Here is a 114,183-nt window from a genome sequence, read left to right as displayed (position 1 = left end):
TACGAGAGCATAATAAATACCCACCCTGAACATTTTAAATATAAAACATAGGCAATATAAGTTTCTGGTTATAATCAAAATAGACATGTTATGATCAAATAATTAATTGAGATACGGTTGTACTCACGTTATTATATCGCTATTATCGTTATTATTTGAATATGTCTCACGGAAGTTTAACGTGTATGTTATGATCATTTATTTGCCAAATATTTTACTACTTTGACAAAAATATGTCACTGATACTGGTAAATCAGAGTTTAAAAGTGTAAAATACTTACTTTAAATTAAAAGTAGGTCATTACCATATTGATGTTTCACTCAGGGACCGGAAAACCCCTTTTTAGGCTTAACTTCATCAATTTGCTTACCCAATCAATTTTCTTACTAAATAAAACGGTAAGCTTTTTTAAAGGTAACCTTTTAAAACGGTAAGCTTATTGAATCTGTTACTATGAGGTTACCATAACTACTAACTAAGTTAACTCCGAAACCCTATCGCGATAGGGTTTTTAAAACCTGTTTTCATTGAGTTATGGTAAGCTTTATCCGTTCCTTGTTGTCTTTCTACATTTAAACTGGTTTGCTATAGATAGAGCTTGTCTCAGACGCATGCACTCGAATTTGCGTCGTTATTACCATTTGACATGTACGTCATTTAGTTTCTGTATTTGATAGTACAATTATTGACCTACTCGTACTCATCAGTATATTATAAGGGAATAAAATGAAGTAGGTTTTTACAGCAAGCAAGGTTTTGTACCTACTTTTAGGGTTCCGTAGTCAACTAGGAACCCTTATTGTTTCGCCATGTCTGTCTGTCTGTCTGTCTGTCCGTCCGTCCGTCCGTCCGTCCACGGATAATCTCAGTAACCGTTAGCACTAGACAGCTGAAATTTGGTACCAATATGTATATTAATCACGCCAACAAAGTGCAAAAATAAAAAATGGAAAAAATGTTTTATTGGGGTACCCCCCCTACATGTAAAGTGGGGGCTGAATTTTTTTTTATTCCAACCCCAACGTATGATATATTTTTGGATAGGTATTTAAAAATGAACAAGGGTTTACTAAGATCGTTTTTTGATAATATTAATATTTTTGGAAATAATCGCTCCTAAAGGAAAAAAAAAATGCGTCCCCCCCCTCTAACTTTTGAACCATATGTTTAAAAAATATGAAAAAAATCACAAATGTAGAACTTTATAAAGACTTTCTAGGAAAATTGTTTTGAACTTGATAGGTTCAGTAGTTTTTGAGAAAAATACGGAAAACTACGGAACCCTACACTGAGCGTGGCCCGACACGCTCTTGGCCGGTTTTTTACTTTTAATTTTTATTTATTTTGAACTTCACTATCAGTCTCATAAAAATAACTATAACAATGCATGTGCTCAAAAAGTGCGTTTACAATGCATGTGCTCGAAAAGTACGTTTTTTACGAAGCAAAATCGTGCAGCAAGTAGTAGGTACTTTTAAAGTAGTACTTTTCCACACTAGTTCTTTTTACTTTAAATTTTGAACTTCACTATCACTCCCATAAAAATAGCTATAACAATGTATGTGCTCGAAAAGTGCGTTTTCTATAAAACAAAATCATGCGGAAAGTAGTACTTTTCCGCACTAGTGTTTTTTATATTCCAATTTTATTTAAATTTCACCACCCCCTTTCTTCCCGTGGGTATCGTAGGCGTAGACTGTGGGATATGGGTTAAATTGTGGCGTAGGCGAGAGGCTGGCAACCTGTCACTGCAATGTCACAGTTTCGTTTTCTTTCAACCCCTTATTTGCCAAGAGTGGCACTGAAGCTTTAGTAGTTTCATGTGTTCTGCCTACCTCTTTATGGGATACAGGCGTGATTGTATGTTGTATGTATGTGATTTAAATTTTGAAGGCCACCATCCGTCCCAGAAAAATCGTTCGGAGTACATTTTCGCACTAGGGTTTTTTACTTTTTTTTTTTAATTATGAACTTAGCTATCAGTCCCGTAAAAATAGCTATTATAATGTATGTGCTCGGAAAATGCGATTTCTATGTAGCAACATTGTGCGGAAAGTAGTACTTTTCCGCACTAGCGCTTTTTACTTTTCAAATGTTTTTAAATTTTGAACTTCACTATACGTCCCAGAAAAATCGTGTGGAAAGTAGTACTTTTTCAAACTAGTGCTTTTTACTTAAATTTTTTTTTAATTATGAACTTCGCTATGAGTCTCATAAAATAGTACATTTCGTTATAAGTGCGAGAAGTATGTCATTACTTCACGAGTCCCGAGACATTTTGCCACGAGCGGCACGCGAGTGGCATACTCGGGACGAGTGAAGAATGACATTCTCGCACGTGTGACGAACGACGTTTTTTAATACAGTTGCGAAAAAACACTACTACTTACTTACAACGAAATAAAACAATCCGAACTATCAATTTTCCCATGGACATTGACGGATTATTTGACAATTCAAAGGCGTATTTTTGAAGCTTTTAAACTTGCGTGCATATTTTCGAGTTTGCTATTCATCTACCTATAACATAATTTATTTCATTGGGGTGCCATAAAAACATAAACATTTACGATTTGGGACGATTGTTTAATGTACAACTACATTTTAATTTAATCGATCCATTTATGCCCCGACGTATTGCAAATAACGTAAAATAATTATGACAAATCGCGTAACATATTGAGGTTTTTTGAACGTGCATTAAGTTAAAACATGGTAGACGCCTCTACTTTGACAGTAGAAGACGCGTTTCGTTCCAACCATGTTCTGTTTACACGACTCATTATGACCGATTTTTCAAAGTATAAACCATTTTATAAATTATGTTTAGTATGACTAAAAGTAAACCATTAGGGTAAGGTGGGCAACAGAGAACCAGTGGTACACAAGGAACCAACGGTTTTATTCTAAAATGCGACGTTGCCAAACTGCACTGCGAACATAGGCACGCGCCGCTAAGGTTGCCCCGCTCGCTCCCCAGTCGGCGGCCGGTCCGCGTTGAAATTGCACGTGTAGTGAATTATTTTGTGATTTTGGACAAGAAAACAGAAAAAAATTAAGTATTTAGTTTTTTTATTTTCTCAGAATGTAGTTATGTTTGATTTATCTAATAAATCAGTTGTGCGGAGTGACTATTTCTCTATCTTTTTGACATTCACTGATGCGGCTTTCTTGTGCTGTTTATTTTTTATAGAATTTAAAAAGTGAAAATGTATATCTAGCACACATTGAACCACAAGGCTAGAGTACTCAATGAACCAGGAGGTTCTCTAGGTAATTCTCTAGTTAGCCTTTGGAAGGTCTATTTTGTACATTTTTTGCCATGTTTAAGAGTTAATATAAATATATCTAATATAACGTTACTATATAGTACAAAAATATATGATAATACATATATTATTTAAGTTTTTTGAAGTGCAAGACTTTATTTTTCATATAACGAAGAATATTGTGACGATTACATTAGTAAACTACTCTTAGTTTAAATAAATAAGCATTTATGACATTGTAAATGTTGTATTTATTAAATTGCCCCAAATTTACCTAAATCAGTTTGTATATTTTGCAATTATTTATCAAAAACTATGCAATTATATAATGGTAGGTTCATTGTGTACTAGGCCGGTTCATTGAATACATAGTGCCGGTTCAGTCTGTACCAGAGATTGTACACAATGAGCCATTGTTCATCTTTTAAAAAAACTAAAATATCTCGACTTCTATTCAGTTTTATTAAAAAATAATGATGAAAATTTAGAGCTAGATAAATAACAAATGCACTGAATAAAAAAAATTGAATTTGGACCTATTATGACTGACTTATTAAGATTTAAATTTTTGGTGGCTCATTGTTGGCAACCTCACCCTACATATGAAATATTAACGTTTTAAATATTAATCACTTAATAATATGTTTATAGTTTTATTCTGTCTTAGTAAACTAGACTAATATGAAAACAGCTCGGTAAGTAGTCGTAAAATGGAACGTATAAACTTTTTACGCACTAGTTCGTAAAATACAACTTCTCGCACGCTAAACAGCCAAAAAACGGGCACTTTTTGAGCAACTGTATTAAAAATAGCTATTATAATGTATGTGTGCTCTAAAAGTGCGTTTCCTATGAAACAAAATCATGCGGAAAGTAATACTTTTCCACACTAGTGCTTTTTACTTTTATTTTTTTTTACATTTTGAACTTCACTATCCGTCCCCGGAAAATCGTGCGGAAAGTAGTACTTTTCCGCACTAGTGTTTTTTACTTTTAATTTTGAACTTCACTATCAGTCCCACAGAACTTAATTTAGATAGAAGAAACATATTCATATATTTGTATAGGGGCCGAGCGTGTCAAATTTTGTACTGAAGTTGATTCTTGCCTGTAATTTTAAATATGTCTCAGGCTCTTGATTGTTCATAATTTTTGTGTTGTTGCAATTGAATATCACGTAACGAGGCATTTTTTATGTTTTGGTTGACTTCAACTTACAAAAATTGACGCCCGAAAGCTGCAAGCTGCGAGTAAAGACGGACAACTCAGTGGATTTCACTGAGTTCATTTGACACGCTAAGTAGATACGTTTGCTTGATCTATGGTATATATGACATCTGTGATCAGTCCCATAAAAATAGCTATTACAAAAGTGCGTTTTCTATAAAGTAAGATGCGGAAAGTAGAGTACTTTTCGGCACTGGTACTTTTAATTTTTTATTTTATTTAGGACTTCACTATCAGTCCCATAAAAATAGCTATTACAATGTATGTGCTCGAAAAGTGCGTATTCTATGAAGCAAAATTGTGCGGATAGTAGTACCTACTTTTCCGCACTAGTCACTAGTGCTTTTTACTTTTAATTTTTTTTTAAATTTTGAACTTCACTGTCTATCCCAGAAAAATCGTGCGGAAAGTAGTACTTTTCCGTACTAGTGCTTTTTACTTTTTTTTTAATTTTTTACTTCTCTATCAGTCCCATAAAAATAGCACTGTATGTGCTCGAAAAGTGCGTTTTCTATGAAGCAAAATCGTGCGGAAAGTACTTTTCCGCACTAGTGCTTTTTACTTTTCATTTTTCTTTAAATTTTGAACTTCACTATTAGTACCATAAAAATAGCTATTAGAATGTATGTGCTCGAAAAGTGAGTTTTCTATGAAGCAAAATTGTGCGGAAAGAAGTAGGTACTTTTCCACAATATTCACTGGTGCTTTTAACATTTTTTTTTATTTTGCTTTGAACTTTAACTTAACTGATGACTGGGACTGATAGTGAAGTTAAACTTAACTTTAACTTCACTATCAGTCCCATAAAAATCGTGTGGAAAGTAATACTTTTCCGCACTAGTGCTTTTTAATTTTCAATTTTTTTATTTTATTTTGAACTTTACTATTATAAGTCCCATAAAACCAATGTCTTTCAAATTCGAAAATTGTACTAACATAACTTTTAATTTTAATAATTACTAAAGTATTTTGTCTTATTATGTTTTTTTATTTACTCGCACAATGCAAAGTAAAGCATTGTTTGAAAACTTTGAAACATGTGCGCAAAGATGATTTCCGAAATTCCGACTCGTATCGGCTTATATGACACTCATCAGAAATCACCTACTTTCCGCACTTGTTGCATAAATAGCTATTTTGACATTTTTAACAAAGCCCAATTGAGAAGATGTTTTCAATTATCTAATCGTAAGATATCGATATAATTATTTGCTTTGTTCTTTCACAATATTTTTTTTAGTTAGTTCTTTACTAAAATTTGCTCTCGAATATGAGCGTATTTGCTGAGATGGTCCGACCGGTCCGACGGCCAAACAAAAGGTTGATCTTTAAAAAGCTAAAACTAGAATTGTTCGGAAACGCACAGGTAAGATAGATAAACAATAGAACGACCCGGCGCGCGCTACGAATGCATTCAATGCCAAAACACACTATGATAATTCAGGTCAGTTATGTTTTAAATTTTAGTGTAAGGTTTTAAAGTCCAATATTGTTTGAATCGACATAAAACTACGTTATTTGAATCGACATAAACTTGTTTAGAGACGATACGTATGAGCTTGTACTCGCTATGGTTATTCAATAATAAGTTGAATTTCAATGTGCGCAGAGATTAAAGTTGCTTAAACGGTTTAATAACTAAAATGATAGGGTAACCTTTAAGACTGATTTTGGTTTTCGTTAGAGGTTATTTAAGTTAACTGTATCAGATAGGCTTACCCTATCAAACAGTCACCCTTACAAAAGGTTACCATTATGGTTGGGGTTTTTAAAACAACTTCTAAAATAAGCCTATGAAAAACCCCGGTTATGGTAAGCGGTTCCGGTCCCTGGTTTCACTGTTTAATTTTCAGTTATAGGTAGTATAACAAACTCACTATATAATATATATTATATTTTGTATTGTAAGTAAAATGGAGGCTTTTTACACCTGTCTAGGAAGCTATTTGTAACTTTTATACAAATGCTATAGTTACTTAGATATCGAATAAGGTACAGCGGGGCAAATCTCGACTAAGGGACAAATGTAACTGATCCATTTTTTTCATGTTTTAAGAGCGTGCGCAGACAGAGAGCGGTCTGCGTTCTGTCAGAGTTCCGCGTTCTGGTGACCGTTGACCGCTCAAGAGCTCCAACGCACACAGTCGGCGTTCAAATTCTCGCGTTCTAGTTTCGTTTGTGTCTTTGTACATGCAACATGTCACTGAAAAGTTCGTTTTCTATGAAGAATTATTGCTCAAAAATTCCACCTATTAAATTCTCCTTTCAGATGAACAGCGATTCGATATTTTTGAATTGTATGAATAGTTTCATTAATTGAGAAAAATAAAGGCTGGCTGTATTTTTAGGACATTGTAATTATTTATTAAGGATATAATCCGTAGATTCGACCTCAGAAATTCTTCTTTTTCCTAACCAATTCATTATTTTTTCCGTGTTTGCAACCTCGGACATCCCGCGTTCCGGCGTTCTCTGTCTCGGCGGGAAAAGAACGCTAGAACGCGGCGTTCCGCTTCGACCGCCGCGGGCAGTCTGCCCGCTGTGTGCGTTGCTGCTACTGACTCGGTACATTCTAAAGAACGCAGAACTCTGAACGCGGAACGCAGAACTCCAGACCGCTCTCTGTCTGCGCACGCTCTACAATATTTGCATTGTTAAATAGAGTGTCCACCGGTTATATATGGTAGGCGTGTTCAGTGTATACATGTAGAACTCAACATCATAGTGTAATAATGGAAAAAATAGATCGGTTACAATTGGCCCCCAGTCGAGATTTGCCCCGCTGTACCTTACCTATGACTAACCATTATAGTAAATGTTCCGAAAAAATATTTTAATTGAAATCATTTTTTAGCTACTTGTGAAGTCCCACGGGAAAAAGCATCTTATGGCACTTGGCACTTACGCTATTATTTAATGACGTATCAATTACTATAACCGCCCTCCGCCATAAGCTGCCTTTTTGGTAATGTCACATTATTTGCGCAGGTCATGGCACTGGTCCCACCGCGAGCTAGTAAGCTATGAGCTATCGGCTATAAAAACGAACAAAAGAAGGACGGCGCGGCGATTTTGATAGCTCACCGCTGGGCGCTTAACTACTAACTACATCGCCGTGTCTCTTTTATTTAAACGGGAGTGATTATTTTTTGTTCGTTTTTATAGCCGGTAGCTCATAGCTTGCTAGCTCGCGGTGGGACCAGTGCCTATGTCAGTGCAGATACGAGTAGTAGGTACTAATGCAAATATGGTCTAATTAATTAGGAAAGTAGATGTACACAATATTGGATTAAATCACGGGTAAAATTAGTATTTAGGTAAGTACGTAATACAGAAATTGACGAGTTTGTTACAAATTTTCAAAAAGTTGTATTTTCAATTGTTAAGCTTGGAAGAAATTTAAAAGTGGAGAAAATACCTTGCGTGAGATTTGAACTCGCGGCCTCCGGATTTCTATGTTTCGCTTTTTTATAACATGCTATTCAAGTACTTAACGCCATAGAAAGTGCTTTTACCATTTTTTACTACTTTTGTCTGTAGTGTGAAAACAAATATACTTAGTGTAGGTACGTAGTTCCTACGTATCTAAATATAGAATGGAGTCCAGACCACTCAACCTATTTGTTATCCGTGAGAAGCTCTAACGCATACAGTAGAATTGTAGATGAACTACTTATTTTATTGACCTGCATCGCATATTTATGAGTTTTATGACCATTTCTTGTACTGGAGTTATTTAGTTATATCTCTATGACGTTAAAGTGTACACCCGTTTAATCTGCTCGCGTTTTTAATTGATAAATATAACTAGAGTACAATATTTATCACTTTAAATAATTTTGTTTTATAATTTAATAATGCTGTATTTCTATTTTTGTAAATACCTATTGAACGGAATGTAAATATTTTAAATATATTTAAAATAACAAAATTAAGATTAGCTGTTCACCAAATATGTAAATATATATTCAATAATGTAGTTGACTCAATAAATTTTATATGGAATTAAATGATTTTTGTTATGGATTCCCGCACTCTTTGACCTTATCAGCTCGGGTGTAAAGGGATATTGCGCGAGATAGAAAATACATACGATAATAAAAGACATTAGCGAATTTTTTAGATTGTCAAATTCATTGTTTTGTTTTTGTTCTTTGTTTTTATTTTATATTTTTTTAGTAGATTTTTTTAGTTTCTAACACAATATCTTTAGCAGATTTTTCTAGCGCTAACTTCAAATGTCTCATCTAAATCCCTACTCTCCTAAAAACGAAGTGCCGACACCCTACATAAGAGACTGCAATGAAAATAAACTACCTACCTACTTTAAAAGGATTGCTCTCAAAGAACACAAGTAACGCAAAGCATGGTACTACTTTACTTTTAATCAACGTAATTTTAATTACTGCGCTGGTGACAAAGGTACGAGGTAAGAGCTCTCATTCCCTTTGCATAACGAACGTAGCTTAAGTAGCTGAGAAACGTCCCAGTGAGTGGAGTGACACTACCATGACATGAGTTTCGAATATGTTAGGTTCTCGCAAAAAGCAGTATAAGTAATATATGTGGTACTCGTTATGAAAATTTACACTATATACTCGTAATTTTAAAGGACCCCTTTGGGGCGCCGTTCCCTTCAAGTCTTGGTAGGAACACTGTTGATACCAAGAGACCTAGAATTAGACCAAGATAAGTTGCCAAGTTATGAAATTTGCGCTCGCAACGCTCGATCTAGGATTTTTGTCCTGTATGTTTGACTTAACCCCCCTTTGGACTTTCCATATGTAATTACGTGTTTGAAAAAGGGTTTTTGAAACGGCATTCAAAATTGCTGCCAACTTGGCTTGGTCTAACAATTGTTTATGGGCAGCGCTAATCGAAAGTTAAATGTAAACTGTAGGGAGTTACTAAATGTATTACCGAAAGTTATTTGCCAGATTTTCAGATCCCAAACAATCTATCCCAAAAAATTAAAAGGCAACTCGTCATTTCCCAACTTATCAGGTGCCATATATAATACATATTTGCCAAAATAATTATATCCAAATAAATATTTAGCCATTTTCCTTATTTTGGCAATGTTCATTTTACCAAACTTTAATTAATCAAAATCAGTGAACGAAAAAACCATGGAAGCATTCTGTCCGCTCAATAATAGCCCAACGTAAACTACCCTAACGTAGGCGGGGCGTAAAAAGTACTCGGTTGGGTACCTCAGTTCGGCCGAGATGACAATCAGTGACGGATGGCAAAATCGTTGCACGAAAACGATGTTTTTTAATAAATAAAAATGTTTTAGTATGCCGTTAAGTGGTATAAAAGTTTTTTTGGCCATTCTAAAGCCAGTGGAATCACATTCCACATGTAAGTAAACAGATAACTTCAGTAAAATGATGAATAAATTTGGTAACATGTTTTAATAATACGGTGACAAGTAAAAACGTAACAACTGATTACGATTTTCATACGACATACGACCTTTTAAATTACGGTGATAATAGGGATTGTGTTATGCCAAATGAAGTAGATTATTTTATCAACTTATTTATTTTCTATATTGTAATAAATTTATTTTTACATACATATTTGTATTTTCCTTTTCTGTTTTTTGTTCTAAGTTATGTCAAATTGATAATCAATATTTGTTATACTTTCCACTTAGATTCTCACAAGACAAGATGCTGTTCGCTGAGAACTGTGGAAAAAAGCTCCCCAATTAGAGAGAAATGCTAGTGAATGCCTGGCAAGAGATCTAGAATAAGTTACAGACACTTCAAAGATGAAGATTTCTACGTGTCAAAAAAAGGGTTCACGCAGCTTAATGAAACCGTTGTACCGATTTGTACTGTTAGTATTTTCCGAAGAAATAATGTAACTCAAAGAGCAATAACTTATTGATTCAAATAGGCATATGCAATCTTTCATAATATATTCATGAATTATTTTAATAAATATACTTATCTCTTAATGTTGATCTTTTACACCCACCCTCTACTGTCACATTCATCCAGTCTAGGTATAGTAGATATATCCCAGTATTACTAAGACTTTGGTCAAATCTTTCCCCTGTCTTGCATTTACGCAGCGCAATCTCCTCCTACAGTCACCATTTATAACTAAAATAATATATTTCCGTTAGAAGTGAAAGTGGAAATGAGTCTTATAAGTATAAATAAGTTAACTAAACAATACATGTTCATTGGTATACATCGATTCATAATAAACTTTATTTAGTCATAAAATACCTTTTATAATGGAATACGTTTACTCGTTTAGGTACATAATAATTAATATTTTATTATGTAGGGTTAGTTTCACATTTCATAACAACATAGGTACTAACTAGTTATCTTCATTTACACATAATTTACGGATTATTATACGGAGATTATTTCGCTGGTTCTTTAATGTATTGCATAAACCTATCCATATGCATGTCATATTTTAATCATATATGAACCGAAAAATTTTAGCTGCCAGTACGCACAGCAAGAAGGTTATTATTAGCCAAATAAAATCACTGATTGGTAGTTGCTGACATTATATGCATTTCAGCTACACTTATCTGTCTACATTAGTGTAAAAGAGATGACTATTGATTCGTTTACTAGTTTTGATTACAGGGCCTGTAAACGTATTGTCTTGTGTCAATGTTGGCGTAGTTGTGTATGTGTGCTAAACGGTCCCGAGAATTTGAACGGCAATGTTCTTGATGGCGGCTTCCATGCTTATATCAAGGACCATTTAATACTAGACTGATATAGCCCATACAAAAAAGCGTACCCCTGAAAAAAGCTTAGTTTTTGCTTTAAAACTAGATGGCGTTGTTTCGTAACCCGGGAGTGGAAAAAAACATATTTTCACACATATTTTTACTTGTTTTCATATTATACTATGAATAACTATCAAAAAACTTTATTTATCCAACGCGTACTTGCTCGTACGCCTATCACCCACTTGACGTCGCGCCAACACTTTATGGAAAAAGCGGGTTTTCGACAACTACCAATAAGATTTTAGACATTCAAAAATCTTCAATAATACTCAACTGTTTCGGTCGCACTCGTTCAAATATAGGATAGGATTGGTATGAGCGAGACGGTCAGGAGATTGATTGTCAACATGATATCTATCATAAACACCGTTCGAAATGGCCTCATTAAAATCTAAATTTTAAATATATTGAAAGTAATATTACTAATCATTGACGTCACGCTCAAAATGAAAGAGATAGAAAATTTGACAGTATGGTACTCTTTTGCATGATTGTCATAATTCAAAATAAGAACGATGGCTTGCGTTGTAAACAGGGACTGAAACATGACACGGGCCCCTAGCGTCATCTATATACTTTTCACTGTATCACTTGTAATGCCGTTGAACTACCGCGTGCGTATTTAAAAAAAAAACGACATTTTTATTCAAATGACACTCTTAGTGACATCTAGCGACATAGATTTACGGCTGCCAACGGGGTACGGTATTTAGTATGGACTTTGCTGGTCCTTTATAATCGTCCTTGATTTTAACAAACCTCGTTCACTCAAAATGAGCAGTTGACAAAAATAGAAAAAACCTTATTTATTATACGTTGACATTTTTTTTTACCAAATCTTAATTATTCGAAATTATTATTTACCAAATACATAATGAAAAACCCAAATCAGGACATGACATTTTGCGGGCTGTCAGGCTTTAGTGACGAGTCGGACTCCGCGTCTGCTCCGGCGCTGCGGGTAAAGCAACCCCTTCGCACAAACATTTGGGAAATTAACAGTTGGGGTTATAAAAGTTGCATTACTGACAACAGTTTGGGAATTTATCATTTGACGGATTTTAACGTTGTCAAATGTTATTATGGGATAGATTGAGTTGACAAAGAGTTGGGAAGATGTAGTTGGAAAAATTCGTCCGGGAAATGAAAAAATCTTCGGTAAATTAAAAGGATCCCGGAAATCATCTTAAAGGCATTTAAAAAATTAAGAGTTCCCTCAACTCATAAATTCCATCATCAGATTAGAATCCGATTAATACATGCATACCTACCTTTCTGGTACAGATCTATTCGTAAGAACAAAAAATATTCAAATCGGTCTCGAAGTTATCGGCAAACATACATAAAAAAGCCGAAACCGAATAACATTTTGGGTACAAAATTCGGTTAAAAATATATGTACTTCGCGTTTCAGGAGTCAAATGTCAGTATAGCGATCTTGATAACAACCCTTGGCTCACAAAGGCACTCTGGGAAAACACGAATTCCTTAATCTTAACGACACCAGGCAGACCTAACTTTTTATTAAAACTAGGTAAGATGCGTGCATTGTTCAAGAATTCTTTAGATGTTTAAATTTTTGAGTTGGTAAATCCATTACAAAACGGTCACAAGGGTCTTTAAGGTACAATAAGGACGCTTTCATCTGAAAATTGCAAGGCGTGGACCGCCTTACTCATGCTAATGGGAGTAATGGGAAAACAAATACAATTTGACTTTGATTTACGGTTTTGACACGACACTACTTTAAGTCAACATTACTAAACTGATGTGGTAACAAATACAAGACAACGTTTTCATTTGATGGTTTTGACACGACACTACTTTCAGTCAACATTACTAATCGGATGTGGTAACAAATACAAGACAACGTTTTGATTTGATGCTTTGACACGACACTACTTTCAGTCAACATTACTAAACTGATGTGGTAACAAATACAAGACAACGTTTTGATTTGATGGTTTTGACACGACACTACTTTCAGTCAACATTACTAAACTGATGTGGTAACAAATACAAGACAACGTTTTGATTTAATGGTTTTGACACGACACTACTTTCAGTCAACATTACTAAACTGATGTGGTAACAAAAAAAAAAAAAATTCAGTCGAATTGAGAACCTCCTCCTTTTTTGAAGTCGGTTAATAAAAGACAACGTTTTGATACGACACTAACTTTCAATGAACACTACTCATGCTAATCGGAAAACAAATACAATTTGACTTTGATTTACGGTTTTGACACGACACTATTTTCAGTCAACATTACTAAACTGATGTGGTAACAAATACCAGACAACGTTTTGATTTGATGGTTTTGACACGACACTACTTTCAGTCAACATTACTAAACGGATGTGGTAACAAATACAAGACAACGTTTTGATTTGATGGTTTTGATACGACACTAACTTTCAATGAACACTAGCTAGCTACTACATGCTAATCGGAAAACAAATACAATTTGAGTTCGATTTACGGTTTTGACACGACACTACTTTCAGTCAACATTACTATGCTGATAGGGTAACAAATACAAGACAATGTTTTGATTCGGTGGTTATGATACGACACTAATTTTCAGTGAACATTACTCATGGTAATGGAGAAACAAATACAAAATTACTTTGTTTTACGTTTTGTGGCGAGGTTTTGACACGACAGTACTTTCAGTCAACATTACTATACTGATAGGGTAACAAATACAAGACAATGTTTTGATTTAATGGTTTTGATACATTAACTTTCAGTGAACACTAATAATGGTAATGGAGAAACACAATATATACAAGACTTTGATTTATGGTTTAGACACGACACTACTTTTTTTTAGTGAACTTTACTAATGTCGTAACAAATAAATAGGTACATATTCATATGTATGGGCCCTTCAGGCTTAAAACTAGATGGCGCTGTTCGCATCCTGGAAGTGGCAAAAATCATATTTTCCCGAAATATTATTGCGTGTTTTTATTTTTTATAAGAACAAATGACTTTCTTCTTTATTTTAATATCATAATATCAGGTCAGTACACATTTTGAAAAAAAAAATATTTGTAGGCATCATCAGTGTAGTTATGATGGTATTTATATTTAATAGGTGGCGCTAAAAAAATTAGGTACGGTATGGAGACTGTAAATCCTATAGAAATTATCCTTGATTATCTTTCAGTGATATTTATCACAAATTAAAATATACTTATAAGTTATAACTTTCCAATATAATGGAACTAATGCAGGCCTGTAGCACAGTATAATAAAGAATACTATCGTACAGTATGGCCACTCCCGCTCCCCGCTGAAAGTGCCGCCCACCCCCTCTCGGTTACCTCACAGTTACCGCCTGTCAAAAACGCGAACTGTCGACCTATCATATTTCACTCATACAAGCATAAGTACGCGTTCACCTACACGAGCTTAGACTGTGTGCTAGGAACGCGCCTCTTTCATATATTTGATCGCCAGTATCCGAGGTGTGCCTGTAGCGAAGTCAAATATTTGAAAGGTATCAAATTTGGGTGATGGAGAAAATAAAACGACGCATTTTTATTGATTTTTTTATTTTTTTTTACAATTAATCATATAATCATATAACATACAAACCAGCCGAAGTATGGCTAAACCCATTTATTATCTAAACTTATGAACAATACAAGAAATTGATACATCTCAAATTCACCTTATTTTAAATATATAGATATATTATATATGCATTCACTCTACATATTAATCTACAACCTACTTAATCATAATCTACGTCTTGCATAAATTCAAAGTAAATATGCCCAAAAGAAATATTGTTGAACTATGAATATACATATAACTTTTTGGCAATTAATTGAGTATCATTTCTGTGCATAGCAAAATTAATTTTCTTTTAACATGTAACTTAGATCTTATTCATAAAGAGGCCACAAATATAACATGCGTTTCTGTCGTCAGTTCGATTACATAGGGACTTTTTGTTAAACATTATTTATTGCCTATAACTATAAATGTTACTCTTATGAAATGTAAGAAAAATATCCTTACGCAATAACTGAATTAGTCTACCAGTGCTGTGCAGTGACAGTCGAGGGTACGGTCGAGGAGCGGCGCGGGGCGGGGCGAGCGGGGGCGAGCGGAGGCGAGCGCGCCTGCGCGAGGCGAGGCGAGGCGAGGCAAGCCGAGTCGCGGGCGCCGGCGCCGGCGCCGCCCCGCGCCTTGTGCGTACACATTGCGCTAACGATACGATACGATACGATACAACACTTCACATAATGCTCAAAACAACTATTTTGTCATCTACATAAAATTTGCTCCAAATGTTTTTATATTAAAATATTTCTACTTATTGTAACTTCTAATTAGTTACAGCCAACTTTACAAATAATTGATACATTAGACTCTCAAATAGATCTCTACTAACTATTATTAATGGTAAAAAATAAAGAATAAAATACTTCTAAACATTGCATTTCAATCACATAAGGTTTAGTTTAATTACACATAATAATAACATCTTTTTAAAACCCGAACGTAAGTATTACAAGAACATTGATATCGTTGAGTTCTGGAATGGAAAATAGCACACTTAAATTCACTAACTGTTACACTTACATAATAATTATTGTTCTCCTGCTTTGTTTGTAAAATACATTGCTTTTAGGTAGTCCCAGAAAAATAACAGTAAAATACATCAACTAGTCATTACGCTGATAAGTTTGATGATGATAATAAACGCCTTAAATTAAGTTAAGAGAGGTTAGTAATATGAGTGTGTACCAAATAACAGTGCAGTGCTCGTGGTAAGTACGGAGAGTCGATAAATAAGTCTGATATAGGACACTAGGTGAGGTTATGCATGAGGTATAAAGACGGAACGTGGCTGGCCGCGCGCGTCGGCCGCCGCGCCGCGACGACGCCGCTACTCTATTATTTGGTACGAGCTGTCCTCTGCGGAACATTCAGGATGGATGGTGTACAGTATAGATTACAAGTATTACTAAATAAGGCAGCCATTCCTAAAACTTACTATTCGAATATCCCTTACGCATGCCTCAATATATTAAGATATTAATTTAATTAAATCAATCAATTTTAGACACGAGAATACAAGGTTTAAATAAATACCCAAAATAGTTAATTCGAATAAGAACATAAGGAACACTAGAGCAGCAATCAAATTGCGAACACATTTGTACTACATAAAAAATAATACACAACCTTTTGCGCGAAAAGACTGATAAGTTTAACTTTAAAAGTTACCATGAAACTGTTTCACTTTTCAGCTAATACTAGATCTTTAGAATAAATTTTCCCATCACAGAGATTTGCACAGAAAAATCTCTTATTGTAAGCCTATTGATATAATAATTATGACATAAATTTAGTATCTGTCTATCATAGTAAGTGTTCCAATACATAGGGTACGATATATAACGAGGATCAATGTTTAGTAGATGCACGCGAGAGGAGACCACGCTACGTCTACTCTTAACTTAGCCTTAGTTACAGCTGATATCGTTACATGAATACAAGTTTACAACTACATTGTACTTTAACTCAAAGGTGGTACCGAAAAATATATACTTTATTATAAAACAACGCCAATCATTACTTTAGAGTGTCACTCACTACAAGGCATTTGATTTAGTACTCATTATTATAACACAAGGGTTTCAATATCAAACTTAACGCATATCATGGGAATTACGGATATGAATAGAACAAAATTAATTCGAATTAGAAATGTAGTAGATATGCAACGTTCAAAGATCAAATATGTAGGAAAAATAAATTTCAGTTGACATCGGTGGTATTGACACTAAGTATAATATCAGTCTCCGCCGCGCCGCGTGTGCGCTGCGCTCACGCCGGCGCGCGGCGCGGCCGGTGGATGTCATGAACATTCAATTACTAGTCATTTTCTTTGATTCACACATTGGGATAGCTACTTTAGACGTGGTGGGGTCATTACTAGGTTAGCTTGTTCGTCTTTGTACGACGTTATCCAGTAACGGCAGTCATCCACTCGTATAATGCACTTCGAAATGTACACTTGATACATAACTAAGTAAAAATATACGAAGCGGTTGTCTCGTCACTCACATACGTGGAGCTGGCAGTAGGAAACCTCTAACAAAATAAATATTTCATCCGACTCACTGGATAATATTAAAAATATTTTCTTAATCACAGCTATCAGTCTGTCAAAATTTAAATTAAGTATATTTTCAGAATTGGATTAGTCGTTCCTCACTTACATAGGTTTATTATTCAAGTACAATCAAGGTACAAAAGTGACTAAATAACGAGCGCAGAGTATTGTCGACGCCGATAAAGTACGAGTCTGGGTGCAGCAGCGAACGCGCGCGGTACGAACTGCGAGCACGTACGTATTCTAACACGACGTCCAGTCGAGACCGGCACACTTCTTTAGAGTACAAATGATTCAATATAAACAATTTCACACAGGTACAACAGAGATCTAATGAAAGAATAATACGAATATAAACTAGTTTCATATAGGATATGATTGATAATTATGCTCGATAACAAAAGCTTATTTAAAGCGATGTTTGAATGCGAGAGACTAGAGAAGCAGTGTTGTAGTTAGCGAGCAGCAACTGGAGTCTACTGCATCAATTAACCGGTGGAGGGGGTTGGCCGTTCGCGGTACCTATATACACACCCGCTCGGGACATCAACGCTACACAAATATAATGCAAGGACCGCGAGGGAACTAACAGATAATGGCGACTTACCGATCTACAACTATACATATAGCAGTTAAAAATATTCTCAGCAATCACATTCAAGTTAAATTACCACATTAAAGAGAATTTAGCTTAGTCAACATTTTTTTATCAATGGCCCTCTGTTTACACGTAAAGTCACTCAGTACATTTTTTTATTTTGTATTAATCAGTTGTTAGTGTTTATCAAGAACACCCTTTTTCTTACAGCTATATACCAATAATACAAAAATCCATTCACTATAATTAAGGTAAATTTTAGATATTTAAACACTAAAATGTAAAATATGAAACATCCTAAATAAACTCTTGATATTCCAAATTTAGGCGTTAGCTCAATCAATAATTAAATATATGCTTGAGTGACTATGACAAAAGAGAAATAAATGCATATAATAATACTAGCCAACCATTCCCTTGTAACGTGTTCCTTTCCAAGCTGCTCGGGCCTCTAACATTAGCGCTAACACTACGTATGTCAAAGCCTTCGTTATTTATATTTGGTATCTATCTCTTATGTAATCGCACCACATAACAAGACTAGAGGAATGATTGCCTCTCGCGCGCCTCGCCTACACGTGCCGTAACCTCAAACAAGGAAGACTAGTTTTACAAGTAGATATCACTAATGTGCTTCTATTGATCGGGATCGGGACGACCCGACGACGAACGCCCTAACGTACAAAAATATTTATATATAAATAAATAAAGACAACAAGCAAAACTTTAACCTTATCAAATTAAAAAGGCCCTTCTGAATATTGTACACTATCACTATAATAAAGTTACGTTACGTTACAGTAAGTATTCATTAACAAGAGATTTTATGCGTTCGGTAAAACGTATTTAACATTATGGAAAAATGGTTGTCTTTTAGAGGTCACCAAATTAATGCTCAGGCAGGATTTTTTTGTAGAATGAGCGACCGCACACATATTTGGTCCCTTCGAGATGCGTGTTACACATATCTGCTGAATTACAGTTAAAAATTCGTCAACGCCGATTTCATGCATCACCGCTTGCCGCACCATAATACAGTTAGTAAATCTACTGGTAAGGTATAAAAATGAGATTTTTAAATTCATGAGGATTGGCCGAATAATTAAGGCAACGTTGACTTAGCAAAATGTAAATATATATTTTATCTAGAGACAAAGGGTTGTCCAAGTGGAAACCATAACAAATGGTACTTATGCACTCTGGCAAGCAGCGTGCTCGGCAACAGGTGACAGCGGTCTGACACGCAATCAGGCGGCATGTGTGATTCGCCAAACACAACTCTCGATAACGGCTCCTTATAATTAAGACCTAACATCGGAGATTACAAAATATTACAAGAATTTTAAAAGCACTAATTAAGAGATAAACATAAAAATTAACAACAATATTATGAGCAAACTACTATTGAATACTTGAGCTAAAATAATACAGAGCAGCTTGGAGACGCCCGCAGGCGGGCTCCGTTTGTACGATCATACAGTATAGATGATGTGATGATAGAGATCTACGCGGGACTATCTAAGAAAGTCAGTGGTCGTTATGTTTCAAATGGCAATTACACATAGACTTTGGCATAGTGTTATGGAATAGACACAAATTTTGGATTCACATTCCACACGAGAGACAGACGCTAGACTAAAATTAAAAAGAAACCGACTCGAAAAAATTTAAATTACTTATTAATTCGGGTAAACTTCATGAAAAACAAATAAATAAATAGATAAAAATATTTACACATAGGTTTTATATAAAATATATATAACTATTAGATGTTGATTGATGACATAACACTTACGATAAAAGTAAAACATAGCTAAGCTCATTAATGATTACACAAGGCGAGGGCACGGGCCCCGCGGCCGTGGCCGAGTATCGACTGCAGCGCTGCCGAGCCGAGCCGCGCCGGACCGGGCCGGACCGGCCGCCCGGCTCCCGCGCCGATTTCGCACAATTCATTATATTTCTCTCCAAGGAAACGTTTACACCTGCCATCGGTTACGGTAACGTACCACAGTTCATTGAGGCACAATCATTGGTTTCTTTTAATTGCTTCTTTTTTTATATTTTTTTTGTTTTTTTTCTTGTTTTTTTTTTTTTCTTACATCTCCTACCTATGATAATTATTATAATTACTTTTAGGTACGTAAATTTATTCTAAATAACAGAAACGAGTCACGAAAAAATGTTTTTAAAAGTGAAAGCGTGAAGCGTATTAAATCTTTTAAGAATATAATTTCACAATATACACATATTACAGTATAGGTTTAAGTATAAATATACAACAACATAATAATAACATATACTAAAATTGCACGTGACGCAATCGTGTGCAGGAAATAATGATGCAGTCATTGAACCGAGAGGAGATTCAAGTGACGCGGCGCGCCGCGGCTCGCGGGCCGCGTCTCACAACCTAGCTGCCGCCGGCACTCCACTCAGGGGCACGGCCTCCTGGCTGCCACTGGCACACACAGGCCAACCACGCCGACGCGACGCCTCTGGCGTCAACGCCAAGCGAGGAGGTTGTGCGAAACGAGCGAGGGACGACATGTTGGCGCAGCCGGTTTGCGGGTCAGGCGACCACGACCGACCACCCTGCATGCTATGCGTCTACCGCCGCTCGTGTGTTCCAGTGACAGCAGGGCGCGTGCCGCATGCGACCGGGCGAGGCCGCCTCGGCGGTCGAGCCACCCGGCGTGCCGTGCTCGCGGCCTATACCGACACCTAACACCACTATACCGACGCCCCTACACTTACAATGTTTCATTACAATATTATACCCATTATTAAGTACTGATAACTTTTTAACTGACTAAACATTTCAAGGCATGACTTCTTTCGTCTAAGTCTATGGACAACGTATTCTACAGGGCACTGGAACGTTATACTTTCCGTTATTGGCTTTATCTAACTTTAAAATGGAAAACGCTTTATAAAAATTATAATTATGACATTTATTGCTGTATTATAAAAATTCACATTTGCACCAGAAAACTATTGCAATTGAGGCATTATCGAATTGGTGTAGACGTGGACAGAACGATTTCTGTTAAAATAATTATTTTAATTTAGTTATTACTTCAATAAACTGTCAAAAAGAACACGTTGATCACTTAAATTGAGCTTCACGACAATAGAATTGACGCTGATCTGTCGGTTGCGCGGACGCGCCGAGATAGGAACATCAGATCGATTACCCGTACCGCAAAAATAATTTCAAAACGATTTGGAAGATTGTCACTAAACGAAGAGATGCAAACCAATCGTCCCAGACACCTCTTACTTATCTTTGATACTCACTCTTTGGCACCTAACATTAAACGTCATGACATTGTCATCGTATCGACCCCTCCGAGCCGACATTCAATTTGTAGGTCGATAGCAAAAAAATAATTTCGCGATCGTCGCCTGAAGGGGCTTAAAACGAAAGCTATACTTAAAAAAATGTTAAATTATATTGGTGTTACTTTACTTGTACTGTCAGTAAAAAATAGAACTCCGCGTCACACCGAGCTCGCGGCGGGACTCGCGCCTCGCCGCGGAGGGTAAGTATAGGTAGTCTATTTAATGAGAAATGCTGATCGATTCCAAAATGAACACATCACACATCAACACATTTAACACTAAAGTACTACAGGTCCAAGCGCCTCCTAACTTACTTCATTAATTTGTGAAAGAGTTCTCGAGCGTGCGGCTCGACAAGGTACAGCTTTACTTACACCTAACTTAGCACTACAATCGTTATGTTTAATCGTAAGATCACTGGAAGATGACGAAATAGAATAGATAATGTACATTATTTATTATAGTCATTCGCTTTTGTGATCGTAGGTCGGGATCGTAAAGCGTGGTGGGTCCGTCTGCGGCGGCCGCGCCGCCTCGGGCGGGGGCGGTCGCCTCGCGACTTGGCTGTCCCGTAACGTATTGGTAATGATATATTTTGGCAGAGTATCTCTGTGGCACACCATCAATAAATTAAAAGTAAATAAAAATGTAAATAAACTTTATGATAACGAACATTTACACGTGCGATCGTTGCCGTAAAATATCAATAGTATGCTTACCGAAACCTACGATAGGACTTAAGTGTAATCTTATACCTACAATGATGTAATACCGAGACGCCTACTGCTACAATATATTATTAACAGAATATCTAAAGCATATGTCACTTTGAATAACGTTCAAATTGAGCCTATAGAAAATACCACAAATCTTTTATTAAATAGATATTGATATGGCTAAATTTAAGTTAGAACTTTATTCTTACCTATAGGTACACAAAAGTGTAATATTTTAAATTACTGTCAATTATAGTACTTTATAACACTTCTCACAAATGTATGTAATATAAAATGATAAAACAATTTTCAATTTAATATATTAGGTTACCCTTACATTAATCGTATAATCTAGATAATCGTTTCATATATTAAACATAAAGTGGCACTTGAATCACAAATACTGGAAAAAATTTGGGGAAACAGTAGCATCGGCGGAGGCCGACCGCCGCCGGCGGCTCTACTCTGATACTCTCCAACAAAATAGATTATCCTTACATTAGGCAAGATACTTTACATCACAGGATTACTGGATTGCAGGAGCGCGCCGCCCGGAGGCGCGAGGCGGCCGCGCGGCGACCGCGCGGCGGCGCGACGGCGAGCGCGCGGCGCGCGGCGGCGCTCTCGCGTACGTGTCTATACTCATTTCCGTCTCAGACTTAAAAGGAATTTACCACTACAAGAATGCACTTCGAATCTCATTATTTTCAAATTTTGTTATCTTTATAAAAATTACCAACTAATTATAAAACGTTTGTTAGTCTGCGAAATGCACTTACTCATTTATTGCTGAATAAAAATATCACTAATGGAAAACAAAGGCTCATCGCGAGTGAGAATTCGAAACCGAATAAATAATTAAAATACGATCAGTATGTAAAACGAGAAGTAAAAACACGAAAGAAACTCGGAACGAAACATCTCGACGGGCGAAACAGCAACAGCCCTCGAGCGCAACAAAATAAATACACTAAAATAAGGCCACGGGACGAGTGACTGAGGTAGCCCGCGACGCAACTACTCTACTCCATGCCTAGCTCTATTTGGTAAGGGGACCGAGCCCCCGCGACCCTATCCTATATATACTTCATACAGGTATAACCGTCGATACATTATATGTCTGCCGTTGTATATGTATAATTCTTATGTACACTAAATAATCTACATGAACACTTACAACACAGTAGATAATAGTATTGTGGACAGTTGGCTGGGGCGGGCGCGTCGCGGCGCGACCGAGACGCGGCGCGACGCGGCCCGCGCTCTGACTAGGCGATCGTCCTCTCCGCAGGCGGAGCGGGACTCGAAGCGTAATTACAACAACTAGACGGGGGCCTAGATGGACTCGCCGCCCAGCAGGTCGGGCGGCAGGAAGGAGTTGAGCGAGGAGGGCGTGGCGCGCTGCTCGTGCTGGTCGGGCCACAGCCCCGGGAAGCCGGCCCAGTCCTTGCCGCCGCCGCCGCCGCCGCGCCACGCGCCGCCGCCGCCCGAGCCCAGGTGCTGCAGGATCATCTGCACCTCCGACTCGGCCGGCGACTCCGCGAAGATCGTCGTGTTGCTCAGCACGCAATTGTTCAGCGCCATCTGAGCCTGCGACCGAAAAGCGTACCTTTTAGGGACCGTCCAAACTCTTCATACACTTTGTAGTAATCACGTTATTATGTATAGTATTTCTTTGTATTAAGGTCGGCTGCATTGCATCAAACCGTCTGTCACTGTTAAAGAGTTCGCAAGTTTGTTCTATGGAAAGTTTCATAGATCGCTGCTTGATATTGATCAGTCTGTTAACCATGGTTGGTGCAACTAGACCTTACCCTTTGTGACACTATCAGTGCGTTATTACACAATTTGTTTAGTTTGACCCTGTCACCGAAAATACAGTCAAAGAATAGTCTTCAGTAACAAAGTAAATACTTTGATAAATACATAATTAGAATCGACAGGGTAAGCAACAAGTCAATACTTTTAGATCTTTTCCTAGTTACTTAATACAATATGCGTGCGTTGAGGAATGTAGCATTCAAGACTGCCGATTTTACAAGCAGGCACAACAACCCAGTTTGAATAAAACATAAGAACGATGAAGACGTGTGACGGTGACGGGTGCGGTACTCTTTACATTACCGCTTACTTCCGACCCACATTCGTAGTTTCGCCGGAAACACAAGTCCAAAACGGTCACAAGTTACTCGACAGTTACAGGACAAAGGTCTTACCTTCTATTTAATACGATTTGATCACACTAATACCTAATATGGATAAATGTTAAAAATATTAAAAAGTTAATTTGTAATTGATTGACATGACTACTTGCAAAACGCCTATTGTTTTATTTATTTTTTGCGCGTAAAGCTGTGAAAGCTTCTATCAGTAAACTGCCAGGATGCCTCTGAGACGTGGTGCCTCTATCGTAAGCATATTCGGTCTCTAGATAGCTTCCATCTTAGGTGCCTCCGCGACATTATGGGTGTCCACTGGTCCGACCGTGTTAGGAACACGGAGATCCTTAGGCGCGCCGATGTCGCCGGAATAGAGGCCTACCTTATGAGACGACAGCTACGATGGTGCGGTCATGTCTCTCGCATGTCCCAAGACCGAGTCGCCAAACGCATCTTTTACAGCGAACTGCAAACTGGTAAGCGGAAGCGAGGCGGGCAGTTCTTGCGGTTCAAAGATGTGTTGAAGCGACATATGAAGAGAGCTCATATAGAGCCAACGAAATGGAAGAGTCTGACCAGTGATCGTCCACGATGGAGGCATACTGTGCAGACACAGGTGCGTCAGTTTGAAGCTAGACGGCGCACAGAACTCGACGCTAAGCGCGATGAGCTAAAAGCCAGACCACCTGTGGCTATTACTTACAATTATGTCGGAGGGGTGCTGACCTGCCGCGAGTGTGGTCGCACATTCGTAGCAAAAATTGGCTACGTCAGCCACCTGAGAGCACACCACTGACGCTCTCAACTGTAAAACGCAGTCGCCGTAGCCGAAAACGGCGGCAGGAGGAGATGATGAATACTCACTTTAGCTGCCTCTTCGCGAGACGAGTAGCGCGCGAGCGCGAGTCCCTGGTTCAAGTACAGGTGGAAGTTCTGCAGCGGCCCATGCTGCACGCACAGGGTCTTCAGCGTCGAGCCGTCGATCTGTTTCAACGACATAAAGATATAATAATATTTTTATTAGTAACACTTATTTTTTCTAATTGCCTCTGGGTGGGTATCACATCACATTTAAGATGAACCAAAGACCTATATAACTCCATCTAGACGGATAGTCTAAGAAAAAAACGTACCTCAGTACCATAATAGATAAAGGTACCGTGACCTAGATGGCGTTACACCTTCGAGGTACGCTCGGCTAGATGGCGCTAATATTAAAATTTGACATTTTAAAACATATCAAGCTCAGAATATGGGCCAAATTGTCAAAACTGAGGTTCAAAAGTTTTAAGCCTGTGTGGAGAGATGGCAGTCTATGCACTGTGATTACACATTTTACTTTGACAGTAACGCTCTTTAATACTCTATCCTCTTTGGTTGAACGAATGTCGAATAATTATTTGAGTAAGTGGAGTAACTATCGCTTGCCTAACTGTGAATTTTGTGTATTTGCAAATTTCTTGAATCCTTGTCAAACAAGAAAAAAAATATGTTCACAATTTCCGAGCGTATCATAACTGATTATGAGCGCACGGTACCTATAAGTAATGAATGAACGTTAATTATTCATCTGTCAAAATAGTATATTATATAACGGTAACGTTATGAAGGCTATAAAAGTTGAGTACCGCGGTTAGGTCACGAAGCTTGCCGAGTGGCCTAAGTAAGGTACGAGACTTTTATAGCCTTCATAATGTTACGATTGTATACTATACTTTTTCTACGACAGCCATATAAATACCTATTCGAGAATAATAAAATGGGTTGCTTACCTACTTCATATAATGAATGGGAATATTTGTGTGGATCTTAACTATTATATTCTGTCCACAATGTTGATGGCGAGAACTTCTTGCACAATTCTTCAAAATATGCCAACAACGCGGTTTCGGAGAAAGTCGAAACATTTTTTTGCAATTTCCATTTCAAAACAATCTTTTGGTGCGCTTCCGACTTTTCAGGTAAGGAATTGTCAGTCACTTTGATCGCCATAGCCTTGATTTCTTCGGAAGTACATAGTTCACCAGAATCACTTATAATTACTTAAGTTTTTGCACAATAAAGTCGAATTAAAATAAACTACACAACACTAAAATACTTAGTTCAAAAAGTTTCGTCAAAAGTTTACAAATGTCAAACATGCCATAGACAAGAGAAATAGAAAATAAGCCGGTTTTCAATTACGAAAAATGTGGTTGCGTTCAAGAATATTTAAATGTCGAATGTAAAATTATTTGATAAACTTATGATTTTTACCTTTGTTTTGCAATATCTAATATGAAAAACGCATTTTAGTTTATTTTTTCATCTTGATTTAAATTATGAACCTTAACATCATATTATTTATTAAAAGTTACAAATGAAAACATACCTGATAAATTGGAAGTTGTGTTTTAAAAAAAACTTAACAGAACTCCTATATTCATATGATTACTGCTAAGCAGATAAGCCTATAGACAAATAGACTTTCTTATCGTTACTCAAATGAACTTAATTTGGATACCGCTAACAATAATCTAATTGGCAGATTTGAGTGCTGGAGTAGAAAAAGAAATATGAGTGACCTGCGCGGTAAGATTCTTGAGCAGCAGCCAGGTGGAGGCCTGCCAGGAGGGCAGGTTGTTGCGGGTGGACGGCGGCGGCTGCGGGTGCGCGGCGTGCTGCGGCCAGGCCTTGAGGCCGGGCGGCGGCGCGCGCGGCTTGGCCCACGCGTCCTTGCCGGCGGCGGGCGGCGCGTAGCTCCACGTGGACGACGACAGCGAGCGCTCGCCGCCCGGCGGCGACGTCTTGCCGCCCAGCATGTCCGACTCCTTGATGGCCGCCAGGGACAGCGGCGACCGCACCACGGACCCGGGCGTCATCGACGGGTCGTCCTCCGCGGTTTTCATCTGATTGCCCTGTATTTCGTATAGTTGTAGGTTAAAAGGAACTTTTTGTAGCGGTTATCGATAGGCTAGGGACCGCTCCGATGGACGGCCGTCTCGGACTTAAAGTTATAAGAATAATAGTTATTTGTTTTATAAGGAGGCAAAGTTGTTGTTTAACCGCACGTGCCAATATTGATACCACACCAACACGAACAAAATACTGACTATAAAACATCAAACTAAATCAAACCTATCAATCTAATCAATATTTATATTGATTTAAACTAACACGATCTTCACTCATATTATTAAATTAAAACGGGACTTAATCGCGTAAAACTTACGTTTTGAAGGGCAAGGGATTTCATCTTCGTGGAATCCAGTGATTAGCAAGTGTAAACGTGAGAAAACTTCCCGTCTCATACCATCGGATGTCGTGAGTGTTGTATGTAGGCAGAGTGGCAACCCTAGCGTAAAAGTGACTGATGACAATCAAGTGCGGGTAGTTCGAAAAACTCGTACAGCTAGAAGATGTTGATACAACTCCCAGCCAGTCTACCCGTGACCACGGACGTAATGTCATGTCCGAAACGTCGGGTTAAATATAAAACGTAAGTTTTACGCGATTAAGTCCCGTTCTAATCAATATTTATGATTCAAAATCATCATTTACACGTAAATTATACCAGCCAGCTAAAGACATCAAGTTAAAATTTGTATGAAATTATTTTGCACTCTAGTGGATAAAATGCAATTTTGCTATCTGTTTTCGAATAGCAAAGTAAGCCTTTACAAGTTGGTGTGGTGAAAAATATTTTAACAATGAAACAAGAGTCCATAACAACAATAACGTGACGTTCGTAACAGCGCTGGCACGAAAATTCCTAAGCTGTTAAAAGCTTCTTGATAGTAATATGTTGGTGAATGAAATTTATCCAGCGAAAATGACAGGGGTCAGGTAGGAGAGGCGAGTGTTTTTTTAAGGTAAGCTTTTTATTAGTTACTTTTCATGTTCCCGAATGTTAACGACCATGGTTAGGTAACGGAGTGTAGACTGTGTTTGTGGGTACTTGGACACCGACCTTCCAGGGCTTGCCGGGCTCGAACTCGGGCACCATGTCGAAGGCCTGGTGCTGCGGGTGCTGCGGCCACGCGTCCTTGCCGTCCGCCACGTCCGCCTCGCCCCAGCCTTCGCCGCGGCCCACCGTCCATGTTCTGTACACAAACACGAATGTAACTATGCATTTAATATGTGGAACGAGTTTATGAATGCAGTCTAGTCGTGTACATAAGCACTATATGTGAATACTTAACCAGGTGTCCTTAACACGACTGCGTAATCACGGCTCAGGCGGCACGCCCTGACGAGGTTAGATTTTAAAATACACAAAAGAAACGTCTACATTGGCCATTCGCCGCGCGAGAGAATTGCCTCGCGACGCTGCTATGCGACGTGCCTCGCTGTGTGGACCCGGCTGTTCAGTAACCGTTCTCATGCTACAGGTACCGCAAGCGGCTCAACGGGAGAGTAGTACTCACGGGTCGGGCTGCAGGCCGAGCTGGTTGAGCTGCGGGCTGGTGGTGGACTTGGCGGCGCCGGGCGCGCGCGGGAAGTCCGTGCCCTCGCCGTCCTTGTCCAGCGACGGCAGCTTCCACTGGTTCAGGCGCGACTGCTGGCCCGCGCCGTACGCCTGCTTTAAATATAATATTTATGTTATTATCATTCAATTATAGGCGAGCAGCTATTCAGCTGATGAGCCTATGTCACACAGTGTCTGATGATTTATAGTTAGCAAAGTCATGCCACTATCTTATTATTTAAAAGCCACTTGTGTTATTCATAGTCTCGTCAAATCTACCTAGCCCGATAATCGTGTGTCTCTAAGGGCCAGTTGCATCAACCACATTTGACAGACACACTATCGTCACGCAGCAGGCGTCTATGGAACTTCCCATACAATAAAATTTAACAAACTATTTAACGGTCACAGACGGTTTGATGCAACCGGCGGTAATCTACGAAATTATTTAAAAAAATGGCTATAACAATAATAATGAAACTCGGCAGACTAGAATTATGTGTGTATTCACATATCTGATGTGCGACTAAATTCACATATACCAATTCCTTACAACAAATATTTCCACAAGATGTACCATGTACAGAGATGCTTTACTTTTTGTCAAGACTTACATGCTGGACTGCTCACGTAATAGTTACCATTGGGTGTGGTCGTTAATCTACCATTGCTGGACTTAATTCGCAGTCAATCAAAACATGGTATGAATAATGGTACGACATGGACATGCAGATAGGTAATTAATACTTTATTGTTAACGATTATAGGTTTAAATGTGACACATGACCAACAACATTTAAACCTAATAATAGGGATTTTGATCGCTTGTTGAGTTCATTCTGCCCAATTCCCTAGAGCTTCGTGTTACTGAACTGGCGGCATTCCCTTACTCGTTTCTTTGAGTATACTCACGGCCTGCGAGTCCTTGGCAATGTCCATGTTGCCGAAGTTGTTCTGCAGCTGAGACATGGGGTCCGGGCCCTGCTTGAACAGGTCGCCGCCCGCCTGCTGCTTCATGTACAACGCCTGCTGCGTCGCGATCTGGTTCTGTCACAACAAACCCACCATTGTACAACTGTCAAGACACCTAGGCATAAAGATTTTCTGATGTTTCTCCGAAATTGACACTGTGATAATCAAAATGTCCAGAGAGATGTAGAGTCTAGACCATTATATTGCAGCTCCTAAAACCGAAATCCAGTTCCAGTAACAATGCAAAACTGACAAATCTTGCTCATTTTATTTTACAATTATCTTTCACATAAACCTCTTCATTTTCAAAAGTAGTCAAAAGGTGTGATACTATACAGCACGACCACGGATGATTTCATTAATTCTGATGCGGTACAAATTCACGAAAAAAAATGTACTTTTTTGTACTGACGTTTAAAAAAAATGTACCCTTATGATTTTGGAGTTTCGACATAGGGCCCGTGGTCGTGCTAGGTAGGTACTCCCTGGCACGACCACACTATATTTAATGAGATTTTAAATTTCTGTTGCAGTACAAATTCACGAAAAAAATGTACTTTTTTGTACTTACCTTTTAAAAAAAATACCCTCATGGTTTCGGAGTTTTGACATGGGGTGTGGTCGTGCTAGATAGGTGGTACTTCCTGGCACGACCACACTATATTTATGTTTAATTTGATGGTTAAATGAATACTAAACAAGTGTTTTGAAATTGTACCATGTAAATTACTTCAAAAACTTAGTGCGGTCGTGCCAGGGAGTACCTATCGAGCACGACCACAACCCCGACCACAACCCATGTCGAAACTCCGAAACCATGAGGGTACTTTTTATAAAAAGGTAAGTACAGAAAAGTACATTTTTTTTCGTGAATTTGTACCACTACAGAAATTAAAAAAATTATTAAATATAGTGTGGTCGTGCCAGGAAGTACCACCTATCTAGCACGACCACACTCCATGTCAGAACTCCGAAACCATGAGGGTATTTTTTTTAAAAGGTAAGTACAAAAAAGTACATTTTTTTTCGTGAAATGATTTCATTAATTCTGATGCGGTACAAATTCACGAAAAAAAATGTACTTTTTTGTACTGACGTTTAAAAAAAATGTACCCTTATGATTTTGGAGTTTCGACATAGGGCCCGTGGTCGTGCTAGGTAGGTACTCCCTGGCACGACCACACTATATTTAATGAGATTTTAAATTTCTGTTGCAGTACAAATTCACGAAAAAAATGTACTTTTTTGTACTTACCTTTTAAAAAAAATACCCTCATGGTTTCGGAGTTTTGACATGGGGTGTGGTCGTGCTAGATAGGTGGTACTTCCTGGCACGACCACACTATATTTATGTTTAATTTGATGGTTAAATGAATACTAAACAAGTGTTTTGAAATTGTACCATGTAAATTACTTCAAAAACTTAGTGCGGTCGTGCCAGGGAGTACCTATCGAGCACGACCACAACCCTGACCACAACCCATGTCGAAACTCCGAAACCATGAGGGTACTTTTTATAAAAAGGTAAGTACAGAAAAGTACATTTTTTTTCGTGAATTTGTACCACTACAGAAATTAAAAAAATTATTAAATATAGTGTGGTCGTGCCAGGAAGTACCACCTATCTAGCACGACCACACTCCATGTCAGAACTCCGAAACCATGAGGGTATTTTTTTTAAAAGGTAAGTACAAAAAAGTACATTTTTTTTCGTGAATTTGTACTGCAACAGAAATTTAAAATCTCATTAAATATAGTGTGGTCGTGCCAGGGAGTACCTACCTAGCACGACCACGGGCCCTATGTCGAAACTCCAAAATCATAACGGTACATTTTTTTTAAACGTCAGTACAAAAAAGTACATTTTTTTTCGTGAATTTGTACCGCATCAGAATTAATAAAATCATCCGTGGTCGTGCTGTATAGTATCACACGTCAAAAGTCTGACTCTTCAAACAAAACCACTTGTAAATATTTGAGAAATAATCAAGAGGTCATTATGCGCCGTTACGGCTTTCAGTTGTAAAAGGCACTTGAGATAAGTTTATGATAGTTTAGGGTGGAATAATCCTGTGACATAACATAATGTTAGGTCATTTTATGTCTAAGGATAACTATAGATAATTTCATGTTAAGTAAACCTTATTTAAGATTCCATTGCATTTAGTCACTTGTAAGAGTGACACAACTCACACAACATAATTATATGGTCCAAGTCTAGATTTATGCGGGGGACTTAAAAAACCTAGGAATTAAGAAATGTGTTTAGATAAATCATTATGCAGATGAGCTGTCCCGTGCAGACGCACTATATCGTGTAAGACTTATCTTGTATTTATGTTTTGTGTTGTCGTATGTTTTGTGCAATTCATATAACGTGCAACTTTTTGAGGGATCTTATAAGTAGCCAATGATGTTTGTTATTAGCAAATTTTTGACCAGTTCTCGCAGGAAGAAAGTTAAAACGTTTAGAAAATCCCCGTTCGTACGAGACAATAGCAATGTTCCAGAAAGTGATTATGCAAACCAACTTACTTGCAAAGCAGTGATCTGCTGTTTGGCCTTGGTGATTTGCACAGAGTACTGCAGTGCGAGAGACGAGTTAGCCTTCGATATGGCGAGCGTGTGCTGTTGCACCAGTTGCTGCAATACTTTGATCTGCAAATAAATATATAATAAGTTTCCGCCTTTTTAAACACATGTTTATCTATAATTATCTATCATCAAATACAATATCTGGGCGACCGAGCTTCGCTCGGTTCTGTTTCGTATCCTTGACCTGTGTCGCCATCTAGTTCAAAAATAAATAGTACCTACATCGAGCGAAAGAATTCTGCCTTAACAACACAACTACTCTACACGAGATGGCGCGCGTTTCGCCACAAAAGCTCAAATAGTTTATTTTTCTATTCGTGTTAGCCTTGACCTGTGTCGCCATCTAGTCTTTGCAATAAATAGTACTTACATCGACCGAAAGAATTCTGTCTTAACAGTACAACTACTGCACACGAGATGGCGCGCGAAGAAAAACGCATGAAAACTCGAAAATTCGCGTTTTCCGGGACCTAAGGATAAGTTAGATCGATTTTTCACCCCCGAAAACCCCCACATAACAAATTTCAGCGAAATCATTAGAGCGGTTTCCGAGTATAAATAAATAAATAAATATACAAGAATTGCTCGTTTAAAATTATAAGATATAATATATGTGTGCAGGTGTAGTAGTGCGAAAAGCTTTTCCTTCGTATTTGTATGGAAATGTACGAACGTATTATGGTATTTCAGTCAGTCTCAGTACAAAACGTACCAACACTGTCTGAACTGAACTAGCATGACAAATACGAACGTTTAAGGAAAAATACGAAGGAAAAGCTTTTTGCACTACGCCTGTAAAATACATTTTCTCAAACATGCAATGAAATATTGTCTTTACGTTCCTTAAAATGGGCTGGGAAGTATCGCTTTTTGGGCGCAACAACTCGAGAGGACTGTAAAGGGATTTCATATTATTTTTTAGGCCTCTTGTACACGACACGGTTTTTCAACCGTACGGAGTGTTAGCCGTACGGTTGAAAAAACGTGCGAGCTTGTACATGACACGGCAAAGCCATCGGGCGAGACTTTGGCCAAGTACGGGCTAGTAGCGTTTTTATCCCGGCCTGTGTAAGACGTGCTGCGTCAATGAATTTTCTTACGAAAAAAAAAGATTATCGTTGCTTATTATATAATAGGAAACGGAAAGAATAACCACAAAATTAAAATTTTGTAAAAACCCCCGACATAGTGGACCTACCTACTCGTATTTTCATGAAACATGGCTAAAAACACTCCCGACTAATTCGTGTGTGTGTGGATTGAGTGAGCACCTTCCGAAAATAAAAAAAAATATGCTGATCATTTAGTAAAAGTTCTAAAACAATTGTAAAACGAATCTCTGAATTTGTAAAAAGATAAATCAAAAGATACAGCCATTAACATGTGCTCACTCAGTTCTCACAAACCACCAATGAAAACAGTGAATATATTCATTTAACATATAATATTTATATACTAACATTTAGTAAAAAATAGGCCAACCTACCTCTATAAATATTAGATCACCTAGTGACGTATTAAATTTTTTACAAATAGTTTCTTATGCTCACTCAATCCACACACTTTTGAAAAGCCGAATTTTGATGAAAAACATAAGATTTAGACCGCTATTATATGTGTATAGTTTAGTAAAAGTGAAATGGGAATTTGTAAAATACAAAACGAACCACTAACGTGTCAGGTTTTTTTATAATAAATTTTTGTAAGTGCTCACTCAGTCCACACGTTTTGAGAAAGTTAAAAATGTAAATATCTTACGATTTGTAGCACCTAAGACACTCGAAAGTACTTCAACATTTAGTAAAAATTTTTACTAAATATCCACCATCTAATACTTTATATTCGTTGTCTGGTTTTAAAGATATTCAGACATAACTTTTCTCATACAAATGTATCAAGTAGGGTGACCACACTATGTCGGCTCCTGATTTTCCCCACCTTCCCATTGTCATATTGAGATTGGGGAGTTTCCTTCGTTCAATTTTGATAATATTAAACTAATACCATATTAATTCTCCATCTGCAAACTGTTTTTATGTTATGTTCTTGGCCTAGTGATGATGTGTATTGTTTAATTTTTATCGACGTCAAGATAATAACCATATCGACATGCATGCATTAAAAAGGACATGAATGATAATTGGTAAGAAACAAAGAATATAATACTTCACTAGTAAGAAACCAGAACCTGGTAATCTAATCGCGCTAACAGATGAGCGTACCGGATTTGTAAGTGGGAGCGAGAAATAGTTATTCTTTTCTCGCTCCCACTTACAAATCCGGTAAACTATTATCAAAATTGAACGAAACTCCCCAATCTCAATATGACAATGTGAAGGTGGGGAAAATCAGGAGTCGACATAGTGTGGTCACCCTACTTGATACATTTGTATAAGAAAAGTTATGTCTGAATATCTTTAAAACCAGACAACGAATATAAAATATTAGATGGTGGATATTTAGTAAAAATTTTTACTAAATGTTGAAGTACTTTCGAGTGTCTTAGGTGCTACAAATCGTAAGATATTTACATTTTTAACTTTCTCAAAACGTGTGGACTGAGTGAGCACTTACAAAAATTTATTATAAAAAAACCTGACACGTTAGTGGTTCGTTTTGTATTTTACAAATTCCCATTTCACTTTTACTAAACTATACACATATAATAGCGGTCTAAATCTTATGTTTTTCATCAAAATTCGGCTTTTCAACAGTGTGTGGATTGAGTGAGCATAAGAAACTATTTGTAAAAAATTTAATACGTCACTAGGTGATCTAATATTTATAGAGGTAGGTTGGCCTATTTTTTACTAAATGTTAGTATATAAATATTATATGTTAAATGAATATATTCACTGTTTTCGTTGGTAGTTTGTGAGAACTGAGTGAGCACATGTTAATGGCTGTATCTTTTGATTTATCTTTTTACAAATTCAGAGATTCGTTTTACAATTGTTTTAGAACTTTTACTAAATGATCAGAGTATTTTTTTTTATTTTCGGAAGGTGCTCACTCAATCCACACACACACACTAATTCAGCTTTCAAACAAAAAAACCGGCCAAGAGCGTGTCGGGCCACGCTCAGTGTAGGGTTCCGTAGTTTTCCGTATTTTTCTCAAAAACTATTGAACCTATCAAGTTCAAAACAATTTTCCTAGAAAGTCTTTATAAAGTTCTACTTTTGTGATTTTTTTCATATTTTTTAAACATGTGGTGCAAAAGTTAGAGGGGGGGGGGACGCACTTTTTTTCCTTTAGGAGCGATTATTTCCGAAAATATTAATATTATCAAAAAATTATCTGAGTAAACCCTTATTCATTTTTAAATACCTATCCAACAATATATCACACGTTGGGGTTGGAATGAAAAAAAATATCCGCCCCCACTTTACATGTAGGGGGGGTACCCTAATAAAACATTTTTTTTCATTTTTTATTTTTGCACTTTGTTGGCGTGATTGATATACATATTGGTACCAAATTTCAGCTTTCTAGTGCTTACGGTTACTGAGATTATCCGCGGACGGACGGACGGACGGACGGACAGACAGACATGGCGAAACTATAAGGGTTCCTAGTTGACTACGGAACCCTAAAAACTAAATCTAAATCGGTCCATCCGTTCGGGAGCTACAATGTCACAGACAGACAAACAGACAGACAGACACGTCAAACTTATAACACCGCGTCGTTTTTGCGTCGGCAGTTAAAAAGGGAAAGACGGTTTCGGATACATCCGATTTTAGAAAAAAGGCATGTTTGAGCAGCTTATTTTTATAATCTTCGATGGTCTTATCCCATATACGTAGGCTACTTGAATCTTTTTAAAGTGTGTCGTATATTATTACTTTCTTGAATAAATGTAATTAATACCTAATTCTTGATTTTTGCTCATTTTATAACAAAATCGGGAATCAGCGTATGTAAACAGTCACGAATCCGTGCGTACGTCCAGCGCCGTCGACACGCTCCCATAGATTGCCATACAACACTGATGAAAATCACGCCGTGCGTAGGCGCGGCGAGCCGAGGGCAGTCACGGCACACACGGCCGCGGCGCCGTGCCGTGGCGCGACCGTGCGCGTCTACAAGAGGCCTGAGTGATCCATACAACACTGACGACCGTGCCTACACGCGGCGAATTAACCGTAGGTTTTCACGGCGAGAAACCGTGTCGTGGACAAGAGGCCTTAGGCTTAACTTTTTTTATAAAATATTGTCCTTTAGAGCATTTTTTTTTTATTTCATTGCATGTTTGAGAAAAGCACTATACATGCCTCGGCGTGAAAACGGATTCCCGGCCTCGTATCCCTATCCGGTATATACCCACTTGGCGGAAATCCTCATTTTCCCGGCCTCTGATGTAATGTACTATTGAGTTCTGACTTACAACTGTTAATCGAATTTTGTGGCAGTTCCAGACAGAGCAGAGTCAGCTCGAACGGATTAACAATACAATAAAACAGTCATCATTTGACCGTTAAAATTAAGTTCAAACAATGTGTTCCTTTCATTTCTATTGTGTGAGGTGTTTAGTCATAATGAGTACTTATAATGTGTGTTCTGTGTTTGTAAATATTGTCGATGGTAACTAAAGCATCGTGATTTTATTTACTTTGATAAAACAAACTAACAGAAAGGATTTACTTTGAACGTAAATAAAAGCAACGAATCTTTTGTGAACTGTGAATTGTATTCTCGTTCTCGACATGATAAAGCTATCTTTATCATTGACTGCTTTCTAACAAAACCAATCACAAATTATCCCTTTACAACAGTAATGATCGCGTAAACAAGTTTATGAAGCGGAAAAAGACCGCTCGGTTGGGCACACAATTTCTCCGCTCGGTAAGGTACATCATGGGGTGAGTACTTTGTGACCTAGAAACGAGAATTGTGTGCGTAATGAAGTTTTCAAATCATAAGATGGCCTTGTTTCGCTTTCAATCAAATGCTTTTTTTTTCTTGCTTAAATGTTTTTCTAGTATAAAAATCGTCATAATCATAAGACATACTTATTATAACACGATTAAGTTTCTATTATTTTATTAATTGCCTCTAAATGAAAATAATAGACGAAAAATAAATACGACTTCCACTGCATAGTGATATTTTTAATGATTACAAAAACATACTAATATTTTAATCGTGTATAGCAAAAACTATCTTATATCTTTCAAGGATCTTGCAAGTATTTTATTTTATCGCTACCATGGCCACTTTTCGTTAATTATAACTGATAAGTGAGTGTTAAAACTCACTTACAGTTTAAAAATTGTTTTTTCAATCCGTTAATTGCTAAAAGTCACTGATACTTGACCAGTTTCATGTGCTGTGCTTACTCCTTTGGGAATACAGGCGTGAATTAAGAATGAATGTGTTAAAAATGTAGCGAAAGTACGGCACATGATGACATAACGTACTTGCTGAAGCAGCTGGTTGAGCAGCACGAGGGTTTGCGGCGCGAGCGGCTGGTTGAGGATCTGGTGGTTGAGGTAGCCGGCCGACACCGCCATCTGGATCTGCTGCACCAGCATGCGCAGCTGCGCCGTGCTCGGCTGCCCGCTGTTGCCGGTACCACTGTCACATCAAACACCACATGTTAGAACAACAAACAAAAGTCAAAATTTAAACAAAGATTAAATCTCAAAACAGGTCACATTAATCTAAATAAATGGTACCTATTAGGATTGTAGGACTGGTGGTGGTGCAGAGCCTGGGGCGGCGGCTGCAGCATCTTGGTGACGAGCGCCGGCGTGACGGGCGGCACGGCGGGCGGCGGCTGGAAGGGCCCGCCGTGGTGGCCGCCGAAGTGCTCGTCGCGCCGCCAGCCGTCCCTGGGCGCCGCCAGCATCTCCAGCGCCTCCTCGGCGTTCATGTCGCTGCGGCGCAGCGCCGCCTCCGCGTCCTCCTTCTTGTAGCCCATCTCGACGAGGAACCGGAACTGCTTGCTGTTCCACAGCGTCTCCTTCGGGATCTGTCGGCCGAGCGGGCCGCCGCTCTGCGGGGGCTTGGGGCCGGGCCACTCGCCGATGTCCTCGGGCCAGCCGCCGGGCGGGTTCTGCTTGGGCTTGGGCACGGGCCACAGGCCCGGGTTGGAGGCGTCGGGCCACGCGGGCACGTCGCGGTCGGGCCAGGCGGGCGTGTGCGGGTCCTCCCAGCTGCCGTTGCGCTGCGCGTGCGCGCCCCACACGCCGTCGGGCTTGGCGGGCGCGGGCGGCACGCGCTGCGGCGGCTGCGGGCCCTGCGGCGCGCCGCGGCCGGCCATGCCCATGCCGCCGCGCTGCGCCCACAGCGACGTGCCGTCGTCGAACCCGGCGGGCGCGCGCCGCGCGGCCGGCGGCGACGGCTCCTCCCAGCCGGACCCCTTCATCGACTCCTTGGGCCCCTGCGCGCCCCACTGGTTGACGGCGGAGGGCATGACCTTGTTGGCGGGCCCGTGCTGGTGGTGCTGGCTCCACATCTCGCCGTTGAGGCGGCCGGAGATGCCGCCGCGCAGGTCGTGCTGGCGCGGGTCGGCGGGCGGCTGGCGCGGGTCGGGCGCGCGATGCTCGAGCCGCGGGTCGGCCGGACGGTGCGGCTCGCCCCAGGCGTTCCAGTCGTCCTTCTTGGGCACGGCCCACTGCTGCGCGTGCTGCGGCGGGCCGGCGGGCCACTGCTGCTGCGGCGGCGGCGGCCCGGTCCACACGTTGGCGGACTCGGCGGCGTCGTCGTCCTCGCCCCAGGTGCCCCCGATGTTGGTGGTGGGGGTGTGGCCCCACGGCGTCTTGGCGGCGGGCTGCGGCGGCGGTTGGCCGCCGTTCCTCAGGTTGGCCTCCCAGAGGTCTGTGCCGAGGAAGGCGCCGTTGTTCACGTTCGGTTTCCAAGCTGGAGGGCCACCGGCGGTGGGTTCCACCTTCGATCCTGGCTCTGGTGATCCTGGCACGTCCCAATTCGTATCTTGATTTACGTGTTGCTGTGAAAAAATGGGTTTGTGATTATATGTTTCTGAGATAGTAGTTGAAAATATACGACTTATTAGTTGTTAAGTTACTTACACCGCCCCAGCCATCCTGGCTGAACAGCGCCTCCCTCATGGAGTTGAGTTGTTCTATCTTAGCGGAAGACGTGGTATTCGATGTCCCGTTGCCGTTGGCGGCGGGCGGCATGTTGGGAGCGGCCGAGTTAGGGGAGTTGCCGCCATTATTACCGTTGTTGGGGTTCGTGCCTATTCAAACAAAAATTAAAATAAATATATTTGCTACCTAACTGTATAATTTTAGTTACGGAGCCTTAACTGTCCATTATTTCAAGACGTACCTACTGTAATATATTGTGTTTGTTTCCAGCATGCCTTATCATTCAACATAAAATATCCCCCAAACAGCCATTGAAATACCATTACTGAATTTCAAATTTAAATAATTAACTATGGCTCATCCTAATTGATAATATTATATCAATGAAAAGAAAGAGTTAATCACCATCTTAGAATAATATATTATCCTCTATAATTTGACCTTGACCACGCAAACATTCGTAACATCAAAAAGTTGTTTGGGAGATGTTGATGCTACACTTACAATGTCACAGAACTGTGACTTATACCACTGTGGCTACAATTACAGATTACAGGAATGTTTACGATTCTGATATCGTTCCCAGTCTGTGCAAATGGTTGGGAGTTATAGCTGAGAATCATTCAATGAAAAACGTCAGACAATGACTGCATGTTTGTATGTATTGTTCTAAACAATTCGATCGGTATGCGACTAACCATTGCTCGGAGGCGCACCATTATTGTTTGGCTGTGCATTTGGCATGTTGGGGGACTGCTCTGCCAACTCTGGGAGGCAGCGCTGGTCGGTGGCATCTGGGCGTTGCCCTTGTTGCTATTCACTGCAACGAAAATCTCTTATCAATGCACGTGAAACGATTTGCGAGCTCGCCTGTAACCATGCGATGTTTTATGGCCATTGATATTACTTCTTTATTGCTATGCGCAGCCTATTCGGTCTCTATGGAAAACGATAAGTTTATTTCTACGTAGTAAACTTGAGGCGTTTGAATGGGGTTTATGGTAATCACATACAAAATATATTACTTCCATTCTAGTCGATAATTAATCGTCGGTGAATAGGAGCGTAAGGAAAACACATTAAAGTTCGAAATCATAGCTCAAGGATCTGAAACTCAAGCTAATCCGTTTAGATCAGTATTCATGTAATAAATTCTGAGTAGAACTTTGCATAATATGCATAGAGTGGTCCAATGCAGATTTCATAAAAAGGATAAAGGTACAGCGGGGCAAATCTCGACTGGGGGGCAATTGTAACTGATCCATTTTTACCATTATTACACTATGATGTTGAGTTCTACATGTATCCACTGAACACGCCTACCATATAGAACCGGTAGACACTCTATTTAATAATGCAAACTTTGTAAGACATGGAAAAAATGGACCAGTTACATTTATCCCCCAGTCGAGATTTGCCCCGCTGTACCTAATGTGTAAAATGGCTAGTAGTCAATCAATCAATACGAAAACATCGTAAATCGATTATCAAAGGATTTGAAAAATCAATTATCAGATAATTGTTTACTAAACCATTGATATTTCATTCCTAATAGGGCTTTTTTAAATAATTTTACATGTCTTTTACAAGTTCTTAACACACAAAAGTTGCAACTACTTGACTGGCTAGGTTAAATAGATATTTTATTTTATTCATTAATGGGGAAACAATGCATGGTAATTACGAGTTCCCGATACTGGTTTAATTTAATCACCATCAATTACATAATTAGGTAGGTCGATTACAGACGCCGCCACATTTCGGTATTACTTACTGTCGGCCTGTGAGGTGGGCGGGCGCTGCGCGGCGTTCCATTGCTGGTTGCTTGAAGGATTGTTGGCTTGGCTGCTGCTGGAGTTAGCACCCCAGTTGCCTGCTGCCGATGAAAGACAATAGAAACTAGTTAAACATTGATCAAAGAGACTGTATCTAAATATATATTGGAAATCATTGTCATACCATCGTGTCAATTTGATGTGATTTGTACCCAAATAGCTATAGGTATCCTAGGCTATAAAAATACTTTCAATCGTAAATATGGACATCCATAGGTACATATAAGCTCGCCATTACTATATGTTTTCACTAATAGGTTGATTTCTCTAAGTCGAAGTTCGTAGCGGAGCCCCAGGGTGAGCCCGAGACCTACTTGTATTGTTCTAATTTTGTCCCAGAGTTCTCAAATTGTGGGCTCGAGAGCATAAGGAAGTGGTTCTGTTAGATATCTCATTAGGGCGTGACATTTTGCTTCCTTGCACCTCTATAGTAATTTTAATATATAATAAAAAATATGTCTGAAAGGACACTATCAGGTGATGTTGACGTGATACGATATCGCTGCGGCCCATTTGGTTTCGCGGTTTGTATACCTCAAACGGCGCCGACTCCGTTTCCGCACATTCCGCCGCGTCAACACAATGCAACAATAAGTACAATCAATAATACTGTTGCAGGAAAATTATATTTATATAGTAACCCGAGATTGTTTATTTTAGGATCAAATATTTCAGACTTTATCCCTCATTATTATGCGAACGCCGAGCCCCATTTTGAGGCCAAAACAACATGTCTGTCGTAATGAAGTTTGTGTTTATTAAGTTGGAGTGTGCCAGTTGGCTGAGGAATGGTGTTTAATGATAAATAAATTATGTTATAATTTATAATAATTAAGTTAGTTTTCCACCAGAGAAATGCTTAAATTAAATAGGTACTAAGAATGATTTTAATAGGTATAATTTAGGTTATTGTAAGTTCTATTTTTACAGCTCAGCTTAATTCTGGTGGGAAATCAAAAATGGGTATGGTTGCATCAACTGAATCCATGGGTTGATCGCCGACAGCTAATAGATAACGGGATATTATTAAACGCACAGCAAAAAAATAATCGCCTATCAATTTATCGTCATCAATAATATACTTCTGTACATCAAATTAATTACTTCACTGCAAATAAACTAAATGATTAACAAAACTAGTAATGCAGATTATTCCAAAATACACATCAGCACGACATTACTTTTTTCCTCTAATGCAAGACAATTAAATTCCTTTAGGAACAAAAATACAACAATCTTATCAAAAATACTAATTGCGCAGCAATTTACCCGTCTTCATAGCAAATTATTTAATTCGAAGAGCATACATCCTTTTTTCTTATTTTTTAAGTATTGACGTTCAGCTAATTTAATAATTATTATAGCTACAATATCTTAATTCATTGCATTATTTCTAAAGGAGCAGAATTGTCACCGTCACGAAAACAAACTTTTGCTAGAAAATTGGGTTAGGTTAGGTTAGAACTGCGACCCTCACGGAAACAAACTTTTGTAAGAAAAGTGGGTTAGGTTAGGTTAGAACTGCGACCCTCACGGAAACAAACTTTTGTGAGAAAAGTGGGTTAGGTTAGGTTAGAACTACGACTCCCTGGGGTCTCTGATGACGAGATGATGAGGGTAGACATCCGCCTGAGGGGAGGTAAAAAAGCTCCTGGGCCTGACGGGGTACCTGGAAAAGTCCTACCTATCATGCTGAAGCATCTCGGAAACCGAATTAGGGAACTTTTTGATGACTGCCTGAAGGAGGGCCTGTTTCCGAGAGGCTGGAAAGAGAGTAGGTTGTGCCTCCTCAGGAAAGACAGCCGCCCGCCGGACAGTCCCTCCGGATATCGGCCAATAGTGCTCCTTGACGAGGTAGGGAAGATGTTGGAGCGTATCCTTGCTGGCCGCATTCTCCAACATCTTAAGAACACCGGCCCGGACGTCAGTGACAGGCAATTCGGGTTCCGGGCGGGCTGTCCACAATGGACGCACTTTCCCCTCTTAGGAAATTTAGTGAGGATGCAGCGGGGAGAGGGCAGGGTGTCGTAGCGTTATCACTCGACATCGCCAACGCCTTCGGCACCCTCTCATATACCGTAATCAAGGAGGCACTTCGGTACCACCACCTGAGGACAATCGTGGAGCACTACCTATCTGAGAGAGTAGTGCTCTACGAAACAAGAGAAGGTCGAGCAGAACGAGAAATGGCCTGCGGTGTTCCACAGGGGTCAGTCTAAGGACCACTCCTGTGGAACATCGGATATGATTGGATGATAAGGGGGGCGCCGCTTCCCCGCATGTCCGCCGTATGTTACGCGGACGACACAATGGTGGCTATGCGGGGAAGAGAATTGGAGGAGACACTGAGGAGGGCGGCGGTTGGCACAGAACTGACGGTCGGCCGCATTCGCCTGCTTGGGTTAAAGGTGGCCCTCTCGAAGACGGAAGCGATAGTTTTCGGGGGGAAAGGATGGCGCCTGCCCGCCGGCTTGACGATTCAGGCGGAGGGGGAATCTGTCCAGGTCAGGGCCAATATCAAATATCTTGGCCTGGTCCTGGACAGAAAATGGGAATTCAGGGAACATTTCACCCGACTTGCTCCACGAATTGTGGGCGCGGCTTCCGCCCTAGGCAGGCTGCTACCCAACGTGGGAGGGCCAGGAGCCCCATTCCGCCGCCTTTTTGCGGGGGTGGTAAGAAGTATGGCCCTATACGGGGCCCCGATTTGGGCGGACCGGCTGTCGAGCGGAAACAAATCCCTGCTCCGGCGGCCGCAAAAAGTGGTGGCCTTAAGAATAATTAGGGCCTACTCGACGGTATCCCATGCGGCGGTGTGTCTCCTCGCCTGCACTCCTCCATGGGAGCTCGACGCCCAGGTCCAGGCGGAGAGGTATACGATGAGGGCGGAGGCCAGAGCTAGAGGACAACGCTTGGACCCAGAAGTGGCAGAGCGGGCAGACCGAGAGGCCAAGGTCAGGCTCCGAGAGCTATGGGAGGCCAGTCTGGAGGACAGTCCGTATGGAACACACACCATAGGGGCAGTCCTCCCATATATGGAGGAGTGGCTGAAGAGGAAGCACGGGGCCCTGTCATATAGGGCAACGCAGGTGATGACCGGTCACGGCTGCTTCGGTCATTACCTGCACAAGATAAAGAGGGAATTGGGGCCCCAGTGTCATCAGTGCGGCGACCCTGACGACTCGGCCCAACACACGCTAGAGGTGTGCAGCCACTGGGAGCAAGAGCGCCGCGCTCTCACCGCAGCAATAGGAACGACGGACCTATCGCTGCACAGCGTCGTTGCAGCCATGCTCCGTAGCGAGAGGAACTGGAAAGCGGTCATCTCCTTCTGTGAGGACATCATCTCGCAGAAGGAGACAGAGGAGCGAGAACGCGAAAATGCGGCCTATGCGCCTTCGCATCGGCAAAGACGTAGAGGAAGAAGACGCGCGCAGTTCGCAATAAACGGCGCCCTCCCTCAATAGGGCCAGTGGGTTGGGGCCCACATCGCACGGCCTTACACGCGTGACTAGGGGGAGAATCAAAAGCGTCCCTGATTGTCCCCTTCCTTAGTGCGGGTTTTCTGGCCTAACGTCGGGAAAGACGGGGGACATTGCGGAAGAATGAATGTGCGAGCCCGTAATGTCCCCATACAACATCTTAGAGGGTGCGACGCCGGAGTGGGGTTTAGTGGGTATTCTCTTTCCCTCCCTCTCGCTAGGAGAGGGAGCTGAATGAGTGAGTCCCACATACCCTCCCCATCATGGCCTTCCCCACGGGCGGGGAGAAATGCGTAAAAACATTCCCCACTCCGTCAACAAAAAAAAAAGGTTAGAACTGCGACCCTCACGGAAACAAACTTTTGTGAGAAAAGTGGGTTAGGTTAGGTTAGAACTGTAACCCTCACGGAATAAAACTTTTGTGATAAAAGTGGGTTAGGTTAGGTTAGAACTTGCTCGATCCGCCAATCGCGTCATCTTGCGTAGGGATGGACTATCACTCGTTGAACCGTAAAAGCTGTTTAATGCAGTCAAAAAAGCCGTTCTTCTTCTCTGTGCGCTTGCGCTTTAAATTTTATGTTTTTTTGCTGGTCACTTTATGTTGTAATTAATAAAAAAATTGATTGCAATTAGAAAAAAATGCTGTGTCATTTAGATAAACTGCTGTATATTATGTAAAAATAGAAGCTACATTAAAAAAAAAAACGTTGCTAGGTATGATGTGCGTTGGTAATTATTAGCGATGCATTAATGAAAAAGCTTTACTAAAAGTTAAAATAGATGTACGCCACGAATATATATTGTAGTGTATTTAGTAATATTTTGAGTTGCAAATTTTGCTGTGCAATTAGTATTTTTGATATGAATTTGGACTATTTTTGCGTAAAAAAAGTTATTTTTTTGATTTGCGTTTAAATACCACCCATAGATAACTCTGCAAACATTTATGAATTTTTAGTAGTCAGGGACCAAACGACCTCTTTTACAAAAAGTCGTCGACATCTCTTCTAAATACCTAAAACAGGTATGGATGCGTTCCTCGTTATCTCCAGATTACGAATTGACCTGTTTTAGTTTAAGGAGGGGGGGACGGGTTGAGAAAAAGGGGGGAGAAAGATGGCGGCCGACCATCATAGATATTTATTCACATCTCGAGTCCTATGGCACCAATCTGTTCGTGCAAGGTGTCGTTTGAAAGCTTATCAAACCTACTTTAATTGTTTTTAAATAACTATACTCATAAAAGTAACCGTTTAGGAAATATTTGAAAATATGTGTTTTTTTATCGCGCATGAATTGCCCAAGTACTAGAAAAAATGCGTCTAACTCAATAAACAATAACTTTACCGCAATTGATGTTATTATAAAATTTTCGCGTCTATTCATGCTCTTTCTAAAAATATAAGTTTCATTGGTATATGATAATATAAAACCATGTAATTACGATTTTGGTTTAGCAGGAGTCACTCTGCCCGGTCGCAGAAATGGACGCTGACCGTAGTAAAGTATTCAATATTTTTGAGGTCCTATTTTACGGATCCATATGCGAGAGGTATCGTTTCAAAGCTAATTAAACCTACTATATTTTTTTATAAACAACTATAATCATAAAGGTAGCTGTTTAGAAAATATTTGAAAATATGTGTTTTATAGACCATGAGTCGCACAAGTACCTACTGGTAAAAAATGCTTCTTAATCAATAAACAACAACTTTTCCGGAATTGATGTTAGTATAAGATTTACGCGGAATTTCGTGCGCTTTCTAATAACATAAGTTTTATTGGTGTATGATATTATATAACCAAGTAATTACAAATATGGTTAAGTAGGGGCCACAGCGCCCGGTCACGTATGGATGCTGACCGTCGCCAAATTTTCTATATTTTTCAGATCCTATTTTATTTAACAGGAATCTTTTGAAAGCATATTATGCGTACTATCATTAGTTCTCAATAATTTTAGTTGTAACTGTAGTAGCTAACAAAATATTTGAAAATATGCATTGGAACCTATGTGAGTAAAACATGCTTCTAGCTCAATGAATTATATTTTTTCCGCAATTCATATAATAACAAAATAAACGGCGAAATGTATGACCTTTTCAAATAATAAGTTTTGTCAGTATTGCATAAACAATTAATGTTAATTTATCCATCATACTCACTGCGCACCGTCATATACATGGATGGCCATTTTCGTTGCCTTTTCATAATTTTTAAGATTGTATCTTGGTGCATGACCAATAAACAATAACTTTACCGCAAATAATGTTGTGATAAGATTTACAGGACATTTCATATGCTTTCTAAAAATATAAGTTTTATTGATGTATGATATTATACAACCAAGTAATTACGAATTTGGTTTAGCAGGTGTCACTGCACCCCCGTGACGTAAATAGGTGCTAACTGTCGCCTAATTTTATGTATTTCTCAGATCCTATTTTAGCGATCAATTTGTGAGAGGTATCATTTGAAAGCATATTATGCGTACTATCGTTACTTTTTTAATAATTTTAGTCGTAATTGTAGAAGTTTACAAAATATTTGACAATATGTGTATTTTTACTGTATATGAATAGCATTCGCACTGATACGAGTGAAACATGCTTCTAGCTCAATAAATTATATTTTTCCGCAATTGACATAATAACGAAATGAACCGCAAAATGTATGGCCTTTACAAAAAATGAGTTTTGTTAGTTTTGCTTAAACAATTAATGTTAATTTGTCCACCATACCCACTGCGCACGGTCAATCGTCATATAAACGGATGTCCACCGCCGTTGCCTTAATTTTTTCATCATGTTACAGATTTTATTTTACTGATCAATTAAGTATATAAGTAAATTCGATACGTGATAGATTATATTTATTATGAATATACGATTAGTGAAATAAAATCTAAAAAATCATGAAAAAAGGCAACGACGGTGGACATCCATTTATATGATGGTGCGCAGTAGGTGAGCTGAACAAATTCAAATTAATTGTTTATGCAATACAAACCAAACTTATTTTTTGTGTAAGTCATAAATTTTCCGTTTATTTTGTTATTATTTCAATTGCGGAAAACTATAATTTATTGAGCTAGAAGCGTGTCTTATCAATGCCAATGCTATTCATGCACAGTAAAATACACATATTACTAATCAAATATTTTGTAAACTTCTACAGTTTCGACTTGAAATATTAGAAATAAAGATAGTACGCATAATATGCTTTCAAATGATACCTCTCACAAATTTATCAGTAAAATAGGATCTGAGTAACGTAGAAAATTTGGCGACGGTCAGTCAGCACCCAATATCGTGACAGGGCGCAGTGACCCCTGCTAAACCAAATTCGTAATTACTTGGTCATTTATTATCATACACCAATAAAACTTATATTTTTAGAAAGCGCATGAAATTTCGCGTAAATTTTATAATAACATTAATTGCGGTAAAGTTATGGTTTATTAAGTTAGAAGAAATTTTTATCTGTATATGTGCAACTCGTGCTCGAAAAAAAAACTCATGTTTTCAAATATTTTGTAAACAGCTACCTTTATAACTATAGTTATTCAAAAATAATTATAGTAGGTTTAATTTGCTTTCAAATGATACCTCTTACATATGGATCCGTAAAATAAGAACTTAAAAATATTGAATATTTTACTACGGTCAGCGCTCATTTTTATGCGACCGGCGGAGTGACCACTACGAAACAAAATTCGTAATTTAATGGTTATATTATCACTTACCAATAAAACTTATATTTTTAGAAAGCTCATGAATAGTCGCGTAAATTTTATAATAACATCAATTGCGGTAACGTTATTGTTTATTGATTTAGAAGCATTTTTTACCAGTACTTGTGCGATTCATGCTCGATAAAAAACACATATTTTCAAATATTATGTAAACAGCTGCCTTTAATACTATAGTTATGTGTAAACAATTATAGTAGGTTTAATTATCTTTCAAACGATACCTCTCACATATGGATCCGTAAAATAAGACCTCAAAAATATTGAATACTTTACTACGGTCAGCGCCCGTTTATGCGACCTGGGGCCCATTTCTCGAAAGGTACAAGTCTTGTATTACAAGTGTGTTTCCATGGAAACCCATACGATTTGACAGTTCGCGCACTTGTAATACAAGGCTTGTACCTTTCGAGAAACGGGCCCCTGGAGGATAACCCCTGCCAAACAAAATTCTTAATTACATGGTTATATATTATCATATACCAATGAAACTTATATTTTTAGAAACAGCATGAATAGACGCGAAAATTTTATAATAACATCAATTGCGCTAAAGTTATTGTTTATTGAGTTAGACGCATTTTTTACTAGTACTTGTGCAATTCATGCGCGATAAAAACACACATATTTTCAAATATTTCCTAAACGGTTACTTTTATGAGCATAGTTATTTGAAAACAATTAAAGTAGGTTTAATAAGCTTTCAAATGACACCTCGCACGAACAGATTGGTGCCATAGGACTCGAGATGTGAATAAATATCTATGATGGGCGGTCGCCATCTTTCCCCCTTTTTCTCGACCCGTCCCCCCCTCCTTAAACTAAAACAGGTCAATTCGTAATCTGCAGAGAACAAGGAACATATCCATACCTGTTTTAGGTATTTAGAAGAGATGTCGACGAAAATCGTGAAGGAGACGACTTGTGGCCAAATTGGCTCTAGACTATAGGTAGAGTTTATAACAATCAAAGGTAATAAATGTTACAGACAGTTCAATGCAACCACCCCTAAGAGCGCGTTTACCTGCACGTTCAAGTTCAACGGAATAAGACAGTCAGGGTAAACGCGCTTTTTAGTTATTCAGAGCAACTTACCGTTATTGTTGGAAGCGGGCGGGCTGCCCCAGCCGGAGGCGGCGTTGAGCGAGCTCTCGCCGCCGCCGCAGAGGCGCATCCTCCGCGGTACGCCCCAGCTGTCTGTCTCGCCCATCTTGACTTTGGTAACATCCTCGTTCCTCATCAACTCCAACATCGCGTCCAATGTGAGATCACCGTTAGCAAAAGTCTTCAAGGCGGACTGAGAGTTTGATGTTACATTGACCTCCATTACATTATTGTCATGGTTTATTCTTATCGACTTCTCGTCATTATTTATCATTCGAGTTTTCGTTTTGCATATCATATGAGCAGACTTTTCGTTTAGTAGTTGCGTGTTATCCATGCAAGGCTCATCTCGTATAATATAAACTGAAGATTTAAAAGCGTAATCAGACTTGTTCATATACTTGGGCGCTCCAAACGCCATCTTATACTTTAAGTTAAAGCTACTGAAATACGGGTCACTGTATGAGATACCCTGGACTGTTATGGCGTTAATCGTTAAAGGAATGCAGTAGTTAGGCGTATCGCCAATCATTTGGTTTTGTTGGATACTATCAACAAACTCTACATTATAAATATTATTATCTACCATTTTTACACTAACTCGCTGACTCTCATTCTTTTCTTCGACTCGCTTCAAAGCACCAAATTTATTTGTGTTCGCCACCAGCATTGAGGTGGAGATTTTACATTGCATTGGTTCGGTAACAGTATAAATATTGGAGTAACAATTATCCTTAATTAGATGTGGAACACATAATATTACAGAAACATTAGACATCAGACAATTATCATAAATACCCTTAATAGAATAATTTTCTACAATATCCACCTAGAATTATACTTATTTTCACAGATTGCATATTGTTTCAATTATAGACTAAGTAACAATGGTTCGTAGTGATGCAGTCAATAAAGCAGGTAGCAGTGTTTAGTGCCTCTGTGGCAGAGGGCAGGTGAGATCACCGCTTGAAGCTGCTGCGGACTCGCCTCTAGCCCCGAGTGGCCCAGCCCTATAAAACATATCAAGTCAGCACAGCACCATCTCTCAGCTCAAAAAGAGCCCAGTGACATACAACATGTACAAGTATTTCTACCAGCTTCAGAAAACGTGATGTGAATGAACGGATTGAATTTATTCAACTATTAAGTATCAGAACGATATGCCGTTTTGAGGCATTGTATTCAAATTTAATCAAATAGGTGTTATCAGACCAACGTTGTTTTCTGAAGCCAAGCAAGAAGGAATAAAATTTGATTCTTCAATTTACGCACCTTATAGGACGGACGAGAGGCTGAGCTGTATATCACAGATAATGCGGGCTCGGCAGATCCTTTAGAGCAGCTTCGCAGTCAGCTCGACGTTCGGCTTATCTGCATGAAGCACAAAACCAATCTCATTACCGAGAAACTTCAAATGCACTCCCTAAAAATCACTTTCAGACGGAGTTTCCTTCTTGTAGTACGACAAAATTTGAGGTTATCTCAAGGACTAATAAAATAATATTACGGATTGATGTGCTTGTGCCAACAAATATGAACTTTATTTACGTCGCGACGAACGTTCGGCCGCGATAAGAACCTATTCTACACTTTACAAAACTAAAATCAAGCAATAGGTTGGATATCAAACGATCGCTAGGTACCTACCTAGCTAATACGCCATTCGACAAATAGAAGCCTGTGTACTTGTAACCATAAAGATCAAGATTGCTCACCAGATAAAAAACTTATCAGAATTTTATGATTTACATCTTCGTAAGGTCCTCTAGATAACACTATTATATTCTTTTCCCCTGTATATAACATAGATATTTGTGTATTTCGGCCTTGAGACTCTGCGACTCGATGTTATACCTGTACTGTATCTATGTATCTGTAACATCCACAGTGTACATATCTATCTATATCTAGAGTGAAAGTTAGTACGACCTATATGAAACGATGGGAGTAGCCAATTTAAACCAAACCATGATTATTTAAAAACAAACACACTATTAAACTTATCACAATAAACTACCACTTAGAATTTTTACTGCTAGCAAAAATACAAAAAAATTCTTACGTGACACGACCGAGCAAACGGTGTTATATTACTAGAATGAGACGGAAAATTAAACATTATGCTAGCTTTTCGTTCACTGAAGCGGGACAAAAGATACGCTTGAGAAAGCGATGCCATAAATGCCAAAAGCAATAGAAGACTGTAAAGTCCACAATTTCTGAAAGATTTCGATTTTTCAGACCATACCTTCGTTTTGTGTACTTGTTGGCACTAGAGATTTACACAAAAACACTGTTTCAAACCCCCCGAGAAAACAGCTTCGACGGCTGGATGGAATGATTTCGTCGTCGATTGGGGTTCGCACGATGAGCGGGACACGCGATAAATTTAAGAGGCTTGTTGAAGGCATTGTAATACATAGAACGGCATGACGTTTTATCATGGTCGGTTAATAACAATTTGCTATATAGCTATAGATTCCTAAGCATATATGTACATGATACAGTTGTACCTATTCTCTACATACCTATCTATACTAACATAGTGTCTTGCTCTTCTATAGCTATAGGCGCATTATCGTGCGAATAGAAGCAAGCAATAGCTATACATATACAAATCAGCGTATACCTACTAACTAAAATACTTTATATTGTACAGTAAACAACAAACACCAAATAATGCTCCGACTTCATAGGAGTTACTTCACGAGTGCTTCAGATTTTCTCCATCATTAATTTCATCTTATTAAATAGTTATTGAATTAGATTACTTAACTACATACTGATTAATTAACTACACTGCCTATCATATAGTAGGTAATAAATATACTTTAATACTCTTATTGTAACTCGATTTTTGTAAATTGGAGAACTATAGGTCTATAATTAATAAAATTTTGGCAATATAGCTAAGTTTACATATGTATATTGTATGACTGTTTGTTCTTTAATAAATAAAAAAAAAAAAAAAATTACTAGATTAACTAGATGGGTATACTACCTGCCTAGGCAAGTCCCTATCTTTGCTCTATAGGTAATTAGGTAACTAAAGGTACAAAAACAATGAATTTTTAGGTAGGTAGGTACCTTTGTAGTTTAATACCGTTTTAAATATTTATACAATTAAAGAAATAGGTAAGTATAAGGTAGCTAGTATGTAGTAGTGAAAATAATAAAAAACAACTACTTAATAAATAACAACTTTTTAATTCGTATCAGAATATTTAGTATTAGTATTTATTTTGTTTAGGTTGTACTATATTTTTAAACCTGTATTCAATAGTAACTTACATTAGAAAATTTTCAAAATAGGTGTTTAGCTTAGATCCCTAGGTATTTGTTGGATCTGAGCTATATACATGATCGTGGAGCTCCCGGTGAAAGGCGAACGAGTTCAATGTTCCGTTTACTGTAACGGTAGATAAATATAATTATAAATTTATAACTACAAGTACATAATACAATTGAATTTCGATTTTTTGTAGACGGGGAAATTTACTTTGTCATTTTTTTTTATTGACGCGTCTACCTAATTCCTATTCAAGAAAAAAAATATTTTGTTTATTGTTGGTGTTTGCACACGTCGCATGTACCTGAAAACCATCCGCGAAACACAAAAAATAAAACCGGCCAAGAGCGTGTCGGGCCACGCTCAGTGTAGGGTTCCGTAGTTTTCCGTATTTTTATCAAAAACTACTGAACCTATCAAGTTCAAAACAATTTTCCTAGAAAGTCCTTATAAAGTTCTACTTTTGTGATTTTTTCATATTTTTTAAATATATGGTTCAAAAGTTAGAGGGCGGGGGGGACGCACTTTTTTTTCCTTTAGGAGCGATTATTTCCGAAAATATTAATATTATCAAAAAACGATCTGAGTAAACCCTTATTCATTTTTAAATACCTATCCAACAATATATCACACGTTGGGGTTGGAATGAAAAAAAAATCAGCCCCCACTTTACATGTAGGGGGGGTACCCTAATAAAACATTTTTTCCATTTTTTATTTTTGCACTTTGTTGGCGTGATTGATATACATATTGGTACCAAATTTCAGCTTTCTAGTGCTAACGGTTACTGAGATTATCCGCGGACGGACAGACGGACGGACGGACGGACAGACAGACATGGCGAAACTATAAGGGTTCCTAGTTGACTACGGAACCCTAAAAATACGTCTTTACCGCTCATTTGTATGGTTGATTTGTAGCGACGTTTCAATGTTACTGCTTTAAGCAAGCGCAAGTATGTAAATATAGACGGTCAACCAAATATTGGCACTAAAACAAGGCGTAAAATTCAAATTTTCTGGCCGCTGTACACATGTGCCCAACGATTGGGCCAGCCCTTGGACCAGCCCCTTGGCCAAGATAAGAGTAGCTGTTTACACGTTGGTGAACCAATCACTTGGCATTGGCTCTTCATAAAAGATCACAGAACACCCACCGGACAAAAAACCGACACCAGTTGGTTGGCCGGCCAGCGCTGGCGCCAACTGCCAACATACGGCCAAGTAGCCCTCTACACGCTTGGCCAAGGGGCAGGTCCAAGGGTTGGCCCAACCGTTGTCTATAATAATTATAGAGATCGCATCGTTCTGACACTAACAAGTAACACTGTATAACCATGTGTGGAGGATGTATGGCAACTATTCCCAATACACGGTGCGTGTTCTGCTCCGGGGTCACAGGGCGGTGCGTTAGTCTGTCATGGTTTAAAAACTTTAAGGTCGACCAGACCCGCACCGCACCAAGGTCAAGACAAGACCACCCATACGTGAGAGTGACATAAAGTACCTTTGTCACTTTCCTTAGGGGTGACCTTGGTACGGTACCTATGCATTTTTTTAACCCAACTTGGTCTCCTATAGCCTTGGCCGATAGAGCGAACGGACTGTAAGTAAAGCCCTGCCTCTGTAAAGGGTTAAGTAAACGACATAATTTCATTGAAGTTTGACTTTTAAAATAACATTTGCACCAGTGAGGTTGTCTAAATTGTTGCAAACTTATCAGTTATCGTGGGTCGACTACAGCCTGGGGAAAATTCAGGATCCTTCCGCCGCACTCTAGATGTTTTGCTGCGCTGCACGCTAGGATAGTCCTAAAGAGTTTGTGCCCCATCGCAAATCGGTTGAGGCTTGAGTTGGTTCTCAACCTGATCTGAGTATGAAGTTCTCAACCTATTCTGCTTTTATATTTTATGCACACTTGCTTGTTAATCAAGCTCCATGTGCAAACATCATTATTTAATCTGTCATTAAATCCCTCGAAATCAAATATTTCGCTAACTCAAATAGCTTTCTAAAATGTCATCCAGCGTTGACGTCGTTGACGTTTACGCCCATGCATCAAACAAATTGTTCATCATACGTCAACGTCATACGTCAAACAGCGGTTGATTTGATTCGCGTTCCATTGGTAATTGGCTTTTACGTTATCGAAAATCGTATATTTGAGCTTGATAAATGCCGTGTTTGAATCATAACCGCACGAAGTATCAGTCAGAAATGTCTTTGGTTAACTTAATGCTATGTCGCGTCGTTTCTGGGGCATAAGACGGTTGCTAAGGATGCTGTTGGCGGAGGCGGGGGATCAATATTCAATATGGGTAAGCCAAAAGCTCTTTGTTATTGTAAATTAAACAGTATCGGCGAAAACAATACTTTTAAACCACATGTTTCACGTGTGGCCTATTACAAATTTAGAAACGTGGAGGTTCATTGATACTCCACTTATGATACTTTGTTTTATACTGAATTGACCTTCATATCGATGTTTATAAATAAGACCTTTCACCTACAATATTTTGCTCATTTATGTGAAATAAAAAATGTAGCCTACTTAATTCAAATGCTTAATACTAAATCATCAAATTATAAACTGCTAAAACATTGTTTTGCATTTTAATTAAAACTGGATATGAGGTAATCTAATAACATACAGATAATAACATATAATTGACACCTTGCTTAACATACGTTTATCTACATCCATATACATAATTTTTAATTTATGGTATTGGCAACCAGTAGTCTAATTAAAATCCAATTTGGAACATTCTGTTCAGAAGAAAGAATCGTATTTATGATTATAGAGTTCATTGATCAATTATTTGTTTTAAAATATTGAATGTTTTAAAAGTGAACTGATATTCCATCACTAGTTGATATTACCTAAACCTTTTACCTGAATTTAGAATATATCTGTACATCCAAATTTATCCCTAGTTTAAAGAAATGGTTAATTAACAATGAATTTTATACCTTAAAAGACTTCTTTGAAAGATATGACTGATAATTATGATTCGCCATGACATGATTGCTAATAATGTATACCTACCTAGTATAGTTTTTTAGCTTTAAGTGATAATTGTATACCCGAATTGGGTTGTAACCTACCAATGTAATGAATTAACACCTGTGTAACACGGTTGAACAATAAAGATCTATCTATCTATCTATCTATTGTAGAAAATTAGGCATTAAAAAATCTCATTGTGCACCAGTCACATAAATATCTAATGTCACTTCCACTGAAAAGGTACACATAAGGTCAGTGCGGGCAAGACCGGAATACTTTATTTGAAATAAAGTTTCAGTGGATAAAACTAGACAATTGAAGTAGTCTGGAGTAATCCGCATGGTCCTATGGGCTTACAAATTTTACAAAGCTGTTATAATACTTTGGTGAATTAAAGTAAACTTATGTACGGCTACAATACTACTAAATGACTATGGTACATACATAATACACAAATATTCCAACTGCTTCTATTTTATTTTAATTTCTTGCGGAACCATGTTGAACTTGATGTTCGAGTTCGAAACACGAATCAAGTTTATTGTTAACTAGTGTTCGTCCTAGGGATATGTATTGAAGACCAATGGATTAAGGATGAAAAACTGGTATACCTTCGGAGGTGTGAGAGGCGTAGATATATAAACACAAAAGTTATAGTCAGTAGACGGTCTTTCCGGGTAGACGGTCTTCTCCACACTGACCGTAATTTAATCGTAACCAGTTATGAAATTTGGTTGGTTATTGCATTCCCTAATTTCAAGGCATGCTCTAAGTTAAACTAAGTGGGTTTAAGGGTTTTACATGTCTTTATTTAGGCACTCAACAGGTTATACAGCAATTTGAAAAAAGCCTTTTATTTCTCACAGGTACTTTATTTCTCACTTATAGATTTACATTACTTTAGGTATTTCCGCCTTGACTTATGCAAGAACCCCTCCTGTGAAGTGAAGGTGAAAACCCCCTCCAGTGATGACCATTGTTTCCTATCCTTGGTGACAGCCATCCATTTTTCAATAGAACAGTAGAGCTTCAATTTTAAACAGGGATTTCACGGCTTTAGCAACCTGGTTTAGAGATGGGAAAAAGGGGTCTCTATACATATATGGCATAGCAAATGTCCTAGGTTTCTAAATCTGAAACATAACACCACTTCCACATTTGTACCAGTGACAAATTTGTTATTTCGTTTGAGTCATGATTGGTCAACTGAAACTTTTGTAGGCATATGTATACAAGTATTAATCTATTGTCTCATTGTGTTTAACAATGTAAAACATTCCATCAGGTCGGGCTAATATACGTGTTCAACCTGATCGTTGGCACGGGCGCGCTGACGCTGCCGGCGGCGTTCGCGCGCGCCGGCTGGGGCCTGAGCACCATCTCCCTCGTGTTCTTGGCGTTCATGAGCTTTATGAACGCCACATACGTCATTGAGACCATGGCGTGCGCCAACGCGGTGTACAAGTGGAAGCTGCTGCAGTCTATTAAGAGGGACAGCGTAAGTTTCTTATCCTTTTCTAACACACCATTGGATGCATGAAAACAACGTTCTTCTCAAACCGATCGGCTGGGGTCTGAGTACTATCTCGCTCGTGTTCCTGGCGTTCATGAGATTTATGAACGCCACGTACGTCATCGAGACCATGGCGTGCGCTAACGCGGTGTACAAGTGGAATTAAGCTGCTGCAGTCTATTAAGAGGGTGTAAGTTTGTTATTATCGCTCTGATAGTTTTGTTACAAATATGAAAACAACGTTCTAATGAAACCAGTGCCAGCGCTGGCATCATGCCAAGAAAAAATGTCACCGAAAGTGTTGATACGGTTTCTTTTTTTTAGGCGTCTGAAAATAGTATTCGTGTAAACCAACTTTTATTATCTATCCAATTAAACCTTTGTTTACAGATTCAAGATCATGATAATCACGATTCAGACGAACCATCAAACGACATGGAGGAGCCACTGGTCTGTGCCTCCGTTCCTTCTCGCTACTACAGCTTAGACCGGCGCGTCGAGCTTGGCGAGATGGCCAACCTTTTCTTAAACCGTACAGGAAGGACCCTGTTTTATTGCACGCTCTGCGTGTACCTGTACGGCGACCTGTCTATATACTCGGCTGCTGTGGCCAAGTCTGTCATGGATGTTGTTTGGTAAGTGTTCACACTAGCTTTAGACGTGGTAGTAATGACGACAAATACGGATGATCCTATCGTCTGTGCCTCAGGTGCCTCTGTTTCTACTCGTTACTAAAGCTTAGACCAACGAGTGGAACTAGGCGAGATGGCCAACCTTTTCCTCAACCCTATTCTAATACTGCACACTTTGCGTGTATCGCGACCTGTCTATATACTCGGCCGCTGAGACCAAGTCTGTCATGAACGTTGTTTGGTAAGTCTTCAAATAAAAAGAAAACTTATAAAAATGAGTGCCGTCAAACGATACATTCAGGAAGAACCTCTCGTCTGTCTATGTTGTCTGAATTGTTCAATATGTGTCCATGATGTAGGTCTATATTGTTTCTTGCCTGTGTCTGTCTTGTTTCGTCATAAATATCCTTAAAATACAAAAGGCAAACTTAATCCATTTAGGGATCTTTTCGAGTTCAGAAGGACAGAGTATTATGGCCGAGACATTATCCATATATGTTATGTAGGTACCTATGACAAAAATATACTAACGAGCTAATGTTGAATTGATGACTATATTCATTTGCTCATTTATTTTAATATTATAAATTGACTAATAATTTTAAAACGAGATGAATTTTTAAATTTTTTTACCCATTGAGGTATATGTACTACGTACTAGAGGCGACGTTACTAAGAGAATTTTTAACACACCCCACTGCGGTCCATGGACCGCAACGTTGTCAGTCGTCTACAGGCCCTTGCAGTGCAGTGATGTGCCGTGATTCATTTACAATCCACGTGAATAATGCGTTCTTGTGTGCTTAAAAATTGTTCTAATCACTCGAAAAAATCAAATAAAAGTCAAGGTGTGACATTTCATCGGTAAATTAAACAAAAAACTCGTCTATAATATTTTAAGATTGAATATTCTACAAACACGCGAGCGGGAGCGGACTGCCGCCATTTTGGTGACGCAATCATAGACTAGAAAAAGTTAACCGCGCAGATGTGCCATTTACATTGTTCCTACTAATGTGTTTCACCTCTAATATATTTGCGAAATATATATATTTCTATTTGGAAAATTATTAGGTAACTACTTACTACTTCATGAATTATGTTACTATAATATTAAAAAAGTTTATTTGTTTATAAATTGTTAATATTTTTTGAGTGACATTGTATTTGTAGCACGCTCACTTTTTGCAGTTTTCTTTGGCCTGGTCATGAAAAAAGGGAACAATGGATACGCTTTATCCAAAAATTGTGCTGAGGAAACTTGGTTACCAACTGACCACACATATTGTTCATTCATTGTATTTTAAAGAAGAAAATAAGTACAGTACAATTATATTATTTTGTATTGTTTAAGTTGTAAATAAATAAATCATTTTGACTAGAATAGCCGTATTTTAACTAAATGTAAAATTCCCATTAGGCAGAATATAATAATGTGTCACATCTGATGGTAGACCTACTCTATGCGTAAATGGCCGCTCCCCCCACCCCGCGCATTTGTCAGCATGTGCAGTGTTTTCGCTTGGCAACGTCGCCTCTAGTACGTAGTACATATACCTCAATGTTTTTACCTAACCACGTAGGTAAGGTCAGTGCGGGCAAGACCGGCATAGTTTATTTGAAATAAAGTTTGAGTGGATAAAACTCTATTTTTAATGTAGTCTGGCGTAATGCGCATGGTCCTATGAGATAGCAAATATTATATTTTACAAAGCTTTTATAATATTTTGGTGAAATAAGGTACTTTTAAGGTGTGTGTGTGGATTGAGTGAGCACCTTCCGAAAATAAAAAAAAATATGCTGATCATTTAGTAAAAGTTCTAAAACAATTGTAAAACGAATCTCTGAATTTGTAAAAAGATAAATCAAAAGATACAGCCATTAACATGTGCTCACTCAGTTCTCACAAACTACCAACGAAAACAGTGAATATATTCATTTAACATATAATATTTATATACTAACATTTAGTAAAAAATAGGCCAACCTACCTCTATAAATATTAGATCACCTAGTGACGTATTAAATTTTTTACAAATAGTTTCTTATGCTCACTCAATCCACACACTTTTGAAAAGCCGAATTTTGATGAAAAACATAAGATTTAGACCGCTATTATATAAAAATTTTACCTTCCAATAAAATTTGTATTATTTTGCCTGGTATATCCGAGGTCTTTATAGAGAGAGCACGTCGCAGACGTCGCATCGGACCGATAGATGGCGCCATCGTTCGTTGTAAGTCGCTCCGGCGTCTCACCGCCGCGATGTTGGTAGTCCCGTTTTTCCCCACCTGCAACACAAGGCCCCCCCCGCGCCCCGACTCGCCACCAGCCACCCTCATTGTTGAGGAGAAGTGCCGACGGTATATTAAGCCTACCAGGAAGGCATCACTCAGACCTCGGATATACCAGGCAAAATAATACAAATTTTATTGGAAGGTAAAATTTTTATATTATTTGTGCCGTTTGTATATCCGAGGTCTTTATAGAGACCTGTTTATTATCTCCTGGTGGCGAGTCAGCTGGCGCGCAAGCCTTTGGTAGCCCTATTGGCATAGCATAGAAGAATAAGTGAATCAGTTGAACCGATTTGACAGATGTATCAGTCGAAATAGCCTTCGATCCGCGAATATCTCGGTGCCAGAAACGCATAAAGAGATTTTCGTGATGACGTTTAGCTTTAGTCAGCGAATAGTTAGAGAAATGACATTATTATACATCGCAGATCAAAACCAAAAAAAAAAGATGTAGGCGAGGCTGACTTGAACAAGATACAAAAACCTTAGATACACTATTATTATTAACAGACACGTTATTTTATCAGGTTATAAACCCAATTTCAGACACAAAGTGTGGAAATTAACTGTAAAAGTAGTGTAACTATCTGTACTGTAGCAGGGTAACGTAATTGATACTGCTTTTGTCAACCCTTCGTAAAAATTATCTAAATCAATATTAGCTTTGATATGACTATTTAAAGTCCAACGTCTTACGTCCATATCAAACACAGAAAAAGGTCATCACTCACGTGCCCAAGGGCTATTTGTTACAATACTGGTATTTTCGATCAGACTATTTCGCGTCAAGCGAGCGCGGTTGCAAGCGAGACTCCTGAACTCTGAACTCTTTTTAGTGAGGGCATTTGAGGATACCGATCGCTCGGTAAGACTAGCCTAGAAGATGAAAAGTACGAGCGCTGTCGATTGCTACTACACTGGACGGAGGTATCAGTCGATTTCTTTAAGTCAGTCATTGACTCTTAGGGTAATCCATTACCTAATCCAAAACCCGATGCGACGGATTTCTACTTCGTGCAATGAAGGTCGACAGAGTAGACTGAGAGGTGGAGACGTCAGTGTCGCATCGCTGGTGGTTGCTGAACACGTCGTGGTAGCAGGTCAAGGGGTGAATTTAACACCGCCACACATGCGCGCTTTAAGAGCGTAGGCGGAGCGCAATAATGGCGGTGCACCGCACTAACGCTGGCGTTGCGCCCAGTGGGCGCTAGCGGGAACGAACGAGCGCTGATAGCGAGCGCAACGCGCGCGGGACGCGAGCGGAATGCACGCGCATTCAGCGCGCTGATAGCGAAGCGGAATGCGCTTTATGTGTGGCGGAGGCTTAATACGTACCGTTGTACGGCGTAATGCAGGGCTCTCGCAGACGAAGAGGTACGATGACGGGCGAAGCAGAAGAAGGCGAGGTCACCGAAGGTCACTTACTTGGCTCCCAGGGGGTGCATACTGACCTCGTACGACAGTCTGTTGGAGTCAGCAGTTACTGTCGTAGTTACTCGTAACAGAAGAGATGTAGTCCTGCCATCGTACAGCATAACATAACATACAACTGAACTGTGCATAGCATATAGTGCTATGCGAACCTTAAGCCGGCTGCATGTCACTTCAGTCGCCAGCGCCACCGCCTGTTGAAGATTATTCTCCATCGGAAGAGCTTTACTTCGTACAATGTTCCGATTATTGAAGGTCTTATCGGGCTGCAGATGCAAGCAAAACAGGGGCGATTGGCCTACAGCTATCGGCAGCTGTACGAGGTAATGCTGGAAACTGCAGCGGTGCAACCTTCCTCTGTAGACCACGAAAGTTGTGAAATTTATGAAATCAGGTTGTACGATCGAATCAAGCACTATATTAATTGAGTATAGTCGAGCCAGATGATAACTACTGAAGTACTCCTGAGTTCCTGGCCCCTTTCGCTTTGAGCTGGAATCTGAAGTTCACTAAGGCGAAGCAGGTTTATTTTTCCCAATTTGTTTATTAGAGGCTCGGCGAATAAGTTAATCTCTCGAATGGACAGGGGGCGCCACAAGCCTCCGGGAAATCGTCGTGTACTTGGAACCCCGCGGCCAGATTGCCGATCGGTTTTGGTGTCCGCCCGGTAAACAGACGCACGCTCAGGATGCAGGACGCTGGCTCGAATTCAGATCTGGACATTCTGAAAGGGATTTTTTTTTTTTAATTCCGCAAACCTTTACGATGTCTTTGACCTACACAATGAGCGATGTACAGGAATCACAGGGTCTTCTCGCGAGGCGCCTCTCCGATTAGATAGCTCGCGAACATCGTCAGGACACCCTCGCAGCAGTGCGGCTTCTCGTCCGGTTATTGACGTCTTACCTCGTTCAACTATGGGTCTCCAAACCACGTTAGGACGTAGCATCTTAAGAATTTATCTGTTCTCACTTCGGCGACGGAGGAGTCCTTGGTCAAAATAGAGTGTAAATACAGTCGTACTTCACGGGAACTGGAAAGAGAAGAGTGGATACCATAGTGTACGGGATGTCAGCTGATAGCGGCGCCCGGCGTCACATTGGAGGGTAGTATCAGCCTGGTCAGCAACAGAGTCTGCAACGATACCGTAGCAGACGGAGCCTGGATAGTCGTGGTCGTGGCACCATTGTAGGGGAAGACAGTGTTCGCGGTGAGCGTGACATCTTAGGCGCGACGGGCGTTATCAGCGTGGCGGCTAGCAGCACCAAGGGCCCACATCAGCAATCTTACCAGCTTGTCACTGCAGCAGACGCTGTTATGTTCGGCGGTGAGATTGAGACGGCCGTCGTCAGCTCGAAAGGCGTCTCGATGCCCTGTCGCGTCACGCAGTATCGTGCTCAGTGGCCCTCTCGAGGTCGCCACCGTCAGCGCGGGAGGCACCGGCGCCAGCGTGGCAGTCAGCTACATCGGTGAACAGCATCAACAGAGTTCGCGGCGTCGTCACGGCAAACGCGGCAGGAAAATTAGCGACGCCTTCGCGGCAGCCGCAGTATTGCGCTCGGTGGCGCGATGAAGGTCGCCGCGTCTGCAATCTTACCTCGTGCGATCGAGGCGACATCAAGGCGCCAGCATGAGCGTGTCGGCCGACGACACCGGTGGAAAACTTCAAGTAGCTTGCGGCGTTGTCACGGCAGACGCAGCAGAAGGATTGCGACGCCTGTGCAGCGGTTAACAGTATTACGCTCCGCATCACCACTGAGGCGCCAGCATAAGCGTGGCGGCCAGCAATACTGGTGGACAGCTTCGGCAGGGTCGCGTCTCGCGTCGTTGTCACGGCATATGAACGCTCTACATCACCATCGAGGCGCCAGCATAAGCGTGGCGGCCAGCGATACTGGTGGACAGCTTCAGCAGGATCGCGGCGTTGTCACGGCAGATGAGCTCGCTGCATCACCATCGAGGCGCCAGCATAAGCGTGGCGGCCAGCGATACTGGTGGACAGCTACAGCAGGTGGACAGTCAGCAGGATCGCGGCGTTGTCACGGCAGACGAACGCTCTGCATCACCATCGAGGCGCCAGCATAAGCGTGGCGGCCAGCGATATTGGTGGACAGCTTCAGCAGGCTCGCGGCGTTGTCAAGGCAGACGCACGCTCTGCATCACCATCGAGGCGCCAGCATAAGCGTGGCGGCCAGCGATATTGGTGGACAGCTTCAGCAGGCTCGCGGCGTTGTCAAGGCAAACGCACGCTCTGCATCACCATCGAGGCGCCAGCATAAGCGTGGCGGCCAGCGATACTGGTGGACAGCTTCAGCAGGATCGCGGCGTTGTCACGGCAGACGAACGCTCTGCATCGTCACCATCGAGGCGCCAGCATAAGCGTGGCGGCCAGCGATACTGGTGGACAGCTTCAGCAGGATCGCGGCGTTGTCACGGCAGACGAACGCTCTGCATCACCATCGAGGCGCCAGCATAAGCGTGGCGGCCAGCGATACTGGTGGACAGCTTCAGCAGGATCGCGGCGTCACCCATCCAAGTACTGACCTCGCCCGACGTTGCTTAACTTCGGTGATCGGACGAGAACCGGTGTGTTCAACGTGGTATGGACGTTGGCTGGCGGGGGCAGAAGGTAGCCGCGCTGGTAGCCTGCGTATTGACGACTGATCACTAACGGCACGGCGCTCGCGTCGGGGCAGCAGCAGACATACTTACAGCGTCGCACGCGACGCCTATGCGGCGGCCACAACGTTGTTCGGCGGCACCGCAGAGATGGCCATCGTTAACGAGGAGGCTTCGAGGAGAACTTCTACGCAACCTCGGCGGCGCCGACGCGGCGGACAACACTGCCGCGGTCAGCGGCGCTATCGCAGCGCTACAGTAAGTTTCGGCGCCGACACGTGGCTTGGGGCCTCCGCACCGAATCGGAAACCGAACATATTCTTTCTAAAATAATATGAATCTGCTCACCCATTCGTCGGAGAAATTCAAACCTCCTTGAAGCGCGGTATTCCTCCACCGCGCCCGCCGCCGCCGCCGCCGCAGCCCGCAGGTCGCGCAGCACGCGGTCGCGAAGCACGTGGTCCCCGGAGCACGTGGTCCCCGGCGGAGCAACTTACCTACGTTACCGCTTATATTCTCGCGCGAAACTTTTAATACGCGGATAACACTTCCTACTTTAGTCTCGGAAATGCGAATAGTTTAAAAAGAAAACTGATTAACGGTAACGATTTTTGCAGCATGGAACTTTCTTACAAAAAAGTGGGTAGAATCATAAAGCACCGCTCTTTCATTTCTATAGTGAGAACCCCGAAAGACGAATAATGATCGCTAGCGAGGCATAATATATCTCATTATTCAAGACGAACGAGCGCAAATTAAAAGGGAAGAAAGAATTGACGGATGAAATTGAAAAATTTCATAATTCCGAAACGTTATAAGCCACTTTTTAAATAAAAACACGAATAACTCTGGTTTGACCAGAAATAACAAGGAAATAGAAACTAAAAGATTAATTTCGAGACACCATGCTGTAAAAATGTTCGAACGGAATACGCGACAACCGGTCACTTCGGCGTTCGACGAAACAAAGAGGGTGGCTGGTGGCGAGTCGGGGCGCGGGGGGGCCTTGTGTTGCAGGTGGGGAAAAACGGGACTACCAACATCGCGGCGGTGAGACGCCGGAGCGACTTACAACGAACGATGGCGCCATCTATCGGTCCGATGCGACGTCTGCGACGTGCTCTCTCTATAAAGACCTCGGATATACAAACGGCACAAATAATATGTGTATAGTTTAGTAAAAGTGAAATGGGAATTTGTAAAATACAAAACGAACCACTAACGTGTCAGGTTTTTTTATAATAAATTTTTGTAACTGCTCACTCAGTCCACACGTTTTGAGAAAGTTAAAAATGTAAATATCTTACGATTTGTAGCACCTAAGACACTCGAAAGTACTTCAACATTTAGTAAAAAATTTTACTAAATATCCACCATCTAATATTTTATATTCGTTGTCTGGTTTTAAAGATATTCAGACATAACTTTTCTCATACAAATGTATCAAGTAGGGTGACCACACTATGTCGGCTCCTGATTTTCCCCACCTTCCCATTGTCATATTGAGATTGGGGAGTTTCGTTCAATTTTGATAATAGTTTACCGGATTTGTAAGTGGGAGCGAGAAAAGAATAACTATTTCTCGCTCCCACTTACAAATCCGGTACGCTGATCTGTTAGCGCGAATAGATTACCAGGTTCTGGTTTCTTACTAGTGAAGTATTATATTCTTTGTTTCTTACCAATTATCATTCATGTCCTTTTTAATGCATGCATGTCGATATGGTTATTATCCTGACGTCGATAAAAATTACACAATACACATCATCACTAGGCCAAGAACATAACCTAAAAACAGTTTGCAGATGGATAATTAATATGGTATTAGTTTAATATTATCAAAATTGAACGAACGAAACTCCCCAATGGGAAGGTGGGGAAAATCAGGAGCCGACATTAGTGTGGTCACCCTACTTGATACATTTGTATGAGAAAAGTTATGTCTGAATATCTTTAAAACCAGACAACGAATATAAAATATTAGATGGTGGATATTTAGTAAAAATTTTTACTAAATGTTGAAGTACTTTCGAGTGTCTTAGGTGCTACAAATCGTAAGATATTTACATTTTTAACTTTCTCAAAACGTGTGGACTGAGTGAGCAGTTACAAAAATTTATTATAAAAAAACCTGACACGTTAGTGGTTCGTTTTGTATTTTACAAATTCCCATTTCACTTTTACTAAACTATACACATATAATAGCGGTCTAAATCTTATGTTTTTCATCAAAATTCGGCTTTTCAAAAGTGTGTGGATTGAGTGAGCATAAGAAACTTTTTGTAAAAAATTTAATACGTCACTAGGTGATCTAATATTTATAGAGGTAGGTTGGCCTATTTTTTACTAAATGTTAGTATATAAATATTATATGTTAAATGAATATATTCACTGTTTTCGTTGGTAGTTTGTGAGAACTGAGTGAGCACATGTTAATGGCTGTATCTTTTGATTTATCTTTTTACAAATTCAGAGATTCGTTTTACAATTGTTTTAGAACTTTTACTAAATGATCAGCATATTTTTTTTTATTTTCGGAAGGTGCTCACTCACCACACACACACACTTTTAAGTCATAAAAATCACATTTTATAAGGCTCGGCGGGTTGACCGTTGTCCCGCGATGAGTACAGAAAGACCGTCTAGTGCTTGTTGTCGCGTAATTTCATATGAGACTAGGTTCCAAAATCATGATCATTGTTATTATACGTAATAACAGGGCAGAATGTGCTAGATAATTAATAAAATAATGTTAAAATATTGAACATATAAGCATTTTTCTATTTATAAGGCAAGACCGGCATAAGTCCCGTAGATGGGGTTCATAACCTTTTCTTTTCAGGAGCAGATATTGCATAATACTGTTTTTCCAATGAACACCTGCGATACAATTTAGTCACGATATTACAGGCTCATATAAATCCAACTACTTATCTGTTTTTGAAACTTTTTTATTAAGAAAAGGTAATAGGATATTAAGATACGTGAATTGGTTTGGTAACATTGCTTAGCAATGCTTGGTTTTTCTATAGTTACTACCAGAGTTACCACCTACCTGAGCTACCACCCCCGAAAACATATTGACGACACCCATAACGACTTTTTGTCAAAGTGACAGCCAGCAATGTCAATTAACGGTCGGGTAGCCGTAAAATAGTCGGTCAAAAGTGTCAAAACCGTTTTAAAGGGTACCCATATACGGTCCCTGTTGGGTAATGCTGATTATAAAAATAATGACCAACTGGAAACCCTACTCTCTTTTGAAATATTTGTCGCCGCATGTTGCACAATCTAAATATACTTAAACAAAAATAATAAAAACGGTTAGAGCTTACGATAATTCTACCAACTTAAATATGATGATGAATAATGCAGTGTAGGCTTACTTCTGTTCACCTCTTATCATTCTTCACAACCATGTCACATATCCATGTCGAATGATTTTAGTAACACTATACGAATCATTATCAAAACTGTATTTCGAAGTTAAAATAAAAAAAACGTACCTATATATTGATATTGTTTACACTCGACTTATTTCCAATAAAGCCTAAAAAAGGTTGGCAACTCCTTGTTTATCATATGCCGGTCTTGCCTTTCTCTTTTATGCCGGACTTTCTGATTAGGCACAATTTCTAAGTTACATATTTCAAAACATAAAACTAGAAATTGAGCGCGTTTTGAGTAGAATAATAGTACTAGTCAGAAATAACGGTTATTAAATGACTGCGTTACATACATGATATACAAATATTCCGACTGCTTCTATTTTATTTTATTTTTTTGCGGAACCATGTTGAACTCGATGTTCGAGTTCGAAACAAGAAACAAGTTTATTGTTAACCAGTGTTCGTCCCAGGGATATGTATTGATGACCAATGGATTAAGGATGAAAAACTGCTATACCTCCGGAGGTGTGAGAAGCGTAGATATATAAACACAAAAGTTATAGTCAATAGACGGTCTTTCCGGGTAGACGGTCTTCCCCACACTGACCTTAATTAGTAGCATACTTACTTGTATCTTATATTGCATTTTTCCTAAATAGTAAACAACATCAATAGTTTCCACATTTTAAAATGCCTAACTTTTTATTTAAGTGTTGAATCATTTTTCGTAAACGATAACCAATATCTGTTCATAACGACGGCCGGTCTGGCTCAGTCGGTAGTGACCCTGCCTGCTAAACCGCGGTCCTGGGTTCGAATCTCGGTAAGGGCATTTATTTGTGTGATGAGCATATGTCCTGAGTCATGGATGTATTCTATGTATATAAGTATGTATTTTTATCTATTTAAGTATGCATATCGTCGCTTAGCACCCATAGTACAAGCTTTGCTTAGTTTGGGGCTAGGTTGATGTGTGTAAGGTGTCCGCAATATTTATTTATTTACTAGCTTTTGCCCGCGGCCACGCTCGCCTTAGAAAGAGACAAAAAGTAGCCTATGTCACTCTCCACCCTTTCAACTATCTTCACTTAAAAAATCACGTCAATTCGTTGCTCCGTTTTGCCGTGAAAGACGGACAAACAAACAGACACACAGACTTTCCCATTTATAATATTAGTATGGATTTATTTATAAGCAATTTTACCGCTGATTATACTGTAAACAGCAGAGTTATTAGAAAATATAGAACAGTAACTAAGCCAGTAATTTAATGGAAATAATCAACTAGCCATGCATATAAACCATAAAACAGTCTGGCCGACGCATGCAGATAACAAATATTGGAACAAGTGCTGATACTGCGCTATGTGACGCCATGGCATGCTTTACTTGACGCGAAATACGAGAGCTTGGAAATGTCTCAAATGTCTAATTAGTCCAGTCGCCCTTAATTATATTTTAAAACTAAACATAGTTTATACTCGTAGGTACTCATACATATCTAAGCGTAAAATATGAATTATACAAAAATCTGAACAAAGCCTTTTCTTAAGGTGCATTTGGTCCATTTTTTTCAAAGTTGTCCAAGTCCATCCCACTTTTTTTGTAACATGGGTATCTTTTACGCGAATCGCGAGGTCTTTCGATCCTGATAGGACAAAAAATGCCCCAAGGTTTCCATACTTTTTCAGATCTTCCATTCCGTTACCGCCATACAAAATGTATGAAAAAATGGTAACGGATTGGGAAAAAAACCTTGTCTTGTGCTTTTTGTCTCCTATTAGGATTGAAAGAGCTCGCGATTCTGAGTGGAAATCACATAAAAATTTCCAAATCCAAAAAAAGTGCGGTGGACAACATTGAAAAAAATGGCCCATTTTCACATATTTTTGAGCACCTTCATCTCCGATTTGGTGACATAATTTAACAAAAGAATAAATTCTAGATAGAAATAAAATACCTACCTAATACAATTCCTTCTACTAACTCTGTGAAAATATTTCATACTTCAAAACAATTGCCGAAATCGTGAAGAAATTGAGCTAGCTCTTATCGAGTTATTTTTATATTTCCCAATGAAATCTCGAATTAATCATTTATAATGTGGAACTGCTAATAAATGGTATACCTACATTGCCGGCCTGTTCTAAGACGTGTTTGTCAAAGACTATGGATATCAGTATGACGTAAATGACGTTTGCCCACAGCTCCTCTGTTCCCGCAAACTCGACGAACTCTTCCGACTGGGACTCGCTGCCATGTTTCAACACCACGAGCTCGGAACCCTACACCCGCCTGGCCTGCTACAGAACCGCTCTGCTGTCCTTCACGGCCGCCATTGGACCGTTTGTCTTCTTCAACGTGCAGAAGACCAAGTATCTGCAGCTGTTCACCACTGGGATGAGGTGGCTAGGTAAATACTTAGTTGTATCGCCCATACCTTAGCTGTCCCCTCACACCGCCACGTTTTAATACCACTAGAAACGTACACTCGGCGGGCTTGTTACCGAACCGTTCTACTGGCCTCCACGGACATCATTGGGTCGTGTCACAGAATACAAATATTAGTACAAGTACAGAAAGCTCTCTCCAAAAACCCATTTAAAGAAATAACGACTCATGCTACGATACTATTAAGTTCAAATTCCGACCGTGCAACGCTAAATGCCTACAATTATATTCACGTAGAAGTGCGCTCTCTTTCTACCGTGTAACTCGACGACGACGACTTTTCTGACGATATCTAGGTTGTCTCCTTTAAAAAAATATATAATCTTAATATTTAAATACTACGTTTTTTTTATTGCTCTACTTGAGATCGAACTAGCGACCCGCCCCGGCTTCGCTCGGGTACTATACCTACATGTAAATCTTCCTCTAGAATCACTCTATCTATTAAAAAAAACATAGGGACAGAGAAAGCGACTTTGTTTTATACTATGTAGTGATAAACCTAAGATATGTCTTAACTCTTAGTGGTAATTATGTAGGGTTTAGGTAATTCTAATAAATTCGCGTATAACTAGTTAGGCGTACTTACTTAGATAGGTAATTAGGTACCTTAATTGAAACAAGCCTGGGTGCGTAGCCGAATGGCACAAACGCTCACGAAACGAAACGCTCGTAGATATCTATTATCTATCTCTATCGCTCTTGCATATTGGCGCGACAGAGCGGCGTTTCGTTTTCGTTTCGCGTCGTAGAAATGCCATTCGGCTACGGGGCCTGATATACCTTTACCTAAATTCCAAGACCCAAAACCAAGAACAATCTCATCAAAAACCGTCATTTCTTCCAGCATTCACCATAATGATATCGTTCGCGATCCACCTGCTGCTGCACTCGGGCGCGCAAGGCCACCCGCCCGCCTTCGACTTCAGCGGCATGCCGACGCTCTTCGGCGCATGCGTCTACTCCTTCATGTGCCACCACTCCTTACCAGGTCTCATCTCCCCCATCAGAGGCAAGAAACGACTCGGCCTACACATAGCTCTAGACTACGCTCTCATAAGCGCCTTCTATCTACTCCTAGCCTTCACCGGAGCTTTCGCGTTCGCACATTTAAACGACCTTTATACACTAAACTTTATACCAACAGATGACGACAACTTCTTCGTTAAAATCATTGAATACTTCTTAGCTTTATTCCCAGTGTTCACATTGTCTACCAGTTATCCCATAATAGCTATCACTTTAAGAAACAATCTACAAAGTTTGTTTCTTGATATGACTCGTTTGGAGTCCTACAATTTTGTTCTACGTAAATTATTGTTTCCTATAGTGGCCGTCGCGCCGCCTCTGGTAGTTACGTACTTTTTAGAAGATATAGGTGTACTTATTGAGTTTACAGGGTCCTATGCGGGTACGGGTATTCAGTATTTGATACCCACGTTTTTAGTTTTGTCCGCGCGGCGGCACTGTACTAATTTATTAGGATTAGGGGTTGCGAATCAGTACAAAAGCCCGTTTTCAAATGTGGCTTGGGCATTATTTGTGTTAGTGTGGGCTGTTGTGTGCGTAATTTTGGTATCAGTTAACATTGTTGAGAAGAATTCATGACCGTAAGCTTGTAGTTAATAGCACAACTGCAGACAAATGAATTTTAATAGAATCAGAATTCTAGTGTCTGGCATCAGCGCCGATCGTGGCCTAGTCGTTAACCTACACGGACCAACTCCTAGCATCTGTTAACATTCATTTGTCTATATCAACTTGAAATAATTGTATTAAAAATGTTGTATTAACATTGTTGTATTGTTAAAGCGCAAAGATAATAATTATGTAACGTAAGACTCGGTACCTAACTATACTAAAGAATGTAATAATTTATTTAGATTTAGTTGTCTTTTTATAATTATGTAATTGTATAAGCGTGTTACTTATGGCTTCAATACACTAAGTTTATTGTAGTCAAATATGTATCTGCGCTCAATGCTTGCAGTCTTCCAAACGAGCAACTCCATGTGTTTATTATCCGACAAAAAATTTAATGTTTTTTATTTTCTTTAACATTGCCAAAGTTCATATTTTTATTACATTATAAGTAAGATTTTTTTATTTGATTTCTTATTCTGTACTATATTTTAAGTGTTTGTAAACTAAAGATCAATTAACCTGGTCAACAATAAGTTTAATGAATTTACAGGTATGTTAGGGTAAAATATTATAATAATTATAATTTTATCCCTGTGATAGAGCAACCATTTTATTCGTGTTAAAAGATGAAGATTTATTTTATTTATCTAAGATGAAAGTATAATTATATTAATAAATTTATTTTTTTGTGTGATGTACGACGTTTTTTAATCAACCTCTAGTCTAGAAACCCACATACACGTAAAATTGGTGATCAAATTGGAATCATTGGTGTTAGGAAAATAGTGTTAATTTTTTTTGTTTGAAAATCGAACGAAACAAAAGCAAATTTATTCCGTTTAACTAAATTCAATTTCCATCACAGAATATATAATAGTACAAGTACAGAAGGCTCACTCCTTTGAAGTTCACAAAACGCCGCCATTCTAAATTATTACCTACATTAACAAACGGACCGCACGCGTGCAGACGACATTGAATTCTATTGCGCCGCGCGAAGGTCGTCGCCACTGAATGGGCCGCGAACTCGCGGCCGCCGGCATGTACTTGTAGCGCGGTGAAAGGATCGCGGAGTGAGCCGCCCCTGTTTCCATTGAAAGATAATCAAATTTAATGTTTTTAACTACTTCGGTGGCAAACAAGCACACACATCGCAAGATAGGCGCGCCGCTCTTGAGTTTGGATTGTAAGTATAAGTATATCCCCTTTCTGTATATTATACAGAAAGGGGAGTTTTGTTCATATTAGGAGGGAACAATATAGCACTTTTTTGTTGACCAAAGGGCTACATTTCGCTACGAATTTTAGACGACAAATCGCTACGAATTTTTGGGACTTTAGGCCGCAGCGAAAAATTTTTGCATGTAAGTAAAAAAGATTATATATTTTTGTGTGCGAACTAAATATACCTCGTCGATTGTTAGTACATTTAACCATAATGACTTACTTAGACGTAAACATTGGAATCCCTCACTGCTCTCAGTACACTATTTTAGAATCACCCGCTGCTCTCAGGATTCAATTTTGGAATTCTTTGATTAGTTCGGGACTCCCTTGCGACATAGTTTATTATTTTTAGGCCGTTTTCACATTATCCGATCCGATATCGGAAGGATTTCAATGGAAAAAAATCAAGATGGCGCCTGTTATGTATGGGATATCGGTCCGACATCCGATATCGGATCGGATAATGTGAAAACGCACTTACTCTGACATAAAGCTGAAGACATCGCTGAAGAAATTTTGAAGAGAAATGTAGCGGAATGTACAGAATTCTTCAAATTTTCTCGTATATCACTCCGAACATAGTTCTTAAGACTTTTATGTAGTTTAGGGCCTGTCAGTCAAAGTTTTGCATTCCATTATTGAATCTATTGCACCATATTTAGCTGAGATTTTCAACAGATGCATTGATGTTGGCACTTTTCCAGATATTATGAAACATAGCAAAATTATCCCGTTGTTTAAATCAGGAACGAAGAGAGATCCTACGAACTTTAGGCCGATTTCAATACTACCTGCATTAAGCAAAGTGTTTGAGAAACTTATTTTAAATCAACTGCTGTCGCATTTCAACAGAAATAAACTGCTTGATAGCAATCAATTTGGTTTTACCAAAGGTCGATCAACCACTGACGCTGGTGCGGTACTCCTAAAGCACATCTTTGACGCTTGGGAAAAAGCTCAAGATGCTGTTGGAATTTTCTGTGATCTGTCCAAGGCATTTGATTGCGTAGATCACGAAAATTTAAAACGAAAATTAAGCCACTACGGGATAAAAGCCGGTGCCCTCGACTTAGTCTCATCATATCTGTCGGATAGGACTCAGAGAGTAGTTATTAATGGAACTCATTCGGCGGGGTCCCCGGTAGCCCTCGGAGTGCCTCAAGGTTCAATTCTTGGTCCCTTCCTCTTTTTAGTATATATTAATGACCTACCCACTCTTGTTAAAGGCAGACATGATATAGTGTTATTTGCGGATGACACTTCTCTTATATTCAAAGTGAACAGGAAGGAAAATAGCTTCGACAGTATTAATGATGCCCTATCAACTATAGTTAACTGGTTTACGGCAAACAATCTACTTTTGAACGCCAAGAAAACCAAATGCATCAAGTTTGCGTTACCTAACGTCAAGCAGATAAATAACAGCAAAATCCAAATAAAAGGTGATACGCTGGAGTTTGAAGACCAAACTGTTTTCCTGGGAGTCACTTTAGACTCAAAACTGCAATGGCACGCACATATTGCTACTTTAGCTAACAAACTTAGTTCAGCTGCCTACGCAGTAAGGAGAATCAGACAGCTAACAAACGTAGAGACGGCCAGGCTGGTATACTTTGGTTACTTCCATAGTGTTATGTCGTATGGAATTCTGTTATGGGGTAAAGCCGCAGATATTCAGACGATATTTGTGCTGCAAAAGCGAGCTGTACGTTCCATATATGGACTGGGCGCTCGAGCTTCCCTAAGAGAGAAATTCAAAGAGGTGAACATTCTTACCGTTGCCTCTCAGTACATACTTGAGAATATTATGTATGCTAGGAAAAACATCCATGAATACAAGCTTAACAGTGATATCCATAACTATAACACTAGAAACAAACATAAACTTGCCGTGCCCTTCCACCGTCTCCGTAAGGTTAGTACGTCTTTCGTTGGGAACTGTACACGTTTTTATAACAAAATCCCCATTGATGTAGTGAACTTGCCACTCGGCAAATTTAAGTCACATGTTAAGCGCTGTTTGCTAGGTAAAGCTTACTATACGGTAAATGATTTTATAGATGATAAAAATGCCTTTAAGCCAGTAGCTTGATTATGGTAGCAGAAGTTTGTAATACAACCGTACTAGTATCCAGTAAAAATGACACAGCGTAATTTTTCTCATGTGATTGTATTGTATCATTAGTTATGTTAGTAGGACGCTTAGAGACCTTATACACCTCTAAGATTTTTGTTTTCATTATATAGCGTAGTAATATAAAATTTATTTAAAGTATGATAGTACACTGACCCTTAGAGACCTTTACATCTCTAAGTCACGTTGAGCATGTAATTAGTTATGTATAGCTATACTAGGCATTGTTGCCCTCTTTAATGTCACCTACAAGCTTAATGTCGTGTTTCACTGTGTCGATTTTTCTTTTGTCAATTTGCTGTTAGCTTGAACATGTCATGCTCGCTTAATAGTTATTTGTTATACAAGGGGGCAAAGTTGTATTTTAACGTCGAGTGTGGAATTGAAAAACGAGCAAGTGAAAGGATTCTATAGTTGAACCACGAGCGAAGCGAGTGGTTCGAGAATAGAATCCTGAACTTGCGAGTTTTTTAACACACGAGAAGTAAAATACATTTGCACCCGAGTGTAACACAAAATTTTTCCCTTCACTATAGCGAGGAAACTACAACGCTAAAAATGCGTTTATCAACTTCTTCCAGTAGTTCCACAGGTGGTAAATCGTCTTTATTACTAGATTCACCTACTTTTATCAATTTTAAAGCAGTTAATTTGACTTTATTCAAGGTCAAATTACTTTACCCACTAGTGGATAAAATGCGTTTTTACCCGCTGGTATTAAAGGACAAAACACGTGTTTCTGAGCTAGTGAGGGGAAAAAGTCTTTGCTTACGGTGGCGTGTTGATCGGGTCGCCACCTTCCCGAATGGAGGTTGAGGGAGGCGATGGCTGAGATACGCGTCATACTCGTGAACGGGTGCTGTTTGTGGAGACTGGTCTGTTCAAGCTTACCTGGGCCACATGTTTTGTTAGATTATTTAACTTTACTTTTGAGCGGATTGCGAGACACTACATTCGGTTCTTGTAAGAATTAAACTTAAGTAAGTAATGTCTTAAGGATGACACTAGAGACCATCACGTTGTCGTTTAATTTAGTTAATTTTAGCTTTTGGACACTTAGAGACTTTATACATCTCTGAGATTTTGATTATATTTTATTTTAAAATAGATTCCTTACTTTAATGACCTTGTTGTCGTTTGATTAAGTTAATGTTAGTTTTTTGGACACTTAGAGACCTTATACATCTCTGAGATTTTGATTATATTTTTAAACTTAATTTGTAACCTTGATTGGCCCTTATTTGTAAACTTGATTTGTTCTTTAATGATTGACAACTAGAGACTTGTACATATCTTGAAATGTGTAATTTAGCTGTTCATTTTCTGTATGTTTTTTTTTTTGTATTATTTGACAAAGGTTTTTACTTTTAAATATTTTAATTTTATAAAATTTGACTCTTGGAGACGCTATACATCTCCATGGATTATTTGATTAAGTATAATATTTTTACTTGTAATATTCAGTCTTTTACAACTATTGAAGTATTATAGATTTCTTTTATCTTTGTATCTGTTTGCACTTTCTTTATGTATTGATTATAGTTAGTAATAATATGACATTTAGAGACTTTATACATCTCTAATTCTATATCAGTGTATAGCTACTTTGCTTATGATTAATATTTTTAGTTAATATTTCTATTAATTTCATTTGTTTAACTTTAATGAATACTCTGTAATGTTGACATGTAAAAGTGCCCCCGTGGCCTATTTGCTGAATAAATGATTTTGTATTTTTGTATTTTTGTATAAATGAAATGAAATATTTATTATATATAGAGTATATACAGAGTGGGGCCTGTAACAAAGGCGAAGAATTGAACTGTAGGCTATTCTCCTTATACTGATCAACATTTGTTAAGTGACTTTTAAAAATTATGAAGTCTTTAAATTTTTATTTTTTTATACAAAATAAATATTAGCTTCAATGTACGCCATTATTGTTGTCATTGACGTTGTCTGTCACACTTTAGACTTAACAGAATTCGCAATACATTACCTCTTAGAAAAAACTTTCAAGGGTGATAAAAATCAAAATACAAGTTATTTTTAAAAGTCGCCGAACAAATGTTGATCAGTATAAGGAGAATAGCCTAGAGTTCAATTCTTCGCCTTTGTTACAGGCCCCACTCTGTATATGAACAAAAACTCCAAAGAAGGTTGAAGAATTATTTTATTTATCATCACCATTATACATAGTTGTCACTTACTGCGTACACAAGCGACAGAAGCCTTCCATAGCTCAATTGACTTTGGCATGAAACAGTTTTGTGCGGCACCCGCTCCGAGACCACATATCAACAGATTTAACTAGAATATCTTTCATTCGCAACACCAGATTACCAGTCACAGACTGGTATTACAGAACCAGAATTTGATTTTACAGAGTTGCTTCAACATTTTATATTTGTGAGGAAGAAAAATGGTTTACAACATTGGACAAAATAAAAGTACTGAAATTGAATGGATACTGGATAGGAACTAAGGTCTCGAAACAATACTATTAGCTTAGACTCACTGGTTGACAGCACTAATATAATTTGCGTATAGATCTACACATGAATACATGGCGTGAAGTGATCGCCTACGACTGTCGCCCGATAGAAGTAAGTTAACTATTGTGAGGTACGGACCCGCTACGTGGAAACTTTCAATATATCGGTAACAGGAAAGCGGCTGATCGATTAACTAAACACTGTCTGTGTAACAAGTGCCATCCTAAAAATATAAGTAGGTACCGAGTTACAAGAAAAACATGCGCCTTTTGATTAAAATAATAATTCTCGCTATATAAAATAAAAATAAGAAATTACAATAACATAAAAAACAGGAGTTTAAACACGCCACGAAACATCACACTTTCACAAAATAACATTTTCTGAGATACACAACTTACACAATTCATACATACATCTTTATAACAGCCCCTCTAGCACAACTTGCCTTGTCGCGCGCGAGTCCATACTTGAAGTCGCGCTTGATGTATGGACTCGCGCGCGACAAGGCAAGTTGTGCTAAAGGGCCAGGTTGTGACAGTTGTCGAAAATTCAACAACCACTCTCGAATTTCCGAGAGGTTTGTTTTAAATAATCTAAAAATACGTGTCTTCATTGAATTTCTAGCATGCTGCAAAAATGTAACAGCGCAAGCGTTGTCTCGCAAGTAAATTTTAATAATAATTAATCTATTGTAACATTATAGGATGACGCATGAAAAGTAGAGATTAATTTAACAAATCAATAATAATAATTTACGAATCATTAAATCTAACAATGATTTAGGTATTTCGCATAAGATCGAACATTCATTTAGAATTTGATTATCAGACGGACCCCGTGGCGTCATATTAGACCAGTAATACGAAGGACGGAGCCGCCGGCATGTATAATACTATCGCGACCACGCCCGCACGGACTCATAATAATTTAAAAGTGTAATAAAACGAGGAAAACAACACCGCCGCCGGGTCGGACTAAAATATTCCTACAGTCGAAAAAGTACATCACAATAAATACTATAACTACATCAATTTGAGAGGCCCGAGCGCGTCCGGCGTATTTTTTTGCTCCCGCACACGGGCGGGCGCGTATAAATAACATTTTAAGTACTAGTCGCTATCTAGGCGCGTTACTCGGGCTATAACTCTAGAGGGATGTCGTTGCGGCGCAGCGTGGCGCGGAACGACTCGAGGGAGGACTTTAGCGTGAGGCAGAAGCCGCGCGAGGCGGGCACCAGGGGGAAGTCCGGCGGAGGGACGTCTGCGGCGCCGTTGGACAGCTCCACCCAGCTCTCCAGGCGCACGCACAGCGCGGCGGCGTGCGCGCGCAGGTGCTGCAGGATCTCGTCGCGGAACGGCTCGGGTGGGTTGCTCAGCATCTTGGTCATGGACTGCACCAGCTTCAGCAGGACCATCTCGTTGTACATGCGCGAGTTCTCCGTGCCCTGCTGCGTGCCTGTAACGTGTACGTTATGTTAGTATTTGCCCCCATTCATTACCGGATGATCACCTGGGATTTTGGTCACCGGTGTCTCCACAAAGACTGAGTTGTCGGCTAGGCTGAACGGTCATGTTATCCAACAAAATTACGTCTTAAAATCGGTCCGTCAGTTATAGTTTCCACTCACCCTTCTGCTTCTCGTAGCCGGCCTCGTTGAAGTAAGGCTCCGCGTTGAGGATGAGCCCCTGTAGCGACACGATCACTTGCAGCAGCGAGCTGTCCTTTCCCCAGACTTCAACACCGCGTCCCGACCATGTACCCAGAAGAGAGACGCACACCTAGAAAAAAATAGCAATGAAGACACAGACACATCGAATATTGACATGAAAGTGGCACACAGTAGTATGTAGAGACTAAGGGCCAGTTGCATCAACCACATTTGACAGACACATCATCGTCACGCAGCAGACGTTTTCCCATACAATAAAATTTAATGAACGCTTTAACGGTGACAGATTTTGTTGACAATACCTAAATATGCATACATCAGTCAATTGATAGTTCGATCCAAATAATGCTTTGACGATGTTAGATTTACACCCGTAAGGATTAAATTTAAGCGGACTAGTGACCAAGCTAGAATTCGATTCGTAAGCAATTCGATGAACAAGGTTCGCCGATGATAGGCACCACTCGCTTGCATTCGTTTATCAACGTCTTATTAGGAGTTCTAAATCGGAAGATTGAAGCATTTCTCAGTATTGGAACATGTGTTTTCTTCGGCTTTTGGTAGAAAGTGTTTTAGTACAGTCACCGGCAAAAATAAGTGATGATTTCTGTACCTTGTCGCTTTTAATCATTTGACAACTTAGTATGAGATTCAAATGTGACAAGGCACAGAAATCATAACTTATTTATGCCGGTGTAGGGTTGCAAATAGAAAAAAAAACATTTTTTTTTTCAGAATTATGAAAAAAAAACATGAAAGAAAACCAAGCACCATGGTTTTTTTTAAATGTTTTTTTTTTCAGATGAACAAATAATACGACAAACACGGTTTTTCGTGATTTGTAACGTTTCAATAACAATAATGAACATTTTAATTCGATAAACATTCAGTATGCAAACGTTTATTGGGGAATCCCCGATGCGGCGTGGAGAGAGGAGAGGCGGTGGTGTTGCCAACAGTAAATAGCGATAACTACTAACTAACTACAGATTGTGTAAATGCTAGTTTAATAAAACCTGAAATTAAATTCGTTTAATAGTTAACATAAAGTCTAAAAACCGTATAAAAGTATTAACTGTTTTGCAAATTTTGAGATTTCGTCCTTTAGAAAAAAAACACCTACTCCAGAAAAAAACTGTTTTTTTTTTTCACGGTTTTTTTCATGTTTTCAAGCCAGAAAAAAACACGTTTTTTTGCAACTCTATGCGTGTGACTGTACGCGGTCGAAATCTAAAGTATTCGGTACCTTGCCGTCCTCGTAGAGGTTGGGGTTGAGGCGGTCGGTGCAGTAGGAGTGGTAGTGGCAGAGCGGCGGCGCGCGCGGGTACTCGCCGCCGAGCTGAACGTCGAACACGAACAGCCCGCCCTCGTACGGCGTCTTGCTCGGCCCCGCGATCATCACCGACAGCAGGTCGATGCGGTCCTCGAAGCCGCGGACCCATACCTGGAATATAAGGGATGTTCAAACTTGTCATCGAAATTACGAGCATTTCTTTTTTTTGCCATTTTTTTATTTTGATTTTTTTAGGGAATTTTAGGTCAATTGTACTCAGAATCACGAGTACTTTCAATCCCACTGGGAGACAAAAAGTGTCCAAGAATTTCCATACATTTTTGTAGCTTTCCTCTTTTGTTACCCCACAGGTAACAAAATAAGAAAAAATCGTATGGGACATTTTTTTTTTACTACTAGGATTGAAAAAGCTAGTGATTCTGAGTAAAAAAAGTGGCCAAAAAAAAGAAATGCTCTTACACTCTCGACACAGTCTAACATCCATACTAATATTATAAATGGGAAAGTGTGTCTGTTTGTTTGTCCGACTTTCACAGCAGGAGCGACGGGTTGACGTGATTTTTTAAGTGGAGATAGTTGAAGGGATGGAGAGTGACATAGGCTACTTTCAGTCTCTTTCTGACCCCCCACTTCCCTAAAATGGGGGGTGGAACTTTATATGGAGCATTTCGCAATTTTCGAATTTAACGCGAATGAAGCAGCGGGCAACACCTAGTCATAACGTATATTGCATTCAAGAGTTGGTTCCAAACAGCAAACTAGTCCAAGCATGTAGAAAGAGTTTAGAAGGAAATCTGCTATTTCAGGAACCTAGCAGGTAGGAGGTAGCATTCGATCACTTTTGTGTTTGTGATGTGTGTAGTGACACCTCGTCAGAGTACTTAGCCAAACACACAAACGCTTACAATAACATCGGTATCTACTATCTCTATCGTTCTTCCGTGTTGGCGTGAGAGAGGCAGACTGCGTTTCGATCGACGTCTAGCGTCAACGATTGTAATTGCCTAGCGGCCGGCAGTTGCGTTCGTGTGTCGTGTCACTCACCCCGGGCGGCAGGTCGCTCTTGAGCAGCTTGATCTCGCGCTTGACGGCCGAGTAGAAGCTCCTGGGCTCGGAGGGCTGCAGCATGGAGAGCCGGAAGCGGTGGTGAGCCGGCCAGCCTCGGCTGTGTGCTGTAGTGTCACTCACCCCGGGCGGCAGGTCGCTCTTGAGCAGCTTGATCTCGCGCTTGACGGCCGAGTAGAAGCTCCTAGGCTCGGAGGGCTGCAGCATGGAGAGCCGGAAGCGGTGGTGAGCCGGCCAGCCTCGGCTGTGTGCTGTAGTGTCACTCACCCCGGGCGGCAGGTCGCTCTTGAGCAGCTTGATCTCGCGCTTGACGGCCGAGTAGAAGCTCCTAGGCTCGGAGGGCTGCAGCATGGAGAGCCGGAAGCGGTGGTGAGCCGGCCAGCCTCGGCTGTGTGCTGTAGTGTCACTCACCCCGGGCGGCAGGTCGCTCTTGAGCAGCTTGATCTCGCGCTTGACGGCCGAGTAGAAGCTCCTAGGCTCGGAGGGCTGCAGCATGGAGAGCCTGCAGCGGTGGTGAGCCGGCCAGCCTCGGCTGTGTGCTGTAGTGTCACTCACCCCGGGCGGCAGGTCGCTCTTGAGCAGCTTGATCTCGCGCTTGACGGCCGAGTAGAAGCTCTTAGGCTCGGAGGGCTGCAGCATGGAGAGCCGGAAGCGGTGGTGAGCCGGCCAGCCTCGGCTGTGTGCTGTAGTGTCACTCACCCCGGGCGGCAGGTCGCTCTTGAGCAGCTTGATCTCGCGCTTGACGGCCGAGTAGAAGCTCCTAGGCTCGGAGGGCTGCAGCATGGAGAGCCTGCAGCGGTGGTGAGCCGGCCAGCCTCGGCTGTGTGCTGTAGTGTCACTCACCCCGGGCGGCAGGTCGCTCTTGAGCAGCTTGATCTCGCGCTTGACGGCCGAGTAGAAGCTCCTAGGCTCGGAGGGCTGCAGCATGGAGAGCCGGAAGCGGTGGTGAGCCGGCCAGCCTCGGCTGTGTGCTGTAGTGTCACTCACCCCGGGCGGCAGGTCGCTCTTGAGCAGCTTGATCTCGCGCTTGACGGCCGAGTAGAAGCTCCTAGGCTCGGAGGGCTGCAGCATGGAGAGCCGGAAGCGGTGGTGAGCCGGCCAGCCTCGGCTGTGTGCTGTAGTGTCACTCACCCCGGGCGGCAGGTCGCTCTTGAGCAGCTTGATCTCGCGCTTGACGGCCGAGTAGAAGCTCCTAGGCTCGGAGGGCTGCAGCATGGAGAGCCGGAAGCGGTGGTGAGCCGGCCAGCCTCGGCTGTGTGCTGTAGTGTCACTCACCCCGGGCGGCAGGTCGCTCTTGAGCAGCTTGATCTCGCGCTTGACGGCCGAGTAGAAGCTCCTAGGCTCGGAGGGCTGCAGCATGGAGAGCCTGCAGCGGTGGTGAGCCGGCCAGCCTCGGCTGTGTGCTGTAGTGTCACTCACCCCGGGCGGCAGGTCGCTCTTGAGCAGCTTGATCTCGCGCTTGACGGCCGAGTAGAAGCTCCTAGGCTCGGAGGGCTGCAGCATGGAGAGCCTGCAGCGGTGGTGAGCCGGCCAGCCTCGGCTGTGTGCTGTAGTGTCACTCACCCCGGGCGGCAGGTCGCTCTTGAGCAGCTTGATCTCGCGCTTGACGGCCGAGTAGAAGCTCCTAGGCTCGGAGGGCTGCAGCATGGAGAGCCTGCAGCGGTGGTGAGCCGGCCAGCCTCGGCTGTGTGCTGTAGTGTCACTCACCCCGGGCGGCAGGTCGCTCTTGAGCAGCTTGATCTCGCGCTTGACGGCCGAGTAGAAGCTCCTAGGCTCGGAGGGCTGCAGCATGGAGAGCCGGAAGCGGTGGTGCGGCGGCGCGGCGTCGAGCACGCAGAAGCCCTCGCCGCCCTGCGTGTCCTCGGCGGGCGGCGCCGGCGCCGGCTCCACGTCCAGCGGCTCGGCCGTCGCTAGCGGGGCCGTGTCGGCTGTCGCTGCTTAATACAAAATCATTCTTTATGCTAAACCTTTAAAATTTCGTCCAAATTACCAAGATTAATATCAGACGTGGCGTCAGTTGACTCTTTTGACGATTACTAGCAACAGTATGAGGGAAGCTGTGTACTTGGCAAAGAGGATCGAGTATTATAGCACAGTATAATAAAGAGTACTATCGTACAGTATGGCCATTACCGCTCCCAGCTGAAAGTGCCGCCCACCCCCTCTCGGTTACCTCACAGTTACCGCATGTCAAAAACGCGAACAGTCGACCTGTCATATCTCACTCGCACAAGCATGGTACGCGTTCACCTACACGAGCTTAGAATTTGTGCTAGGAACGCGCCTCTTTCATATATTTGATCGCCAGTGACCGAGATGTGATTATAGAGAGTTACTGTCAAAGAAAAAAGTGTAATCCCATAGACTGCCATCTCTCGACACAAGCTTAAAACGTTTGAACCTGTTTTGACAGTTTGGCCCATATTCTTAGCTTGATATGTGTTAAAATGTCAAATATTAATATTAGCGCCATCTAGCTGAGCGTTCCCCAAATGTGTAACGCCATCTTGGCCACCGTACCTTTTTCTCTATGGCTTTGAGGTACGTTTTTTTCTTAAATCTCATCCGTCTATATGGAGTTACATATGTCTTTGGTACTCACGGACGCCCTCCGTAGACTGCGCGGGCGCAGGCTCCTTGCCCGGCTCGGTCTCGCCCGCCGCGTCCTGGTCCGCCATGCTCACCACCAGCGCGCCGTATTGGCTGCACACACACACGCTTATTAATAATTACTACATGGACAATATTATACGAATCGAGGACTTATCGCCTAATAAGGCACTGGTCCCACCGCGAGCTAGTAAGTTATGAGCTATCGGCTATAAAAACGAACAAAAGATAATCACTCCCGTGTAAATAAAAGAGACACGGCGACATTTATAGTTACTCGCCCAGCGGTGAACTATCAATACCGACGTGTCTCTTGATCCGTGATTACCTTTTGTTCGCATTTATAGCCGATAGCTCATAGCTTACTAGCTCGCGGTGGGACCAGTGCCTAACGCAGATAAAAATGAGCTTATAGCCGGGTTACAGAGAGCGAGCAGCGTCGAGAGGCAATTTGCTCGCGCGGCAAACGGCCAATCTAAACGAGCCTCGGCCGAGGCGCTCCTGCTTGCGACGATACTCGCGGTTTGGACCCGGCTAATAAATGCCAAATAAAACTACGTCGGCTCTATTCCAACACCACTGCCTCGTATAACATTATATGACCTCATTTGAAGGACGATATCCGGGACCGGCAAGATAAATCCTCGGTGACAACCTACCATCTTCAAAACTTGCTAGAACTAATAACCACTAAGTTTGAAATTACAATCTCAAGTCACAAAGTAAGAACTTCAGATGTAAGATATAATAGATAATACAGTCATAAATATGATACTCATCAATAGAACATGAATTCACAGTCAATATACATATATGAATTTAATTAAATATGTGTCCTATGATCCGACAACTAATGCAATTAATAGTTCCATTAATTCCTAGTTACTAAGTTTAAAAAACGCAAAAAAATTGAAATGAATAGGTTCTCACAATATTACAAATTTTATAGATATAATATGTATATAATACCAATTCAATAGGCCAAATCTTCCTTCGAAATTACACAAATATCGACAAACACTATAAACATGCTCAGAATCAAGTCCACCTCACAAACACAACCAAAGATAGGTATCACGCAAGACTCACATTAAATAATTCAAAAACTTTAAAACTACGCGAGGAGTCTACTTATAAATACTAACCAACGATAGGGCTAACAATTTCATAACAATTCGAAAACAGAGAAATTAAGTTACCACTTTTTACAGTTTTTCTACTTGATAAAAGGCCAATGCATAAAACTGAAAGTAAGGGGTTGGAACCGCACACTGCAGGGCAAGTCAATCTACGGGAGACGGGAGTGTGGTACGTACCCAGTTGGTTCTTCCTTTGGCCACATGATGCTAAAAGTATCGGAAATTCAATGATCAGTGTTCACCTAAAATATGAGGTAACTTATGTGTAGTGTAGAATCCATCTCCAATATCTTTGTAAAGACGTCTTATGCCTGGAGTGTTTACAAATCATAAATATAATACTAATCAATGAGATGTCATCCCTAGATTCTTATTTTCATAACATAGTTACCAAAAAGGTATAATAAAATTCATTGCATAAATAAATAAATGTCCGCAGTGTACGGTCCAGGTAAAAAACAAACGAAATAAAAATAAAAGATGACTTGAAATTGCTGGGTAACAAATCTGGGTCAGTAATTGGATTATTTAATATAAGTATTGCGACATGGGGTTAACAAAACTATATAAATAGGGGTATTTCTCCCAAATATGTTCACTATAACACCAACATTGTACATCTCAAGCAGATATATAACATTGTTGATAAGGTAGTAAGCGTCATGTTAACAATGAATGTATGTGTAAGCACAGTCAATTGTGAAAGTATGCTCAATAAAAACACATATAATCAGTTATGCTTATGTATGTCTGGTGTAAGGAAATTACGTATGAACAATGAAATGTTAAAATAATGGATCAACTAAAAACATGTGAAAATTGTGAAACAACATAAATGGTATGGAATGATGTACAAAATGAGCGCAAAGCAAACAAATGTGCGTTCAAATGCGTATGTTATGTATAATGTATGGGGTTCCATGTCTGTACTTTACGATATTAAAAAATATGTAAACAATATTAAATATGTCACTCAGTTTTCAGTCAAGTGGTACATTGTTAGATACAATAAGATTACGCTTATTAGCTGAATGAAATCTTGTGAGCGTTATTATGACAATGCCCGAGAGTAATGGTGCTAGTTACTGAAACTTTCCAAGAAAAATTCATGGAAATTTCATGAGTTTGACAAGATATGTTAAGCAAATTTTAATTTATGAAATACCTAATATTTCGTCGGTACCCGAAAGACCAAGTGACGTTGTTGATTTGCTTTACATTATTTGTAATATCAAAGTACAAACCACAGAGCGAGGGAGTGACAAATAAAAAATAAACGTAAGCTCACACTGTAAAGTGGTAGGGTAACTTCTCTTCGTTCACGTTTTGCTTTTCCATTAAGCCGTTTAGAAATTCGGCCAATTCTTGGGGCCTTCTCCTGCGGAAAACAAATAAGTTTTTATTCATGCCGCATTTTATCGTAATTGATAATATTAATAGAATACATTTTAACCTGTTCGTATAAACGAAATCCTTTTGGTGATCTTTTAGAAGTGAAAATAAAACATATTTGTGACGTTATCTGGACAAAGGGACCTTATTGTCGATGGCGCTTACGTCCCGCAGCGTCGTTACTGTACATGAACATCGCTCATAACGCCGTAAGCGCCATCGAAAGTAAGGTCCCTTTACCCAGATAATGTCACATTTGTGATGTTTCATGGAACATCACAAAGCTTCAAGGTGTAGAAGTCACTCATAGAAACACAAAGCAGCACTCTGTTGTGATTGTAATAAACCACTTTAATAAAACATTGTAGTTGCTATAGCTGGCTTGACTAGGACCTCGTTTGCATTAAAGTCGTTAATTTAAAACGAATAGTACAGAACTTCTACCAAAATTATAACGTGGATGTTGACAGGTATCGTAAAACAGTCTGAATCAATTTGGTATACAGTTAGTTTTAGTATATATTTTTTATCCTGAATTTCATACTTTTACTCAAGAACGATACACAATAACCGCCAATATCAGGCGTATACTGGCAACTATAGAAAGTACTGAAAACATTAAAGGTAAAACAAACTCCATATCGTTTATAAGCGTACGTCCCCATTAAGGATTATTGGCGTCCAAATAAATAAGGGGCTGGAAGTACATAGGTGTCTAGTTAACGACTTTGGCGCATACGACGTCTCAAACGCTAGTCCACAATGTTTTATAAGATGGTTCCATACCGCATGCCAGTCGCCAGCCGCCGGTGTAAGGGTGCGTACATACCGGCTGACCTCCTTGTGCGCCTTCACGAGCTGCGAGTGAATGAGCGAGCAGAGCTTGTAGCACACGTTGCGAGTCGTGCCGTCCACGTCCGAAGCCTCAACAGCTGCAAGTATCAATTCGTTATTTTTTAAAATCTTGTACTCCCACTGTGGAAAAAGGGACCGTGCAAAATATGCAAGGGTCTACCATCTGGTGAGTTATACCGTAAATTATAAGGCGTCTACACTTCCTAACTGTCAGTCGAACACTAAGGGCCGGTTGCATCAAACCGTCTGTCACCTTCACATTTTATTGTATGGGAAGTTCCATAGTCGTCTGCTGCGTGAAGATGTGTCTGTCAAATGTGGTTGATGCAACTGGCCCTAAGGGCCCATATGCAGGCTGCAAGTATTCGCAGTCCGCAATGTAACTAAAATAGTTCGTGAGTTCGCACGTGTTTTAAATCAGAACTTACGGTTATCCGCAATGACGGTTATATCATCATCAGTGCCAGCATCAGACCCTGAAGGCTGAAGGGAGGCGGTTTCCATGGACAGGCTGTCCGACTGCTTCTTGGAACTTGTGTTTTCCACCTAAAACAAAAACGAACTCAATAAAAAAATATTTACATCAAAATATTCATAGCCGCCTCTCTAATTAATACGGATATTATGATAATGGGGTAATGAGGACAGATGCCAGATAAATTAGATCCCGTGTCTTAAAAGAACTTAAATTTATTTCAAATGAATGAAGACTGGCTTATGCTACTACTTCGCACGATTGCCATCATCATATTATATAAAGGCGTTGACGCAGACGTTGCCGGTGATTATGGCTCGTTGGGCGCGCTTGTCAACGGAACGATCTTCTTCTATCACCGCCGAACAGACGCGCCATCTGGTGTTGCCATGCTCACGGACACGCGCGAGATCTCCCTGTAAAATTTATGGTTACACACGACAGCTCACCTCCATGGGCTCGACGCAAACGTTGGCGGTGATGATGGCGCGCTGGGGGCGCTCGTCCAGGGTACGGTCCTCTTCTGTCGGCTCGGTGGGCGCGAATAGGCGCGCTAGCTGCTCGTGTACGCGTCGCTCGCCCGCGCGCGGTGTGCTCGCGCCACGCTCACGTACACGCTCGAGGAGACCCTGCACCGATTAAATACGAGTTAGAGAATACTATAAAATTAATTAATTCATAATTTCACTTATGTATGAGCTTAGAACCGAGATATATGGCATACTGGAAGAGAGGTCTACGATCAGCCGAGAGCAATTAGGAGCTGGTATTATCGTTCCAAAAATAACGTCAAAGGGGAAGTTATCACTTACCAGAAAATGATCTTCGTGGAAGAAAGACGTGCCCATCAAACGATCCAGAAATCTGCAATCTTTGTACAGATTCAGTAGTTTGCGCATGATCTGAAATATAAACAATATAATAATAACGTTAAAATAGTTACATAAATGATGTGGTGATAGCTACGAAAAAGCTCTCGGCCTGGGCCGCTACTTGAGGATTTATAAGACAGGCTACTACCTGGGATGGTCACGATCTTTTTGCAGAGTTTGATTACACTAGCTTTGTTAAACAATAGACAATAAGTTTATTTGTACGGTCCTTACCTCCTGGCTTTGTAAAGTAGGGTGTTTGGCAAACATCTCCTCTAGACGGCGCATGGCGACCCTGCCGCGCTCGATGTGCGCCGCTACTCTAGGCTCCAGGAGACGGGGAACCGCTGGGGTAGTCACAGTTGTCTCGCCAAGCTTAATCGCAGCCACGTTCTCGAACATATCGCGGCGCACTGAAACACCAACAACTTTAAAGATTTATTGAGCATTTTCGCTACAGCCCAAGCATGTGATGAGCAGAATCTGGTGTTGTATTCGATCGTAGTGCATAAACACTATAGTGGAGCGTAGGGAGCTCCGCATAAGCAACCACTGTCCTATGGCTTGTCCAGTGCAAGAGGACAGTGGTCTTGACTCTTGAAGCCCCTTAAAAACCTCTACTATACGAGGGACCACTTGCACAATATCTCCGACCTGTTATCTTCTTAGCCTTCAGTAAAATTTGTGTACGACACGGTATGGATATAAAACTCATTTGGCTGGTTGACTTTGTTAAGATGAAAGACAATTATTCGTGATAGTCACAAACATGTACACACATGCAACAATAAAAATTAACTAAATGCTCATCACGAAATAGACAAGATGAGTTATGAAGCCAGCAGCGCTGGTCAGCCTTATCCTAGCCTAGGCTCGATCGGTGATGGCACGACTGATAACATGTAGTTGTAGGTGTATCAAGTGTACGTGACACTAAGTGTATCGTATGTGCGTGTGTTTGTACTTACTGGTCATGTCGGGCGCGGGAGCCAATGGCGTGCGAGGTTCCGCGTCGTGGGCGGAGCTCTGCGTTTCCCACGAGTCTTCGGAGCCAGATCCGTCCGAGCCCCAAAGTTCGCCTTCTTCAGAGTCGTACTCGCCCACCTACGTACATTTTGATTATTTAAATAGTGATTATCATTAGCCGGGTTCACACTGGCCGCACGCCTAGCGAGGAAAGCGTCCGTGCTCATGCGCGCATTTTGCTCGGTAAGATGGCGGCCTTCGCGTCAGCTGTTCAAAATACACTACCGTCAAAAAGTTTAAGACCAAACACGATATATGCAAATAATCAACATTTCATGAAGTTCCTATGAGAATATTACTTTTCAGTACCTACAACCGACAAAATAAAGCGTATAACAATTTATTCCACAGTAATTTTATTTAAAAAGGGATCATACGTTCGTTTTTCTCATCGAAAAATCCTCCTCGACGCTTTTTCACTTCCGAGCAGATTCTTGGCATTCATGCTATAAGTTTGTGTAGCGTTTCTTGGCTAATGGATTTCCACTCGTATTGCAGTATCTCCCATAGAGCTGTTGCAGATGTCGGACATTGTCTTCGGACTCTACGGTCGAGTTCATCCCATAAAAGTTCGATCGGGTTAAGGTGGGGATTGCGGTGGCCAAATCATATTTTTTAACACACCTTGGCGTTCTTTATTGACTGTGTAGCTTCTACAGATCTTTGCTGAGTGTTTGAGATCGTTGTCGTCTTGCAAAACAAATGGGTTGCCGATCAATATAATAAGATTACGTTGTTTTCTATTGATTACAAATTTAGTTTGATGATTTTTAGAAGGGTTTATAACAATGACACTGAACATTGTGTTTGGTCTTAAACTTTTTGACGGTAGTGTAGTTCTGGCGAGGCGTGCGGTCAGTGTGGACCCGGCTATCGATTATAAAATGAAATCATGGCCCAGAGCGTCTCTCGTGTGAGTTTTGATGTTTTATAATATGCTACTCGTTAACGTAAAAAGTCATTACGTAATATAAAATATCAAAAACTTATTGTACAGGTTCAGGCGAAATCCATCATGCAGCGTTCGAGCCCGAAAGCGGAGCAAATTAAAAGGTTTGAAGCAAAAATATTTCAGCAAAATGTTTGTCACTACCCCACAAGCAAAAACTTTCCGAACATTTGTGGATGTTAGAGTTTACTTTGACAAAGGATCAAGGAGATTGTCAGATTTTTTCAGAATAACCTTAAAAAAGTGAGAAAATAATCGCAAATCAAATTGCGTTAGTGCCATTTTATTACCGATCAAAGCAATGAATAAACTAAAGTGGAAGAAAAAGCAAAGGAAAATAAAAGATTTCCTTAAAAGAAAGCAGCATGCACACCTTAGTAATTACCTTGTAGAGGTCTTGCGGCCAGCACATGCTCATGTGGCCGTCCACCCACCACACTTTCACGCGCCCGGACGGGAAGTTGTCGATCACCTGGTAACAATAATAGTCATTAGTCAGTTGAATTTATCTGATAGTGAAGACCAACTCTTGCCAGGTGGTTGGATCAAGGTCAGATGCAGAAGGCGGTAGTCTTGAACTTTTATTTCTGCAAGTCAACAACCATTGTGCCTATTTTGCATGAAGGACGAGGTGGCGCTAACTCTAACCACCCCAGCTCCTCTATAAAACCTAGCAGTATTTTTAGGTTGCTAAATACCTATTTCAACATGCACAGAGCCGTGACGAGTGGCGGAATACAGGGGAGGCCTTTGCCCAGCAGTGGGACACATTATAGGCTATATAAAAAATACCTATTTCAGTGTGTTCGGCGTACCTAATATTTGTTTCTGTATACTAACTGTTTACACCAGAAAAAAGTGTTTAGTGGTCTCTTCTGCTTCCATGCACGCTCTGCACATGGGGATGCCGGTTGTACATACCTATGTTATTGAGGTGTTTTGGTGTTTGTTTAGTGTGTTGTGTCCTGTAATTAATACTACTGCAGCAGTTGTAGTCTGGCTATTCTCAAAAGGAACTTGTCTTGGACACAGCGCGGATAAGTCCGGCGGTTCTTCTCTCTGAGCTGTACATGTACATACCTGTCCCGCGGTGCAAGTGGAGTCCTCGCCGGTAAAGTTGGCCACTCGGATGACGACCGTCCCTGGTCTATATTGGAAATCGGGGTGGTCCTTCAGATCATATACGCTCATCTCGCTTTCGTGAAGCATTTGAGGACTGAAACAAGTGAACAAAAAAACACATCTGGTTAGTGATCGACCGTGAGGTAACAATTAAATGTATGATAATTACGCTGGTCGACTGACGCACGTGGTCTTTACGGTATACTCTTGGGTCGACACGTTCGTTTTTCGTCACGTTCCTAAATTTGTCCGATTCTGCTTTCGTCACCCATGCTTTATTCGTCACGATCATCGATGGTCTTTCTCAACTACGGTCAATTTCGTTGTTCATCTTTATCTTAATTCGTTTCGTTCTGTACTCGTCATAATCTTCTTTCGGCATGTTCGCTGTTAGATCTATGTTTTTCGTGTTTTTTCGTATTCTTAGGTCGGTACCAACTTAAAATATGACCAAATACGAAATGACGAAAAACGATTGAGTCGAAATAAGAAAAAAGCCAACAACTCATTATGGTCAAAGACGATAATGACTGCAGACTAAGTTGACGAATGAAGAATGACCGACGAAAGCAGAATAGGACAAATTTAGGAACGTGACGAAAAACGAACGAGTCGACCCAAGAGTATACCGTCTTTACAGTGTTCGAAGCGATGGATCAAACTCGACCAATCATACAAACAGCACGCTCAATATACGGTATGAACAATGGATGACCAGCGCGCTGGGCAATGTTTCTAACCTTATGGACACGGATATATATTATGTCGGTCGCAAACTTTTGTTATCATGTCAGTAAATCTAAAAAAACTAGCCTAGATGATGACAGAAAACAATAAAGAAAAACTCGCGGTGTGGGAAATTTATAGTCACTTTTCCCAACCGAAAATCAGGGGATAGACTAATGAAGAATGATACAAACATACGAGTATTAGGTATGTAGTGAATTTGAAGTATAAACTGCCAGCTATAGTCTCAAAGACACTAAAACTCCAGTCACATGCGCCACTCAAACACGAACCAATTTAAAATCCTTCCACTCCTTAGTGATCAGACCGGATCCCTTTGATTGACATAATGATCGAAAGTCATAATGTAACATTTGCCAGATTATTATTATCATTAGTCATGGTTCTGAAACGGTTAACTTTTCGGGGTTTTCATTAAGATCATCTATAGGTAGCAGTGGCGGCTGGTGAAAATTTCTGTTAGGCAACACTGAGCAGAAAGAAACCTACCTTAACATTAGGTACTTTTTACTAGTAATTAATTCTAGGCAAGCCGGTGAGAATCAGCTTGTATGGACCAGGCGCTACTGATAGGGAGGTTAGCTTAGGTTTGTTTTATGGAAATCCTGAAAAGTTACGCGTTTCTGCAAAAAAAAAACAAATTATGACTAACGAAAATGTGGACAAACGATACATTATGACTTAAGACTTTATGGGAACAAATAGAGACCCTGATCAGACAACTACAGAAAACAATTTTAGTAATAATTTTCCACTACACACCACTTACACACAGAGTTCGTCCAAGCTCACAAGGCCGAGACAACCCGCTACCAACAGGAAGAGAACGATCGCACAGACCACTATGGAGGTCGTGAGCGTCTTGAACTCTTCAACTACGGTCGTACGATCACTCGAGTCACTGCCTCCACTAGCTTGGACGATAAGTGATTATTTTAGATACTCAACAAATCTGTTACACGATTGGTTTTGTTGGAAATAACGATGAAAATAAAATAACAATCACAAAGTGATGCTACAAAATTATATTACTCAAGTCGTACTGCAGGGCCGCCATGTAACGTTTCGAGCTCACAAGACCGAGACAGACCAACAGGAACAGAACGATCGCACAGACTACTACGGTCGTACGATCACTCGAGTCACTGCCTTCATTAGCTTAGATAAATGATTTTATGTAGATACTGAATACGCCTTTTTACCATTTATTTTGTAGGAACAAACGACATAATTCAATCACAATGTAATATCCTAAATTTTAAAACTTCAGTAGTTTTACGTAATTCGTCACAGTTCTGCAGGGTCGCCATGTAATAGATTACCGCGCAAGGACATTGCCTTCCAACGCTGCTCGCTCAATATTGTCCCCTATCAGCGAAAAGGTACGACAGTGGATTCATATTTGATGCACGGTAAGGAGAGACGGCACATAGTAGAAATGATATGAGGTTCTTGTAATACTCACACAGGCTCGTCGGCGCTGGTGTAGGTGCGGTACCAGTGAACGATGGCGGTGCGCCCGTGGTGGTCCACTCGCTGCACAACGCCGTATTCTCTGTGTTTCAGCTGTACACAAACATTATACATATATTTCAACTGTATTCAAAGAGAAAGCTTACTTTGTTTTTTGTTTAAGGGATTTTTTTCCTTTGAGCGGCAAATGTCCAATGAAGACGTGCTGCCAATTGTGTCGCTTAACTTGAAAATTGGGTAAATCCATTCTGCTTTAAGGATGACTATATAAAAAATATAATATTGATCTGAAAGATAACCAACCTTATAGCAGAATGCTTTTATCCAAGTTTCAAGTTAAGCGACACAATTTTTCTGCTTCAAATATCGCGTGCGTTGCATCGGCCGAAGCACGTATTTGGCCATAATTATGGGGGATCACCTAGTGACGCTGCTTACTCTGTGGGGACCCGTCTAATGTAGTAATTACACAAAAATGTAGGACATCCCTGTTTCCTGGATCCCATTTCTGGGCCCCTAGGAGTTAATAATGACGGATAGTCGTGTATAAAACCATAAAATAGAACTCGGGCTTACCACAAAATTAAAATTTGAAAAAACTCATGACATAGTGGACCGATTTCCATGAAACATAGCATGGGAGTGTTCCCTCCCGACTAAATCAGCTTTCAAACAAAAAAAAACTAAATGTAAATCGGTTCATCCGTTCGGGAGCTACGATGTCACAGACAGACACACATACAAACAGATAGACACATCAAACTTATAACACCCCGTCGTTTTTGCGTCAGGGGTTAAAAATAACATCGGTATAGAGTACATACATGTTGATTTTCCTCAGTGTTGGCAGCGCCGCTCACTACAAAGTCTCCCGGGAAGCACTCCTGCCCGTCCAGGTGGTGGATCGGGTACAGCTGGGTCGACGGGATCCCCATCTCTATGGTGCCATCCTATGTAGCAGAAAATAAATGTTAATTAAAAGCACGTAGCTCCGCGGGTGCACTTTGAACGCGTAGTTAGAACAAAGCGTGACATTGGTTATTCGCTTTCAAGTTCAATTCGCAATCGAAAATAACTTGATGTATAAAACATAAAAGTGAGGATTTACGACGGAATGAATGAAAGTTGACAAAATGTGCTTATCGCTGTATTATTTTTCCCACATTTCTTTGATCGCATGCGTTTAACACTGTGACTATTGTATAAAACAACCCCGTGTTACTTCAGTTGTTTTCAATTAATTCTAATCTTTGTTATTTTTCATTCTCTTTGCACCATTTTTACTTGTCTCTGTTTGGCCCGATGGTTGACTGGTAGAGAATGCCATTAGGCATTAAGTCCGGCATTTGTACATTTTTTTTTTACTTATGTGCAATAAAGTTTAAATAAATAAATAAATATTCGATTGAGCGTTGAATACAATACCCGTCACAAAACGTGTAGACACGTCATGCTCCCCGACAGAACCACATCGTCTTTCGTAAACATGAACACATCAGAAAATATCTATAAGATGTCTATAAAATTCTAGGACCATTTGGAAAAATTCTATATGCCTAGTTTTTGTGCAAATCTGATTTCAAAATGGTTCTGCTACAGAGCTTCCTCCCAGCAGAACCACCAAGATATTCTTCTCTACACATGCTATTTACACGCATACCACATCAAATAATTCTATATTAATTCTATATTTATCTAATTTACTATACTATACCTGTTTATTCCGAATACACGAATTTAAGATATGTCAAACTAAATAGACTAAACAACGCCTTGATGCAAAGCTTTGCACAGATATAGTACTCATTATTTGCTACGATGATTTGTGCAGGCGCTTGATACATAGTAGTTTGACATGTTATAAATTTGTGTATTCAGAATAAAAAGAGTGATATAGTAATCTGGATAAATATAGCATTAATATAGAATTATTTGATGTTGTATACGTGTATATAGCATGTGTAGTTAGAATAATATCTTGGTGGTTCTGCTGGGAGGAAGTTCTGTAGCAGAACCACTTTGAAATCAGATTACACAAAAACTAGGCATATAGATTTTTTCCAAATGGTCCTAGAATTTTATAGACATCTTATAGATATTTTCTGATATGTTAATGTTTACGAAAGACGATGTGGTTCTGCCGGGGAGCATGACGTGTCTACACGTTTTGTGACGGGTATTGTATTGTATTCTTGGTGGTTCTGCTGGGAGGAGCTCTGTCGCAGAACCACTTTGACATTAGATTTACACAAAAACTAGGCATATAGAATTTTTCCTAATGGTCCTAGAATTTTATAGATATAGATATTTTCTGATATGTTTACGTTTCCGAAAGACAGTGTGATTCTGCCGGGGAGCATGACGTGTGTAGACGCACGGCCAGATGTGGCGAGCGCTTACCAAACGTAGTCTATAAGTGTAGTAGTAGGTGTGTGTACGGTACCTGCCACACGACGTTAGCGCGGCTGGTAGTGTGCAGCGTCTCGACGACGACGCGATCGCCGTGGCGCGGCGGCGGCGCGGGCGGCGCGCGGCGCACGGTGCGCTTGAGCCGCTTGCCGCGCAGCAGCCGCACGGCCAGCTGCGGCGAGCGTTTGCCGCGCGTTGACGCGGCGGAAGAGCAGCGGGACGACCATGTCGCACCGCTGTGTAATAAGAAATCATTACATTAGTACTACTACAGACGCTAAAAGATGACCACACTGCTGCTCGAAATAATGTTGGCAAAACTGCTCGACGACACCATTTTGCAAAACACTAACGACACAACGTACTGTACGCTAATTAGTAGTCACGAAAAAACGCAACACTAATTTCTTAGGGGGGTTCCTAGTCCCAATTAAGGAGGACGGAATTATAACCACTATAATTATAGCCTTTCTAGCTAGACTTGCCAGGCAGAGGAACTACGGCAGGCACACTGAACTACGCGACTTCATCTAAACAAACTTAACCAAAACACACCAGACCGTGTTCGTTATATAGCCTACTAGCTTTTTCCCGCGGCTCGCGTTAGAAAGAGACAAAAAGTAGCCTATGTCACTCTCCATCCCTTCAACTATCTCCACTTAAAAAATCACGTCAATTTTGCCATGAAAGACGGACAAACAAACAGACACACACACTTTCCCATTTATAATATTAGTATGGATAGATAGATAGATATAATGTTTTCAATTTAATATTAGAAGGGTGTAATTTTTGTATATTGCTATTTGATATCTAATAAAGTTTGGTAGGTACCTAATATAGATTCGTCCTTACCTATCAGTGTCACTGCCATCACTGCTAGTGTTCTCCCAGTTGTCAGAATCGTCGTCGTTGAGCCCGAGCTCCAACTTGCTGTCACCGTTCAGCAGCTCGCTGCCCTCCTTGTTGGGCTCCGGGCTGTGGATGTGCGATTTACTTAGCCCGCTGTGGATTAAATACATTCGCTTAGCAATTATTGCCTAAATACATTGATTGGCATGGTGATGCAAAGGTTAAAAGTGTTAAAACCCAGATTAAACATAAAAAACCGGCCAAGAGCGTGTCGGGCCACGCTCAGTGTAGGGTTCCGTAGTTTTCTCGAAAACTACTGAACCTATCAAATTCAAAACAATTTTCCTAGAAAGTGTTTATAAAGTTGTACTTTTGTGATTTTTTTCATATTTTTTAAACATATGGTTTAAAAGTTAGAGGGGGGGATGACACACTTTTTTTTCCTTTAGCAGCGATTATTTCCGAAAATATTAATATTATTAATACCTATCTAACAATATATCACACGTTGGGGTTGGAATAAAAAAAAATCAGTCCCCACTTTACATGTAGGGGGGGGGGGGGGGGGTACCCTAACAAAGCATTTTTTTCCACTTTTTATTTTACCACTTTGTCGGCGTGATTGATATACATATTGGTACCAAATTTCAGCTTAATTCTAGTGCTAACGGTCACTGAGATTATCCGCGGACGGACGGACGGACGGACAGACAGACATGGCGAAACTATAAGGGTTCCTAGCTGACTACGGAACCCTAAAAAGGACCTTAAAATATACTGAGTAGCTCGATCTTGACACTGAGTACACTTTCTTATAAAGATTCTAAGTGTTCGAGGTTGAACAGCTCACCTGATGCCAGAGTTGTTTTTCTCAGTAACAGTATACTCCTGGCTGCTGACGATGGGCCACAGAACACCCCACTAGAAGCCTAATGCAAGCGATATTGTTCGAGACGCAAATCACCAATCCTTGCGGGGTGAGGCGGGCGCGCACGGTGCTGCCATTGGTCGTTTCAAATAATGGCGCGCCTTTACGATTAGCAGTAGGGATGGGAATGGGACATGTCTATTATAGACAATGGTACCGGTACCAGTACTGTGGTGAATTTGTTTTGCAACAAATTATAATATTATAATTAAATTATAATAAGGCCTAGTTACCCTTCGGGTTGGAAGGTCAGATGGCAGTCGCTTTCATAAAACTAGTGCCTACGCCAAATCTTGGGATTAGTTTCCAAAGCGGACCCCAGGCTGCCATGAGCCGTGGCGAATGCCGATGCCGGGATAACGCAAGGAGGATGATGATTGTGATAGCACCTCAATAAAAATCATTCTAGTAACTAATAACTAAACTGTGCATTTTTACTTACGTTTTCTAAGTTAAATTACCAACTAAATATTCTAAACTAATCAATCAACTAAATAACACTACAGACTCTACAGATTCTAGAATTATTCACAATTACAAATCTGCTTTCTTTTATATTTCATAAAATGGTAGCACATGGTACGAACGGTAGTACGAAGTTCCCGCAACAGACATAAACTAACATGGCCCCATCCCTAGTCGTTTACGTGAAAGGGATAGCATATCGCATTGTTAACTAGGCAAAAAGGGATGGACGCGCCGCGACGCCGCTCAGTACAACCATATTGACCAGTATAAATGAACTCCGCGGATAATAAACAATATTCAACAAAATAATTAATTTGACTTAACTGTGGAATGTTATTCCATCTTTTTTATATGTAGAAGTGTTAGAAGACTTGCCACACCACTTCATGCTGCAAGAGACCATTGTTTGCAACCAAATTTGATTATTTAAGATTTTTTTCCGAGCGGACACGAACACTGTTAGCGGGTCGTATACTTGGGCGCTACTGATCGGTGTCGCACGCGTTCAAACTTTTATAAACCTGATTTGTCGTATGCTTGGTGACCGCGAGTCGCCCTGTAAGGGCCGTCTTGTTGTATTGGTCTGTGCGATGGGCAGATACAAGTCTGCACTGGGGTCAGTCTAGAGGAGACCTTCATCTAGAGTCTAGAATGTTCTCTATAGCAACATTGGAACAGCTCACCTGATGCCAGAGTCGTTCATCTCCTCAGTAACAGTATCCTCCTAACTGCTGATGATAGGGAGAGACACATCTGCGCTGGACTCGTTATTGATACTTGCAGTTGGAGTTTATAGATTCTAGAACATTCTATAGGAACATTCGAACAGCTCACCCTGCTCACCCGATGCCAGAGTCGTTGTTCTCCTCAGTAACAGTATCCTCCTGGCTGCTGACGATGGGCAGAGATATGACTGTGCTCGATTTTGATACTAAGTAGACCTTTATTTAAAGATTCTAGAATGTTCTCCATAGTAACATTGGAACAGCTCACCTGATGCCAGAGTCGTTCTTCTCCTCAGTGACAGTATCCTCCTGGCTGCTGACGATGGGCAGAGACACATCTGCGCTGGGTTCGATCTTGATGCTGGGACAATTGGAGTCCGCCTTCAGCGCTTCATCTAGAGATTCTAGAGTGTTCTCAGCAGGGTCCACTTCCATTTCGTTCTGAGAGGTTATTATAAGTAAGATTTTAAGGTATACAGTCGACTCAAGTGACGAGCTCGTCATCACAAGCACTAAAATTACAGTGAGTTTTTTCTCCAATTGAGAGGAGTGTCTTATTTTTGTATGGAGATCAAAGATAGATTTAAGATTAGTAGCTAGGCTTACAATAAATTTAAAAGTTGGAAATTCTTTGGTGAATGCCTTCGCTGAGACTTGAACTCACAACCTCTGGAATTCTGGATAGATACTCCAGCACTCTGCCATCTGAGCCACTAAAACCTCAACCAAATCTGCAAAGGAGTTGAAGTCTCACCCTTCAAGGCAATCATGTTCAACTTATCAATTTATCCTAAGTTTTAGTGGCTTCGATTGCAGATGTTTCATGTCAAAAACTTAAATTACTAACTAGGGTTTATAAAAAGAGATCATGTCAGTGTCAAGATTCAAAAGGTCGGATGAAAGTGGCGTGGCAAATAGACTTACATCGACGGACTTGAGTTTGCGGTGCGCAGAGGCGCGCTTCTTCGGCCGCGAGGGAACGTGCTCAGAGTTCTGTTTCTTGCTCGGGCGGGATTGCTTGCGAATGCTCCTGTAGAATTTACCTGAAGCAAAATATTTTATTATGGGTTGTTCCAGCAAGACTATAACCGTTCAAACAGTCGCTCAATTTTATTGTACGGATAATTGTATACTTCGCTCATGTAGCTCTTAAAACTGCATTTCACCACGAGCATTTATGTGCGTCGTTTTCGAGTATCTATATTTTTACAAAGGCATTTTATCGGTTTTTCATGGGCGTGTCACAAAATCGAAATCTTTTCGATGGTGGGGTAAATTGTGGCGTAGGCGAGAGGCTGGCAGCCTATCACTGAAATGTCACAGTTTAGTTTTCTTTCAACCCCTTATTTGCCAAGAGTGCCACTGTAACTTTAACAGTTTCATGTGCTCTGCCTACCCCTTTATGGGAAACAGGCGTGATTGTATGTTGTTGTATGTTGTGTCACAAAAACAATCCCATACCTCACTATAATAACGATAAGGCCGCCTGTTGTTTACCTCTGTAATAAAATTTATTGTAATGTGTGTGTTCCTATGTACATTTATGAGGCTGTGCAATAAGGTGGATTTGTATTGTATTGTATCTTCAGAAAATGTCATTTGTATGAAAACTTAAAGGGCTAGGTTAGTGTTCAAGTTGTTTCCGCCACTGATGCTTGCTGACGAAGGTGTCCTCGGCGCCGATGGTGAGGAAGTCCCGGTCGCCCACCTGCAGCGTGCACGGCTCGAACACGTTCAGCAGCTTTAGGTTCTCCAGGTGACTGCGACCGTTCCTGATCTAACATGGAAGTAGTGACTCACTCTGCTGTTTCCGCCACTGCTGCTTGCTGACGAAGGTGTCCTCGGCGCCGATGGTGAGGAAGTCCCGGTCGCCCACCTGCAGCGTGCACGGCTCGAACACGTTCAGCAGCTTTAGGTTCTCCAGGTGACTGCGACCGTTCCTGATCTAACATGGAAGTAGTGACTCACTCTGCTGTTTCCGCCACTGCTGCTTGCTGACGAAGGTGTCCTCGGCGCCGATGGTGAGGAAGTCCCGGTCGCCCACCTGCAGCGTGCACGGCTCGAACACGTTCAGCAGCTTTAGGTTCTCCAGGTGACTGCGACCGTTCCTGATCTAACATGGAAGTAGTGACTCACTCTGCTGTTTCCGCCACTGCTGCTTGCTGACGAAGGTGTCCTCGGCGCCGATGGTGAGGAAGTCCCGGTCGCCCACCTGCAGCGTGCACGGCTCGAACACGTTCAGCAGCTTTAGGTTCTCCAGGTGACTGCGACCGTTCCTGATCTAACATGGAAGTAGTGACTCACTCTGCTGTTTCCGCCACTGCTGCTTGCTGACGAAGGTGTCCTCGGCGCCGATGGTGAGGAAGTTGCGGTCGCCCACCTGCAGTGTGCACGGCTCAAACACTTCTTCTTCCTCCTACCCTTATCCCACGTTATGTGGGGTCGGTACAACATGTCTTCCTCTTCCATTCTCCCCTATCTTTCGTCATCTCAACACTCACATCTTTCTTTCTCATGTCCTCTTTCACACAATCCATCCATCGTTGTTTGGGTTTACCCCTCCCTCTCCATCCATCAACATTCATCTCCAACATTCTTTTGCCTATATGACACTCATCCCTCCTCATTACATGACCGTACCACGCCAACCTGCCACTCCTCATCTTTTCCGTTATAGGCGCAACTTTCAAACTTCCCCTAATATACTCATTCCTGATCCGATCCATTCTGGTCACTCCACACATCCATCTCAACATTCTCATTTCCGCTACGTGCACTCTCCTTTCATCCTCCACCTTTGTCGCCCAGCATTCAGATCCATACAATACAACAGGCCTCACAATCGTCTTATAGATTTTCCCCTTAAGTTTAACGGCTCAAACACATTCAGCAGCTTTAGGTTCTCCAGGTGACTGCGACTGTTCCTGATCTAACATGGAAGTAGTGACTCACTCTGCTGTTTCCGCCACTGCTGCTTGCTGACGAAGGTGTCCTCGGCGCCGATGGTGAGGAAGTTGCGGTCGCCCACCTGCAGCGTGCACGGCTCGGACACGTTCAGCAGCTTTAGTTTCTCCAGGTGACTGCGACTGTTCCTGATCTAACATGGAAGTAGTGACTCACTCTGCTGTTTCCGCCACTGCTGCTTGCTGACGAAGGTGTCCTCGGCGCCGATGGTAAGGAAGTTGCGGTCGCCCACCTGCAGCGTGCACGGCTCGGACACGTTCAGCAGCTTTAGTTTCTCCAGGTGACTGCGACTGTTCCTGATCTAACATGGAAGTAGTGACTCACTCTGCTGTTTCCGCCACTGCTGCTTGCTGACGAAGGTGTCTTCGGCGCCGATGGTGAGGAAGTTGCGGTCGCCCACCTGCAGCGTGCACGGCTCGAACACGTTCAGCAGCTTTAGTTTCTCCAGGTGACTGCGACTGTTCCTGATCTAACATGGAAGTAGTGACTCACTCTGCTGTTTCCGCCACTGCTGCTTGCTGACGAAGGTGTCCTCGGCGCCGATGGTGAGGAAGTTGCGGTCGCCCACCTGCAGCGTGCACGGCTCGAACACGTTCAGCAGCTTTAGGTTCTCCAGGTGACTGCGACCGTTCCTGATCTAACATGGAAGTAGTGACTCACTCTGCTGTTTCCGCCACTGCTGCTTGCTGACGAAGGTGTCCTCGGCGCCGATGGTGAGGAAGTTGCGGTCGCCCACCTGCAGCGTGCACGGCTCGAACACGTTCAGCAGCTTTAGGTTCTTCAGGTCATCGCCTGTGAAGGAAAAATAGCAATGTATTAAACCTTCTAAAATAAAAATACGCATAGTACCTAATCTTCTTTTTTGACACGATGGCAAGCAAGCATACGGTCTGCCTCATGGTAAGCAGCCAATGGACGCATGCTACCTCAGTGGTACCTATTACAGGTGTGTTTTTGACCCCTTAGAAATTTTTACACTGATGTTTTGAAGAACACCATACGATAGACCTTCGGGAAAGCCTCGACAGGGACGTCAGTCCACTGTCGGAGTGGTCTACCCACTTATAAATCGCATTTAGGTTGAAATAAAATTATACAAAAATTTACGTTAATAATGTAAGTATAGCCTTACCTTCCACTAGATATTTGGGTTGCTGCGGAGCGGCCTCTTTGGTTTCCTTGGATAGGGCGCGGCATTGCCAGTGGACGCCGACGCTCTCTGTCACCACTGCTTCTACGGTGAACTGTCAAATAAATATTAAGTTAGTAAACAAGTTTTTTTATTCAATAAAGTGGTGTTTTAGATGACAATCAATGCCTGAAATTGGATTGGACCTCGCTGGATTGATCATTTCGAACCAGATAAAAGAACTCTAAATGACTTATAATGATAAATTTTTGCTTCATCAAAGATAGGCCATGCCGGGCCGTACAGCCATTTGGATCACGCTTATGATCAGTGACCATCCATTTCTGATAAACATATATAAGTATGAAGTACTGACCTTATGATCATGCATCTTATGTTTCCTCGCAGCCTTCATCTCCTTGGTCATGTGAAGCCAGTTGGCGCTGTCCAGCGCGCCCAGGGGCCCGTACACCACTTGTCCAGGGTAGAACTCGGAGGACGAGTAAGGCGTGGAGCGTCGACGACGAAGGGAGTAGTCTTCCAGGGGACAGTTCTCTAAGTCGGGGTATTCGAGCCGCGAGCCGTCCGCTGATACAAGACGGAGTTTGCTGTTCACTGACTGTAATAAGAATTTTTCGTTAATTTGCTATTTTAAAATAATAAGAAATCTGGAAAATTAAGAAACTCAATTAGGAGACGCGCGAGTCAAGAAACACAGCCAAGGGAAATTCTGCGAGCAGCTGTAAACGCTGACTAGAGCTAAACTCTCAAAACTTGCTGCTTCATCATGATGTCGCTTGTTCTTGCCATGTGACTGGTTACTTAAATGCTTACCTTTGAAGTGCCGACTCCCTCTAGCGGCTGCAGAAGCTCGCTAGCCACGCTGGGGATGACTGTTTAGTTCCAACGACTTGCAGCGCCGCGATCATGACGATGTCGGTCGTTCTTGCCATGTGACTGGCCGCTTACCTTAGAAGTGCCGACCCACGAGTCGAGGCACACAGCCAGGTCGGGTCTGAAACCCTCTAGCGGCTGCAGAAGCTCGCTAGCCACGCTGGGGATGACTGTTTAGTTCCAACGACTTGCAGCGCCGCGATCATGACGATGTCGGTCGTTCTTGCCATGTGACTGGCCGCTTACCTTAGAAGTGCCGGCCCCACGAGTCGAGACACACAGCCAGATCGGGTGTGAACTCCTCTAGCGGCTGCAGAAGCTCGCTAGCCACGCTGGGGATGACTGTTTAGTTCCAACGACTTGCAGCGCCGCGATCATGACGATGTCGGTCGTTCTTGCCATGTGACTGGCCGCTTACCTTAGAAGTGCCGACCCACGAGTCGAGACACACAGCCAGGTCGGGTGTGAACCCCTCTAGCGGCTGCAGAAGCTCGCTAGCCACGCTGGGGATGACTGTTTAGTTCCAACGACTTGCAGCGCCGCGATCATGACGATGTCGGTCGTTCTTGCCATGTGACTGGCCGCTTACCTTAGAAGTGCCGGCCCCAAGAGTCGAGACACACAGCCAGATCGGGTGTGAACTCCTCTAGCGGCTGCAGAAGCTCGCTAGCCACGCTGGGGATGACTGTTTAGTTCCAACGACTTGCAGCGCCGCGATCATGATGATGTCGGTCATTCTTGCCATGTGACTGGCAGCTTACCTTAGAAGTGCCGACCCACGAGTCGAGACACACAGCCAGGTCGGGTGTGAACCCCTCTAGCGGCTGCAGAAGCTCGCTAGCCACGCTGGGGATGACTGTTTAGTTCCAACGACTTGCAGCGCCGCGATCATGAGTATCATGACGATGTCGGTCGTTCTTGCCATGTGACTGGCCGCTTACCTTAGAAGTGCCGACCCACGAGTCGAGACACACAGCCAGGTCGGGTGTGAACTCCTCTAGCGGCTGCAGAAGCTCGCTAGCCACGCTGGGGACGACTGTTTAGTTCCAACGACTTGCAGCGCCGCGATCATGACGATGTCGGTCGTTCTTGCCATGTGATTGGCCGCTTACCTTAGAAGTGCCGACCCACGAGTCGAGACACACAGCCAGGTCGGGTGTGAACTCCTCTAGCGGCTGCAGAAGCTCGCTAGCCACGCTGGGGATGACTGTTTAGTTCCAACACAGACCAACCCCTATAGACATCTATTACAAGACGACTCGCGGTCGCCAGCCTTCCTAGTATTTGCACTGATATAAGCGCGGGCGCTCGCCGTGCCCGATCAGTATCGACCAAGTAACAGACCCGAAAGCAGCGCGTGTTTTTCGCACAAAAAAATTGGAAAAGGGTATTTTGATGCCTTAAAGATGTCCACCTGTAGTGTGAAATGGTGTGGAAAGGTAACAAGAAGCTCAAATTTAAAAACAGACGGCATTACATTCCACAAATAAGTCATATTTATAATTTATTCAGAGCCGGCATAGGTCAACTTACATTGGCCACTTACGCGTCAGTAGAGGGACAGTCATACTTCTGTCCCTTTTCATCTGGCGCGACTGCCCGCCGTCCTTGAAACGGCCAATCACAGCGCGCTTAACACATTCCCCGCCCGCTCCTCGCACCCCAAACACTGGTGACTCGTATCGCGAACCAAATATACAAGACTGCCACTCTATAGGAGGTTCTCTGTGAGTTCCAACGACTTGCAGCGCCGCGATCATGACGATGTCGGTCGTTCTTGCCATGTGACTGGCCGCTTACCTTAGAAGTGCCGACCCACGAGTCGAGACACACAGCCAGGTCGGGTGTGAACTCCTCTAGCGGCTGCAGGCGTTCGCTAGCCACACTGGGGATGACATGTTTAGTTCCCACGACTTGCAGAGCCGCGGTCATGACGATGTCGCGACAGTAGCCGCGCTGCGTGTCCTTGCCGGCGATGAGGCGGCGGACCACGTCGCCCGGCATCAGGGAACGATCGGCCAAACCAACCTGACGATTATAACAGTTTTTTTATAGTGTATCTAGAAGCTATAGATCTAGCGAATGCATAGTTAACGGGTCATTAAAGAATCTCTTGCAACTGCTGTGCAGCATTTAGCAAACCTTTCGTAAATGAAGTATTAGCTTTATTGGCATTTCAGCAAAGCTCTTATTAAGAATTTAAATATAACGTATTTTTAAGTACTACTCAAAAATATTGAGTCTAAAATCACAGTATAATAAAGAGTACTATCGTACAGTATGGCCACTCCCGCTCCCCGTTGAAAGCGCCGCCTACCTCCTCTCGGTTACCTCACAGTTACCGCCTGTCAAAAACGCGAACAGTCGACCTATCATATTTCACTCATACTGCTTAGACTGTGTGCTATCATATGAACGCGCTCCGCTCCTTTCATATATTTGATCGCCAGTGTCCGAGGTGTGCTAAAAATATTGGACCTTCTTCAGGTTATATTGATTTAAAGTAACACGATCTTTAGGATCTTTTTCAGGTTATTTCACCAAAGGTATTGCAGAAGCGGGCTATCAAAATCGTTGCCAACTTATCTCAGCCTGACTCTAACGCAAAGAATACGCAATGTTCACATCGCGTTTCGATCATCCGTTTTAACGGAACTTCTAAACTTCTTTTTTCACACCTAAACGCTCTCGCCAAAGCTGAATCAATGAGAAACCTCGTAGTTAATAAATAAAGTATGAATACATAGGGAGTTAGAATAGCTAGACATTTAGGCGCCCAACCATTCATAAAGGTTAACACCCTACTAAAGGGCGTAACTGTGACCTCGCCCTAGGTTAAATACTGTTATTCTCATGTCAACTACAAATGAAAACATTAATCTTTTCGACGTCACTTTGAATTCCTAATCTGACACGCCAACTTCGTATAATTATGTATTAAGTCAACCATATGTTTTTAGAAATTTGAAGCTATTACAAATTAGATTAGGTATCTAGACGTGAAATACGTACAGTTAAGGTGGTTTTCCACCGGGAGAGCGTGAATGGGCAGAGCGGAGAGGGAATTGAAATTTGTATGGCGAATTTTAAATTCTCGCTCAGCGCATCTTTGGTGGAAATAGTAAAGATTGACTTGGATGTGCGGGACTTTAATTGAGATATTTGTTAGTGTAAAAATGAACTGTATTGCTTCCGACTTAAAGTATAAATTAACTCTGATGTTAGTTTCCCACCGGCAGAGCGAGACGAAAAGTGGCTTAGCGTGGAGAGGAGTGGATTGACGTGGATGTGGATTAAAATATTAGTTAGTGTAAAAATTAACCGTAGTGCTTTCTATTTAGAGTATAAATTAACTCGAAGGTGGTATTCTACCGGCAGAACGCGACGAGACATGGCGAGGCGCGGATTGAAGAGGATGTGCGAGACTTGAATTGAGATATTTATTAGTGTCAAAATGTACCGTATTGCTTTCGACATAGAGTATCGTATGAAACCTACAATCTGCGGCAGGCACGCGCAGGCACGCGCGGGCTCGCGCAGGCCCGCGATGGCTATTAATGACAATTTTTAGTGGAAAAGGGTCCGGGCGATTTCAATTCCCTGCCCGCTCTGCCCATTCACGCCCTGCCGGTGGAAAACCACCTTTACACTCTGTGATTGTTAAGCCATTTAGAGTTCTAGCCAAATTGTGTCATTCCATTGCATATTTTTCATTTTTTGTTGTTGAAACTGCCATTCGGTAAAGACTATAATTAGTTTTGTTGATTGTAATAATATGGTTTAGGTTATGGAGACCATTGTCCCTCTTAACCACTACTTTCAATTTGCACATTGCATAAGTATTAAAAAGTATTGAACAACCATTTTAGCTAGGAGCTCAATGGCTCACAAACCGCACTGTGTGATGGTACATATTAGAATTACATGTTGACGGTAGGTGGTATTGTACTAAACTGCTTAAATAAATTAAAAAATTACTTAATGTACGCAAACAGGTAAAGATTATCTTATACTTTTAAACGAGCAATTCTTGTATATTTATTTATTTATTTATTTATTTATTTATTTATTTATTTATACATATCGACGATCTCGGAAACCGCTCTAACGATTTCGCTGAAATTTGTTATGTGGGGGTTTTCGGAGGTGAAAAATCGATCTAACTTATCCTTAGGTCTCGGAAAACGCGAATTTTCGAGTTTTCATGCGTTTTTCTTCGCGCGCCATCTCGTGTGCAGTAGATGTATTGTTAAGACAGAATTATTTCGGTCGATGTAAGTACTATTTATTATAAAGACTAGATGGCGACACAGATCAAGGCGTCGCATACGAAACAACAAACATTAGGTAACTTATAATTCGCGGGCGAGGTGTTATAATATTTTCAAGTCTTTTTATATTAATGAAAAGAATACTTAAAACGAATAGAAAAATTCACTATTTGAGCTTTTGTGGTGTAACGCGCTCCATCTCGTGTGGAGTAGTTGTATTGTTAAGACAGAATTCTTTCGGTCGATGTAAGTACTATTTATGAAAAAACTAGATGGCGACACAGGTCAAGGATACAAAATAACAAACATTGACTAACTTATGAATTTTATGATTCGCGGGTGAAAACACTTACGTATTCATTAAGTGTTTTAATTATTATTACGAATTTTAAGCTTCTTGTATTATCTCAGTACTATTTTAAAACTCAATACTTCAAACAGATGTGCTATTACATTCTAGAATTATCCGGAAATAATAGGCACATACCGCCATCTCTATTTGAGCTTTCGTGGCAAAACGCGCGCCATCTCGTGTGGAGTAGTTGAGTTGTTAAGACAGAATTCTTTCGCTCGATGTAAGTACTATTTATGATAAAACTAGATGGCGACACCGGTCAAGGATACGAAACAACAAACATTGACTAACTTATGAATCTTATGACACGGTGTTTTCAGTCAAAGGAAATAGTAAATCCGATGTACTTTGTATATGTTTAGGAAAATTAACGATAGAGGGCGTGAAAAACAATTTTATGCCGTAGTGCAAGTTGTTCGCTAGATGTCACTGTTACCCCCGCAAACTGGGTAATGATTGTTATCGTAAAATGTATAAGTATTTTTTGATGTCCAAAATTTTCGCTAGATGTCGCTGTACCACCCGCAAACTAGCGAACGGCATTCTATGGCCAATTACATGTATTAAATTGTAAATTTTGTTAATGTCCTGTTTTATTGGCAAATAAGTTAGCGTTCAAATATTTATTAATTAATGTGACTGGTAGATGAAGGACCTATTTAGAAATCTTGCCATAAATATGTGGCGTTCCATGTTTAAGAGGGTCCACATCAAAGAATATAATACTCACTAGGAGGTCCACATGCTTTATACTTTATGTTCTTAAATCCTTTAGGCATGGAAAGTCACATGAAAAGTTGTCGTAACTTAATAATAGATGGCGCTTCATTCGAAAATCTTGACTGATAACTCTATACCATACTATCACAGAATATATAATAGTACAAGTACAGAAGGCTCACTCCTTTGAAGTTCACAAAACGCCGCCATTCTAAATTATTACCTACATTAACAAACGGACCGCACGCGTGCAGACGACATTGAATTCTATTGCGCCGCGCGAAAGTCGTCGCCACTGAATGGGCCGCGAACTCGCGGCCGCCGGCATGTACTTGTAGCGCGGTGAAAGGATCGCGGAGTGAGCCGCCCCTGATACTATTCAATATACTCTATGTCTTATGATTCTCGGGTGATAAAACTTACGTATTCATTAAGTGTTTTAATTATTATTACGAATTTTAAGCTTCTTCCGTTATCTCAGTATTATTTATTTTAAAACTCAATACTTCAAACAGAAGTGCTATTATGCGTTATGTTGATTGTGTAAACTGTCAGATAATTATGTTTAAAGTAAAATAAAGTACCTATACAACTATAGTGTATCAATTATTTGTTTATTTAAGTGATTTACTGTTGATTTTTTCATACAAATTTGTTTGGAAGTGGTAAATCTGTCATGTAAAAAACACAAGAAGTATAATAAAATAGAACACCGAGCGAAGCTCGGTCGCCCAGGTACTAAGTACATATATGTGATATATGACAAGTTGACAACATAAGTTACGATAGTGTTGCAATTGTCATGCATTTTAATCTTTAAGTTGGAATCACCTCATCATCAAGGACTATTGATAACAATAAAGAAAATAAATCTCCTGTTCTTATACATTTTTTTTATTTTCTTTCTAGCCTATTTTTGTGTCCCACTGCTGGGAAACGGCCTCCCCTTTCTTCTCCTTCTTTCTTTTTTATACTTTTGTGATGTTTATACAAAATGTACACACACTTTTACATGAAAATACAACACAAATGAGCTGTTCCTTAACTGTTTTTTTGCTTAAAGAAATAGTTCTATTGATTCTTAGTAGAAATAATCCAAATTCAATCATTGTTTTAAATTTTGATCAGGTCATAAACCAATCAGATTAATTTTATCAATCAAAAATTGATATATCAGCTTTGGTAAAAACAAAAACAATAACATCCTGATTCTTATACAACCAAGTGTTTGAATTACATCAGTTTTAAATGAATTTTCAGTTATTGTCTCCCTCATAAACCCTATTCTGCCCTCCACTTCAGATTTATCTTGCAAAAAACCTGCAATAGTGTATGGTTAAATTGTCAATTACGGTTTATGAGTTTACATTATCCACCTGATGACCTGCGTCCTACACATAGTACATAAGCTCCAATTAACACATTCGCGGACACATAGTCATTTGTTTCCTTTGGCCTATGATAGATGACGTTACTAGCTGACCTTGAACGTGTTAAGTTTTGACTCTTTGTCAGTTTGACGGAGTTAAAATTAAGCAAGCATATTTTGTAACCAGGCAGGCAGTCATGGTCGCGTGATTAATGATAAAACATCAGGCCGTCCCTATTGATCTTACAAATAGTGTGATAGGGACGGCCTGACCATACTTGCCTGCCTGGGCATCAGAAGGTTTTAGGCATAGAGAGAAATTCATAAATCAATCAGCTCAAAGATTGTATCTACTGATGTTATAATGCATTTATCTTAACTTTAGGAAAGATAGTCAGGCAGATTGATTAATGTCAATCACATTCAAAATAGAATTAAAAATCAGGCATGTAACTTGAAGAGTTCATATAATCAAATATTATATCGGTACAAATATAATACTGAAACAAGTATCCCACTTAAAAAGGTCTAGAATACAAATTTGTTTTAGACTTCTTAGCTAAGACATGTCTGCAGGAAATACATGAATTTGTTAAATAAATTATAAACATGTTGGGCTCTAAAATAAGTCAATCATTAACACAGTTGTCAATTAATCAGAAGTTATACTAAATTGAAATTTAATTTCTTAGATATTTTGAAATTTACTGAAAAGTTATCAAGTTTTAAAAGGTTAACTATGAATGCCATTACTCTTTTCCTTCAAACTGTGGGTAGACCAACATGTTAAGAGTCCTGATAATTATTGTTGACTTTACCCCCACAACTGACATTCATGCATAATGAGATTATTACATGCATAACTCAACCCCTACTCGGTCACTTAGGGGTTGATGCACTTTTCTCGACCTAATTCGATGTTTTTGAAAAGAATAAATCAGCACATGTATGCAGGAACATGGAAGATACTAATGCGATTCATAGAAGTCATACTCACCGATTTCTCTGATATGACACGTTCGGTGCCTGACGGGTGCCACACAACACGAATTTCGCCTTTTTGTATGGGTGTCTCCATATCGCTTTCTTGGTCGCTGGAGTTGGCTTCATAGTTCTCGAGTACCAGACCGAAGACCACTTGGCCGTGATTGTTGATTTTATACACTTCATCCTCGTAAAAGTACTGAAAGTCAGTCGGCGAGCCCGGATTTTGCCCCGCCATATTGACGGGAATTATCTAAAGACACAAATAATTTTGTTTTTTACGTGATTATGTTCTTTCTGACAGCTGATTGCAATTGAATTGTGGCGCATGCGTCAATTTAGTGATGCGCGTATGACTGAAGAATCGATAAAATGTAAAATGTTATCGATTCAATCAAATTGCAATTTTTAAGTTCAATTACATTTTATTTTACAAAGGCACACAATGTCATAAATGTTTCGATATATTTCATATGTATATTTTTTTTGCGGAAAGAGAAGCGTCGCAGAATATAATGTATACGTCATACGTCCCCTTGAATTGAATCCCACGATGCCGCTTACTTTTTTTCCGAACACGCTCTAAATTCAGATATTCGTTTAAACTCGCAACTCGCAACACAAGCTTTATTGGGATTGTGTGTGAATACTCGAGACCGTCCAGCAGCTGTGATTTGCAATTTGCAGCGAGTTTTGGTGCTCCCACACTGGTTGTTATAAATGTTATACATATTATGGAATGGTGTGATAGGGATAGCGCGACGGCATTGACATTACGCTGTCCCTGTCACACCGTGTTATAGTTTTATAGCACGATGTGACAATGACAGATGTTAAAAATCTTAATACATATAACAGCCAGTGTGGGAGCACCGTCCATTACATAAGTGTCGTAGCACTCGTTGCTTCAAAATTACTTCACGCCGTTTATTGCTTACAGTATACGATTGGTAGACCATTAGTACACACACACACACCTCACATTTATGATTTAACACATGTGTATTGGTCTACCAACAAAATGCTATAGCCTGGCAACTGGCAAAAAAGAGTAGAAAATAATAGGGGCGCCAACGTTTATGTAAACTGCTTTGCATGTGGCAACAATTTAGACATTTCTGTATGAAAATTTAGTTCTTTTTTTTTACTCTTTTTTGCTAAGTTGTAAAGTTGTTATTTTGTTAATTTTATTTTGAAGTGCTAACAAAAGTTTTACTTACGCACGCTTTTACATCGATCATAAATGATATATAGGTAGGTATGTCAGTGGTATGTCATCATTTAAAATACACCTGTTTTTATTGAATTCCGTTAACTTTAAGGGAAGATTATTTAGTTCAAATACAAACAATTTCTCTAAGAAACTAGCCTCTTAACTCTTACTTAACACGGTGGTTCCTGATGATGAACTAACTGCGTGTCGAATTTAACGGAAAACTAAAAAACACGTTGTATAATATATAAGTTACTTCAATTCAACGGTCCATTATTTTAAAACTCCTTCACAGATGCCCGGCATGCTTTTTATACACGTCTAAAAAAGCGACTGATTACTTCAATAAGATCTGTAAACCTTACCTTTTTTTGCAAATAAATTATTGTTTGTTTGTTTTGTTTACCAACTTACACACGAGAGGTGCAATAATATACAATGTTAAATATATGTATACAATTGTCCATTCCATAGTATCGATACTTAACGAACTCGAATGGCGAAATGATTGCGGGCATCACTACACAATTATGCAACGGGAACGCCATCGTGCGGGCGTTGTTGAAAAAATGGAGCGTTTCGTTGCACGTGGAAATAACAACA

The 114,183-nt window shown here is 40.6% G+C and overlaps 3 protein-coding genes across 10 annotated transcripts; 1 reads left to right on the top strand and 2 right to left on the bottom strand.

The window, feature by feature from the left end:
- Positions 1-22,736: 22,736 nt before the first annotated feature.
- LOC125233686 (protein Gawky) lies at positions 22,737-51,835 on the bottom strand. The gene is given in 16 exon segments (XM_048139769.1): positions 22,737-23,664; positions 25,098-25,217; positions 26,798-27,130; positions 28,183-28,315; positions 28,640-28,791; positions 29,593-29,727; positions 32,188-32,310; positions 37,671-37,827; positions 37,929-39,202; positions 39,285-39,454; positions 40,004-40,051; positions 40,054-40,125; positions 41,080-41,181; positions 49,469-50,487; positions 50,750-50,848; positions 51,726-51,835. Coding segments are annotated over 14 exon segments (3,861 nt in total). The 5' UTR covers positions 50,256-50,487; positions 50,750-50,848; positions 51,726-51,835; the 3' UTR covers positions 22,737-23,409.
- Positions 51,836-54,863: 3,028 nt separating this feature from the next.
- On the top strand, positions 54,864-72,433 carry LOC125233576 (transmembrane protein 104 homolog). Its single transcript, XM_048139632.1, has 5 exons — positions 54,864-55,083; positions 57,061-57,273; positions 57,679-57,923; positions 69,865-70,070; positions 70,956-72,433. Exons 1-5 carry the CDS (start codon positions 55,006-55,008, stop codon positions 71,714-71,716), a joined length of 1,503 nt encoding a protein of 500 aa, XP_047995589.1. The 5' UTR covers positions 54,864-55,005; the 3' UTR covers positions 71,717-72,433.
- Positions 72,434-77,269: 4,836 nt separating this feature from the next.
- LOC125233064 ((E3-independent) E2 ubiquitin-conjugating enzyme) lies at positions 77,270-112,675 on the bottom strand. Of its 8 annotated transcripts, none has more exons than XM_048138911.1 (25): positions 112,381-112,674; positions 106,469-106,696; positions 104,151-104,393; positions 103,778-103,889; positions 103,306-103,437; positions 100,606-100,724; positions 99,950-100,122; positions 97,564-97,713; positions 96,743-96,944; positions 95,124-95,249; positions 94,292-94,392; positions 92,038-92,173; positions 91,343-91,429; positions 89,951-90,086; positions 89,217-89,410; positions 88,923-89,012; positions 88,560-88,739; positions 88,064-88,181; positions 87,610-87,715; positions 86,677-86,766; positions 84,242-84,342; positions 83,347-83,576; positions 80,527-80,724; positions 79,239-79,389; positions 77,270-79,066 (listed from the first exon to the last, which is right to left on the bottom strand). In XM_048138911.1, the coding sequence occupies exons 1-25, from the start codon at positions 112,603-112,605 to the stop codon at positions 78,750-78,752; spliced, it is 3,945 nt and encodes a 1,314-aa protein (XP_047994868.1). In that variant the 5' UTR covers positions 112,606-112,674; the 3' UTR covers positions 77,270-78,749. The 8 variants fall into 8 exon arrangements, with proteins under 8 accessions (XP_047994868.1, XP_047994869.1, XP_047994870.1 ...); XM_048138912.1 differs by having other exon boundaries at positions 83,347-83,573; XM_048138913.1 differs by having other exon boundaries at positions 87,610-87,712.
- Between the last annotated feature and the right edge of the window lie 1,508 nt (positions 112,676-114,183).

This window comes from Leguminivora glycinivorella, chromosome 14, assembly GCF_023078275.1.
Source record: "Leguminivora glycinivorella isolate SPB_JAAS2020 chromosome 14, LegGlyc_1.1, whole genome shotgun sequence".
NCBI lineage: Eukaryota > Metazoa > Arthropoda > Insecta > Lepidoptera > Tortricidae > Leguminivora > Leguminivora glycinivorella.
This window is presented reverse-complemented; position numbering and strand designations above follow the sequence as displayed.

Coding starts and splice junctions, on each gene's coding strand:
- LOC125233576 (XM_048139632.1), top strand. CDS start 55,006: ATGTCGCGTCGTTTCTGGGGCATAAGACGGTTGCTAAGGATGCTGTTG. Junction 57,274..57,678: donor AGTCTATTAAGAGGGACAGC/GTAAGTTTCTTA, acceptor CTTTGTTTACAG/ATTCAAGATCATGATAATCA. Junction 70,071..70,955: donor CACTGGGATGAGGTGGCTAG/GTAAATACTTAG, acceptor CATTTCTTCCAG/CATTCACCATAATGATATCG.
- LOC125233064 (XM_048138911.1), bottom strand. CDS start 112,605: ATGGCGGGGCAAAATCCGGGCTCGCCGACTGACTTTCAGTACTTTTAC. Junction 100,123..100,605: donor GCAAACTCAAGTCCGTCGAT/GTAAGTCTATTT, acceptor ATAACCTCTCAG/AACGAAATGGAAGTGGACCC. Junction 86,767..87,609: donor GCGCACAAGGAGGTCAGCCG/GTATGTACGCAC, acceptor TGTTTTCCGCAG/GAGAAGGCCCCAAGAATTGG.